Source organism: Balaenoptera acutorostrata, chromosome 3 (genome assembly GCF_949987535.1).
Source record: "Balaenoptera acutorostrata chromosome 3, mBalAcu1.1, whole genome shotgun sequence".
In the NCBI taxonomy this organism is placed as follows: domain Eukaryota; kingdom Metazoa; phylum Chordata; class Mammalia; order Artiodactyla; family Balaenopteridae; genus Balaenoptera; species Balaenoptera acutorostrata.
In genome coordinates, this window is record NC_080066.1 from 106,600,380 (window position 1) to 106,717,548 (window position 117,169).

The following is a 117,169-nucleotide window of genomic DNA, read 5'->3' on the forward strand; positions in this document are numbered from 1 at the left end:
ATGCTAAATGACACACCCACCAGCACCATGATAGTTCCAAGGCTGACCATCAAAGATCAAAAAGTGGGGGACTTCTTTGGTGGCACAGTGGTTAAGAATCTGCCTGCCAGTGCAGGGGACATGGGTTTGATCCCTGGTCTGGGAAGATCCCACATGCCGAGGAGCAACTAAGCCCGTGCGCCACAACTACTAAGTCTGCGCTCTAGAGCCCTTGAGCCACAACTACTGAGCTCGCATGCCACAACTACTGAAGCCCATGCCTAGAGCCCGTGCTCCACAACAAGAGAAACCACCGCAATGAGAAGCCCGTGCACCACAAAGAAGAGTAGCCCCCACTTGCCGCAACTAGAGAAAGCCTGCCCACAGCAACGAAGACCCAACGCAGCCAAAAATAAATAAATTAATTAATTAATTTTAAAAAAAATGTGGGCAGTGGCCCAATTCCTGGAAATCTCTGCCCCTTCCCCAAATTAGTTGGAATAATCCTCCCACTCATTAGCCTATGAAATTACACAGCCCATAAAAACTAACCATGCCATATTTTGGGCCTCTCGCCTTCTGAGATGGCCCACACTCTGTCTGTGGAGTGTGTTTCTCTCTAAATAAATCCGCTTCTTACCTATCACTTTGTCTCTCACTGAATTCTTTCTGCAACGAGATATCAAGAACCTGAGCTTCATTAAGTCCTGAGAGGCGCAAGAGGGAGGGGATAAGGGGATATATGTATACGTATAACTGATTCACTTTGTTATACAGCAGAAACTAACACAACATTGTAAAGCAATTATACTCCAATAAAGATGTTTAAAAAAAAAAAAGTCCTGAGACCAGGAATGTGATCTCAATTAAAAGACGGTGGGTTCAAGTCCCAATCTGAGTTGCATGGTTTCAACAAGATGACACTCGTCACCTTTCCCCACTCTGGTCTAAAACTGACTTGCATCGCTTCTATTCCTCCCCAAAAGCCCACACATCAGTGAAGGAGGTGCGTGTGTCTTCCCTCTCCAGGGAACTCCTTCCTTACCCACTGGGGATCTCATTCACTCCCACCCCTCTAGGCACCTCATTCCTTGAAATTTCTTCTCTCTTATCTGCAGCTTCAACCTCTCAGAGGTTTAAAGACAAAACAAAATCATCCAACAAACAAAACTCATACTCGTATCTCTGATTATCCTGGAGCCATTATATTATTTCGCTCCTTCCTGTAATAGTTCCTCGCTCCTGTGCCCTCTGCGGGGGTTTTCTCATCATCAGTGCTCATGCTGAAGTTTTCTTTTCCTGCCTTATGGGATGTTTAGGAATTTAACATGCAGATCCCTGCTGCTCTCCACATACTCAGATACTCAGCAGGGTCTTCAAAGTTTCTTCCACAGTCACAGAAGTAAGCCTCTAAGTCTGTTGCTATTTTATTGTTTGTTTTTTTTTTCTTTTCTGTCTCAGAAATTGTTGATTTCTGCACGAAGTCTACAGTGTGCCGCCTATGGGTTTCACGGCCTGCCCGATCACCTATCCTGTCATCTGAATCCTGGGTCAAGGAAGTTTTCCTTAGGTCTCTGGGGATCGGGGGGTGGGGGGAGATATCTGCCATGGATCTCCTTTCTGATTCTGGAAACAAGTTAGTGTCCATAAGTGTCACCTTCCAGACAGGCTTCCAGGACACACTCATGATATTTCTCAAGAGAGTTTAAAGTGTGCTACCCACTTGGACCATTCACAGCAGAACTGGGGAGGCTCTCTCGGCCTGACATTTTGGGGCCTTAGTCGTCCATCTGGGGCTCCAACCAGGCAAAGTAGTTTCCCCAACTCTCCCTTGGTGGGTATCCCAAGGCTCATGAAGGGGCAATCTGTATCCCACAGCCCCAGCCAGGAAGCATTTGGCCACCATGGTAAGGAGCCATGCCTGGACCTGAGAAGTGGAAAACCTCACACCCATTGGGGGAGCAAGGGAATTTACAATATTGGAATCCCTTCAGTAGGGCCTCCAAAATATGGATTGGGATTTCCAAGCTATCTATATGTGTATATGTAGAAGAAGGGTCATAACAAGAGTTACAAATCACTATTTCTTAGGCTCCACCCCATCAGCTCCCAAGGAGCTCCATTAGCTTCACAGTCTTTTGCAGGAAGGACCTTTCTTTACACATTCTTGCTTTTGCTCATAAAAGAGGACACTTTGTAGAACTCAGCCCTTTCAAAAGTGTTGGTGAGGAAACACACACCCTTCGCTCTGCTGCCTTATTCACTTCTCCCTATAGGCTGAGGAGTAGATAAACTGATTGGTCCACGTTACTGATGGGGGCTTACAAAGGCAAGGCAGGGGGACACCCCGTCTCTTCCCTTTGGGCCACCTGCACTTGGGTGGGCTCAAGTGACCTTTCTAGTCTCTAGTGAGCAAGGCTTGCCATGTCTCTGTTCTGGGTTGAAGACGTTTGACCTGAAACTTGCTGGGCACGTCAGGTCAGCTCTACTCTGCCAGTTACCTCCCATTTAAAGAGGAGGTAATGGAAAGCCTTGTTCTCTAACTTAGCATTCACAGTATGAAGGTGACCCTGACTGTAATTCCATCTGTCCCCTTCAGTGTAAGAGAGGATTGTGATCAATTGTTTATACATTTTAACTAATGGTCCGGAATACTTATATTTCAGTTTGGGAGAAAGTGATAAATAATAACTGTGAGTCCATGGGGGCAGATTAGCTCAAGCCAGTGTATAAATCATAGTTTATGAGCTATTTTACAAAACCCTAAGATGTACTTATGGATTATCTTAAAACAAAATATCTTATTTGTACCTAAGTGGTGTATACAATTTCGTATAGTTCAATTTCTGACAGTTCTGTTCTGCTGGAGATTTTACTGTAATTGTTGAGGTGGGAGCAGGTTAGGAATAGGGTTTGTGGCATGGGTTGGCTGTCACCAGTGCTGATACTACTCCCATAGATGTCTGCACATCTTGTTCTTTTGTCCTTGATATCCCTCAGACCATCCTTTCCTTCTAGAAAGAGACACAGAGATGCCTCAAATAACTGATGTACAGTTAAAATACATATTGTAATTGATCTGTATATTCCTAACTTGCCATCTCTATCACTATCTGCTTTTATATCTACCTAGGTGTACATATCGTTATCCACCATCTATCATACCTAAATTATCTATTTATCTGTCTAGGTAACTGGCAACTTCCTATGGTTCAACTAAATATCTGTCCCTTCATGCATCCCGCAGTCTGTTCAGGTAAGGACCCGTTCTCCTTAGGACCCACCTGCTCCAAACAGTTAGCTCAACCCCTCGTAAAAGGGATTATGGAGGTGAGTGGTGAAGGCCGCCTGAGTTGAGCTCCAGGGCTGCTGCACCTGCCCATCTTTCACCTGCCCTGCCGAGCATGTGTCTGGCATTGAGGATGACAAGTGTTGGACCAGGAGTGCCCAGACAAGCAGGGAGGGGGTTCACAGGCTGGATGGCCCTGCGAAGAGGAAGCGAGGGTGTGTGTGAAAGGAAGAGGGGTGGGTAGGACCGTCTCCAAACCTCAGTTCTGTTCCTGAGTGGTTTCCCCTCTGGATCCAGGTCCTTATCAGAGGCTATTTTTGCTTCCTTCTCTTCTGCTTTTGGCTATTCCTGGGCGCAAGCAGCAGTCAGTCAAACAAACAAGAGCCACCATCTCCTCCCCCCAAGAATAGCCCAGGTCTTCCTTTCCCCTGGTGACAAGTCAGGCTGCCCTGAGACTCCCACCAGGTAAGCACTGGAAACACTGCGGTTGCATTTGGGGTGGGGATACCTCAGTTTTAAGGCCTGCTCCTATCCTTCTTGCTAGACGTGCGGTCAAAGTTTCCATTATGATTTTGAGTCAGAGGCGAAAGACTAGCCCAATGGATGCCAAATTGGCCAAAAGGCAAAGCCGGTTCAAAAGCCCCAAATTTAAGGAATGCATTTCACTCAGCTTTACTAGCACAATGTTAAAAATTGTAGCCAAGTTTTATATATAGTCAGATGGAGATATAGCCTTTTTAAAAATTTAGGTACTGTGACATTTCTAAATTTTTTCAATAGGAGTAAATTCAAAAAACGTTTTTAGGTGAGATGCTTGGTTAAATATGAGGCTGTTTACCATGAACTTAATGCACCATTCAGGGCTGGAATTGGATATTTAACAGCAGTCACGTTTTCTTAAACAAAATAGAGACATATGGCTTGAAAAATATATGCTTATTTGTGGGAAAAATGGAACAAACACTTGAAAGTGGGACTTTTCTGGAAAATCTGGGTCATAGAGTTGTGTATTTTTTTAGAGGATCCATGCACCATCAGCAGAACCCAAACTGTTTAATAAGACTTTAGCCTTTTTGTTCTGTGCTGGGCAATCTTGAGCACCTCAGTTGCTCTGGGCTCAGGTGCAACCGAAGGTGGTTTGGTTGCAGAGGCAAAAGGAATGGACATTCTTTACCAGCTACTGGAAATGTAAATCCAATATAAGTTATTATGTTATCCATGATATATCATTTTTAGTTGGTAGTGTTTTTGAATCAAATATCTGTAAATGCCAAGAGTAAAACAGCTCTTCAACATATGTAGTTATTGCTGTATTCATTAAGGCTTGGATTCATATTAATTCACTGACTCTTTCACCAGTTTCTGCTGAGAACCAAGTAAGTGCCAAGTATGCCATAGGGTTTTGGGGTATGGAAAACAAAGTGGTTCCTGACCTCAGGATGCACCCAACCAGGTACGTAGACAGGTATATTGACACATCGGAACATAATAAGTGCTGTAACTGAGGAATGAGCTGGGTTTGTGGCCATACGGACGATAAGCACATCAAGGAGTGTCACCTCCTAGTCTAGGTGGGATAAAAGGAGATGGAGGAGTTAAGCTAGGGAAACAAGAAGGAGAATGACATTCCTGACAGAGGAAACGGCATGTGTAAAATCGCCAGACATTTAGGAACTTGGTTTGGTATTCCTGGGACTCAGATACAAAGAAGAAGGAGCAGTGGGAAAAGAGGATGGAGATAAGAGCAGAAGCCAGAGGCAGGGCAGGGCGTTGGAATAGGGAATGGGGTGAGGGAACAACAAAGGTGTTTTTCTGATTTGACCCTGCTCATTCACCTTGCCAATAACATTTACAAATACTGGGATCCATGGAGTTAGCTTAAGCAAAAAATGACTTTACTAAAAGGTTATTAGGGAGCTCCTAGAACCTTGGAAGGCTGGAGAACCGGGCTAGAGGCTAAAGCTCCAGGTACATTGCCCACACCAAAACACAACACTGGCTTGACTGTTGTCACCACGGAACCCAAATGTTCCAGGTTGCTCTGACCTGAATACCAGGGACTTGACATCACTGCAGTTGCCATCAATGCCACATCAGTGCTGTGCCTCTGTCAGGAAGCCAACCTTGAGACCACCACAGCCTCCGAAAGCCAGCTGGCTCTGAAGCACAGTTGCAGCAGAATGAAGAACTTATTTCATTTCCTTCTGAATCGAAGTCTTAGGTGAGGCCCTCTGATTGGTGGCACCAGTGCCTGTGTCTTACTGCAGAGGAGGTGGGGAGAGTCCTTTTTGGCTAGAGAGACTATGGATGGGGAATCGTTAGTCAAAATTCTTCAAATATTAGAACTGTCTTCAAAAGGTGCCAGGCAGCCAGAAGACATTCTATGTCCAAGTTTCAACACAAGTTTAAAAAATACGTGTATAATCTAGGAAATGTTGGAGACGGTTTTCATAATACAAAGATGGCGGTTCTAAACTCAACAAGAAGTGACCTTGGGCAAGTCATTGAACTTCTTTGTGCTTAATTCTTTTAATCTATTAAATGAGAGACTGGGCTAAGTAATTCTAAGCTCCTGTCCACAGAAAGAAACAGAGATGTATTTGCAAAACCACTTTCATGTCAATCAGAACTTGAGGGCAAGTTTTGAGCTTGAGTGCCATGGGGGCAGATGCGGAAAGGGGGACAACTTCTATTAAAGAGCAGTCTAGTCTCAGACTATCCCCCAGGACACTCACTGAATTCTGACTCGCACTTTGGGGCGGCGCTCGGTTTGCCCTGGGCACACCTCTGCTGCACTGCCTCTTCCATTCACCGCTGGTGAAGCTAGATAATGGTGGCTGATAGCTGAAAACAGGAGCAAACTGAGGCTTGTGGGCTTGGTCTGCTCCTGATCCAGCCCTGCCCCACCTTCCAGTTTCCCTCACCCTCTCCCCCTCCCCAGAAGACCTTTGTTCCTTCAGGTAATTTTAGCTGTTGAGTGCTCAAAACTGAGACTTATATGACATGGTCACCTTCGAAGATTACCTTCAAGTCCCATAGCAGAATTCCTCAGAAGTGGGGGCGTGTTCCCATAAATGCCAGCGATATCCCAGATAAGGCAGAGGTTTTGCTTTTGCTTGTTTTTTGAAATAAAATCATCCTGCACTTTTCCTGTCTCTAGCGCAGTTCCCTTGGTGACACCCAATGGTCTCTGAGTCTCTGGGAGCAAGCCCATCTTTCCTGGATCGATATAGCAAATGAGCTTCTAAACTGAGGTCCTCATCTCTTGTGTACCTTCAATTTCAAACTTTAACTATGGATCTAGAGAAGAAAGTGCAATCGGTGTATGATGGCAAGACACAAATGACTAAGACTATGGTTAGGAGGATATTTAATGTTCTGATTAAGGATAAAATGTCAAATTAATTTCTCCCATCAAATCAGTTATCTACCCGTTGTGGAAAGCAGCAGAAAAGTAATGACAGGATATGTAGAAGCCTCTTAGGAAGGTGGAAGTCTATTTAAAAATGAGTGAATTTTAATAACTTAGTGGCAAGTGAGGAACTTAGAATTCTAAGTACATGGAGATGAATTTAGCAAGCTGTTTTCCTCGATGGAAATAACTGTAGTTATTTATGTTCAAAATGCTTTGAAGGGGTGGAAACGCAGCAATACCATCTAACATCATGTCCAGTGGAAAGTTGTGGGAACTGGAAATCCAATGCTATATAATTAATTGGGCTCAAATTGTTTCTACTTTTTCTGGGCTTCAAATGAGAGGATCTTCGATAAGAAAGGGGAGCTTAGTGGATTTGGGATTTGCAAAGAATGAGCAAACATATATGTTAGGAACATCAGTAAATGCAAGGTAAATAGGACCATTAGGGGCTGGTACCCCCTCTGAAGTCATACTTTTCTTTGACAGAATTTATCAGATAACTCTAACAAATGGAAAGAGATATGTCATTGCCAATGTCCTCAAGAAGATCACTACAACAAATATAGTCCCTGGTTTCATAACCTCCTGTCTGATCATAGAAGAAGGGCCAGATCTGAAGCCTAGACATAGAAAAGACCTGTAATTACTAAAGGCATTTGTCAAACAACTCTGGTAGAGAGATAAAATAAGGAAAATAGGTCCTTCCAGACTCATAAAAATGGCCTCTGTGCTCCCAAAGACTTCTATTACTCAGCTCCTAATGGCCAGGGCCATTGACATGCCATCTACAGTCTGCTGCCTGTGAATGGATATCTTAAGTCACAATATCTGCCCTAGGGGATCCCTGGTCCTCAAACAACCAGGAGAATCTCCCTCTCCCTTTCCCTTTCCCCAGATGCTGTTGTGAGCCATGTTGTAACTCACACCGTTTGCCGTGTTCTTCGTACACTTGACTTCACACTCTGAGCTGAACTTCCGGAGCCCTCTTTGGCGGGGGCGGGGGCTCCTCATATCAAGAACTTACCGCTGTTGTCTTTTAATTGCTTCTGACTTATTCTGCAGGTTATATGAAAAATTCCTCAGGCTGTAGAGAAGTGAGATCTGTGACAGATTCCACCTGCTCTGTGTTTAGCTGCAGTTGCTACCACCTTCACCAAAGGAGGAACCCGTAAATCCTCTGCTCTGTTTGAAAATGGACAAAATGGTCCAGCTGCCATGTCATCCCTGATTCAGCCAAACAGGTGTCAACTGGTCTTCATTAAAACAAGGCCTCCTTGTTTGACAATTGTCATTGTTCGTGGTTTCTTTACATTAAGAAAAAAAAAAAGAACAATTGTTCACCCCCTCCTTATCCATAATTACAATATTCAGAATTGAAAAGGAGTGAAAAAAGTAAGGAAATAATTCAAGAGAAGTTGTTAAATTTGGAGATCTGATTTCCAAATAAAAGAGGTTTCCAAAGGTGAAAAAAAACAAACAAAAGGATAAAATCAATACTCAGAGAAAACATTATATTTGAAAAAAAATTACAGCGAGTATGTCCAAAGCTCCAGGCAAAATCAATAACAAAAGCAACACCATGACATAGTTTCATAAAAAATTAAAACTATAAGGGAAAAAAAGAGAATTCTGCAAGTTTCCAAGTAGAAAAAGTAGGTCATTTTCAAAGAGCAAAATATCAGACTAGCTTTGGCTTTTTCCACTGCAAGGAGAAATGCCTAATGACATGGTGATGACATCTTCTGTGGAAGGGATAAGCTACAACTCTAGAATAATGGGCCACATCAAGCCATTTGTATAGGGAGGCAACAGAGAGACATTCTCAGATCGGCCCAATTTCAAAAGAAATGTGGCAGCCAGGGGCTTCGTTTGAAAAGTGCTCAAAGCCACAATGTACACTATGCAAGGCTAAAATTAGTGATAGAAATTTTGAATGGCTAATGGCTAAAAAATGAACCCGTGATAATTATTGATAGCAACTATTGTTAAAGAAGTAAGGATAACTCTGGAAGGGTTATTTATGACATCAGCTTAATTATTTGAAGAAAAGTAAGACACAGAAAGCATAAAAGAAACATGAAAGAGAAAAAAGTGAGAAATATCATATTTAATTATGAATGGGAAATTAGTGTAGGGAACAAGAAGCACAGACAAAAAGAATAGTAGCCTTTGTCTTCCATGAAGGGGAGTGGAACAGGCTTTTGATTCGGGAAAGAGACCATTAGAATGCTTATAGAATGGTTTACGATATTCATGTATGTCTTTAAAATAGGGCTTTTTTTGTCTTCCAAAACTTTTTCAAAGATAAAGGGGGTAATATAGTTCATATAAGCAAAGAGACAGATCCTAAACATTGAAAGAATGAAAACCAAATGTACCAAATACCAGATTTAATATAAATCATCTAAACCTACTGTTAAAAGCCGGTTTCTGCCTAAATCAATAAGCAAGATTAATACTCCAAAACGTTAAAGTTAGAAAGTTGGTCCAAGATAGGTCATTTCAAAAGAGTAAAAACAAATTAAAACAGAAAAAAGAAATTAAAATTGATAAAAATTAATATCAGATAATAGAGTTGGAAACAAAATTGATTAAGCACAGTATAAAGTTTCAATAATAAAAACACCAATATTCAATAAATGGAACGATGAAACAATAAACAGTAGGAATATAAGATATTTTCCATTGCTATATTTTCTTTCATCTTAAAGAGAACTGAACCAAGCCCAATAAAAGACTCTTTTTCACTCTCACTGATCTATCGTAGACCTTTTTTGTGATTCTATGGACAGAAGAAGATGTATACTCTTGGCTATTAATATTTCTGCAAACTTGTATGCTAACTTAATACTATTGTGAGGATCAAGAGGCAGACATACATAAAACCTACAACTGGGTAACATTGACCAGAGAGGGTTAATCTTGATATAAATTATTAAAACGTCATTGGATAATGTTCACTAGGCCTTTGGTGAACTTTTGAGCATTTCCACGAACTCTGGTTCATCTAGTGTAATGGTGAATGTGAATATTAAGGCTGGAAATAGATCTTTCTTATGCATCATTATATAGGTAGTAATTTTCTCATTTGGATTAATATTAAGGTAACTGGAAAAACAATATCACTCATTTATAGCTTTTTTTTTTTTGTACAAGAGAATAATATATCCTCAAAGGAACCACCCCCTTCCATTTACAGAGATTACCAGAGAATAGGGATTCTGTGAAAGAATTTGACGCTGCACCTCAAATAAAGAAAAGCTCTAATTTGGAAAGGTACGTGCCCTGAAACCCTTCATTTGTCAAGCCCTGGAGCAAGTGCTGAAAGAAGGCGTGTGAGCAAAGGGGACTGTCCAGGGCTCTGTATATCAAAAGGCCAGGTCTCACCTGGGGAGGCTGAGGAGCTGATGCTGCCTCGAGGAAATTGTTCCTGCTTATGAATATTAATTTAGGCTCTAAAGTCTCTGAGAATTAATGCCTGTCCCTGGGAGGGATGTGTGTGTGTGTGTGTGTGTGTGTGTGTGTGTGTGTGTGTGTGTGTGTGTGGTCAGTAGCTGTCTATCAGATGATTAGGATTAATGAGAAGACATATAGGCCTTGCAATGGCAGGAGCCCCCAGGAGGGCAGGACTTAGAGGCAAATTTCTACCAGACTTCCTCCTGAAGTGCTTACCATTATTTTAGGCAAAATAACCCAGCCTTTGGCAAGTAGGCTGTGGAGTTATTACTGTGCTTCACTGATACGGGCAGAAAGGGAATTAGACCCAGAGCCAGCTTTCTAACTAAGGTTCAAAATCCAGAGGTAGGGGCTTCCCTGGTGGTGCAGTGGTTGGGAATCTGCCTGCCAATGCAGGAGACACGGGTTCAAGCCCTGGTCCGGGAAGATCCCACATACCACGGAGCAGGTAAGCCCGTGCGCCACAACTACTGAGTCTGCGTTCTAAAGCCTGTGAGCCACAACTACTGAAGCCCGCTTGCCTAGAGCCCAAGCTCTGCAGCAAGAGAAGCCACGGCAATGAGAAGCCTGCGCAACCGCAACGAAGAGTAGTCCCTGCTCACCACAACTAGAGAAAGCCTGTGCACAGCAATGTAGACCCAATGCAGACAAAAATAAATAAATAAATAAATTTATTAAAAAAAAGAAATCCAGAGGTAGTAAAATAAACCAAACAAACAAACAAACCAGGGCTCCTAGGAGAATGATGGATTCCAGGGCTGGGACAGGGAAAATAGAGAATGAGCCAGGATTATCTTGTGGGGACAGTAAATAAGAAAGTGTTAAATAAACAAACAAACAAACAAATAAATAAATAAATAAATGGGAGCATGTTGAAAGGACAGAAAAACCCACCTAAAGGAGCTCCCAGTGGCCAAAGCTGGACTAATTCGAGAAAGAATGTAAATGGTAATAGCATTGGATTACAACCCATAAAATAAAATAAAAGGCCATGAGTCCATACTGATATTAATAAATGACTGAGTAAATAAATAGAGGAAGAGAAACATAAAAGTGCGATTAATAAATGTAGGAGGAGGGAGGGAAATGAAAATTATCATTAGGCAAAAACCACAGTAATAATTGTTGAAGGCAAATCCATTTATTGATGCTAAAATTAGTGAGCAAAAGTTTGAAGAGAAACAGGAAATTTGATGGTCTCAAAGTGTCTCTGCACAAGATATTTATGACATTTACAAGATATTTACAAAGGGAAAAATAGTCTCCACAACTGTGGAGAAGTCAGGCAGGCATCATCTTAGCTGAGTGATCCAGGTCAACATCACCAGTAACAAGACACATTGATATCATGTACCCCCTGCTAGGATGCACTGGGGAGGGCACAACATCACCTCTGTGGGATACTAGCTAAAATGCACAACCTCAATGTAATCGTGAGAAAACATCAGGCAAACCTGATAGGCATTCTACAAAATCACTGAACAGAGCTCTTCAAAACTATCAAGGTCATGAAAGACCAAGAAAGACTGAGGAATTATTACAAGTTGGAGGACACTAAAGAGACAGATCATTTAAATGCAATATGGGATCCTGGGCCAGGAAAAACTAGTGAAATTTGAATGAACTGTGGAGTTTAGTTAATAGTATTGCTTCAATGTCAATTTCTTGGTCTTGATCATCATACCATGATTATGCAAGAAGACATCAGGGAAAGCTAGATAGAAGGCATATGTAAACTTTGTAAGTAATAGTTTTGCAATTTTTCTGAAAATTTAAAATAATTTCAAAGTCAAAAGCTAAAAGAAATCTAAAGAAATAAACTTTGCTTCTAATGGGCTTTTAAAAACAATATTAATAAATGGGAAGAACAAGAAATTCAAAGATGTCTAAAAATATTTTTCTACTTCTTATACTTTAAATATGTAGTCGCTTTCAGTTATTAGTGAATAGTCTCATTTTCCAGGTATTGACAAATTTAGACCAGTTTCACATCAAAGCTTTAATCTCCTGCAATTTAAACCTTTTCCGCAACCCCTGGATCAGTCCTGACTCAGGGACAGAAACCTGAAGCCCGGAAAGGGGGTCCTGGTTGGCTTTTCATTCTTTCACCTTGTTCTTTTCCCTCCATTTCTCCCTGACCCTGTGAGCTCCAGTTCCCCTAGGGTTGACACTGGGAGAGGAGACACGCAGAGGGTGGAAAAGGTCTTTGGTGACTGGAACAGTTGTAATCTGGCTTTGGTACCCTCTGTGTGTGACCAGTGCCCAAATGCTTGTCTCTTATGGGATGATTCTGGGGTTCATTGGAGACCTTCACTTGAGCATTCCTGACCCCACCGACACACTCTCCTGCTGACAGCTGTGGCTCTCACACTCAGACCTTGGCACCCTGCCTCCATCCCCACCCCGGCGCCTCCAGCCTGTTCTTGGTGGGATCCTTTTCAATTCCAGCTCCCTTCCACAGGGCCCAGAGCAGGTCACAGGAAACACACACCTTTCCCCATTGTCGGGGAGGGTGCCGCTGTTCCCATGGCAGCCTCTTCTCCCCCTGCCCACGGAGGCAGCTATGCCACAGACTGTGGCTTTCAGATGCTTTCCCCAGCAGTGACTCAGGTACTAAACCCTACATCCCCCAAATTCCACGGGATGCGTGACAAGGTCTCTGAGTGGATCTTATGAACCCTCCCCAGCGACTTGCCTTAAACTAAGAGGGAAACAAACTCGGGAAAGGAGAAACAGCACGCTGCTCTGACAACTCTACAGTTTCTCACTCTCTAAAGAAACCCTCTTTTCTAACATTTGTTCTGCCTCTCGATGAATACCTGGCCTTCTCTTATATGACCCTGAGGCAGAGATGAGGCTGAAGATGGAAAGAAAACAGGTATTACCATCTCTTCACAGCTCCTGAATAGGTAGTCACAGGAAAAGTCACATCTAATATCCTATTACTCCATCAAAATTAAAAACGTACGTTTCCTAGGGAACCCTCCTACTCTGTTGGGGAGAATGTAAATTGATGCAGCCCCTATGGAAAACAGTATGGAGATTCCTTAAAAAACTAAAAACAGAGCTACCATATGATCTAGCAATCCCACTCCTGGGCATATATCTGGAAAAGACAAAAACTCTCATTTGAAAAGATACATGCACCCCAATGTTCATAGCAGCACTATTTACAATAGCCAAGACATGGAAGCTACCCAAGTGTCCATCAACAGGCAATTGGTTTAAGAAGATGTGCTATATATATATATACACACATACAGTGGACTATTACTCAGCCATAAAAAAGAATGAAATATTGCCATTTGCAGCATCATGGATGGACCTAGAGAATATCATACTAAGTAAGCCAGACAAAGACAAATATTATATGATATCACTTATGGTTACCAAAGTACCAAACGGGAAAGGGAAGGGGAGGGAGGGAGGGATAAATAAGGAATATGGGATTAACAGATACAAACTACTATACATAAAATAAATAAGCAAGGATTTACTATATAGCACAGGGAACTATATTCAATATCTTGTAATAACCTGTAATGGAAAATAATCATATATATATATATATATATATATATATATATATATATATATATATATCTGAATCAGTTTCCTGTACACCTGAAACTAACACTATATTGTAAATCAACTATGATCCAAATAAATAAATGAATAAATAAATTTTACAAACCACACATTTCCTCCTGCACAGCAATTCTACTTCTATGCATTTACCTCATATGTACATCTTTAGAGAGATGTATATACAAACATATTCATTGTAGCACTATTTGTAAAAGCAGGAGTTTGGAAATAATATGAGCGCCTATTGATAAAGGATGTATTACAGTGCGTCCATCCAATAGAATACTATGTAGGCTTTGAAAAGTAAGAGGCAGCTTCAAGTTACAGATACAGCATCATCTCCCAAGATGTATTTTTAAGTGGGAAAAGCAAGACACTAGCATGCAAAATTTGGTGCAATAAACGGCCTGTGTATATGAGCGTCTGTTAGCAAATGCACAGAATATTGTTGGAAAGATAAATAAAGAATTTGATAACAGAGTCTGTCACTGAGAGGGGAAACTAGGGAGTAGGTGGGAAGGTGATTTATTTTTCACTGTTCATCGTTTGTATGTTTTGAATTTTTTACCATGTACATCTACTGCCCTTCCAATTTACACAAATCAGTAACTTCCCTCCTGTCCCTTGCTAAGCTATCCCTTGTAAGGTCCTAAACTCGATTTAGGAGCAGAGCTTTTGGCTTGTGATCCCTGTCTGTTTTCCTGCCCTCTTTTTTCTTTTTTTTAATGGCCTAGTATTTGTATTTAACCTACATACATCCTCCTGTGTACTTTATTTTTATTTATTTTTTATTTTTTAGGCTGCACTGTTCAGCATGTGGGACCTTGGTTCCCTGACCAGGGATCAAACCCATACCCCCTGCATTGGGAGCCTGGAGTCTTAGCCACTGGACCACCAGGGAAATCCTTCCTTCCCTCTTGACCTGGGTCAAGATATGTAGAAAGCAGCCCCAAACTCCACTTCTCCCTTCTGCCTAAAAGCCAAGGTTCTAGGACAGTTATAATCACCCCAGCTGGTGGGTTCTACTGATGCCTTCTATAGTCCTTTAGAGCCGTGCATCCCTAAATCCCCCACCTCCCACCCCATACCTATCACTCCAGAAGCTAAAGAGAAGGATAGAAAGTAGAGAAGGTCCTTATAATCCCTCACTCCAAGGATTTCCCACCCTCCTCTCTCCAGGCCTGGGTCACTATCCACTGGTGACTTTACTGTAGGTTCTTGCTGCCAGAACAATCCTCTCCTCTTCTCCCCAGGATGGAACCTGGAGGATGAAGGAACAGAATACGAAGCCAACCCTTGGCTCTAGTCCTGGCTCTGCCTTGAGTGAGCTGTGAGACCTCATTAGTAGTAGAAATAATAGCACATTGTCACGGAAACCCACCACAAGCCAGCCAACATGCCAGGCATCTTATACACTGTACTCATCAAATCCTCACAGTGACCCCATGAAATAGGTGCCATTATTGATTCTGTTTTATAATAAGTTGACGACCTTGCCCAAGGTCACACGGCAGAGCTAGGGCTCTATTGCTTGCCGAGCATCTGGAACTGTTTATTTAAGCTCTCCTGTACTCTCATCCCTCATTTGTATGATGCAGGAAGACGAAACAAGGTTTTCATGGTCTCTCCCAGCTCCGATGATGCCAAGACTTTCATAGTGTGACTCCCTAGAACCTGGGCCTTGTCTACCTTCTCTGTCCCCAAGAACCTCCCCAGTATTAGACCAGGCACTTTCCTGCTCAGCCCAGAAAACCTAACGGCTCACCCAGACCTCGCGCCTCTGACACTTCCCTCTGTGTTTCTAACTCTGTCAGCCCAGAATCCCAACTCAGCCTCTCTGTTAAGTGTGTCTTGGTAAGTTTTTCAAGTGTCTTGGTAAAATTTTCTCCCCTTTCCCACAAGGTCTGAAGCACAACACCACACCCTCCTCAAGTCCACCTGCCTCACCGCAAGGCGCCCACACTTCCTGTGTGTGCCCCAGCTTCATGGGGATATTTGAGGTGATCTCCTGTGAAGCGCTTCAAATTCCTCCTCCCCTGACCTTCTCTGTGAATTTCTCTGATTCCCAAGGGAGAATTAGGGGGCTCTTCCTCTCTGACACTTGGCACCTTTACATTAGGTAAGGAGGAACCTAGAGATCATTGCTTACGTCACAGTGAATTCGAACTGCTTGTCTTTGTCTTCATCAGATTATGAGATAATTGAAGGCAGAGACAAGGTCGTGTTTATCATTCTATCACCAGCAAATTAACACTGAGCCCGACACACAGCACAGCCTCAATAGATGCAGTGAGGTTTTAAGCAGTGTAAAAGTTCAGTAATATGTGTGTTTTAAGAGGATTGTTCTGGCACCAACATGGAGGGTCAAATGACAGAAGTGAGATGAGAGAAAAAGAGAAGTGTTAAAAGGCAGTGAAGATGAGGAAGAGGAACAAAGGGTGGATAAAAGAGATCGGTAAAATTGACAATTCTTGGACCTACTGTGACATTGAGGGTGAGAGAGGTGGAGCTATCTATATTGACATTGTTGTCCCTGGTTTGGGCATTGGTGGATGTCATTGTCATTGATTGAAATAAGAGAAAGTAAATTTACCAAAAAATATCAAATTTGGTTTTAGTCAGGTTGATTTTGAAGTAAACTTTTCAGCAGAAAATTAGCTATTTGGACTTAAAACATAGAAGAGAGGTTTGGGTGAATGAGCTATTTGAAAGGCACCAGTATCTGCAAAAATAATCATATCAGTAAGAAATTCAAGCCAGAAGAAAACAAAATCATGAAGATAGGAGAAATGTCAGTATTTGATGAAAAAAAAAAAGGAGATCCTCAGGAAGAAGACTTTTCTGTGTTTATTGGATGTTCCTACATTTCTACAAGGCTGTGGCATAAACCATCTAAAAACTACTGGAAACTATGCCTCCCGTGTGAAAGAGTTTTTCAGGGACCCCCGGTATCATTCCCTTAGCTGGACGGTAAGCCGGGGCTCCAGTGAACAAGGCACTTGTTACCAGAGACTCAAAGACTCCCTCACAAAAGGAAGGAAGCCAGATTCGGATAGGAAACTAGAATCCTGTCTATAAATGCGAAGAAGAAGAAAGGATATTTTAAATAAATCTTGGCAGACAGTGAGCTTGCTTTGCAATAATAACACAATACAGCAGCCAGTGAGTTGTCCCAGACACTTTGCGTGCGCTGGACGGCTGCAAGCTTTATTTTCTCAAGTAGCTTAAATTCCAGTCTTGGCGAGTCTGTCTAAAATCAGGTCCATCATTCAGAAGTTGCTGGGATGGATGTTTTCATCAGTGAGTGTTATCTTGGTTCTGGCATGAGAAAGGCTCGGTGAGGATTTGCCTTTGGCCAAGTGGACCAGTGAAGAAAATATCCACGACATTTTCTTGTGTGTGCAGGCCAGACCCCTGGATTTCCAGAATCTGAAAATCAGGGAGTAGAATGGCTGTGGAAAACCGCAATGCACACAATTGTTTCCATTTCAGTAGTTATTTATCTCTCCATCCTGAACAAACGGAAGTCATCAGTCAAGAGGAAATGATACAAATAAACTTATTTACAAAACAGAAATAGACTCACAGACATAGAAATCAAATTTATGGTCACCAAAGGGGATAGAGGGGGGCGGGGGAGATAAATTAGGGGTTTGGGATTAACAGATACACACCACTATATATAAAATCGGTAAGCAACAAGGGCCTACTGTATAGCACAGGGAACTATATTCAATGTCTTGTAGTAACCTATAATGGAAAAGAATCTGAAAAAGAATATACATACATATATACACATATATATGTATGTATAACTGAATCACTTGCTGTACACTTGAAACTAACACAACATCGTAAATTAGCTATACTTCAATAAAGAAAAAAAAAGAGGGAAGGATCCTGACTAGTGAAGAAAACTGATAAAACTACAGAATTTTGAAGAGCAAAAAATGATGAGGTTATGGACTGTCTTTGTCATGAATCATGGATGAACTGTGAAAAATCAAATCACCTCTTGGCACTGTTTGTAAAATGATGGGGACAGAGACTCATTAAGGAGAATGCATTTAGAAACGTGTTAACCAACATGCATGACCTTAATTTTATTACTGTAATGTTAGTAGACTAAGGAGAAGAACTTGGAAAAAGGAGAATCTGATGCATCAACAGATGATGATTTTGGTGGAAAGCAAAACGTGACAACAAACGGATATTGTTAAATTATTGTGAGAAGAAATTTCAGAAGCAGATCATTTCACTAGTGTTTCAGAACAGAATAAACAACAATGCCTGGGAAGAAATGGCAAATATTGTGCTATAGACAAATGCTGAAATTGCTCCAAGGAATAAAGGCTCTAGGAGAACTTCTATTCCTTTTAAATTACAAATTTCTCTCAAGGTCTCACACAAAGGAGTTCAAGACCTCTTAGTGCCAGCCAACAGCTATGCCACACAGAGACACACCCAGCTTGAGCTGCTGATATTTTACTACAAAAAAATTCTCTCCCTCTGAAAGACTAAACTGGCCTCCATCTTGCTACATTCTGTAAACACAGAGAGTGTTTTATGGTGTGTTGGCGTAATTTTGCCCAAAAAAGGGGGGGGAGGATAAAACCAAATATATTGTTTTGCAACTCATTTACATAGGTATTTAGTTATATGGATACTATAAGTTACTAAACCTTTCTCACATTGTTAAATTTCCAGGTTGCTTCTATATTTTGCTCTTGCAACAATGCTGCAATGAACATCCTTGTATCTTTCGAATTACTGTAGGACGAATTCTGAAAGACTGCTGAATCATATGTTAGTTAGTCCTATAAATTCTGACACAAAATAATTGAGTAATGTTTGCTTTAAATCCTTTAGCTAAGGATTTTTGCATTTGTTATGCTTTGTTTACACAGGAACTATGCTATTCAAATGGTTTTATTTCACTCCCACACTCTGGTTTTGATTAATAAAGAATTATACGAACTTTTTAATGGTATGCTCAGAAATATATAAAATGCAAATTTTGATTTCATTTTTCTTTAAGAAGTGTTTAAAGCACAAGGGTATTAAGATAATGATGGAGATATGATCTGTCGTTTGGGATTATTTTTAGTCTGTTGTGTTTTGTGTTTAAATGGGGAAGAGAGGAATAACAGCTTTGGTTACAGATGCATTAATCAAATCATTCTCCAATAAGGAGTTATAATAAACTCTAATGCTTCTGGATTGAGGATCTCAAACATTTTTCTCTAACTTTAATTTGCCAAAGCTGTACACAGGTGATTTAAAAATAAACAAATAAATTCAAAGGAGATATGGGCATTTAGTGTACAAACAATAGTTAACACTATACAAACATTGTTGACTGTCCTCATCAATAATAATGAAATTACTTTCAGAAAAGTATATTATCCTATAGTAAAATTGAAAAATTCCTCGACTGGTATGCACGAAAAGATGACTTTTCTAACAGTTCCCTTGGAAGGAGATTCTGAAGAAATCACATAAGCTGGGAGGCATGTGAATGTTACAGTGTAAAAATATTCAGTTGCCTAAATTCATCTGTCCTTGTATAGTAAATGCATATGTGAAATCAAGTTATTTCACACATAAGTTTCAATAAGTACGATAGAGGGACTACATTTTTAAATGGAAGAAATCACATGGTAAAAGTTTGTTTTAAAATATTCAAAACTCCCTATGTCAAAAATCATAAATAATAAAATAGTCTCATATTGGTGTAGGAACTGAAAAGTAGAACCACCAGAACAGAGAGTCAGGAAACAGATTCAAGTGTGTATGGGGATCTAATAAATGATTAAGGTGGCATTTTAAATCAGTGAGGAAAGAATGGATTCTTTGTTTAGGGAAACTGACTACTGAATGGGAAATCAATGAAGTTAGACCCTTGCCTGACATCATATGTACAAATATGTCCAAAAGGATTAAATATTTAAATGCGAAAAATAAAATTACTGAATTGCTGGGTCAAAATATAGGGAAATGTTTTTATAATCTCAAAATGGGCAAGGAATTTCTAAGTATAACTTGAACCCCCCAAACTACAAAAGATCTATAGATTTGATTATAATAAAATTAAACATTTCTGCACAGGAGAAATAAACAGGCAAAGTAAAAAGACAGATGACCAACGTGTAACACATTTAAGTGTCAGCTGCTATTACAGTCTAGGGAAGTCAGCCTCCTTCGTGCTCACAGCAAGTTAAAAGGAGACATGCAAGCTCATTCCAGTTTCCATGCACACGTAATTACAGGGTGCGTGCTAGATGCCGGCCATGGTCCAAGGCACTGGTGATACACATCTGGACTTTATGGTGAGGGCAGTAAGGTACCACTGAAGTGTTTTAAAGGGTTCAGGGAGGTTCATGCTCAGATTTGAATTTTAGAACAATTGTGCTGGAGAACCAGTTGGGAGGGTATTTGGGTAGGTAGATTTCAAGGTAAGAAAACCAGTTGGGAGGCTGGTGTGGCAGTCACCCAGGTGGAGATGCTGCTGGTTTGTATGGGGGCTAAGAATGGGGTGTGAGATATGAGAGAAAAATGGTGAGTGAGCTATTTAGATGGTAAACTAGGCAAGATTTCGTGGATTGCATATAGACGTTGAAGTAGATACAGGAATAGAATATGATGCAAACGTTTTTGGCTCGAGTAACTGAGAGAAAATGGTGCCAATTTACTAAGATAAGGAAGCCAGTGGAGGAGAAGGGTGTAGATGAAAGACAATGAGTTCAGTTATTGGTATGTTGCGGTTTTGGTAATGTGGGACGTCCAAGTAGAGATGTCCAGAGCAGAGCTTAGTAGAGAAATCTGGGCTGAAGGATTATGTATCCCAAGTGTCTCAGATTTCAGCATCCAGGGACAATAGATTTAGTCCCATTATTATTATTTCCCAAGTTTTGTGGGTTCAGATCTACCACTTTTATGATTATAGGAATTCTAGTCTCCTGTACAAGCTCTCTCTCCAAGAATTTCCAGGAGTTCCCATGCGATGCATATAAGTGTCCAGGAATTTAACCCATCCTTGTTTTCCAGGATTAGAACTCCCCATCACCCCTGCCCCACTTATGTTTGGCTGAGCCCAGAATTCATGACACACAAGGCTGGAGAAACTAGTAACACCAAAGGCCAGGCTACACCACCAGTCACACTCAGGCTCTGATGAAGTATTAGAATGAGTCTATTTCATAGTATCCACAGCCCCTCTCTCCTATGGCACGTACACTCTGGGGAGGTGATCAGGTCCCAGTGAACCCAGACCCAGCAATGCCCTCTGATCTGAGGCATCAATACTGATCCTAGTTCTTTTTGCCTAACTTTGTCCAGTACAGTGAACTCTCTTCTAGGTTCCTTGATGTCTATTCCTGCAACTCTCCTCCTTTGAGGTCCCCCCAGCCATCAGACATTTTTCTGTATATCTGAATCTCAGGGGCCCTTCAGCTCTTATGGAAATAAATGGCTACATATAGACAGGGGAGAAGCGTCATTCAGTCTTCCTCACCTGTAACATCTGAGCTCCACTTGTTGCCAGGACAGGATTCTATTATATATTCAGTACGACACTGCATTTGCCTAAGCCCAAGCCCTGCTTAAAAACTTAGGAACCTCCGAAAGTATCATTCAAGACCCTCCACATTCTGGCAGGGGTCTTTCTTTACAAGCTTCCATGCATTTCATACCACCTGTTGTCCATTGACACCAAATCACATCCCCTTCCCTAATGTGTCTCACACTCTGCAGATGTGTCTTGGGTCATGGACAGCATCATTCTCCCACATCCATTCCTCTGAGTCCCATCTGCCTCCCAGGGACCATCTGAAATGCTACAGCAGACAGCCATCTATGGAATCCAACTCTGTCATTCCTTAGGCCTATAGCAGTTTGCTTGAACTTTGGTATAAACCTCATCGTTTATTCTTGCCACAAATATTTCTTGAACAAAATTATTAAAAGGTGATATATATAGCACAATAGTGAAGAAAGCTGGAATAACATTGCCTGGGACCACTGCCTGGATTTGCCACTTACTAGTTGTATAAACTCTGGCATGTGACTTCATCTCTCAGTGCCTCAGTTTCCTGATAATGTAAAAATGTGGATAATGGAAGCACCTCTTTCTTAGGGTTCTTATGAGAATTAAATCAATGCATTCATGCAAAGCACTTAAATTGGTGCCCGCACAAGTAAGCGCTCAATACTTTTTATTTTTATATATTTTATGTTTAAAATGCAGCATAGCACATGCTACATTAAGTTGCCTCTCAGTCACTTTCTTCGGGTCAGCATATAGGACAAATACAAAAGCTTAACATCTGCCTCTGATCATACCGCACCTAACATGCTTTATTGAAAATGCTTTGACACCTTCATTTTTAACAATTTTTATCCAGCAGAGAATTGTCCCAGAATACATGAGCTGAACAATTTTTTTTTGTCATGACCGCATCAACTTTTCTTGGCTCCAGTTCTCATTGAATGATAATTATTTGAACCCTACTACCTGCCAGGGCTCTGCTAAGACTAGATATTCCATTATGAGCAAAATGTATGTGATCCTGTCCTCAATAAAACTTAAGGGAAACAAGCACACAGTACGTAAAAAAATAAATGCACAAATAAATATATAATAACAAAACTGTGGTAAGTGCTTGAAGAAACAGGGTAGGAAGGAGGTAAAACCAGAGGCACCTAATTTACACTGAGTGGTGAGTGAAGATCCATTTAAAGAAGGGAGGTTTAATCAGAGACCTGAAATTTGAGCAGGACTAGCCAGTGAAGAGTGAAAGAATCCAGGTGTGTGCAAAGGCCAAAAGGAAGAGAGCAGCTTGTTGAGATTTTTGAAATGGACTTCAGCCCAGGGAGTGAGATGAGATGCAAGTGGGTGGTGGGGTCAGGTCACATGGGGGCTTGTAGGCCACACCAGGGATCTGTGACTCTGTTCCAAGAGCATTGGAGAGCCTCTGAAGGGTTTCATGCAGTGAGGTGACAAATAACTGGATTTATATCTTTAAAAGATTGCTCTGGCTGCATGTGAAGTGTAAATTGGAAAGCAGTGAAAGCAGATGAATAACAGCTTCCTGTAACAATGGATATGACTCCCAAAACAGACTGCTAGGAAAAAAAGCAAAAAAAAAAAAAAAAACAAATCACAAAAGAATGCATTCAGATTGGTGTCATTTATATAAAGGTCAAAACCTTTGAAAAACTAAGAAAAAACATTAAGGAGCTATACATATATGTTAAAATATAAAGAAATGCAAGGAAACAGTTATTTCAAAATTCATGATAGTGGTTACTTCAGGGAGGCATGACATAGCTTCTGGTTTGGAAGGGGCATATGGGAGGCTTAAAGGGCATTTGGTAATATTCTATTTCTTAAGCTGAGTGGTGCATAATATGTTCATTTACATTATATATATTCTTCCCTATGTGCAATATACAGTTGACCCTTGAACAGCATGACTTTGAACTACATGGGTCCACTTATATGCAGATTTTTTTCAATAAATACGTATATGTATTGTAAGTGTATTTTCTTTTCCTTATGATTTTCTTAATAACATTTTCTTTTCTCTAGTTTACTTTATTATAAGAATACAGTATATAATACATATAATACAAAATATGTGTTAATTGACCATAGTATTGGTAAGGCTTCTTGTCAACAGTAGGCTATTAGTAGTTAACTTTTAGGGGAGTCAAAAGTTATACACAGATTTTTCGACTGTGCCCCTAAACCCTGCATTGTGTCAACTGTATTTCATAATAAACATTCATTTAGATTATCTAACTCCAGAAAATTTTGTGAAATGTTAGAATATGAGAACGTTGGGTCATGGATGCGTGAGTACGTGTTATATTACTCTTTATATTTTTCTATTTGCTTGAAACATTCCAAAACTAATAATAAATCACAAAGAGAAAATAGATCCGAGGAAGGAGACGGAAGGAGGGAGAGCAGCGGCCAGGCAGCATAGCAGGACTTTAAGGGCATCTTCTTATTGTAACCTGTTGTGGGAATAGACGTGTGCTGGGCGCGGGGCTGCCTGTATAAGCTGCAGTGTTAACGTTCTTCCGGGAGCTCTGCTACGATGGCCGCGTCACTGGTGAGGAAGCTTCTGCAGAAATCTAGGCTGTAGATAAACAGTGACTTGCACCAGGGTAGTGGCAGTGGGGATAAAGAAAACTAGACATTTTCAAGTTACATTTAGGAGGTGAAGGAGCAGACTTGACGGATTGGATGTTTCACTGTATCAAAGGGCTGGGAGACACACCTGCTCCGTGTCATCTGGCTTTTCACAAAATGCTGTTGCAAAAGCCGGGAGTCTGCTGGGTCACAAATGCATCACAGATGCTAATAACACCTCACTTGGAGACTCTGAAACAACTCTCTCAGCCTGTGGTTTTTCCAAAGTCACCCCAAAGACTTTCCAGTTCTGTTTTCATGCCAGATTTCCCAACAGCAAATGCCCAGCAGCTGTGGAGGGAGTGTGACACAGAGAAGGGACTCCTGAGGGACCCCAGAGGCTGGACTGACTTCAAAATACCTCTAGAATGCCACTTGTGGGTCTATTCCTGCTAAACGCTATGGTTTATACTCGTGTACTTAGGTTCCTAAGATATAGGTTTCACGCAGGAAAATAGCTGCTGGTGTGTGCCACAGCTCCTGTCCCCTGGCACATACACCACACCATCAGTTATCACGTGGTCCTGCTTCTCAGCTGGAGTCGGCCAGCCTTCCCGGTGCACCTGACTCAGCAGTCACCCCAGCACACGTCACGGCAGCCATGATGGCTGAGGAGGCAGAGCCCAGGGGTCCCCCACCCTCCCGCCTCCCCTGTACCTCAAGGTACCGACATGTGTGCAGTGACTGAAAAGAGGTTGATTAGGCATCGTACTCTAAGCTCAGCGCACCAATGTAGAACTGTGGGGATCTCCAGTGCACTGTAGTTTGGCTTGAGGGCACTCATGACCCCCATGTGATAGCTGGACAACAAAGAATCATCTCTCCTTGGTTCCTTCAAAAAATGCTTATTGAAGAGTTTCTCTGGTGGGAGGCACTGGGTCAGACTTGGTATAAAAAATGAACAAGACAGTCAGAATACCACTTGTGCTTTGTGAATGTGCATTGAGTATTCTGAGAGCTAGTCATGGTCTTTCCTACCCATGCACTAAATTTTTCTACCTTCCTTAAAGGTTTGGTTATGTAACAGTCTTTTATACATTTTACTAGAAGGGTTATATTCAGTTTGTCTTTATTTTTAGAAATGGAATATTACTAAGCTGATTTTCAAAAATCAATTGGATATTTTCCGTCCAGTACATATTTCTACGGGGAGTTTTTAAAAGCCTATGGTCTTAAGCTGATGCTCATGATCTGATGGTATTTTTCCTGGTTTGTCTTACCCATGGCAAAGGAATATTAATGATGCTTGTTCTTGGGCTTCTGTGTGTAAGTAATGAACAGGGAACTAGGTGTGAAACACCACAGCAGCCAGATTCAATTCAATTCACCAGTGTGTACTGAACAACCTACAGTGAGGAATATCATGGTTTATGTTAAGACTTTGATCCTAAAACCTGACAAAGAAAGCAATGAAATGAATATCATAGACCAGTTTTAGTTGTGAATATAGATGGAAAAAATAAAATGTTAGTAAGAGTAGATTCAGCATTATGTTAAAAGAATAATGACCAAGGAGTTTCATTTCCAAAATGAAAATATAGTTTATTATAAAAAATTTATTATATTCATAAATTATAAGAGAAAAAACAATGAAATCATTTCCAAAGATGCCAAAAAGGGACTTAATATAATTTAACAGGCATTTCTAATTCAATAAAAGTTATTAGTGTATTACAATAAAAAGAATATAAGAGAAACTAAAACAACATTACATTAACAGTGAAACACTAGCAGCCATTCGATTAAAGTCAGGAAGAAGACAATGATACTCACCATCACTGCTATTTAAATCATGCAGGAAATCAATTTAATAGGCCAACTAAAAAAATTCTAAAAATATTAGAAGAGACAAACTTTTCACTATTTTCAGATGTTATCATTGTCTTCCTAAAAATTTCAAGAAAATGAACTGGGTGGAGACTTCCCTGATGGTCCAGTGGTAAAGAATCCACCTTACAATGCAAGGGACATGGGTTCAACCCCTGGTCAGGGAACTAAGATCCAACATGCCGTGGGGCAACTAAGCCCATGCACCACAACTGCTGAGCTTGCACGCCTCAACTAGAGAGCCTGCGTGCCTCAAACTACAGAGCTCATGCTCTCTGGAACCCGCACACCACAACTACAGAGCCCATGCGCCCTGGAGCCTGCACACCACAACTAGAGAGAAGTCCATGTGCCTCAACAAAGAGCCTGTGCGCCACAACCAAAGATCCCGCATGCCTCAACGACGATCCCGCATGCTGCAGCTAAGAGACCAAATGCAGCCAAAAATAAATAAAATAAATAAATATTTTAAAAAGAGGTTAACTTGTTTAAAAAAAAAAGAAAATGAGCTGGGAAATTATTAGAAAAATAAGAGTGTAGTATAGTAACAAATTAGAAAATAAATATTCTGAAATTAATAGCTTTCTATATACTGGCAACAGACAGAAATATAACTGAGAAGAATCCATTCACAGTTGTGACAATAAAGCAGTCAAATATCTAGGAGTAAGTGTAAATTGACAATAAATGAATAAAATCTATATGAAGAAAACTGTTCAACATTGCTGAAGAGCAGAGAAGAAAACCTGAACATGTGGAGTGACATACCATGTTCATAGATGAAAAACTTCGATATTGTCAAGATGTTAATCTTCCCCCAAGCAGATTTTTAAATTCAAAGCAATTCCATTAAACATATTCTACATTTGAAATAGTGAACATGTATAATCCACATAAAAGATGAAAATAGTGCAATGAACATTTGTACACCCCTCACCTCAATTTACCAGTCATTAGCATCTTGCCACCTTTACTTCATCTCAACTACTTTTATTTTCTGAACCTTTCGAATGTAAGTTGCAGACAGCAATGTCACTTTGCCCCTGAATACTTCAACATGCATCTCCTAAGAATTAAGGCATTTTGACACAGCCATACTCATCAGTTTCACACTTGAGACAGTTAACAATAATCCTATAGTTCCACCAAAAACAGTGCTTATCATATTTTACTATGCATGTGAACCACCTGGGGATCTTGTCAAAATGCAGATCCTGATTCAGTGGGTCTGGAGTGATGGCCGAGGTTCTACATTTCTAACAAGTTACCAAATGATGATGATGATGCTGGTCTGGCAGAACACACTTGGAGTTTCAAGGATCAAAAGTTGTTCCTTCTATACCCCCTTCCGAGGTTATCACTCCCTTCTCCTCCTCTAAAGAAGGAACCATTATCTTAAACTTGGTGTAGTTTATTCCTATGCATGTTTTCATACACTTATTAGATATATGTATCCCTTAACTATATACAGTATGTTTTCCATATTTTTAAACTTTACATATGGTATCACATTGAACATATTCTTGGGCAACTTGCTATCTTCATTCAGCATTATGTGAGGTTTATCCATGTTAATAAATGTAGTTCTGAGCCATTCTTTTTAACTTCAGTAAATCTAAAAGAGAAAAAAAAGAGAGATAATTGATAAAAAAGATTATGTATTACCTTTGTCTGTTCAGGCTCTATAACAAAATACCAGAGACTGGGAGGTTTATAAACAGAAATTTATTTCTTACATTTCTGGAAGATGGAAGTCTAAGATCAAGGTGCCAGCATGGTTGCCTTCTGGTGAGAGCCCTCTTCCTGGTTCATAGCCAGCGCCTTCTTGCTGTGTCCTCACATGGTGAAAGGGGTGAGGGACCTCTCTGGTGTCTCATTTATAAAGGCACTAATCCCATTCATGAGGGCTCTGCTCTCGTGACTTAAGCACCTACCAACGACCCCACCTCCTAACATGGGGGGACATCAACATTCAGACTGTAATTAATGTCCACGAAGCCTTTAGGAACTTAGTATTTCCATGTGTTATGATTGGGTTTAATGTTCATTCTTTTATTCACTGAGTATTTATTGAGGACCTACTATCAACCAGAAACTGTGTGAAGCACTGGAAATACAATGATGAGCAAAACAGACCAAGACCCTGTTCTCAAGGAGACAGTGATTATGAAGTAAGGGTCAGACATTAATCAGATAATCACACTCATTTATTAAGTACAAACTGTGATGACTGGGGTCTCTGGGTTGTGGAGATGGAACTGAGAGCTTGGGAAGAACAAAGCAGCTAGAATTTGCAGGACAAAAGACAGAGAGGAGAGAGCTGCAGAGGAGAACTTCACAGATCTACAGAAGGTGCCTCTTGAGTATTCAGAAGAGTACTGATCAGCACATGTATGTGAGAAAACTAACCAAGGCCAGAGAAAGAACCACTGGAAAGTTGCCCGGCTGGTCTCACAAGGCCAGGAATAGCGTCTATTCCCATCAGCAGACTGAAAACCTTATAATTCATGGGGCATTGGGCAGAGTGCTCTGAGGGGTCTGGCCTCAGTTGCCGCAGACCGGCTGCAGAAAGCTAGAAGTTCCTGGCGGTGAAGGGTAAGGAACTGAAAAGCACCAGTATGGGGTCAGAAGGGCCAAGACAACTGATGGTTGCAAGGCAAGTTTATTCAAAGCATGAATGTATATATAGGTTTAGTTCGGAACGAATATCAGACAATACATCAGTAAACCTTGTATTTCCGCATAATTCTGTCGCCACTATCTATGCACCACTATCTATGCACCACTGTCTATGCACCACTATCTATGCATCAGCATGCCTTATGGGCCATTCTTTGGAGATACAGACTTCCCCCTCAGGGCAGCACGTCCTTCTTCTGGGGAACAACCAGGGGCTCTTAGATGCAGAGCAGGCACCTGGAGCGAAACTGGCCGCAAGCCATTTTCCTTTTTTACGCTCAATACCGCAGCGTCAGGAGTGCATACCAAGAGAGAGACAAGCAGTTCTCCGGAAAGCAGAAAGCTGAATAAGCTTACAGCTTGGGGGCCACCACATTTCCCCCTTTTTTATTATTTTTTAAAGCTTGATAATGAAGCTTTAAGCCATGAACATCCTGACGCAAGACAGCGAAGCGCCCCATTACAAATCTAACAACACAAGGTAATAAACCGATCACCAATAAAAGTAGTACACCAATTGATATCAGGCCTGAGAGCCCTCCATGAATCCATTGTATCGGGTTTAGCCCTTGTAGTTGATCTAATAATCCTTGAATCAAATTCTGGGGTCCATGGCTTCACAGGCGAATTCTATCAAACATTTAGAGAAGAGCTAACACCTATCCTTCTCAAACTCTTCCAAAATATTGCAGAGGGAGGAACACTCCCAAACTCATTCTACGAGGCCACCATCACCCTGATACCAAAACCAGACAAAGATGTCACAAAGAAAGAAAACTACAGGCCAATATCACTGATGAACATAGATGCAAAAATCCTCAACAAAATACTAGCAAACAGAATCCAACAGCACATTAAAAGGATCATACACCATGATCAAGTGGGGTTTATCCCAGGAATGCAAGGATTCTTCAATATACGCAAATCAATCAATGTGATACACCATATTAACAAATTGAAGGAGAAAAACCATATGATCATCTCAATAGATGCAGAGAAAGCTTTTGACAAAATTCAACACCCATTTATGATAAAAGCCCTGAAGAAAGTAGGCATAGAGGGAACTTTCCTCAACATAATAAAGGCCATATATGACAAACCCACAGCCAACATTGTCCTCAATGGTGAAAAACTGAAACCATTTCCACTAAGATCAGGAACAAGACAAGGTTGCCCACTCTCACCACTATTATTCAACATAGTTCTGGAAGTCCTAGCCACAGCAATCAGAGAAGACAAAGAAATAAAAGGAATCCAAATCGGAAAAGAAGAAGTAAAGCTGTCACTATTTGCAGATGACATGATACTATACATAGAGAATCCTAAAGATGCTACCAGAAAACTCCTAGAGCTAATCAATGAATTTGGTAAAGTAGCAGGATACAAAATTAATGCACAGAAATCTCTTGCATTTCTATACACTAATGACGAAAAATCTGAAAGTGAAATTAAGAAAACACTCCCATTTACCATTGCAACAAAAAGAATAAAATATCTAGGAATAAACCTACCTAAGGAGACAAAAGACCTGTATGCAGAAAATTATAAGACACTGATGAAAGAAATTAAAGATGATACAAATAGATGGAGAGATATACCATGTTCCTGGATTGGAAGAATCAACATTGTGAAAATGTCTCTACTACCCAAAGCAATCTACAGATTCAATGCAATCCCTATCAAACTACCACTGGCATTTTTCACAGAACTAGAACAAAAAATTTCACAATTTGTATGGAAACACAAAAGACCCCGAATAGCCAAAGCAATCTTGAGAACGAAAAATGGAGCTGGGGGAATCAGGCTCCCTGACTTCAGACTATATTACAAAGCTTCAGTAATCAAGACAGTTTGGTATTGGCACAAAAACAGAAATATAGATCAATGGAACAGGATAGAAAGCCCAGAGATAAACCCACACACATATGGTCAACTTATCTTTGATAAAGGAGGCAAGCATATACAGTGGAGAAAAGACAGCCTCTTCAATAAGTGGTGCTGGGAAAATTGGACAGGAACATGTAAAAGTATGAAATTAGAACACTCCCTGACACCATGCACAAAAATAAACTCAAAATGGATTAAAGACCTAAGTGTAAGGGCAGACACTATCAAACTCTTAGAGGAAAACATAGGCAGAACACTCTATGACATACATCACAGCAAGATTCTTTCTGACCCAGCTCCCAGAGAAATGGAAATAAGAACACAAATAAACAAATGGGACCTAATGAAACTGAAAAGCTTTTGCACAGCAAAGGAAACCATAAACAAGACCAAAAGACAACCCTCAGAATGGGAGAAAATATTTGCAAATGAAGCAACTGACAAAGGATTAATCTCCAAGATTTACAAGCAGCTCATGCAGCTCAATAACAAAAAAACAAACAACCCAATCCAAAAATGGGCAGAAGATCTAAATAGACATTTCTCCAAAGAAGATATACAGATGGCCTACAGACACATGAAAGAATGCTCAACATCATTAATCATTAGAGAAATGCAAATCAAAACTACAATGAGATATCATCTCACACCGGTCAGAATGGCCATCATCAAAAAATCTAGAAACAATAAATGCTGGAGAGGGTGTGGAGGAAAGGGAACCCTCTTGCACTGTTGGTGGGAATGTAAATTGATACAGCCACTATGGAGAACAGTATGGAGGTTCCTTAAAAAACTACAAATAGAACTACCATACGACCCAGCAATCCCACTACTGGGCATATACCCTGAGAAAACCATAGGTCAAAAAGAGTCATGTACCAAAATGTTCATTGCAGCTCTATTTACAATAGCCAGGACATGGAAGCAACCTAAATGTCCATCGACAGATGAATGGATAAAGAAGATGTGGCACATATATACAATGGAATATTACTCAGCCATAAAAAGAAATGAAATGGAGGTATTTGTAATGAGGTGGATGGAGTTAGAGTCTGTCATACAGAGTGAAGTAAGTCAGAAAGAGAAAAACAAATACAGTATGCTAACACATATATATGGAATCTAAGGGAAAAAAAAAAAAAAAAAGGCCACGAAGAACCTAGTGGCAAGACGGGAATAAAGACACAGACCTACTAGAGAATGGACTTGAGGATATGGGGAGGGGGTGGGGTGAGATGTGACAGGGTAAGAGAGTGTCATGGACATATATACACTACCAAATGTAAAATAGATAGCTAGTGGGAAGCAGCCGCATAGCACAGGGAGATCAGCTCGGTGCTTTGTGACCACCTAGAGGGGTGGGATGGGGAGGGTGGGAGGGAGGGAGATGCAAGAGGGAAGAGAAATGGGAACATATTGTATATGTATAACAGATTCACTTTGTTATAAAGCAGATGCTAACACACTATTGTAAGGCAATTATACTTCAATAAAGATGTTTGAAAAAAAAAAAAAAAATTCTGGGGTCCATCTTCGTCCAGGTGGGCCTCTTGAATAGCTTGTATTTCGGCATTTAACTTTTGAATATCAAGGCTAATGTGTCCATCAGTCCATACACTTAATATATGCATTTTTACTTTTTCCCAATCCCATTGTGAATCATTATATAAATGTTGAGTTACACAAATCCAGGTATATTTGGCATGACAAATCAAACGCATTTTTAATTTTAAAGCCATAACTTGATCCCCTATTCCTATTAAAACATTTTTTAATTCATCTACTTCCGTTTTTAGTTGGGTATCAATATGACTTTGTAGGGCTAATGCTACACTAGTATTTTTAGATAACTGATTAACATAATGAGCCTGGTGAATAGTTTGTGAAAGAGCAATCCCAGCAGTGGCCGCAGTAGCAGTTAAAGCTGCTAAGGCTAGGATTGCACATATTAAAACACCTATAAATCTCTTTGGTCGTTTTAATGCTTCAGTCAATTCCAGCCAGGCTTGCATGCCAGTGTTATGATACCATGGTTCAGACAAATTAACAGGTAACATTATATAAGAAGGTTGCTTCATAATCATAACAGATGTAGATCCTTTAACGGGCAAAACACAACTACTAAAGATACAATTAACACAAGTAATATTATAACCTATAGGATTCATAGTGTTTTCTACAATTAAATCTCCAATCAATAAAGCATAAGGAGGAGCAACGCAAGTAATCACCGGTCTATAAGAAAAGGATAAGGCAAGTTTCCAGAATTCCCATTGCTTGTAAAAAACAAGGCTGTTATTATTAACGGGGACAGAAGAAACTAGTATAGTGCCATTATCATAATCTAAAGTACACCAGACAGAGGCTTTAGTCCATGTATCATTACAAACAGGAAAATCAAACTGCGGGAATTCAGAAGCCATAAAAGCAGGAAATTGTAGTCCTGTGACAGTCTTTACGACCGTAATTTGATGTCCAGCTAATAACGTCCCTTGATTACCTATGGTAGTTTCAATACACAAATAATGTCCAGTATCTTCAATCCTCAAGCGATATATGCATAGAGAATGATCCAACGAAGTATTAGAAGCAAGCTTAGTTACTCTAGCATTCATGTGAATGGGAACGTTATCCTTATACCAAAATACAAAGGTGGATAAATCTTCTCGTCTAGAAACAGTCTGTTTGCAAGGAAGACAAATATTAGATCCCACAGCTTTATAATTTTTACGTAAATGAGTAAAAAATTGAGAATTTACAGTGGTTTGGTAAGAAATAGCATGTTCTAAAGCAACAGCCTTAACACAACCCGAATTGGTACTCATAGGACTTAAACAAACAGGGGGAGTATTAAACCAATTAGAGTAATTAACAGAAGTATTAGTAATAGGCAAATTTCCTAGCACTCTTCCAAAAGTAGAATCATTATAGAAAATTGGAAGGTCAGCTTCAGACCATGTAACAGGTTGTAATAAAGGAGGATCGGGTACATAAGCCCAATAAGATTTAGCCTCTATAGGTGGGGCTGCCAATACAGCTATCATGGCTAAAAAAAAGGTAAGAGGAGAGCGAGGATGAGCACTCTCCTCCATAATCCTACGTGCTTGAAATACTAAACATTGCAATTGATACCAAGTAATTTGATTTCGATCTCCCCTCGCCTCCCTGACAAGTTGTCTCCTACTCCGTCGCCGCATTCTTCTCGTCCGCCGGGGGAACCGGTTGGGGTGTGCTGTGGTCGATTGCGAGAGCCTCAGGCGACGCATTCTTCGAGTCAGGGTGTTTATTGGTGATGGCATGATAATGTCGAACCAAGCGCTCCGGGAGCCACCGCGGAGAGTCTGCCTCCCTAGGGAAAACACAAACATGGCCTCGGCCCCATACTAAAACAGGGTCTGGTCCATGCCAAAGGTTAGTCATGGGATCTTTCCATTTAACAAGCGCTTTTTCAGGAAGGGTTCCAGAAAGACCTGTAAACAATCGTTCATAAGGCGTGTGACTAAATGCATCTAAAGTTAAAAAATTTAAAATAAATAAAGCATGATTAAGCATAATCTGAGGAGATCTATCATATTGCCCCTTTTTTATTTTTTGTAATGTAATTTTTAATTGTTGGTTGGCACGTTCTACAACACCTTGACCCTGAGGATTGTAGGGAATGCCTGTTTTATGTGAAATATGGAAAGTTGCACAAAAATTGGCAAAAGCTTTACTCGTATATCCTGGAGCATTATCTGTTTTTAAAGCTTTAGGAATTCCCATAGATGCAAAACAATGAAATAAATGAGTAATTACATATTTAGTAGATTCCCCAGCCAAAGGCGTAGCACATATAAAATTAGAGTAAGTATCAACAGTTACATGAACAAATTATAATTTACCAAAAGAGGGAATATGAGTAACATCCATTTGCCAAAGATGATGAGGGAGTAAACCCCGAGGATTGACTCCAAATTGTGGAACAGGAAGGTGGGGTAAACATTTAGAGCAGGACTTAACAATGTATCGGGCTGTTTCTCTAGAAATAGAGAATTGTTTTTGAAGCATAGCAGCAGATTGATGATGTAAATTATGTGATTGAGTAGCAAGATCCTGAGGTTGAGATAAACTTAAGGCTATAATCTTTGTATTTTCGTCAGCCAATTGATTTCCCAAAGACAATGGGCCAGGGAGACCTGAATGGGCTCGAATATGTAATATGGCTACAGGAAAGTCAGGCTGACGAATAATCTTTTGTAGTTGAAAGAAAGTCTGAAACAACTGAGAATCAACAGTATTGCCAATTATAGCAGTTTCTATGTTATGCAAAATAGTAACCAAATAATGGCTATCCGTATAGAGATTAAAAGAACGGTGTGAAAAGATTTGAAAAGCCAAGGAAATCGCATGTAATTCAACTCGTTGGGCAGAGGTATGATCTGTTTGTTCTTTATGAAGTAAGTCATCAGAAATAACCACAGCGATGCCATTGGCAGAACCATCAGTAAAAACATTTGGGGCATTGAGAATAGGAGTTGAACAGATAGTTTTAGGAAAAATAAATAGATGTTGAGTAGCAAAATGAAGGAGCTTATTAGAAGGATAATGATTATCAATAATTCCTGAATATCCAGCAAAAGCAAGAGCCCAAATATCAGAGACAAATAATAGCCAAGAATATTGATAAGTAGTATAAGGTATAATAATAAAATTTGGTTCATATCCTACCAACTGAATATTTCTTCTACGACCCAACTGAACAAGGGTTGCTATTAACTCATAATAAGGTGTAATGACTTTATTAGGCGTATTTTTCATATGAATCCATTCAAGAATTCCTGTTTCTTGCCATAATAAGGCGGTAGGGGTATGTGACGTAGCACAGATTATTAATAGTATAGGTAAAGAAGGCTCAATTCTAGTTAGCTGAGCAGATTGTATTGCTTTGTTTACAAGCTTGAGTGCTTGTTGAGCTTCAGAAGTTAAAATACGAGGGGAAGAAGGATCAGGACTTCCCTTTAGGATATTAAAAAGAGGCTGTAACTGACCCGTAGTTAATTTTAAAGAAGGTCGCAGCCAATTAATATCTCCTAATAACTTTTGAAAATCATTTAAAGTTTTAAGAACGTCAGTCCGTATCTCTATCTTCTGAGGTGTAATATTATAATTTGTGATATACTTACCAAGATATGAGAAAGGTGGGTTCATCTGTACTTTGTCAGCAGCAATGACCAATCCTGATCGTGACAAATGACTTTGAAGGGAATTATAAGCCTTAAGTAAAATATGTTTATCAGAATAAGCAAGTAATAAGTCATCCATATAATGAATAAAATATATCTGAGGGAACTGTTTACGAACAGGGGCAATAACTTGAGCTACAAACTGTTGACATAAAGTAGGACTATTAGCCATACCCTGAGGCAGCATTCTCCATTGATAACGTTGCATAGGTTCTATAAAATTTAAAGAGGGTAAGCTAAAAGCAAATCGCAACTTATCAGCCGGAAATAGAGGAATAGTAAAAAAGCAATCCTTAAGATCAATAATAATAATCATATAATTTTTAGGTATGGCTGCAGGAGAAGGCAAACCTGGTTGCAGAGCTCCCATAATTATCATAGTTTGATTAACAGCACGTAAATCTTGCAATAAACGATATTTTCCCGATTTTTTCTTTATAACAAATATAGGAGTATTCCAAGGGCTATTAGACTTTTCTAGTCTGCCCAAAGCAAGCTGTTCATTAATTATATTATGGGCCGCCATTAATTTCTCCTTAGAAAGGGGCCATTGGTCCACCCAGACAGGATTATCAGAAATCCAAGTTATAGGGTCAGCATGTGGTGGAGGAGAATCCAAGGCCCCTAGAAAAAACCCAAGCCTGTTTTATCCCGTTTATTCTCAGTCTGTAAGGGTAATTTATTTCCCTGTTGATTTTTTCCCAAACCATTCCTAGGATCATACCCTTGATTTAACAACATATTAGTTACAGTAGGGTTGGGACTAAGCAATAGGATTCCCATTTGTTGTAATATATCTCTTCCCCAAAGGTTAACTGGCAATCCGGGCAATACATAGGGTTTGAATATTCCTTGATTACCTTCAGCATCCTGCCAATGTAGGTATTGCGAACTTTGTTGTGGAGAATTAGATTGGCCAATACCTTGCAACTGTGTAATGGTTTGGTGCACGGGCCAATTTTTTGGCCAATGTATAAACGAAATAACAGAAACATCAGCACCAGTATCTAATAACCCAGAAAAAGGCCTTCCATTTATTTTTAATACCAATTGTGGTCTTTCCCTACCAATTTGTTGAATCCAGTAAACTGCATCAGAGGAACCGAAAGCCCCAGTTCCTCTTTTGTTATGTTGTAAAATTTTTCCTTCTGGTATGTATGGAATTAATAGAAGCTGAGCTATTCGCATACCGGGCGTGATAAGAAAAGATCCTTTTGATGTTTGAACCATAACCTTTAATTCCCCTTCATAATCAGCATCAATCACCCCAGGAATAATAGTTAAGCCTTTCATACACATACTACTTCTTCCAAGGATTATACCAACCGTTCCCTGGGGTAAAGGCCCAAAAGTTCCCGTAGGAAGGGCTTGGGGTCCCATATCCGAGGTTAATAAGAATTGGGTGGAGGCACAGAGGTCCAGTCCTGCACTATTTGGCGTGGCCTTTTGAAGGGAGGAGATTCCATTCCCTGAGGAACAAAGGTCTGAGCTGGAGGCGGTGGAGCAGGTTGTGAGGGGATTATTGACATTGCTCCAATTGTTTGACGGGGCCGGAGCAGGCCAGCTTGGGGGCCACCACACTCAGTAATGAAAAATAATCATTCTTAGACTGAGCACTGCTCTGATCCCATTTAACGAACATTCAAAGCAAGATCCAAAAGGATCAAACTGCTCCTAAGTAATTTAACTGTATCCCAGAACAAAATTCAAGAAGATTAATAGGAATACAAAAATATCCAGCATCTAAGAAGATAAAATGCATAATGTATAGCTTCCAATCAGAAATTACAAGGCATACAAAGAAGCAGGAAAATCCAATCATAATAAAGAAAAAAAAAATCAATCGATCCCAACTGACACAGTTGACAGAGATGTTAGAATTAGCATAACAAATATATTAAACAGATGTAGTCCATATGTCCACAAAATTATGTAGAGACATGGAAGACTTTTTAAATTTAATTTAATTTATTTTTTTATACGGCAGGTTCTTATTAGTTATCCATTTTATACATATTAGTGTATATGTGTCAATCCCAATCTCCCAATTCATCACCCCTGCCCCACCACCACTTTCCCCACTTGGTGTCCTTACATTCGTTCTCTGCATCTGTTCATGCGCTGGAAGAGCAAAATGTCATTTCTCCCCAAACTGACCTATAGAGTCAATGCAATCCAATAAAAATTTCAACAGCTTTTTTCATGGAAGTTGACAGACTGATTCTAAAATCTATATGGAAATGCAAATGACCTAGAAAGCCAAAACAACTTTGTAAAAGAACAAAGTCAGAGGACTAACACTGATTTCAAGACTTATATAAAGTTACAGTAATTAATACAATGGTATGACAGGCCCTCCTTGTTTTGACCTGAGCAGTGTCAGGAACCAGAAGTGCTGACTTCATAGTGGGCTCTATATGCAGCCTCTTTCCTAGAGTCCTGTCCTCTTGGGACGAAAGAATCAGCAGTAAGTAGGGTTTGTAGCTTCAGCTGTCTCTGTGGAGTTGGGAGAAGGCACAGCCTCAAGAAGAGACATGATGAGACCCTTTCCATCTTAGTGACCATTCTTTTTTCTGAAGTTTGCCAACAGCATTATCTGGGGCTGGAGACTAGAGGACAAAAGTGGTACTGCTGAGTAACATTTCCCTCCATGGACCCCAGCCAGTGCCTTGAGGTATCTGGAGCTGCAGGACCCCAAGGGTGGAATGTGTGCTAGACCCTGCATCCAGAGCAGAGAGCCAGTGCCCAGAGCTCATCAGTTACCAGTTCTTCTCACTGATCATCCAGGATTGAGCAATGGTAGACTGACCATATCAGGTTCTCCAGGTGCTTAGAGGGCATCACTGTGGCTGCATTTTCCTCCAGAACTCTAAGGCTTGAGGATGTAGTGCCACAGGATCCTAGGTTCTGGAGGAAATATGGACTGGACTATGAGTCTGGAAGGTCCTGAACAATGATACCAGGACAAGTGTAGTTGGTTGTAATTGTTCTGCAGTATGGATGTAACAGTTATCTTAAATTCCCTGTGGTACTCAAAAGCTCATTGAAAACAATTTGCAGTATTTGCATAATCCAGATGCAAGCTGAGATAAGTCTGCCATTTCAGAGGAAAATAAAATTATATTGAGGGTCATAGCATAAAAACTTTCCTCATTCCTAAAACTATGGTTTCATAAAAGTGACTTTATCAATAAATAAGTAATAAAAACTTCCCTCAAATCCTTGGCTGTGCCTGAACAGGGCAAGAATCTAAGAAACTCAATGGAAAGCAACAGCTGGAGTTAGTGGTAGAGATTTCAGTAGTTGTCTGGTGCTCTGGAGAGAGGCTTTCTATTGACCTCCAGAAGGGCCATGTCTTAAGAACAAGGATCATGTTCAAGGACTAAGGACTTTACTCTAGGACAAAGGATAAAACTGAAATAGCCCCATTCTAATATAGCTTAAAACCAAGCCTCCATAAGGTCAGGGTAATCTTCCAATGATTTAACTGCTGCTAGGACAAATCCAGTGCTCTTCAAAAGAAGATAAGAGAATCTATAGTCTCTTACAATGTATCATACAAAATGTAGAAAATATATAGTCAAAAGTTAGCAGATATGTGAAGAAGCAGGAATATGTGACCAATAGTAAAAAAAAAAAAAAAAAAAGTGGTTATTCGACATAGACCCACAGACCACTTAGATGTTTCAATTAGCAAACAAGAATTTTTAAAACCTATAAAAATTTATCAAAGGATTTAAGGGAAAGGTGGATATAATGGGTGAAAACTGAGAATCCTGAAAAAGAACCAAATAGAACTCTTAGAACAGAAAAATACAATACATAAACTTTAAAAATCTGTTGGATGAGATTAATAGCAGATCGAACAATGCAAAGGAACAGACTGATAACCTTGAAGATAGACCAGTAGAAATTATCCAAATTGAAGTACAGAGAAAAAAAAAATTGAAACAAGGACCTGGGGAACAGTCTTAAGTAGCCATAATTGGGGTCCCAGAAGGAGAAGAGAGAATGGGGCAGAAAATATATTTGAAGAAATAACAGACAAAATTTTTTCCAGATTTGACTAAAAACATCAAGTCACAGACCCAAAAATCCTGGTGAACCTCAAGTAGGATAATTACAAAGAAAACTATATCTAAGCACATCATAACCAAACTTCTGAAAAGCAAAGATCAAGAGAAAATTTTAAAAGCCACGAGAGAAAAAAAGGACACGTTATGTACAAGAAACACTGGTAAGAATTAGAGCTGACTTCTCATAAAAAATAATGGAGGCCAGGGGACTTCCCTGGTGGCACAGTGGTTAAGAATCCGCCCGACAATGCAGGGGACATGGGTTCGAGCCCTGACCCGGGAAGATCCCATGTGTCATGGAGCAACTAAGCCCATGAGCCACAACTACTGAGCCTGCGCTCTAGAGACCGTGAGCCACAACTACTGAGCTCACGTGCCACAACTACTGAGCCCAAGTGCCACAACTACTGAAGCCCGTGCATAGAGCCCGTGCTCCGCAACAAGAGAAGCCACTGCAATGAGAAGCCCGCGCACTGAAAGGAAGAGTAGCCCCCGCTCACCGCAGCTAGAGAAAGCCTGCGTGCAGCAACGAAGGCTCAATGCAGCCATAAATAAATAAATAATAAAATAATGGAGCCCAGAAAACAATCGAACAAACTTTTCAGAGTACTGAGAGAAAAACAATAACAAAGCTATCAACCTATCATTCCATTAAGTAAAAACATCCTTCAAAATTGAAGGAGAAATGTCGACATTCAGATAGTGAAAAGCTGAGAGAATTCATCACTAGAAAGCTTGTGCTATAAGAAACACTAAGGAAAATTCTGGCAGAAGGCAAATGATACCAGATGGAAACTTAGAACTATAAGAAAAAATTATGATCACTGGAAATTGTAGATATATGGGTAAATATAAAAACATTTTTCCTTACTTTTCTTCAATTCTCTATAAAATAGTTGACTGCTTAGAGCAAAAAAAAAAAACCCTACAAGGTAACATGGGATTTATAATTTATGTAGCAGTAAAATACATGATGGCAATTACACAAAGGATGCGAGGATGAGTTAAATAAAATTATACAGTTGAAAGATTCTTATGTTACATGTAAAGTGGTGTAATAATAAATCAAGTTAGATTATAATAAATTAATGCAGACTGTAATTGCGATAGCAACCACTAAAAACGTAATACAATTTGTTTTGCTTAACAGCTAATAGAAGAGATAAAATTAAATAGTTTTAAAAATGCTTGACTAACCCAAAAAAAGGCAGGAACAGAGGAAAGAACAGAGAGGGCAAATAGAAATCAAATAGTAAGTTGGTAGACCCGAATCCAGTCATTTCTATAATTACTTTAAATGTTCAGGAATTAACCAGTCCATAGAAGCAGAGATGGTCAGAGGGATAAAAAAGCAAGACCCAATTATATGTTATTTATAAAAGACACAACTTAAATACAAAGGCACAGATACATTGAAAGCAAAAGGGTAGCAAAAGATAAATCTTGAAAATGCTAAGCATAAGAAAGCTGGTGTGGCAATGTTAATAACAAAGTGGACTTCAAAAAAAGAGCATTTTAGGAGATAAAAGGATCATTTCACAATGATAAAGGGACCCATTTATTCAGTAGATATAACAAACCTAAATTATATGAGCCTAGAAACAGCTCTACAATACATGGAAATAAAAGCCATAAAACTACTTAAATTAAAAAGTATCAATAAGTAAATGTTTATCAAATCACTGTATTGTAAAACTTCCCAAAAAATATGCAAAGACAGACAACATAAAAGAGAGATTTGAAATCATAACTACTTAAACTTTGGCACATTAAAAAATAACCAGAGGGGCTTCCTTGGTGGCACAGTGGTTAAGAATCCGCCTGCCAATGTAGGGTACATGGGTTTGAGCCCTGGTCAGAGAAGATCCCACAGGCCGCGGAGCAACTAAGCCCATGTGCCACAACTACTAAGCCTGTGCTCTAGAGCCCGCAAGCCACAACTACTGAGCCCACGTGCCACAACTACTGAAGCCTGCGCGCCTAGAGCCCGTGCTCCGCAACGAGAAGCCTGCACACTGCAACAAAGAGTAGCCCCCGCTCGCGCAACTAGAGAAGAGGCCCATGTGCAGCAACGAAGACCCAACGCAGCCATAAATAAATAAATAAATTTATTAAAAAAAAATAACCAGAGACAACAAAAAAGAAAAATTAGAAATTAGAAAAAAATTATATCTATGAACAGCAAAACATCTATGAGCAAAGTCCAAGAACATCACCAAATCAAGGCTTTTGTCATTCTAGGAAGAATAGTTTCAAACTGAAGGCCCGCACATGACTCCATCCTTAGGCAGACAACGTGATTGATTACAGGCATACCTCAGAGATGTTGTGAGTTCAGTTCCAGACCACCGCATTAAAGCAAATATCACAAGAGTCACATGAATGTTTTGGTTTCCCAGTACCTGTAAAAGTTATCTTTACACTATACTGTAGTCCATTATGTGTGCAATATCATTATGTCAAAAAAATACAATATACATACCTAAATTTAAAAATACTTTATTGCTAAAAAATGCTAACCATCATCTGAGCCTTCAGCAAGCCATAATCTTTTTGCATAGTAACATCAGAGGTCACTAATCACAGATCACCATAACAAATATAATAATAATGAAAAAGTTTGAAATGTGAGATTATCAAAATGTGACATAGACACAAAGTAAGCAAATATTGTTGGAAAAATGGTACCAATAGATTAGCTCGATGCAGGGTTGTCACAGGCTTCAATTTGTAAAAATCATAGTATCTGTGACGCACAGTAAAAAGAGGTATGCCTGTACTTCTCCAGTGATGACAGTACTTGCTTGAACACCTAGGAACCATCACGAGAATTGTATCAGTTAGCTATTACAGTGTAACAAGCCATCCCAAAACTCAGTCACTTAAAACAATCATTTATTTATTTCCCAGGAATCTACAGTGTGGACAGGTGATTCTGCTAATCTGGGCCATGCATCGTTGATCTTAACTAGCTCACTCATGTGTCTATAGTCAGCTGGCAGATCAGTTGTGAGTCATCTTAGATTACCCAGCCCCAGCCAAGGCAGCCTAGACAAGAACTGCCAACCCAGCCAACACACAGAATTGTGAGATAAATAATAAACGCTTGCTGTTTTAAGCTGCTAAATTTTGAGATGGTTTGTTATGCAGCAAAAGTTAGCCAATGCATCCTACCAGAAAAAGCTTTCTGACTATCCACAAATTATATGATGAACAGGATGATGATACATGAGAGAAAATAAGCACTTCCCTTCCTTAGACCCTTATAAACTTTTAGCAGAAATAAGAATAACCATGTAATTAGCTGAAATGTTTTGTTACAGTCATTACAAAAGTGCATTTTAGCGGTAGAGGTGAGCCAGAGATTCTCTTGATTACTTGGAGTATGGGTTAGCCTTTCTAGAATCAACCATAGCCCTCCAGTATATTTCATGCTGGTCTCTCCCCCACCTCACCCGAAGCTCTGCAAACTTTCTTTTAGAATAGGAAGAGCTAACTAAACTCGGGGGAGACTTAAAATCATCCATGAGAATGCAGGGAAAATGATAACTTCTTTTTTATATTTATTTTTATTGCATCTTTTAAGAATTCATGTTTTTGTTTAAAAATTTTTTATATACAAAATATATTAGTACAGTACTATAAGCATAAAATTTTAAAATTTATAAAAGCTCAAAATAACTTTTATAGATAGCATTATAGACATCTGGAGACCCCTAATATAGACATACCTCTAAATTTCTATATGTCAGACATCACAGCACACAGAAAATGTAGCTCCATCTAATCCATCTTGAAAGAAACTCTCAGGTACTACAGCCATCAGATCCCACACTTCTATGCTCCTTCCCAGGAAACTTCTTCTTCTCATGGGTCTTAGAGCTTGTTCTTTAACAGTAATTAATTGAGCACTTGTTCTGTGCCAGAGCTAGTTCCTGGGTATAAGTGATGAGCAAGAGTCATAGCCTCTACCCTAATGGAACTTGCAAGTTGTGTTAGTCTTTTGGGGCTGCTATAACAGAATACCATAGAATGGCTGGCTTATAAACAACAGAAATTTATTTCTCACAGTTCTGGATGTGGGAATTCCAACATCAAGTCTCCAGAATATTTGATATCTGGTTAGGGCCTGCTTCTTTGTTCATAGATGGCCGTCTTCTTGCTGTGTCTTCACGTGGCAGAAGGGCAGAGAGAAGTAAGATTTCTTGTGAGTCTTTTAAGGTACTAATTCATTCATGAGGGCCCCAACCCCATGACCTCATCTAATCTTAATTACCTGCCAAATGCCCCACCTTCTAATACCATCACCTTGGAAGGTAGGGTTTCAACATATGAATTTGGGGGTCAGGGGGACAGAAACATTGAGTCTATAGCACAAACTCTCTCTTGTCACATAACCCCGTGTCTCTTCCTGGAAAAAGATAATATATCCACCTCCGCGATGCAGAATCCCAGCTCCTAATCCCTGATCCTGAGAGAGCAGAACACCATATGGTTTCTATAGAAAACTCAGATCCATTTTGATGCTTTCATGAATCAGCGAACAGGATGTGGAGGGAAAAAAGAGAAAACCTAAAGAGGTGTTTCCTGAAAGAGGAAGGCAAGTAAAAACATTCTCCCTGTCTGACTTTGTCTCACTCCACAGCTAGCGCTAGCCTTTCCCTAGCCACAGGTGGCTGAAGAAGGCAGGTAAGGGGAGTGTTTTAAGAGTTAGAGGAGGGACTTACCTGGTGGCGTAGTGGTTAAGAATCCACCTTCCAATGCAGGGGACATCGGTTCAAGCCCTGGTCCGGGAAGATCCCACATGCCTCGGAACAACTAAGCCTGTGCACCACAACTACTGAGCCTGCGCTCTAGAGCCCATGAGCCACAACTACTGAGCCCGAGGGCTGCAACTACTGAAACCCACATGCCTAGAACCCGTGCTCCGCAACAAGAAAGGCCACTGCAGTGAGAAGCCCGTGCACCACAACAAAGAGTAGCCCCCGCTCGCAGCAACTAGAGAAAGCCCACACACAGCAACAAAGACCCAACACAGCCAAAAATTAATTAATTAATTTAAAAAAAAAAGAGTTAGAGGACAAGAAAAGATGCTGTCTCCCACTCCCATCCCTTTCTTCCCTCAAGGGTAGGTGATGACAGAGGAGCTCACTGGACACCTGATTATATCCACAAGCTGAATACTCTTGATAGTGAAGAGAGAACTCATGCCTGCATACATTTGGGCTGAAGAAAGGAAATAAATGAGTTGGTGCAATGAAGGAGGGGTGAAGAATGAAGGAGGGAGAAAAGTGTCTGTTCTTTTGATGGTATCAATTTTACTCTCTTTTTGAAGGGTCAAATGGTTTCTGAACCACTCCACCACTTTCTTCCCTCTCTTCCATACTTTTTTTTTCTGTTTCTTTCTTCTTTGTTCTCCCCCATACCCAAAGCTGTGCCAGGAATGGAAGAAGGAAAACTTATGCTTTTATAGGATGTACTTGATGAGTGTTGGTAGGAAAAGAGACAAATCATTTTATTTCATTTTCTTCCTATGGGCCAAGGGGAGTAAACAGAAGAGGAGAAGTGACTTCACATCATGGTATTTAAGTGTTGTTAACTTTACATTATGGTATTTAAGTTACAGGATATCAAGGAGAAGAGTGAACATCACCCAAGGACTTCGCATCCTATTCTAGGGAAAGGGTTCGTGCATTTTCAGTTGATGCAGGAGAGTTATATCATGTTAGGTAGAAGTATGACCTTGTCATTGTCTTTATTTAAAGATTAAGTATGTTTTAAGGAGAAGCATATAGATGCCACATTGACAAAGGGATGGCTCGTAATGGTTAATTTTAAGTGTCAACTTGGCTGGGCCACAGTGCCCAGATATTTAGTCAAACATTATTCTGGATGTTTCTACAAGGGTGTTTTTTGGATGAGATTAACAGTTAAATTGGTGGACTTTGAGTAAAGCAGATTACCCTCCGTAATATGGGTGGGCCTTGTCCAGTCCATTGAAGACCTTGATAGAACAAAGACCTCCCCTAAGCAAGAAGGAATTCTGCCAACAAATGACCTTTGCACTTAAAACTGCAACTCTTCCCTGGATCTCTAGCCTGCTGGCCTACCCCATCAGATTTTGGATTTGCCAAGCTTCACGATCGTGTGAGTCAATTCCTTAAAATATCAATAAATCTTTATCTGATATATTTGGCAAGATGCATGAGCAGTTTCTGAAAACTCCATACTTGTGTGAGATGCATTCCCAGTCTTCACTAGGCTGTAGGTGCCCACCTGTCTTCACCAAAGGAGAGATAACTGTAAGCCCAGGGGTCTCACGGAAAGAGGACAGGATAGTTCAGTTCCCAACCCCATCTGATTGCTGGTTTGGCAGCCAAATACTACAAATAAACTTTAAAATAAAGTCTCTTGTTTATCCATTACAATTCTATCATACCTCACCATTTGTTAAACCATTTCAGAATTTTTTTAAAAGGAATTAATAAAAACATGAAAATATTTCAGAAGATGTTGCCAACATAGAAATCCAACAAAAAGATCAACTCTCAATTAGCAGAAGTTTACAAAAAGAATAACACAAGAACAATAGGAGTAGAATTCTTTTTTTTTTTTTAAAGAGAAGGAAAAAAACTCCAGAATTGCAAAAAAGATCACAGATTGAAAATCACACCAACAGAGTCTCTGGAAAAGTAAGCATCACCAGAAATTCTGAGACACAGCTTCTTCAACATTTTCAACTACAGGGAAAGATAAACTGGCACATTTCTAAGAAAGAAAATATGGGTAGTGTTCACAGGAACAAGCCCTCAGGCTGAGCTCTGGATTTCCTGTCTCTCACTAGCAATGCCAGAGGATGGTGGGGTGGCATCTTCCCTTGAAGACTAAGTGGAATGGTGTGACTTAAAAGTGACATTTTTCATTTTCTGTGGAAAAGCAGCAGAAAGACTCTTCGTACTGTCTAAACTCAGCCAACAGCCTTATATCAGGGGGGCTCAAAGAAGCATGATAAAATACAATGTTGTAATTAGATAACATACCTTGGTATATAGTTATTTTTATTGAAGAGAATGTGTAATAACTTCCAAATGCCATTAGAAAAGTAACTGATTTTTCTTTAAATGTTGGAATTGAAACAGGAAGGAAAGGGGCAGGGCACAACCTTTGAAAGAATGACATAGCCCGAGGACATGGCATAAACTGATTAGAACCAAATGGGTCCAAGATGACGGACAAGTCAACTTCCACTAGACCTTGAGCCTCAGTATATGCTCATTGTAACACATCAGCAAACTAAATGACACACCCACAGACACCATGACAGTTCCAAGGCTGATCATAAGGATCAAAATTGGTCAGTGGCCCGATTCCTGGAAATCCCCACCCCTTCCCAAAAGAGCTGGAATACTCCTCCCACTCATTAGCCTATGAAATTACCCACCCCTATAAAAACTGACAACCCCATACCCTGGTGACTTTCTCACCTTCTGAGGTGTCCCACACTCTGTCTGTGGAGTGTGTTTCTGTCTAAATAAATCCACTTCTTACCTATCACTTTGTCTCTCACTGAATTCTTTCTGCGATGAGACATCAAGAACCTGAACTTCATTACATTAAGTCCTGAAATCAGGTGTGTGATCTCAGTTGGAAGACCATGGGTTTTTTTTTTTTTTTTTTAGACCATGGGTTTTGGCCAGATTCGAGTCCCCACCACATGGGTTCAAGTCCCAATCTGAGGTGCACCGTTTCAGAATCAGTAAGGCCTAAAAGCAAATAAAGCAACCTAAAAGAGAAAAAATAATGGGGGATGGGGAGGAACTCAGGTTCTTAAGAACAAGAAAAGTTAAGAGAAGCGACAAGCTGTGTAGACCCAAAGGGCAAAGTTGCTTGTCTTCTTAAAAACAAGTGCCCCAAATTGCAATTAATGCAGTAGCTTTGAATTAAGAATGATTTATAAAATATTTTAAGATATGAAACAGAATTTTTTTGAGTTTTTTTTTCAAATACTTTGAAAGGCTCAAGGGGAAGGAAAGCTCCACCCTGCTTCAGAGTTCAGTGTCTGAGTGGGAGGGTGGCCCTGAAGCCACTGCACATGACTTTGCCTTAAGTAGACAAGAGACATGACCAGATTTGCATTTTAAAATGTCAAAAGTAGAATGGATCCTTCCTATTGCTTTCTTTATGCTCCTGGTCTCTCACTTGAGCTAATATTGAGATTAGCATGCTTCCTGAATCAGAATACATGTGTGTGCTGGCAGCATATCTCTGGGAGAAGGTGCCCTCAGCCAGTGTGCAGGGCAACGGTGTCCTTATTGTCACAAGAGGTGTATCTGGTTATCACCTTTGACAGCATTAGCCGTTATGATCTGATTCCAGGACCACTAAACAACCCTGATTATAACTAACTTCTCTTGTAGCTTTATCTCTAGCAAGATACTAAGCTCATCAATGAATGTTCTTTTTTGTTGTAAGTCAAGAACTTAGCATTATGGTTTTATTTTTCTTAAGTGTGTATTTCTATGAATCCTCAATCTGCTATCTTTCTTTATTATTTTGATATAAGCCTATAATCCCTTATCCACTACTCTGAAATCCAAAAAGAAAGTTGTTTTTTTCATTTGGCAGCAAAACTTGACATGAACAGATGGAAGTCTATTTATAGTCTATCCTCCTCAAGGAGAATACTTATATATTTTGCTGCAGAAATATAATGTGTTTGATTACAAGGTATCCTTTATCTGTATATACTGAGATACAGTTTTTGTCCTTTTTCTGCATCTATTGAGATACGATGGTGTTTGTCCTTCATTATGCTTTATCATGAATTATACCGATTGATTTCTTAATGCTAAATCCAATTTACTTGTAGTGTATTTTTTTTTAATATATTGCTCGATTTGGTTTCCTGATAATTCGCTTAAGATTTTTACATCTATGTTCGTGAGAGATAAGTCTGAAATTTACTTTTGTAATATTTTTGTCAGATTTTGAAATGAAAGTTTATGCTGGCCTTATGAAGTGGGTTGGAAAGTGTTCTGTCTTCATTTTGGGGGAGCGTCTGTGTAAGATTGGCATTGTTTTTTTCATAAATGTTTGGTAAAATTCACAGGCCTGGAGTTTTCTTTGTGGGATTAATTTTTTTCTTCTGATATAAAATTTGGTGCGTTGTATTTTTCTAGGGATTTTTTTAATTTCATCTAAATTTTAATGCCATTGGCACAAAATTACAATATTCTTCTATTATTTTTTATTATCTGCAGGATCAATAGAGATGCTTCTTTACATTCCTAATGTTGGTTATTTGCATCCTCTCTCTTCTATCAGTCATTTATCAGTATTATTAGAAAACCAAATTTTGGCTTTTTTGTTCCTCTCTTATGGTCATTTCTTATCTCATTAATCCTCTTGATTTATTCTCGTCTTTCATCTACTTTCTTTGAGTTTATTTTGCTGTTCTTTTTATAATTTCTAAAAATGGATGCTTAGTTCATTTATTTTTCAGCTGTTCTTCTTTTTCATATAATTCATTCAAAACTTACAATTTCCCTTTAAGAAGCTTTATTACACAGGTTTTGATATGGAATATTTTATGATTATTCAATTCCAAATAGTTTGAAATGACCATTATGATTTATTCTTTAACATGAGTTATGTGGAAATGTATGCCTTAATTTCCAAACATATGTAGACTTTCTAGTTTTTGTTGTTGGCGGTTGTTAGCTGAGTTCTAGCACAACTGAACTGAGGACAGAGAACATGCTCGATATGATTGCAATATTTTTGAGACTTGTTTTATGGTCCTCATTCCAGCCATAGATTTTTGCCAGGTTGGTAGTTATTTTCTTTCAGCTCTTTGAAGATATCTGTTTGTTGTCTTCTGGCTTCTGTTGTTTCTGTTGAGAAAACCAACCCACTATTTGGCTGGTTGAGAAACTGATTACACTGGGGCCACTTCACTCAGAAATCCATCCTAAAAAAAAAAGAATGTATATATATGTATAACTGAATCACTTTGCTGAACAGCAGAAATGAACACAACATTGTAAATCAACTATATTTCAATTTTTTAAAAAAAGAAAAAAAAAAAAGCATCCTGATGGTGACTGACAAGTGTTCTGGGTAAGAGGTGTGCTTTTCCTACTAACTGTTTCTGCACCAACACCATCAATCAAGGACTCACGGGGTGCCTGATTTACCACTGTGGCATACCACATAATGTTACCCCAGGCCCAAAATCCCACTTTATGTCAAAGAGGGTGTGACAAGAGGCACATGACCGCAGGATCTATGGGTTCTACCATATGCCATGTCACCCAGAAGCTGCTCATATAAAAGAGCATGGTAACTGTTTTTTGAAGGGATGCTAAGGCACCAGCATGGAGATAATGTGCTGTCTTTCAGGATGCAGTGTACATCTTAAACCAATGGTCATTAAACCAACGATGCTGTGTCCCCACAGATAGAACACATGTGTCCAGGATCAAAGTAGGAGGAGTCCATTTTAGCATCATTCCCAGCAACTCACTTGGCTAATTTGTGCTTCCTATCCCCATGACTTTAATTTCTACAAGTCTAGAGGTCCTGGTTCCAGCAAAAACTAAAACTGGCTGCTCCCTAGTCATTGTGTTCTCATGTACATAGACCAGCAAGCAAAGAAAAGAGTTAGGCCACTTACAGGGGCAATTGATCCTGATCATCTTGAAGATATAGGTTGCTGCTACATTACAGGGGCAAGGAGAAATATGTCTGGAACTCAGGGAACCATTGAGGCATCTCTTGGTGCTCCTATGCCCAGACTTAACTGTGAATGGGCAATTAGTATCAACCATGCCTGACAAAGGCGTGACAAGCCACCTCAGTCTGCAGAAATGCTAGCCAAGAATGAAGGGCATCTAGAGTGTTGCAGGTGAATATCAGTTACAGCATCAGGACCAACTACGGTTGTGGGTACATAGATTGCCCAACTAACTCTCCTCTTTCAAGTTTTCAACACGAATGGTGACTAACTGCCATCTCCAAATATGTGTTGGGATAGAATGAAGTGAATCTTGAGTGGAAATGAGTGACACAAGGGGTGGACTGTAAAGGACAATATTTGTTCTTTGTTCAACAAAGCATCTTTCCCCTTGTCTTTCTTTTTATGCTTTCTGTGTGTGCCTTTGGGTTGAGTGTGCTTTCATTTCCAATGGTCAGAACTTATGACCTTCTTTTAAGGACTGCCCTCCAACCTCATTGAGAGCCAGAGAACTGAATTTATATCCTGCCTTATCCCTCTCCCAAAGGAAGTCCTTAATCAAAGGTTGTCAGGGGCAGGATTATGAAAGCCCAGGACCCATTTTTTGGGTGGGAATGACTCCAATCTGCACACAATTATTCAGACATTGCAATTCTAGCACCTTTGTTTCTCTTAGAATGATCTCTCTCTCTCTCTCCTATTTATTACAGTTAAGTGTATTTGAGGTGTTACATTTGTAGTGCTAATTTGAGATGGTATTCTTGGCCTCTTTGGCATAAAAAGAGATCTAGACATTTGTAAAAGTGGATCAGCTCCTGTTTATTCATCATTTAGCCGGAACGGCTTTGGGAGCATAGGCTGTCCAACTTCTGAGAGTTATACAAGTCTGCAAAATCTTTTACTGATGCCCTGATATATGTTTACTCCTGGAACTGTAAAACTATCCATACCCTATAATATTGGTTACCTGCAACATTCACATTATGCATGCTTAGCTGTTTTGTATTGTTGATGATTGAGAGTTGCCCAAGAAAGAAGGAATCTGGGCATATACAGTAAAAGACCCATCTAGATATGACTCCTATGCATAATTTATTAAATTTCTACCATCATCTTCAATTCTTATGTTGGTTTTCTTCTCATCAATGTATTTCTCTCTTTCTTTGGAATTATTAATACTTGATAGCGCCCTTCATCCACTTTCTTTCCTCCCCATCTTCATCCTTATAGTCCAACATTTGCAGTGAATGTTCCTGAATTAAAGTTACAATACAAATGTACCTCTCTCAGTCCCCGAATCAGATGCTGCTTCTGTCCAAATATAGCCTGCCTCTAGGGGGTGTGCATCCTCAAGAAATAGGGTGTGGCTGTGATTCAGGAAGTCTAGGGAGGGGCCTGAGCATCGTCATCTTCATAAAGCGCCACTGGCATTCCTGACCTGCTCCTCCAGCTGAAAACTGCTGCCCAAGAGAATCTGTACCTCTTCTCTCTGCATCTCTGCTCCATTCCTCTCTTGCTACCCGATAGACACTCCCCGCTATGAGGGAGAGGACATTCCAGCTATGAGGGTGAGTAAAAGACTCACCATCCCTGAGAACTGCCTTTGTTCTAAGGTAATTTCCAGATTGAATGAGAGTGTCCTTTGCAATCAAAAGAACTTAAGTAACACAACTAATAAGCTGTGATGGCTAATTTTGTGTGTCAACTTGGCTGGGCCACAGTACTCAGATATTTGGTCAAGCACCAGTCTGGATCTTGCTGGGAAGGTATTTTTTACGTGAAATTAACATTTAAATCAGCAGACTCTGAGTCAAGCAGATTATCCTTCAGAATGTGGATGGGTCTCATCCATCAGTTGAAGGCCTTAAGAAAAAATAGGCTAAGGGACTCCAAGGAACAGGGAATTCTGCCTTCAGACTGTCTTTGAACTTGAGCTACAACATCAGTTCTTCCCTGGATCTGCAGCACAGCAGATTTTAGACTTACCACAACTCCACAATCACTTGAGCCAATCCCTTAAAATCTCTCTCCCTCTCCCTCTCTTTATAGATAGATAGATAGATAGATATAGAGATAGAGGTTCTATTTCTCTGGAAAACCTTAACATATGCCTTTCTTGGTTTCTCGCCCATTGTTCTTAGCTCTCTGAGTAAACCTGACCTCTGGATGCACAGAATCATGCCCTGAAAGAGGCTGCAATTTCTGGACGACTGGAGACAAGCTCATTGGAATAGGACCCAAGAGCTGGACCAGATGTTGGTGTTAACACTCTCATAACTGTTACAGGTTGAACACGGTGTGCAATGAATAACTTTGAAGAAATGTGCATACATTTTCAAAAGGTACTTTATCAATAAGCAAATGTCCTGGTTTTGTCCTCTTTTTTCTGTCTCTCTTGTCCCTGGGGACCCCAAGGAGCAAAGTCCCCCTGACATTCGGGCTCATGACTCTCAATGACAAATTTCTAATATAATTAGCTTCTTTCTAACTAGCTTTCTTCAGAGTTCACAGTAGCAAAAATTCATTCCAGCAAAAACATAGCACTGAAACAAGAAAGACTCCCTTTCTTGTTTTTCCTTAAGCTTCCATGAATCTTTTTGTAAGCTCCTGTAGGTATGTGACACAAAAATGTTTCTGAAAATGTGGCAACCTATGAATCAAAGTGAGAAGCTACTCACCTTCAAGCCAGACATTTATCCTGAGTGCTTTTCTAAGATGTACACATCACTTCTGTGAGCTCGTGCTTTCACTCATTCTTTCTATGCCTCTTCCCACCCAATGGTGCCTCAGTTTCCCTACCTTGCCCACACTCAACGAAACACAAGGGAATTCGAACCAATCTGATCATCTCTAATGGATTCTTGGATAGGTCATCATTTTCTAAACAAATAAACAAGAGTCAAATGACTGAACTTTAACTAAGTGAAGTGTTCTATAGAAATCTTTTGACTCATTAGCAGCTTGCCTGTTTTTTTCCCTCCTTCTTCTTTCCTACATCTTCTTTCACTCATCCAGAACCTTGGTGAAGACAGGAATCATTCCACTAGCTCTGATACTTTGGCTACAGGCGCTAATGCATTTCTAGAATAAGTGTTTACACTTCTTGCCTCTAACACACAGAAACATGAAACCTGTCCCAGGCTTCTCAGCCTGATGGGGAGCCCCAGGGGAAAGGCTGTTTGGGGAGAGAAAGAACTCAGGCTGTCTGTAGTCACTTATTTCTCACAGGTCTCCCTAGAGCTCTCCTGCAGGCAGTAGCCCTTCTCCCCGCTGATTAAGTCATCATGAATTCCAAATCTAACTGTGTGAGAGACCTTGTTTGTTAAAGGTGCAAGGAACTCAAACACTCTCTATATTAAGTCTTGTCGTTTCTTTTCTTTTTTAAAAAAATTTATTTATTTTTGGCTGCGTTGGGTCTTCGTTGCTGCGCACGGGCTTTCTCTAGTTGCGGCCAGCGGGGGCTACTCTTCGTTGCAGTGTGCGTGGTCTTCTCATTTCGGTGGCTTCTCTTGTTGTGGAGCACGGGCTCTAGGTGCGCGGGCTTCAGTAGTTGTGGCACGCAGGCTCAGTAGTTGTGGCTCACGGGCTCTAGAATGCAGGCTCAGTAGCTGTGGCATACTGGCTTAGTTGCTCTGCGACATCTGGGATCTTCCTGGACCAGGAATTGAACCCGTGTCCCCTGCATTAGCAGGCAGATTCTTAACCACTGCACCACCAGGGAAGTCCAAACACTCTACATTTTAAAATTTCTGCCTGAACAGGGTCATAAACATTCTAACTTCTAGCCTTCCTGGTTGAATACAGTGAGTTAGTGTTGAGATGATCGGAGCAGAAGCCCATTTTGACCTAAATCAAGTCAGTGACACATTTTCCAGCCATTTCTCCATCACATTTTTACAGGAAGAACGTGATGTTCTATGCATTCAACTATTTTGATGTGGTAGTGAGGAGATCGTGACGCTGAAAAGGACGTCACCTTTACCTTCACCCCGTTCCTGATCCCACGTGAGGCTTTGGGAGTTGAGCTGCGGTCCTGTGATGTCTACTGCGTATACTACTTGCAAATTTAAAATAAAGCCCTTTGAGGAGGGTATTGGATGGCAGGTTTGGAAATTTAGGGTTTTAGGGGAAAGTAGTAGTTGCTTAAATTAAAGAAAATTGAGGTAAAGCACCTCCTTCCTCTTCCCAAAGTTTGGGGTGGGGTGGGTATTAATAGCAAAGGATCATCTCTTTCCAAAGAAATCTCTTCACAGATCTCTTCGGAAATGGAGTATGTCGCCCCCCGTACTCTGATTCCTTTTTTGTGTCCTTAAACTGGGTGAGAGGTTTAAAAGTCATAGAACAAGTTTTTAAACATTTTCTTTGAATATTTGTATATGATCACCTGGCTTTGGAATTTCTCATCTAGAGTATTTTGGTGCCTTGAACAAAATTTCAATTTTAACAGCCTGTTACATATACAAAATAAAAATAGAATTACAAGGAGATAAAGACAAATCTAAAAACATAGGAGGAGATCCTAACACATATTTTGGAAACTGACGTCAAGTAGACAACATCAATCAATACACAGAAAATATTTAGAAATAAACCTAACAAAACATGCACAAAAATCTTTATAGGAAAAATTTTAAATTTGATTGAAAGATATAGAACAAAAGGTGAATATAAACAGATGTTTAGGTTTCTGGATGAGAAACCTTAACATTATAAAGATGTCAGTTATCCCTCAAATTAATCTATAAATTCAATGCAATCTCAATTGAAATCCTGGCAGGATTTTTAGGCAACTTGACTGTTCTAAAATGCCAGTGGGAAAGTAAAGGCACATTAATAGTTTAGACAGTTTTGAAAGAGAAGAACACAAGTATGTGTGTGTGAGGGAGGTCTCTTGCCCCATTAGACAAGACATATTGAAGACTCTAGAGTTTAAAACAGTGTAGGGAAGGGGGAAGGAGGAGGGATAAATTAGGAGTTAGGGATTAACAGATGCACACTACTATATATGAAATAATCAACAAGGACCTACTGTATAGCACAGGGATCTATATTCAATACCTTGTGATAACCTGTAATGAAAAAGAATAAGAAAAAGAACAGATATATATATGTAATTGAATCACTTTGCTGTACACCTGAAACATTATAAATCAACTGTACTTCAATTTAAAAAATAAAATAGGACTTCCCTGGTGGCGCAGTGGTTAAGAATCCGCCTGCCAATGCAGGGGACACAGGTTCAAGCCCTGGTCCGGGAAGATTCCACATGCCGTGGAGCAACTAAGCCCGTGCGCAACAACTACTGAGCCTGCAAGCCACAACAACTGAGCCCATGCGCCTAGAGCCCGTGCTCCACAATAAGAGAAGCTACCGCAATGAGAAACCTGCACACTGCAAAGAGTAGCCCCCGCTCACCGCAACTAGAGAAAACCTGCACGCAACACGAAAACCCAACGCAGCCAAAAATAAATAAATAAATATTTATTTATTTATTTATTTAAAAAATAAATAACAATAAAAATTTAAAAATAAATAAAATAGTGTAGTATCATCACACGAGAAGAAAAATAATCAGTGGGATAGAAAAGAGAACCCAGACACAGATCCATGCACATGTGGGTGAATACTAGAGAAGGCATTAAAACTCACCAAGGAGGGCTTCCCTGGTGGCGCAGTGGTTGAGAGTCTGCCTGCCAATGCAGGGGACACGGGTTCAAGCCCTGGTCTGGGAAGATCCCACATGCCGCGGAGCGACTGGGCCCGTGAGCCACAACTGCTGAGCCTGCGCATCTGGAGCCTGTGCTCCGCAACAAGAGAGGCCGCGATAGTGAGAGGCCCGCGCACCGCGATGAAGAGTGGCCCCCGCTTGCCACAACTAGAGAAAGCCCTCGCACAGAAACGAAGACCCAACACAGCCAAAAATAAATAAATAAATAAATATTAAAAAAAAAAAAAAAAAACTCACCAAGGAAAAGATAAGCTATTCAGAAAAAAAGGCTTGGAAAACTGGCTCATCTTTTGGAATAAAATTAAATTAGATCACAATCTTATAAGTGGAAAAAACAAATTTTAGATCAATTAAAACAAATAAAACTTTTAAACTAGTAGAAAAATATATAGAAGTATATCTCTGTGTTTTGGCAATGGGTGCACTTCCTAAAGCAGACACAAAAAGCACAAACCATAAAGGAAAAGATTAATACATTTGATTATATTAAAATTGAAAACTTCTGTTTGGCAAAAAACACCATAAACACATTTAAAAGAGAAGTGGCAGACTATGAAAGCACATTTGCAACATATGTAGCAGATGAAGGAGTAGTGTCCAAATAGACAAATAACTCCTACAAATGTAAGGAAAAGACAATACGGAAATGTTGCCAAATGAGGAGCAGACAATTCCCAGGAGAGAACACTCAAACAGTAAAAAAAATTATAAAAGATCCTCAAACTCCTAGTAATTATGGAAAATAAAATTAATAATTTATATATCCTCTTTCACTAATCGGAATGACCAAAATTTGAAAGATTGCTGTTACAAATGCTGGCAGATATAGCAGTTATGGGTTACACATTTATACAATATTTTTGGAAAACAATTAAAAATTTAAATGTTCCTACCCTTCAGTCAGCAGGAGCTATCATGAATTCTATTTACTTCCTCGTCCAAATCAGGACATCCTTGAAGGCCTGTGGCTCTCCTCTCAGTTAATTTCTAAATATGACACACCCCAGGCCTTCCTCACCTGTCCCCACACTGGCCCAGGGCCTGGAAAGCATAAGACTGTCTCTGACCTTCTCTTGCCCCACATGCAAAACACCTTTTGTCTGTGTGATTCCATGGCCTGATAGCACAGGTGATTTCCTCCTGATGCTTGCTGCTCAGAAGTATGGCCTGGGCAACCGCTTCTCGGCCTTTTGGCTAAGATCAGCTGTAGTATCTATTCTTATCAGAAGTACGGCCTGGGTTGTCTTTATTCTCGAACCCTAAACATTATGGAGAATTTGTCAGGTTGTTAGTTATCCCCACTCTAGACTAGGCAAGGACAGGAGATTTACACCATTCCCACTCTGCATCTCTGCCCCAAATTCTTCTCTCACACCAGCTCATAGAAATTTTCTAGTCTGTTCTATTGGCTTACTTTTTTTTTTTTTTAAGTCTCTTTTGGTCTGAGACTTGGACTATACTTCTCGAACTTAGAGGCTAAAAATGTGAAATTTCCCAACCTTCTATTTCCTTACTAGGTGTGGTGGTATTAAAATATGTTCAAAATTTCATTGGTACACCTCCCTTCAAGTGATGGAAGCCAAATTCCTATCCCTTTGAGTGTGGGTTGAACCTAGTAACTTGCTCCTAATGAATACTGTGGAAGTGACAGTGTGTAACTTGGGAGAGTAGGTCGTAAAAGGTACTGCCACCTCCTGCTCACTCTCCTTTGGACCATTCATTCTGGGGTAGGCCAGCTGCCATACTGTGATGTCACTCAAGCAGCCTATGTGAAGCCCATGTAGTGAGGATGCCTGCCAACAGCCATGTGAGCAAGGCATCTTGGAAGCAGATGCTCCAACCCCTTTTGGCCCCGTCTGATATCTTGACTGCAACAACACAAGAGCCTGTGAGCCAGAACTACCCAGATAAACTGACTCACAGAAACTGTGAGCTAATAAATATTTGTTGTGTTAAGTCTCTAAATTTTGGGGTAATTTGTTACACAGCAATAGATAATTAATACACTGAGGGCATTGGCAACATCTTATCTCATAGCCAAATGGGATAATCAAAGAGAGAAGAAAAGAACATACAGGCTAATATTTTCTATGGGCTGAACTGTCACTCCACCCCCCGCCATTCATATGTTGAAGCCCTAACCCCCAGTACCTCCAAATGTGACTGTATTTGGAGATAGGGTCTTTAAGGAGGTAATTAAGATTAAATGAGGTCATTGAAGTGGGCCCTAATCCAGTGTGACTTGTGTTCTTATAAGAAAAGGAGATTAGTGGACTTGCCTGGTGGTGCAGTGGTTAAGAATCCGCCTGCCAATACAGGGGACACAGGTTCAAGCCCTGGTCCCCTGGTCCGGGAAGATCCCACATGCAGCAGAGCAACTAAGCCTGTGTGCCAAAACTACTGAGCCTGTGCTCTAGAGCCCGAGAGCCACAACTACTGAGCCCATGTGCCACAACTACTGAAGCCGCATGCCTAGAGCCCGTGCTCCACAACAAGAGAAGCCACCGCAATGAGAAGCCTGCACACCACAATGAAGAGTAGCCCCCGCTTGCCACAACTAGAGAAAGCCCGCACGCAGCAATGAAGACCCAATGCAGCCAAAAATAAATAAATAAATAAATAAAAATTAAAAAAAAAAAATTTTTTTTTAATTTAAAAAAAGAAGAGGAGATTAGGACACAAGCACAGAGGAAAGACGATATAAAGATAAAGGGAGCATACTGGGAACTTGCTCTGTGGCCAATGTGACTGAGACATTAAATTTTTTATTTTAACTAATTTAAATTTAAATTTAAAACTGATGCTCAATTCAGTCATTGGAAAACTTTTAGGTACATTTGGAACAGCTTAGGTGAATCCCACATGCTGCAGAGCAACTAAGCCCGTGTGCCACAACTACTGAGCCTGCACTCTAGAGCCTGTGAGCCACAACTACTGAGCCCATGCACTGCAACTACTGAAGCTCACTCGCCTAGAACCTGGGCTCTGCAACAAGAGAAGCCACCATAATGAGAAGCCCGCGCACCTCAATGAAGAGTAGCCCCTGCTCTCCACAACTAGAGAAAGCCTGCGCACAGCAACGAACATGCAGCCAAAAATAAAACAAATTTATTTTACAAAATTGTTATATTGATTACGCATTGAAATAATACTTTGGATAAATTGAGTTAAATAACATGTATTCTTTTATTCTGTCTTCTTTTGATTTTTTAAATATGACTACTAGAAAAATTTTAATTACATATGTGGCTCACATTCTATTTCTATTTCTCTCATTGGTTAAAGACTGCCCCACAGGGCATTACTTTCCCCATACACACACCTAGCAATGTGTCTCTTGGCCCCTTGGGGGTGTCACAGCAGGACAGCCCTTTATCTGGGTCCATAAGTTGTGAGCAAGGCCAGGGTCATGCTTAGCCAAAACCTGAATGATTTCTTGTCACAAGCAGAGCATCAGAAGGCAGAAATAAGGAGTTGGAGGTTGGAGTTCAACCTGGAGAATCTTCTGTCGATAGACTAGAGCACAGGCAGAGCTGAGGACCCTGGTGCAGGACAAGTTGCAGCTGTTCATCGGACAGGTGGAGGAGGTATAATGCAGCTGCCCAAGCTTGCTACCCACCAGCTGCTTGAGAAGCCACCACATTGCAGCTCTCATGCACTGGCAGATATCCTCCATGCAGCTGATGGGTACCCACCCAATCTGGTGCGGGATGAGGTGAGGAGAAGCATTCCTCACGAGCAAAGGCCTAGGCCTGGAGACATCAGGACTGAATGAGTCCAGGAAGGGTGTGCATAACTGGGTGTAGAATGTCCTGTGACCCATGAGTTCCATTTAGAGCTACACACTCTAAAGAAATATTCATACACATGTATGAAGAAACATGTTCATTACAATATTGTTTGCAATAAAGAAAAGTTGGAAACATTTGTCCATCAACAGACAAATGTGCAAATAAATTGTGGTATATTCATATAACGAACGCTATATAACAGGTCAAATAAACAAATTAACCAAATGGAAATTCTAGAACTAAAAAATCAATAACTGAAATAAAAAACTTACTGGATGGACTCAGTAGCAGAATGGTGATGACTGTCAACCAAGAACCCTATTTTCAGTGAAAATATCCTTCAGGAATGAAGGTGAAATGAAGACATTTTCAGATGAAGGATAACTAAGAGAATTCACAGCCAGCAGATCTGGTCTGAGAGAATTGCTAAAGGAAGTTCTTCAGATAGAAGAGAAATAATACAATAAGGAAACCTGTGACATCAGGAATGAAGTAAGGGAACAGAAATGACAAATACTGAGTAAATACAATAGAATGCTTTTCTCTTTTTTAAAAAATTTACTTTATTGGGCTTCCCTGGTGGCGCAGTGGTTGAGAGTCTGCCTGCCAATGCAGGGGACACGGGTTCGAGCCCTGGTCTGGGAAGATCCCACATGCCACGGAGCAGCTGGGCCCGTGAGCCGCAATTGCTGAGCCTGCGCATCTGGAGCCTGTGCTCCGCAACAAGAGAGGCCGCGATAGTGAGAGGCCCAGCGCACCGCGATGAAGAGTGGCCCCCGCTTGCCACAACTAGAGAAAGCCCTCGCACAGAAACAAAGACCCAACACAGCCATAATTAATAAATAAATTAATTTAAAGAAAAAAATTTTTAAAAAAAATTTACTTTATTGAAGTATAGTTGATTTACAATGTTGTGTTAATTTTTACTGTACAGCATAGTGATTCAGTTATACATATACATACACATTCTTTTTCATTATGGTTTATCACAGGATGTTGAATATAGTTCCCTGTGCTATACATTAGGACCTTGTTGTTTATAGAATGTTCTTCTCTTAAGTTCCTCAAAATATGTTTAATGGTCGGAAGCATAAATTATAACATTGTCTGATTGGATTTTTAAAGTATGTACAAATAATATTATATATGACAACAATAGTATAAAGTAGCAAGGGAAAGGGGTCCTATAAGGTGGTAAGTTTTCTACATTCCAATTAATGTGGTAAAAGAATGATTCTAAGCAGACAGTAAAAAATGATGTATTTTGTAATCCCTAGAGCAACCACTAAAAAACTGTACAAGAGATATAATGAAATCCCAATAGGTAAATTAAAATGGAATATTTAAAAGATATTCAAATAACTCAAAAGAAGGCAAATGTAAGAAAACCAGTTTCTTCTACACACAGAACACTCTGACACAAAATGTGCAGGTTTTCAACACTGAGTAGTTTTCCAGCTGTCTATGGATTCCAACTGGCTATCCTACAATTTAATTCAATTCTGACACTAACTACCCCAAGTAAGTGCAGACCCCACAGGTTAAAGGCTCCGTCCCAGAAACTGCCTCCCACTTCGGATGCCCATGGCAAGTCTGGGCCTCCCATACCTCTGACCAACCAGCTATAAATCAGGGGTTCCTTCAACCCCCTCTTCAGTTTCAATAATTTTTTATAACAGCTCAGAGGACTCAGGGAAACCCTTTACTTGACCAGTTTATTATAAAAGATACAACTCAGGAACAGCCAAATGGAAGAGATGCACAGAGCAAGGCGTGTGGGAAGGAGTATGGTGCTTCTGTGCCCTCTTGGGACACGCCATCCTTTCCGTACCTCCATGTGTTCACTGACCTGGAAGCTCTCTGAACCCCTTAGTTTAGAGTTTTTATAGAAATTACATGACGTACGTATGACTGATTAAATCATTGGACATTGGCGATTAAGTCAACCTCCAACCCCTCTCCTTTCCTTGGAGGTCAGGTGCGGGGCTAAAAGTTCCAACCCTTTAATCAGGTGGTTGTTCCTCTGGCAACCACTCCCAGCCTCCCAGAGTCATCTCATTAGCATATAAACAGACTTATCACAATGGAGGTTCCAAGAGTTTTAGGAACTTTGTGCCAGGAACTGGAGAAGATGACCAACTATATATTTCTTATTATACCACAACATCACAGCAAGAAAGGGGAAACAGGAGTGAAACACAGAGGGAACAGCAAAAACAAATTTATAAAACGGTATACCTAAACCCAAACATGCCAATAATTACACTTAAAAGAATAAGCTGTTTCTGTATGCACTAATGTAGAAAAGTCTCTAGGACATATTGCTATGTAAAAAACAAGTTACAGGGCTTCCCTGGTGGCGCAGTGGTTGGGAATCTGCCTGCTGCTGCAGGGGACACGGGTTCGAGCCCTGGTCTGGGAAGATCCCACATGCCGCGGAGCAACTGGGCCCGTGAGCCACAGCTGCTGAGCCTGCGTGTCTGGAGCCTGTGCTCCGCGGCAGGAGAGGCCGCGATGGTGAGAGGCCCGCACACCGCGATGAAGAGTGGCCCCCGCTTGCCGCAACTAGAGAAAGCCCTAGCGCAGAAACGAAGACCCAACATAGCAATCAATCAAATAAATAAATCTTTAAAAAAAAAAAACAAGTTACAGAACAAAGCATTCATTATAAACCAGTTAAGTTTTTTATATATTCCTGTATGTCCATGTACATTTGTATTTCCAGCCCAACATAAATGCATTAGAAAGATCTGGAAGTATATTCAAATTGAAAATAGTTCTTGAAAAGTCGCTGGGATTAGAGAGGAGAAACAGTGTCAAGAGGAACTTTTTTTCTGTATAATTTTAATGACAAGAATGTATTTATGTATTACTTTGTCATTAAAAATAAATGAATGGAATTAATTTTAAAAGGACATATTTTTTCACAGTGTGCTGGTGATATCATATGGGAATTAGACTTTTTTAGGTCCCCTGACTCAGGAGTGTAGTCAACTGCTTTTAGCAGAATTTGTCAAATGAAGTTATTAGTATTTCAATCTATTTCCTATCTGTGCCTTTTACTCCCATTTTTCTTCCCCTTCCCAAATTTAAACCCTCAAGTCTGGAGCCCTGTAACCCTAAGGGTTATGGATCCAATCTCCCTTTATCTTCACCCACTCCAACATCATATTATTCTTTTAGAATTTAACACTTTCAAAATTTTAGATATTCCCAGGGATGGCTTTCATAAAAATATGTTCAGCAGTTTTTCCACTATTATTTTTAAAGTAGTTTTAAGAGCAATATTTTTCAAATTGTAGGTCTCAATTAGTAATGGGTCATAAAACTTATATAGTGGGTCTCAATTCATATTTATTTTTTAAGAAATGAAATAGAAAATATCAGAGTACACTGAAATTATAGCGTGGGTGAGATTTGTGAAATTTTCGTTTGTGTGTGTGTGTGCACATGTGTAGTGGGTTGTGATGGAAAATGTTCTTTGCTTTCTGTGGGTTGAGGTAAGAGAAGGAGGAGGAGGAAGAGAAACACTGCTGTTGTGAAAACATTTAAAAGAAACTTGATGCAATGTGCCTTCTTTCCTTCTTCTACTTACACATGTAAGTAACGTGTAAATACTTACCCCTTAAACAAATGCTTGTTTAAAGACTAGCCAACAGATTCTTAGCTATATAGGCCTAGAAATGTGAGGTAACTGGAAGTTTTACAAATAATGCCATTCATCCATCCATTCATTCATTCATTCAGTATTTATTTAGCATCTATTATGTGCTAAGCCTCAGTGAAAGAATCTTTGGAAATTTCAGGGAAAAAAAACTAACTTCTTGAATGGAATAATGAACAAAGATAAATAAGACATTTGCACAGGGATTTAAGCCACTTTTGTAATACGAATGTAATACCATGAACAGATATCCCCTAAGAGGATAGGGAACAACCAAGCATGCATACCAAGACTCGCTGTCTCTGGTGGGGCAGGTGGGAGGCTGGAAAGGATTTCAAGAGCAGAGTAGGCCACCATGGTGGTACCACAGTTCCACCTCAGCGTAGGATCCCCCTGGGTAGGGATGCGAATTTTCTGGGGCCAAAAAATATTCTCCTCACCAGGACAGGCTTGGCTCTTGCTTACACAACTGACTCAAAGTATGTCACTTAAGGGGCTGGAAACAGTGATGATTGTGACTAATATTTTTTTTAAGTACTGAGAATTTTTTTATTACAAAAATTTTAATGATCATGATACAGCACAGCACTGGTTGCAATGACTCTAATTTCAGTGTATCTGAAAACATGGTTCCCCCCACATATTGATCTCTCCACCTAATGAACATCCTAACATAAAATTTTGTCTTCTGATAATTCACAATAGAGACAGTAAATATTTCCTTGAAAGTCTTTGCTCACCTGCCCTTAGACTTGAGTGTGTAGTTTGCAGTTGTGGGTTCAATGGTATGTGCTCAATTATACATGTAGAGTTACTGATGCTGGCGATGGGCTTACATTTATTCCTGCCCCTTGAATCTGGGGTGACAGCAATTATTTCCTGAAAACTTAGAAAGTCATCAGCCTTTTCAGTAAGAGCAAACAGGATTATGATCTATTCTCCATTCGTTTTAAGGCTTTAGTACTTAAACTGATGTTTCTTGGTAAGTATGATCTCAGATGGCCTTGAGCTGCAGCGGCTTGAAGCAGGATTTAGGTTCCCCAGCCAGAGACTGAGTTCGGGCAGTGGCAGTGAGAGCACTGAATCCTAGTCACGAGACCACCAGGGACCAGTGGCCGGTGACAAGGCCCTGGCCCGTCAGCTGTGTAGAAGTGAATTTCCACGCAGAGATGGAAAGTAGTGAAGTAGGTAAAGTGTTTATTAGGAAGAAAAAGAGTACATACAGTACATGTGGATAGACACACAGGGGGGCTCAGAGAGAAAGTCACGCCCTCGTGGTAGTTTGAATCAGTTTTATGGGGCATTTCTTCCAGGTTTCCTTTGACCAATCATCTTGCTTTGCCTGGTTCTTTTATCTCATATGGATTTTTATTTTTTCTAGTTTCTTTAAAAATTTATTTGTTTATTTATGTATTTATTTTTGGCTGTGTTGGGCCTTTGTTGCTGCACACAGGCTTTCTTTAGTTGCGGTGAGCGGGGGCTACTATTCCTTTCAGTGTGCGGGCTTCTCATTGCAGTGGCTTCTCTTGTTGCGGAGCACGAGTTCTAGGCACACAGGCTTCAGTAGTTGTGGCATGTGGGCTCAGTAGTTGTGGCTTGCAGGCTCTAGACCGCAGGCTCAGTAGTTGTGGCGCACGGGCTTAGTTGCTCCGCGGCATGTGGGATCTTCCTGCACCAGGGGACCAGGGCTCGAACCTGTGTCCCCTGCAATGGCAGGCAGATTCTTAACCACTGCGCCACCAGGGAAGTCCCGCTTTGCCTGGTTCTAAGTCCATATTTCATATATCACAGGGTCGTCCTCTGTGTGCGTGCGCATCTCTTAGCCAAGAGGGATTCTAGTGAAGAGACCTATGGGTAAGTTGACATCACTTACTATGGGGTGGTGCCCCCTCCCTTTTTGACCTCCAAGGAGCCTTTCTACGCATGTGTAGTCCGGAAGGTCTCCTTAACTTCGAGAATGTGGAATATGTGGTCTTCTATCTCTTACCTGGGCAGGGCCCAGCCTCCTCTCTCGATTGTCCTGCTATTGATATTTTGGAGTTTCTGTCCACAGGGAATGAATTCCTGCTGCTTACCCTGCGGCCCATCTATCTCCTGCCTCAGGTATATGCATTTTCTTTATTAGATAATAGGAGGACACGTTTCTTCTGTCTACTATTGATGTAATTTCTGTGGCTCTAATTTCTGAAAAGGAAAGAAGAGTGAAGGAAGTGAGAGGGGGAGGGAAAGAGGGAGGGAAACTCACATGGGAGGTGACATTGGTAGGGACATGGATGGCCCATGCCATGCCACTGTTGTTCTTCCATGATGGCTGAAGATGAGCCATTGGGAAGTGGGCAAAATATGCCAATTTATAGCTGAGTTGAAAGGCATAGAAGAGGGATAGCCTTGGAGTGAGTGTAAGTAGTAGATATTGTGGTATCTGACCAAGAGAGCCTCAGCATTCCCCTCAGCTTGACTGGACTTTAGGCAGGCTTTTTCCTGACTCCAAGCCCTTACCTCCCTTTTCTTAGAGTGTTTCCTTTTCAAAACCTGTCACTGTGAATTCTTTCTGCCCCTTTGAGTTGTAAATCTTTTTGAAAAGCATCTTGCCAGTTTTACAACCCAGGAATGTCTTTCTCAAGGACCAGGGAGCCATCCCTTTGAAATATAAACATCAAGGGAGATAGCACCCCTATCTCCCAGTTTCTGTGGGAGGGTAGGAGCCTAATTTAGGTGGGCTGGGCAACTTGCTCCAAATTGTAAAACTACTTCCTGTCATGAAGATGCAATAAAGTTTATTTTTCCCTTGGGTAAGGCCAGTTAACAAACACAGATGGCCTGGAACATCCCCACCTCAGCTCTTAAAAACTCTCCTGCCCTTTGTTTCCCTAGAGGTGAGCTCGCCTGAGCTCAGGACCCTAGCCCCTGTTGCAATAACCTTGAACAAAGTCTTCTTTGCCTGTTTAGCTTTGTTCAGGAAATTTTTCCTTTGGCACAGCTATGGGCTAGCCTGGGGGGAAAAATACTTGAACTGAGAGCTGGGAAGCTGGATCGAGGTCCCCCCTCTGCTCCTAAATTATAGGAACTGTGGGCAAAGCACTTCACCCACCCTGAGCTCAGGATCTTTAAAATTTAGAGGTTAAAAAGATGAACTCCAAGATTTCTTCCAGCGTCAAGGTTTTTTGGTGGCAGATGTGCTAGATTGACAGTAGGGAAAATTATAAATGCTCCAAGAAACATATAGCGATTTAAATGCAGGTGGGTTGTTGTGTCACCTAGAAAACATTAAGGACTAACAGGATCATACACTGTTGCACTGCGCTTACCTGGTCCTTAGAAGATGAAGGGGCTCTTTAGGAAGCATGAACGTGACCCCCTGTGGAATACCCTTGTTCTAGAGAAGTGACTAACCCCCAAGATGCTACCCATCTTGACTCCCCAGAGACATTTGTTTCCAGGTGGGCACATTGGAGGCCACTTTTAAATAAATATTCTTTCTCTACAGACTTTTTAGTTATCATAAACACTGCTCTGTCCTATCATGGGTCAGACACCAAGACAGCTGGTGGGAATTTGGAACCAGAAGGATCAGAGTAGGGATAGGAACCCAGATAGCCAGTTAAGGGTTTGTGATGATTACTCCATACTACTTAACTCACTATGCACTTCTATTTTTTTTTTTTCTTTTTTTTTTTAAAATATTTATTTATTTATGGCTGTGTTGGGTCTTAGCCTCTGTGCGAGGTCCCTCTCCAGCCGTGGCAAGCGGGGGCCACTCCTCATCGCGGCGCGCAGGCCTCCCACCATCGCGGCCTCTCCTGCTGCGGAGCACAGGCTCCAGACGCGCAGGCCCAGCAACTGTGGCTCACGGGCCCAGCCGCTCCGCGGCATGTGGGATCCTCCCAGACCAGGGCTCGAACCCGCGTCCCCTGCATTGGCAGGCAGACTCTCAACCACTGCGCCACCAGGGAAACCCCTATGCACTTCTATTGTATAAACCTATCACCTGCCATTCATTCTCCCCAAACAGGAATGTCATTCATTCATTGATCGGCCAACCAGCCCATCTTAAGTGAAGTGGCTCAATCTTACAGAGTTCCAGCAAACGAAAAACCTCGAGATAAGAGGCAATAAGAACTGACCGTATTTGTCCTGCTCCATCAGGAGTGAGTGCTGTAGTACAACACATACAGCAAGGACCTCTGGTCACAGTGCTGAAGGAATTATCCAGAATCTTCCTGGTCTATTATACTAATAAATCTAATATTAATATACCAATTACGTATACTAATACTAATATACTTACACGTTAATAATTAATAGGAGTGAAAGTTACCCCCAACCACCACTGGGACCCCCATCACGAGGCAGGTAAGTGCTACAGCAATGTTCTATCAGTCAGGGCTCTCTTGCTAAAGGAGAAGCACTTCTGTATTTCAAGGAGTTAATTAGAAGCTTACACAATGATTTGAAGGGTTGGAGAAACAGTATGGAAACTGGCTGGTTCATGAAATCAAGAAGGGGTGGATCCTAGGGAAACTGCTGACAACAATCCCAGCTGTCTGTAACACCAAAGCAGGTGATTCTCAGGAGGGGGTCGGAAGCTGCAGTAAATCATACGTCTATCATATGTCCAAGCGTTTGTTCACAACTGCCAACAGAGACACTGACTTTTCTGCCTTCCACATGTCCTGTGAGCAACTTTAATTGGCAGACTGTAACCCAATACAGGAAGGTGATACTGGGAAATGGAGCTCCAGACTTCCCTGCAATGCAGAGAATGGAGAAAGCAGTGTGGATGATATTGAATTGACAAAGATAATCTGGTACAAGCAAATTAAGCCAAACACCTATATCGAGGGTAGAAGGCACACAAGATGCCATCAAAGCCCATGACTCCTCGTATATTACTACAGAACCTCAGGGACACTCTGGGCAGAATCCCTAGAGCAAATTAAGCCCAGACAGACGTGGTGGCTTAATAATTCACCCAGCTTCTCTTTCCTTCTCAAATGTCAAACTGCCTGGAAGTCTCAGGTATGGATCTGACACACACATAACTCCCATGCAACACAGGCTATCTTTCCTCAACCTGGAAGTGCCCTCAAGCATACCAAGACTCTTCAAAGTCCAAGTCCAAGAGAGCAAGGCCCAGAAAGAGAAAGGAGTTTCCTCCTCCCCTAAGTCCTCCCTGGGGCATCCCTTTGTAGGGTCTAGAGCCTCCCTGATAATTGACATGAACACCCAAGGCCATGTGCTTCCAGTGACACCAGAAGGGTATGGTCTGAACCTATGGCCCCTCAGAACATGGCAAAAAAATGTGCATTGTGCAAAAAAATGACCATTCACCATATAAGACATAGCATACACAGTAGCAGGGGGCTCATTTTGTTACATTCTCAGATGTCTAACTGGGGAGATGATGGTATCATAAGTACAGGAGGGAAAGGAGATTTAGAGGAGGAAGGTGAGGAAAGGGACCCTCTGACACTGGGTGGGAATGTAAATTGGTGCAGCCACTATGCAAAACAGTATGGAGGTTCCTCAAAAAACTACAAATAGAGCTACCATATGATCCAGCAATCTCACTCCTGGGTATATACCAGACAAAACTATAATTCGAAAAGATACATGCACCCCTATGTTCATAGCAGCACTATTTATGATAGCCAAGACATGGAAACAGCTTAAATGTCCATCGACAGATGAATGGATAAAGAAGATGTGTGTGTGTGTGTGTATATATATATATATATATATATATATATACATATATACATATATAGATGTGTATGTAAAGAAGATGATATATACATATGTGTATACACACACACACACACAGTGGAATATTACTCAACCATCAAAAAGAATGAAATAATGCCATTTGCAGCAACATGGATAGACCTAGAGATTGTCATACTAAGTGAAGTAAGTCAGAAAGTGAAAGACAAATACCATATGATATCACTTACATGTGGAATCTAAAATACAATACAAATCAACATATCTACAAAACAAATACAGACTGACAGATATAGAGAACAGACTTGTGGTTGCCGAGAAGGAGAGGCGGTAGGGGAGGGAAGGAATGGGAGTCTGGGATTAGCAGGTGCAAACTATTATATATAGAATGGATAAACAACAAGGTCCTACAGCATAGCACAGGGAAGTGTATTTAATATCCTGTGACAAACCATAATGGAAAAGAATATGAAAAAGAATATATATATGTATAACTGAGTCACTTTGCTGTACAGAAGAAATTAACACTACATTGTAAATCAACTATACTTCAATACAATTTAAAAAAAATAAATAGAGGAGGAAGGTGAATTCAGTCAGACACACTGAGTTTAAGCTGTCTGCAGGAAAGCCAGGTAGAGGAAGCCAAAATACCCTGGATTCTCTGTATTTCTCCTGTTGAGAATACACAACAAAATCACCACACGGCAAGCTCCCCAGCCCTTCCAGAGTCACTGTTGTTGAAAGGCCTCCAGGCCTTTCATGCCCTAAGGGAACGCTTGCAGATCTGTCTCCTCTCCACCACACTCCTCCCTCAGTTCTTCTGCCATATCGACTGTGACAGTTTACAAATGCACGGTGCATGTTCTAGGCCTAGGATACTGAGTGTGATAACTTGGTCATCAAAGAGCAGTCACTGGATAAATATTTGTTGAATTGAATTGAACTGATGGGAGAGGCTAAACTTGTTTAAATTATTTTACCTGAAGCTGTTTCCAAATCAGATCTGAGGAGAAGCCAGTCAGGGTCAGACTGAGCCAAAAGCAAGAAAAGACCATTTATGCCTGGGGTCCTGGCCCCATACCCTTAAAATTCCTTTTGGTACTGCCACGTCCAAATCCATGAGCTAACAAATGCTAATAACCCCCTGGCTAACTGCAGTGATGCAGAGAGAAGAATCCACATGACACGAGGGTGCTGTGGTCAACTAGAGTTGGCATTCTGGTTTAGAAGAAAGCAACTCACTCCTTCCCCTCCCCTGCCTTGCACACTGGCCTGGTTGTGCTTTCCCCACGTCAGAGACAAAACGTGGTTAGTTATCTTGGCCCCCTACTCCCCTTTGGCTAGAAGGCTATACCTGTGATGCTGGCCTGGGTCTTCTCCCATGAATATACCCAACAGAGAAGACCCTTGCTGGCCCTTGTCTCCATTGAAGGAAGGCAAAACTCCGAGGCCTGAGCTAGGCTGACCCTGGCTGGGCTGAGCTTCCACTAGAGCTGGTCTGGCTTTTGGGGTGCAGATGCACTGACCATCTGGTACCCGCCTCTTCTGGCGAGCTGAAACTCACAGGACAGAACTTGAAGGCTGTAATTGTACTTCGTCATTATGTTAAAGGTCCAACCCCACTCCAACACCAGTTAGAGAGCTGTGTCTCTGCGGGGTCCTTAGAAATCAGAACTCAAGGCAAAGCTTGTAAGCTAACACTTTATTGAGGGTCCAGGCTGCAAAAGTGAAGGACGAAGGGCAGTGAGTGGGGGAAGGAGGGCAAGCAAATTCAAAGGGGCATGTTACAGAGCTGTCCACAGCCTCAGCAGATGCACTCCAGCTGCTCGGTCATGCCCGATGCCTGGGAGAGGCTGAGCAGAATCACAATGCCTCACAACAGTCTGGCTGGGACAGAAAGGACAGCAACTTTACCTGTCAGCTCCTTCCCATTTCCTGTCAGCTCCTTCCCATTTCCTGTCACTCACACCCTTAGAGTGTGAACTCTCCTGTACTTCCTGCTTTGTTACCAGCTCCTGGGGAAACCAGAGCCTCCAGGTCTAATAAAGTCAGGCTGCTTTTCTAGAATCCTTGTGGTCATAGAATATGGGAGAAAGAGCAACATAGTCTTACTTCCCTTTGACGTCACCATATTTTTTTTAAACGGGTCATCATCCAAAGGAGAGAGTTTGTGCAGTTTGGGAGTTTAGTTGTGATGACTTAAGAGTCTTGGCCAATGTCTAAACTCGCTGAGGTATTTCTCAAGTATTTGAAATCAGTTTTAAGAAACAGGAGGAAAATATTTAAGAATCGATTACTTTTTTAAAAAAATAAATTTATTTATTTTATTTACTTACTATTTTTGACTGCGTTGGGTCTTTGTTGCTTTTTAATACAGCTAGATATTTGTAAACTGTATGCATTTGAATTTTTTAGTGCACAGAATCAGTCTAAAGAAGATAACCACAAAGGACAGTGAATTGGATACATTCTCTCGGCTCCCCTTTTATTCTTTCCATTGCTGCAGCTGTAAGCTTCATGCGGGTGTCAACTGACACCACCCTCCTCAGCACTCTGTTTCTCTTGCTCTCTTCCCAGTGTGTCTCTAATGCTGGGGCATGGGACTCATGGGCGGTCTGAAACTGCAAGGGAATTAACAAGCCCTGGGACAACCCTTGACCAATGCGGGAAGGAGCTGGTGAACAACTGATCCCCCTAACAAACTCTTTTTTTTTAATTTTTTTAAAAAATTCATTTATTTATTTATTTTTGGATGCGTTGGGTCTTCGTTGCTGCGCGCAGGCTTTTTCTAGTTGCCGCGAGCGGGGGCTACTCTTCGTTGTGGTGCACAGGCTTCTCGTTGCGGTGGCTTCTCTTGCTGCGGAGCACGGGATCTAGGCGCACGGGCTTCAGTAGTTGTGGCTCCCGGGCTCTAGAGCACAGGCTCAGTAGTTGTGGTGCACGGGCTTAGTTGCTCCACGGCATGTGGGATCTTCCCGGACCAGGCATAGAACCTGTGTCCCCTGCATTGGCAGGCGTATTCTTAACCACTGTGCCACCAGGGAAGCACCCCCTCCTAACCTTTTGAGTGGAGAATCCAAGGTCCATTCTATGTGGCTTCTCAGAGGATCCCAGTGGCTTCAGCCCCAGCCTCCCACAGTGGTGACCACCTGGAAAACACATTTTTGCCTTGGCTTTCCCTTCCTCTCTGTTTTACTTTCCCCACTTCCTCCCTCCTTCTCCTGAGAGTATTCTCCAAAAATTGCCTATATGCAAGCCTTGTGTTGGGCTTTGCTTTTACTTTTGGGGGGGGATTGGGGAGGGGGAGGCTAGAAGCGTTGGTAACAGAAATGGTAGAAAGCAGACCCTAGAGTAGGATCCTGGATCTGAATCACTCTCTGGTCAAATGGAAGTGAGGGCTCCACGGCCGGACAGCATGGAATGGGCATGACCCCTGGTGTGCCTTAGCGTCACAAGATTCCTAAGATGGGGATGCAGTGCAGGGTAAAGGTCAAGTGTTGGGTTACAAGGTTGCTAAGGCACTTGAACAATATGAGGGCAGTGATGATTATAAGGACTGAGAGTTTGCCGGCTTTTATTAATTGCTTTAGAAGCCTTGAAGAAAGAAAATGACAAGCCCAGGTTAGCCAAATAACAACACAAGTCACTCTGTGAGATCCAGAAGGACTCTGCAGCTTGTTTAAAGAGACCTCACCTCCGTCAGCCAGAGGGAAGAATGTGCTGAAAATAAGTATTTAATTATATGAGTGATGGAACTGCAATGACGATTGAATGCATGGCTTCAAAGTTCTCGTTACTCAAAGCCCTTTGAGGAGTTCTCAGGAGAACTCCGAGAACAGGGATAGGGGCATTTGGGTGTATGAGCCTGATAATATCGTGGAGGCTTACTCTAGAGGAGTCATGAGGAGACACATTATATTAGATAAGAATTCTTGGGAGTTCCCTGGTGGTCCAGGGGTTAGGACTCCACACTTTCACTGCCCTAATACACCAGCACCTCTTTTCTCTCCCTCCCTTTTCCCTCCTTGCACACAGACCCCCAAACTGGCAGTGTGTCAGCCAGATGTGTTTTGTAGACCCGAAGTATTGTTTTAAAATTTGAATTAGTTGTCAACATTTTAGAAATCATGTCAATCCACATAAAACTCTAAATTTCCACCCATTTTATTATTTACATGAACTCTTTAAAATGTTAGAGTTTGAAATCTCTGCCCTGGAGTCCCCCTGGGGGCCATGCTTGTTCCACCCAAGAGGCAAAGGCTGCCTTGGGGTTTTTTTTCCACTTACAGTCAGCATCAAAGACTGTGGGGATGGGACTAGACAAGGATATTAGTTAGGACCTTTCACTTCATTTTGCAGATGAAGAAATTGATGAGTAGGAGATCATAGAACATAGTCAAGATTATACATTGGTTGGTAGCAAAACCAGGAGAGAGTTTAAACCTTTGTTTTCTGAGTACATAGCATTTTCCTTAGTGCACCCATCGCATTTTGGAGGTCAGAGTAGGGGGGAGGTAAGGAAATCTTTCTCATTTCTCCCTTTAGCAATTATATTGACTTGACATCTGCTGTGCCCTAACCCAAAACTACCTCTCCTGCCAAACTTGGGTGTCTATAACCTACCAGTGTATAGCCCACTGTTGGGTAATCAAGCGATTATTTTTTAATGTAACTCAGGGATCACACTTCCCTTAGGATAGTCTCCCTGAATCTCCATCCTGCTTACTCAAAGAAAACCCCATCTTTTACCAAGATTCCCTGATGTTTCTGATTATCCCCAAGGAATGCTTAAAGATCCCACAAATCCATCCAAATTGTCTCTGCCTCCCTTGCCCCCTTGCCTGGGTCGGGACTGCTGCTCATTTCCACCACAGGACAGTCTTTCCGTCTCATCACTAGCTTCTCCACGCAGATCATTTTCCCCTCAAACCACTTTCTTTCAAGTCTGGACACAGATACATTCCTATATTTCTCAGGCATAGCATTTCACGAAACTTTGCTTTAGCCTTATATAATAACAGGACCAAGTCATGCTGCAGAAAAGAAAATGTATAACAGGTAACTAGTTGCATCTGCTCCTAGATTGTCTAGGTTATGACCATCCACAGGAGATTACACATTAACCAGTGCTCTCCTTTGCCGCCCCACCCCAACCTGCAGCAAAGTTGCAGGGGCCAGAGAAGGGACAGAGATGGGCTATTTCTGTACCTGGGAACACATTTCCAGTGAAACAAAGAAAATCTAAGTTTAAGGCTAGCTTTCCACCACGTATAATGACTTACAGAGATGCCAAATCTACCCACAATGAAAACAAACGGTTGCACTGTTTGCATAGCAGTTTGTTTCTTTCCTGTCTCTCCACCCTAGAGTAGTATTTTGGTTTGACTTGGCATAACCAAAGGGCCCTTGAAATATTTTCAGTGTCAAAAAAGCAAGGCCCCTGCTCCGCAAAGATGAATTTGAACCTTCACCTTTGATGAAACAAAACTTGCTGGCCTTTGAAAATATTCTTCATACTTCTAGCCACTGAGTTAGGAAAAAAAAAAAAGTAGAGGTTTAACCTCAACTAGAAAAACCAAGAAAAAATGTTTTATAGAGTTTCTGGAGAGGTGAGTGTTGTATTTTTAATATTTCAAGGTTGACATGGTTTGTGGGGAGTGAGTGAATAATGAGGCTAAATATGGAGAAAGACCTTATTTAAGAAAACAAAGGGGTATCTCTCCGAGATTGAAAGGAAAGAGGCCCACTCGGAAAAGCAGCCCACTGAATTTTAAAGCTCATCAAACACTTTGCCCTACTCTCTACTTAATAATTTAGCAAAGTACAGCCCTGAGAAGTAGGTGATTTAGCTCAAAGGAGACATCTAATTAGTGATGGAACAAGTGAATAAATCAGGCCTCCTGACTCACTAGGCATTTTTCTTTCCACCACATCAGGCTGCCTTCAGCAGACAACAGGTAGGCAAGGCAGTAACAGGGAGGCCCCTTAAGCAGAGATTTCAACTGCCACCCTAGAAAGACAGTGGAATCACTCTCCCCTTTTAACTGTGAACCCTTTGTGGGAGTGATAGGGACAGAGTAAAGGGACAAAGTCGGAGATTAAATAGTTAATCCCACTAGGGGATTGTAAGTAGAGAGAAAAGTATGGGAGACCCCTGTAAATTAACGATCACTCAAGAAAGCAGGCTTGTAGGGACTTCCCTGGTGGTCCAGCGGTTAAGACTCAGTGCTCCCAATGCAGGGGGCCCGGGTTCCATCCTTGGTCAGGGAACTAGATCCCGCATGCTGCAACGAAGACCTGGTGCAGCCAAATAAATAAATATTAAAAAAGAAAAAAGAAAAAAAAAAAAAGGAAAGCAGGCTTGCTTAACAACAAAACCATGCAACAGAAGCATGAGACCTGCCCAAAACAATAAAACAATGGTGGAATGAGATCCACATCCTGCCCAGTGAGCTCAGTAAGTTAATGATTCCCAGGACATGCTCCTCTGCATGCACTAAAAACAAAAATATAGGGGAAAAGGTGACATTATTCTGAAACCTGAAATGATTTACCATATTTTAGCATATATTACCACCCTTCTGAATAGCACCATGACAGCTCCAGTTTGACCATGTAGGGACAAGAAAACTCCCCCACCCGATGTGGAGGAGGAGATGATGATAGAAGCTTGACGTCTACTCAAGAATGAGGAAGAAGGTGGCCTTCTTCCCCTTCCCACTTTTCCTTTGATTATGAAAATGTAACCCATTAAGTTCTCGGTGCGCGCTCCCTTGCCTGCCCGCTTGTATCTCTCACAAGCGTCCTATACTAATAAACTCTTTCCTTACCTGTCACTCTGCCTCTTGCTGAATTCTTTCTGTGCTGAAACAGAAGAACCTATGCTCTACTAAGTCCCAAAATGCATTCTGCGGTTTCAGCAGCACCTTACGGAGGGTGTTAATGACGGGGAGGGAGAGATGGAGCTGGGAGACAGGACACCTGGCACTTCTGTGTGTTGACTGAATGCCAGCAAAGTTGTTGCCCATCGATTCTGGGAAATCACTTCTATTTAACTTGTGGTAAATGCTTTATCATAGGACAAGATTCTGACACTTTACAAAGTGCTTTTTTAAGAGAAAGAAGATGTGGAAGGAAGAAGGCAGAGTGGGGAGTTGCTATCTAATGGGCACAGAGTTTCAGTGGGGGAAGATGAAAAAGTTGGATGGTGGTGATGCTTACACAATGACGTGAATGTACTTAATGCCAAAGGAGTGTACACTTAAAAAGGGTTACAGTGGTAAATGTTATGTTATGTATAGTTTATCACAATAATATTTTTTTAATATTTTTATTGAAATATAGTTGATTTACAATGTTGTGTTACTTTCAGGTATACAGTAAAGTGGTTCCGATATATATATATATATATATATATATATATATATATATATATATATATATATATATATGTTATATATTCTTTTTTTACATTCTCTTCCATTATAGGTTATTAAAAGATACTGAGTATATTTCCCTGTGCTATACAGTAGGTCCTTGTTGGTTATCTATTTTATATATAACAGAGTGTATATTTTAATCCCAATCTCCTAATTTATCCCTCTCCCCTCCCCTAAAAAATATTTAAAGAAAGAAGATGCAACATCAGGAAGGGCTTGATCCCCAGAAGCCACAGAGAACTGTCTGGCCAAGGGAATTGCTACCTGGACCACTTGAAGCAGCGGAGGGATCAGGAGCTGCCACCACCGCTGTCAGCTCCAGAAGGAGACACCCGGGCCTCAATCCATGCCTAGCTATCCCCATGAAGCCGGGGACTGCAAATTCATGTATTCTTTAAAACCAATAATGATGGATATCACATTATTAAGGTATTTAGGTCCCATTGGATACGTTTAAGAGAGTGAGATAACAGTTTTATTTCAAAATATGAATACTTAAAATATGCCAGAAATTACTTCCTTTATAGTGATTTAAATGTAGATGTTAACTCAAGAATGTATGAGGGGGACTTCCCTGGTGGCGCAGTGGTTGGGAATCCGCCTGCCAGTGCAGGGAACACGGGTTTGAGCCCTGGTCCGGGAGGATCCCACATGCCGCGGAGCAACTGGGCCCATGTGCCACGGCTGCTGAGCCTGCGCTCTGGAGCCTGCGAGCCACAACTACTGAGCCTGCGAGCCACAACTACTGAAGCCCACGCACCGCAGCGGAGAGTGGCTCCCGCTCGCCGCAACTAGAGGAAGCCCGCACGCAGCAGTGGAGACCCAACGCAGCCAAAAATAAATAATAAGTAAAATAAATAAATTAAAAAAAAAAAAAAAAGTATGTATGAGGGCTGAGCTAGTCTTTCAGAATCCTTCCCGGGGTTCATGGACAACAGTGTGGGGACCATTGCTTGCTCTGGCACTGTGATTACCTTTGCACATGTAACAGTGGCGTAGACAAGAGAACGCTGGACTCTACACCAACCAGGTTCAAGTCCCAGCACTCACAAGGCTTGCTCTCCCACCCACATCACTCGGCTCTCCACTCAGAAGTCACCTCCTCAAAAGTCTTCTCTGACCCCCTTGTAAAGCAGCATGCCAGGGCCTTCTGCCCTAGATTTGCCTGGCTTTACTTCCCAACACTTATCCATCTGCAACATGGTGTGTATTTCTTTGTTCACTAGAAGGTGACCTTCTTGAGGGGAGGACCTGGGTCTCTCTCATTCTCTGTGGCATCTCCTGAGCTTAGGACTGTGCCTGTCAGGGGGAGGTAGACTGGTTCACCCAACATTCCAGCCCCTGGCCTTGCCTGACCCTTATAGCTTGGGTTCCATGGGAGATCATGCTGCAGCCAAGCAGACCCCCAGGCAGGACACGGCAGACAGAAGGGAGGCCCAATCACCCCCACAAATAACAAGCAGCTAACTCTGCGGCCCAGCTTAATTAAGCTCAGGAACAGAAGTAACACAGTCACAGCCCCCACCTCACTTCTGCTTTCCTAGCTCTTAAAAAGTCTTCGTGGCCTGCCGCAACTAAGAAGCCCACATGCCGCAACTAAGACACGGCGCAGCCCCAAATAAAAATAAATAAATAAATAAATAAATATTTTTAAAAAAGTCTTCATAGACCAAACATAGTTTGGAAACTATGAGACAGAGAATGTTTTACGAACTTTTTTTTTTTTTTTTAGCACAAACAATATGAATAGGCAATTTAAGAATGCAAACACTTTTTAGTTACTTAGAAAACACAGATAATGCCAATTGTGTTCCAATCTCAGAGCCAGAGGCTGGGGGTCGGGGCAGAGACTTGAAGAAGAGGGTATTCTTCAAGAGTGTTCTGGAAGAGGAACATGTGAGGTGTGAGGATACATGGGCAGGTGCAGAAAGAGGTCGTTGAAATCAGCTAGCAGAGAGGAAAGCGGGAAGCTACCTACCGGATCTGTCATGGCCTCTATCAGAGACCTCCCCAGGTCAAGTTCATCAAGAAGGTAACCCAGACAGAGGCCAGCATGTTTAAGACGGCGGCCTAGGCCTCCTACCCCTTGCAGTCTCACTCTCCTAGAGGAGACCAGCAGCGGAGCCAACAGCAGGAAGACATTGGTCAATCAGGTTACTGTGATCACAGGGTCCACAGTGGTTTTGAGCTCCTCCCTGGGGGTCCATTGGGTGAAGAGTGACTCTGGGATATTTGCTTCATGCCCTGACTCACCCCATCACTCCTGGTCCTCTGACCATCCATAGGTAGAGGGAAGGCTTATCAGCTCTGGGCTGTGGAGAGAATCCAAATGGCAGGGGACAGGAGATAAGGTCTCAGAGAAAGAAGCACAACCTGAAGAGATGGTCTCAGCCCAAAGCTGACATGTCACATCCTCTCCACTTCTGCTCCCAGGATCGGCTTCACCATCACCCGGCATCTGGCCCAGGATGCGGCCCACGTGGTGGTCAGCAGCCAGAAGCAGCAGAATGTGGGCCTGGTGGTGGCAGCATTGAAGGGGGTGGGCCTGAACGTGATGGGCACCGTGTGCCACGTGGGGAAGGGTGAGGACCAGGAAAAGCTGGTGGCCATGGTGAGGGAGAGTGGTTGTTTTAAAACCATAACCTGGGGAACATGGAACTTCTGGGATTGAGATTCCAAAAGATCTATTGGTAAGTGCTTTTAATATTACTCCTAAGCATGCCTGGTATAGAACACCCTCAAGCCAGAAAAGAGATTAATAGTCTAGAATAAAGACAAATTTTGATCATATTTTAAAAAGTGTCCATACTAGTACTCCTTAGTGGCTATTGAGCATTCAAGTGTGGCATGAAAACTAAAAGTTGGTCCTGGCCCCCAGGATGCTCTTGGACAGAGGAGACAGGCTGGAGGAAGGCAGGAGGGGGCTCTAATCCTGACCTAAACGCCTCCTGCTCACCTTCATGGTCCTCAGTGCCCACTTCCATTCATGCCCCAGCTGTCTGTATTTGCCTCATTCATCTGTGGCTCTATCTGGATTTACCCCTTCTTTCTCTTCCCAGGGGAAGCTCTGCAGTTCTGGTCTCCTCAGTTGGGGTGTACGCCCAGAAGCTGTAAGTATGAAGTTCTATGGCTTTAGATTTGGAGAAAGGACACAACCCCATTTGCCAAGAAAAGTGGAGAGGTCCAGGAAGATCCCAGAGCAGGCCATTGCTGGGTGGGGCACACCTACATAAAATTTGATCAGTGGGTATCTCAGATCTTCCTTCTCCAGAAAGGATACACATGGCAGCATTTTATCCTTTTTTTTTTTTTTTTTTATAATTTATTTTTATTTTTATTTTTATTTATTATTTATGGCTGTGTTGGGTCTTCGTTTCTGTGTGAGGGCTTTCTCTAGTTGTGGCAAGCGGGGGCCACTCTTCATCGCTGTGCGCGGGCCTCTCACTATCGCGGCCTCTCTTGTTGCGGAGCACAGGCTCCAGACGCGCAGGCTCAGTAATTGCAGCTCACGGGCCCAGCTGCTCTGAGGCATGTGGGATCTTCCCAGACCAGGGCACGAACCCGTGTCCCCTGCATTGGCAGGCAGATTCTCAACCACTGCGCCACCAGGGAAGCCCCTATCCTTTTTTAATGACATTATCCATGATCTCTGCAATTGCTGCTGAAGGGATATATTTCTAGGCACAGGCCTAGAAATTCAATTGAAACTCTCCTTCCCAGTTACCGTATGTGTCATCTACTTTCTTGTCTGTTCACAGAAACTAGGGGCCTACCAAGTCAGTAAAACAACCCTGCTGGGACTCACCAAGAACTGGCACCAAACATCTGGGTGATCTGCCTGGTGCCAGGAGTCTTCAGCCAAGTGGTGAGGACCAAGGAGCGCTCCTGGCCCACTGAGCGCTCCGGTGCCTTCCATGCCAGGCCACGCACCACAGGGACCTGGACTCCTAGACCTGGACCTGTGGACTCTCATTCTGATGCTCTGATCCACAGCCTTTGGGATCAACAACAGAATCAGGACTTCAGTCCTCTGTGAGGGACCAGCCCAGGGTGTCCCCTAGCAGCCCTTCCACAAAGACACAGGCCTGCATGATGTGGAGCCCACGTGACTCCATCTGTACCAGCAGCGCTAACCTTCTGACTTTTCCTTTAGCTATTTGAGGACTCCGCCTTCTGGGAGCATATGAAGGGACTCCATGAAATACAGAGGCAGGTTGTGAGTGAGGCAGTGTCCTTTGTAGATTTGGATTAACATGATCCCAGAACCTTTATGATGGATAAAAGATCATACACCATCCCTCTGCAGGCTATTACCCATTCCTCTTTCTGAGATCTGATGACCCGCCTAGCTCTGGGATGAGTAAAAGTCCCTGCAGAGCCCATATATCTCCACTTGCAGCCCTTCACACATCCCCTCGGGGTCTTGACTTCACAGCATCCCACAGGAGTCCAGGGCTCATGGGGAGGTGTCACCACTCTCAGCCCCATCTCCTCTTTCCATGCAGAGTGGGGTGGCCTGAGGACTGTGTAGGACTGGTGTCCTTCCTGTGCTCTCCAGATGCCAGCTACATCACTGGCGAGATCATCGTGGTAGCTGGCTTCTACTCCCACCTCTGAGGGGCATGAGCTCAGAGCTCAGGCTTGCCTCTTGATGTGCGGGCCCCATGTGGTTCTGGGCCACTGTGTTGGAACACCTCTATTAATGACAAGTCTATGCTCCAAATACACACTCCAGTTCAAAACCTTCACTGCCAGAAATAATAAAGGACATCAGAAAAGAGGGCTTGTGGTATGAAACTATCATAAAACCAGCTAAAATAATGTCAGCTTTGCCAGAAAATAAAATATGTGCTTTTGAGTCTTGGAAAAGGGAAGGAACTAAAGGTAGGAAGGGAGAGGGCTGTAAGGAAGGGGGAAATGCATTTTGAGCACACTAGTAAATGCTTTCTTATAGATTATCTCCTAAACATCTCTGTGAGCCTGCTGTTTACATCTCTAATTAATTCTATGGTTAAGGAAGCAAAGACTTAGAGAGATTGAAGGAAAATGCTCTGAGAACACACAGCTAGTCCATAAGCAGGAATTGAACCCCAGGTTTTGCACAACAGAAAAGGACCACGACAGAGTCGGAGGTGTCTGAGGGGAAAGACCAGCTCTTAGGGTCCTCATTCTGCCCCAGATCCCCATCCTAAGAGACTAGATTTAGTCTACCTGCATTCATACAACTCAGCATTCCACAGATATGTGCCAGGGCAGTAGCTATTATCTCTCATACAATGAATTTAGACGCTTGATGCCTGAAAGTCAGGGACAGTAGCAGACGCGGTGGGTATCCCACCCATATCCCCTTGGCCCACATTGAAGTCACAAGCATCTTCAGTGGACAATTCCCGTACACACTGAATGCTTCAAACTCAAACACATGTGTCTCCCTCCCTACGGGCTTTCTCTGGTCACAGTTTTGTGCTCTGCACATACAACTAGTTAGTGTCTGCAGAGCAGCCCACCCCAATAAGGGGTGGGAGTTGGGGACTCACTACTCCAGCTGCTTGTCACTTGGTGGGACAATGCCAGAGTGTGTTCTATACAACGTTTCAGAGGGTGCCCAGCAGTGGGCACTAGCCCAGAGTTCAAGGGTTTGCTCTTAGACACACACTTTATTGGCTCTTCTCCCTTCCCTGTTTCATTCCCCATTCCCTCGCGATTCTCCCCTGGTTCATCTCCCAAGGAAACTACTTACACCCAAATTTTGGTCTGAGGGTCTGCTTTTGGTACAATCCAAATTAAATTGGGGACAAAACCTTTCATTTCACGTTTATAAACGAAAGTCTAAAAATGCAAAAGTCTCACTGAAAAACACGATGGCTGAAAATCATTCACCCTAAAGAATAATAAGTCAATTATTATTTATAATAAGCACATATAGTTGGGATCAGATTACTTTCATTTTGATAGGCGCAAAGAGTTAGAAATCAGGATAGCTGTTGCTTACAGTTGGAGAGATCATCAAGTTTGAAAAGAAGCAAAGAAGAATAAGCATTTACGTAAATGACTAACGTCAGACCCTTTCTAAGGTTATTAGGGAAGGAGATAATGAGCAAGGTGGCACCGAGTACTTAAAAGCTAAGGAGGAGGTAACCCTAGAGAGGTGATACAGAGCAGGAACAGAGAATGAGATGCCAGAAACCCTGAAGGTTGACAATATTGTCTTCACATCTTTTCTTTTTTTTTTTAAATGGTTGAAAGTATTATATTTCTTCATCTTGCTTTATTTTTTTAAATAAATTTATTTATTTATTTTTGGCTGCATTGGGTCTTTGTTGCTGCGTGGGCTTTCTCTAGTTGCGGAGAGCAGGGGCTACTCTTCATTGCGGGCTTCTCATTGTGGTGGCTTCTCTTGTTGCAGAGCACGGGCTCTAGATGCATGGGCTTCAGTAGTTATGGCACGTGGGCTCAGTAGTTGTGGCTCTCAGGCTTTGGAGTGTAGGCTTGGTAGTTGTGGTGCCCGGGCTTAGTTGCTCCGTGGCATGTGGGATCTTCCCGGACCAGGGATCGAACCCGTGTCCCCTGCGTTGGCAGGCAGATTCTTAACCACTGCACCACCAGGGAAGTCCCTTCACATCTTTTTTGAATCTCTATTTTCCGAATTTGTTCTTGGATTCACAGAAGGTTTCTGGAGGTATCTGCAGCCTATAAAACTGTATACACAGAGAGGAATCTGGGAAGATGGCCAGGAATCTATATCCCCACCTAGACAACAACTGCACCAGCAGAATCTGCCAGGGGAAGGCTTGGATAGTAAATTGCAGTTAATTTCAGTCAATTTCAGTCCCTAGCACAGTAGCAATTACTCATCCCCCACTCTTAGCCACCTGGTAGGTTGACAGCTGTGCGTTTGTCCCTGGAGGAGCCTGCATACAGCTTCCAGGAGCCAGTTTGAGCAAAAAGGACCTTATCCTCCAAATATCAGGGATCAGTGCTCTGACTGCTGATTGCTGCTTCTGATCACAGAAGTGCAGACAAAGAGGCAGTCATTGTTATTGCACCTCCCCCCTTTATTGCAAGCTTCTCCTCTGCTGGTTGAAGAGACTTCTGGGGGAATTTAAAACACTGACACTAGGGAGTTCCCTGGTGGCCTAGGGGTTAGGATTCTGGGCTTTCACTGCTGTAGCCTGGGTTCAATCCCTGGTCAGGGAACTGAGATCCTGCAAGCAGCACAGTGCAGCCAAAAAAAAAAAAAAGAATATATCATTTAAAATAATAATAATTAAAATAAATAAAAGGCTGACACGCTCCCCCACACACTTCATTTTTTGCTTTCTTTTTCCCCTTTTGGGAGCCAGACATTAAAGACTAGGACCATCAAAAACAACTGTATAGGGCTTACCTAGTGGCGCAGTGGTTAAGAATCCGCCTGTCAATGCAGGGGACACGGGTTCAATCCCTGGTCCAGGAAGATACCACATGCCGCGAAGCAACTAAGCCTGTGCAGCACAACTACTGAGCCTGTGCTCTAGAGCCCGTGAGCCACAACTACTGAGCCTGTGTGCCACAACTACTGAAGCCTGCACACCTAGAGCCCATGCTCTGAAACAAGAGAAGCCACCGCAGTGAGAAACCTGCACACCACAACAAAGAGTAGCCCTCGCTTGCCACAACTAGAGAAAGCCTGCACTCAGCAACGAAGACCCAACACAGCCAAAAATAAGTAAAATAAAATAAATAAATTTATGAAACAACAAAAACTGTATATACGGGCAAACTTACAAAGTAAATGTGCAAGCTCAAGGCTCAGAAAAGACCTAAGAAGACCTTAGATTTACTCCTCAGGCTGATCCCCAGCACAGAGACAGCCTACAAAATTTTTTTTAAAAAACAGAAAACCCTGGGGGAAAGGGAGAATCTGATTTCCAGAGTTTCCACATTATTACATTCAAATGTCAAGTGTTCAACTACAACAAAAACAACAAAAACATAAGGCATACAAAGAAACAGCAAAGTATGGGCCATTCAAAGGGGAAAAAAAAAATCAACAGAAACTGACCTTGAAAAAGACCAGATGGCAGATATACTAGACAAAGACCTTAAAATAACTACCTTAAAGATGCTCAAAGAACTAAAGAAAAATGTGGAGAAAGTCAGGAAAACAATTGGTGAATGAAATTAAAGTATCAATAAAGACATAGAAAACGTAAAAAAAAAAAAAATCCTTGAGCTGACAATTACTATAACTGAAATGAAAAATTCACTAGAGGGATTCAAAGGCAGATTTGAGCAGGCAGAAGAAAGTGAACTTGAAGATAGGACAATGGAAATTATCAACTCTGAGAAACCGAAAGAAAGAAGTTTGAAGAAAAGTGAACAGAGCCTGTGGGTCATCATCAAGTGGACAAACTTATGGATCAAGGGAGTCTTAGAAGGAGCCAAGGGAGAAAGGGACAGAGAGAATATTTTTTAAAATAATGGTTAAAATTTTTCCAAATTTGATGAAAGATATGAGTATAAACATCCAAGAAGCTCAATGAACTCTGAGTTAGATGAACTCAGAGACATATTAAGTTGCCCATACATATGTCTATGTCACAGCTCCACAGATCTGTGCACAATGTTCTTTATGCCTTCTCTCTACCACATGCCACCTCACTTCCAATTTGACTCCACCCTCCTCCCACCATTTTCTCCACTTCTTTGTCATAGCCTGAAGATAAGGCTAGGACAATGCACTCAATTCAGAGAAGTGCCACTTGGGTGGTTGAAGTTGCCATAAACTTATACACCAGAGATTGAATTAGCTCTCCAGGGGAAAACTTCTTAGGGCTACCCATGCCTGCAGTCTGATTTGAAGATGTCTCTTTGGGCGTTACAGGAGGAGCCACTCTCTCTATCACCAAAAAGCAGACAAATTAAGTGCAATCCATAAAACTCATCTACAAACTTGAGAAATTTTAATGTACAAGGAAGTTGTTTTGATATGGGCATGGTTAATGTTGCAAGTAAAAATGAAAACAGAAGTGCATCCCTTAAGTCTAGAAATAGGAATGTTGAAGCAAAAATATATGTCACTTTATCTTGAGCAATCTGCAGGAGGAAGACAACATGAAAACTTGGTCCATGTTAAATATTCCTTAGCTGAGATGGGTGACAAATTGTCTATGAATTTGAAGAAAATGTTAACATCTACCCAATATTATCGTCCAAATCCACAGTCCATATTCAAACTGCATTTGAATATTTGAAATATTCATTTCAATATTATTGTACTTACAGTCCGAATTCAGATGTAAATGGTCTAAACATTCCAATTTATAGTTGAAGACCATTAGATTGGATTTTTTTAAAAAAGCAATACCCAGTTATATGCTACCTACAGGAAATGCATTTTAAATATAAAAACACAAATAAGTTAAAAGAAAAAGGGGGACTTCCCTGGTGATGCAGTGGTTAAGAATCCGCCTGCCAATGCAGGGGACACGTGTTTGATCTCTGGTCTGGGAAGATCCCACATGCCATGGAGCAACTAAGCCCATGAGCCACAGCTACTGAGCCTGTGCTCTAGAGCCTGTGAGCCACAACAACTGAGCCCACGTGCCACAGCTACTGAAGCCTGTGCACCTAGAGCCCGTGCTCCACAACAAAGAGAAGCCACCGCAATGAGAAGCCCTGGCACCACAATGAAGAGTAGCCCCTGCTCACCGCTACTAGAGAAAGCCAGCGCACAGCAACGAAGACCCAACGCAGCCAAAATAAAAACAAAACTTAGTTTGTAGCAAATGAATAACAATGATACAACTATACAGTTGTACCAAATCAACCAAAGTTGACTGCTAAAAGAAAACTTGTTTAATCATTACATCAAACAGTCCATAAATGGTAGTACCCTTTCCCCCTACCAAATAAGAAAAGGAAAAAAAAAAGAAAAAGGGATGAAAAAAGATACACCATGCTATCTAATCAAAAGAAAGTTTGAACTATATTAATATCAAAGTAGATTTCAAAGTAAAGAATATTACCAGGAATAAAGAAAGTCATTTCATGACAATAAAAGGCTCAATTCACATAAGCACATAACAATCTTAAGTGTTTATGCACCTAATAACAGTGCTTCCAAGTACATGAAACAAAAACTGATAGAACTGTGAGAAGTAGACAAACCCACAATTACAGTCAGCAATTCAGACCCCCACAAAATATGTGAAAGACCTGTCCATTGATAGCTACAAAACTTTGTTGAAAGAAATTTTAAAAGACCTAAATAAAATGAGAGATACCTTGTTCATGGATTAGAAGACTCAACATTGTTAGGATGTTAATTCTCTCCAAATTAATTTATAAATTCAGTACAATCCCAACCAAAATCCCAGCTGGCCTTTTTCTGGGAATTGACAGACTGATTCTAAACTTCATATGGAAATGCAAATGACTGAGAATTGCCAAAACAACTCTGAAAAAGAACAAAGTTGGAGAGCAAATGTTACTTAATTTCAAAACTTATTTTAAAACTACAATAATCAAGAGTGTGATATTGTTCCCAATCTTAGAAAGTTAAATATATACCTACGTCATGACCCAGCCATTTGTCCTGGAGATATTTAACCAAGAGACTCTTGAGGACACATGTGCAGAGTAAACTCAGAGCTAGGGCTTGACTCTCTAAATAGGCTCCATGTGTGGCCCTGTAGGTTACAGTAGTATACCTTTTTCTGACTTCTCAAATTTTCTAAATCTCTGTTAATCTTCATTTGTACTCAGAGACATGGAAAATACCTAGAGATATCTCTGGCCTACACAACTGCACACAGATGTGGGAGTTTTGGTACACTATACTGTATCCTGTTAAGCTTTAAAGAAAACATCTCAGTATTGTAAATAATTTCCTTTCTACTTTGGCCAATTTGATTCTAAGAACAATTTGTTCCAGAAGACTCATTAAGTAAATTGTCACTGCACTTAAATTCAACTGAAGCATAAACTATTTGATTTCAGCAAAACTGTCATAAATAAGGCTCATTACAAGTATAGGAGCTCATTTTCTTCTAATATGACTCAGTTTATAAGCAGTGATTAGTTTCATCCCATCACTAAGCTTTTATTCAACTGGCTTTTGTTCTGACCCTGGCTGTTGAGAGTTCTCTTGGTTTTCCAGCAAGTTCACCTTTATTTTTATCAAGGACAAGAATCATCATATTTCAGGGCTGGGAATATCATCTAACTTTAATCCCTATTTGATGTTTGAATTCCCTCCACAACACCCCTGCAAAATGATCTTCCATCCTCTGTCTGAATAACTCTAGTGTTAAGGAATTCACTATTTCTTAGGGCAGTATCTTTTATCTATGGACAGCTCTGGGCATTTGAAAATACCTTCTTAAATTGAGCTGAAAAATGTCTCCCCATAGCTCTTCCCCACTGGTCTTATAGCTATCCAAGGAGCACCATTGATCAAGTCAATTCTCTTTTCCCCATGACAGCTCTTCAAACGATAACACAGCTCTATCATTCCTACCCATCCCATTTTGGTCTGCTCTGTTCTCTGTTAAACATCCTCAGTTCCTTCTCTAAGCACCTTTGATCACCAGATAAATAACATTTACTAGCATCACTCATCCCACCAGGAAGACACTGATTCTACTATAACTAGAAACACATGAGCATTATCATAATCTTAATTCAGTCCACACATTTTTTTTTCTGAACTCCTAGTTCACACTTTATTTGTAGGATAAAACTGTTCTTGAAGCTTCCTAAATCTTCAAGCATTCTGAAAAGTACTCACGCATCACCAACAAGCATCACTTAATTCAGGCTGGAAATCACAGGCAGACGAGTCAGAAGATTTTGAGAAGAGTCTCAAATTCTCTTGGCATCCTGCAAAGAGGCATCCTTGGACACAGTTGCAGTTGGATGTTCGATGGGACTGTGCTCCATTTGAGTCCTGCAGAGAAGGAGAGAGAAGCGTCTTGATTTCCCAGTGGGCAAGTATTATGATAACCTCCACCCTTCATCTGAAGCTGCCCTCCAAGTGCTAATGTCAAGCTCCCTGCAGGGATGAGCCACCAAAGTTGTCTTCTGTGGCATGTGGCTGATATGGCACTCTTGTTTGGCCTCCATCTTGTGCTGATCCCACTTTCTATCTCCCCTAGTGTTTTTCCCCCATGGGAGCACTTCCTAACAAATCATTTTTACACAAATCCTTGCCTCAAGGTCAACTTTGGGCATCCACTTCACTCACCATGTCACTCACCACCATCAAGGAGGTCCTGGATATCAGTGAGTATTCTAGAATCCCATCCTGAAGCTCTATTTGCTAGGGTCACTCCTGATACAAGTTATCTTAATTTGGTTCCCTTGAAAGCAGACCCTGAGATAAAGACCTTGGTACAGATAGTTTATTTGATATGTAGTCCTAGGAAGCAGGAGTAAAGGAGTGGGAAGGGTGACATAGGTTTAGTGGAATCCTTTCAGGGTCCTTGGTAGAAGCACCCAACCGTCACTAGCATATTCCTCACTGCATTTGTATAAGAAGTGTCTTCTAAGCTCTCCAGGGACCATAGTAAGTCAATAGATTCTCGGTCACGTCTCCGTGGCCTCAGCTCAGATAACCAGGCTGTCTCAGCTCTGGTCCCCATATACGATGCTCCAGCTGGCTAGCCCAGGCTTGTTCACGTGGCAGAGGCAGAGGTCCCAATACATAGATTAGAAACACACAACAGCTCTGGAGGCCAAAGCTCAGAACTGGCACATGGTCATTTTTGTAATAGGGAAAAACAAATCTGACTTCATATTGGATCTGTTTCTTTTACTTTAATCTTTGTATTCTATAGCTTTTGTTACAAGGTAATCACTAAAGGGATGGTGCCCATAGCTTAAAGTATACATAATGGCCCATCTCCAAGAACCCTGCCTCCCATGCCTGAGCGTTAAGCTAAAATACCTTTGTTTAAGCTCACAGGAAACATCCAACCAGGCTCACCTGTGAATGGCTGCAGGAAAGAAGAAATTAACACATCCCCTCCACAGTCTGGCTGGAACCAGGAAATGTTTTCAACAACCTACCACCTTTTTAACTTTACCTCCTCACTTCCCCCTCTTTCTTCTATAAAAGAAGCTAGCATCCAAACACGGGCAAGATGGTCCTTTGGGACACTAGTCCACCATCTTCTCAGTCTGCTGGATTTCTGAATAAAGTCACTATTCCGTGCCCCAACACCTCGTCTCTCGATTGATCGGACTGTGGTGCAGCGAGCAGTAGGAGCTTGGACTTAGTAACACTTTCACCTCATTCTATTGGCCAGAACAAGTCACAATGCCAGCCTAGATTCAATGGAAAGGAAAATAGACTCCATGTTTCCATGAAAGGAGCTTTAAAATCACATTGCAGGACTTCCCTGGTGGCGCAATGGTTAAGAATCTGCCTGCCAATGCAGGTGACACAGGTTGCCTGCATTGGCAGGCAGATGTGGGATCTTCCCAAGCCCTGGTCCAGGAAGATCCCACATGCCGCGGAGCAACTAAGCCCGTGTGCCACAACTACTGAGCCTGCGCTCTAGAGCCTGCGAGCCACAACTACTGAGCCCATGTGCCACAACTACTTGAGCCCACGTGCCACAACTACTTAAGCCCACATGCCTAGAGCCCGTGCTCCTCAACAAGAGAAGCCACCGCAATGAGAAGCCCACGCACCGCAACGAAGAGTAACCTCCGCTCGCCACAACTAGAGAAAGCCTGCACGCAGCAACGAAGACCCAATGCAGACAAAATAAATAAATAAATTTATTTTTTTATTTATAAAATCACACTGCAAAAGGCATGGGTACAGGGAGGAGTGAAAAATTGTAGACATTTCTTTAATCTACAACAGAAAACTACATAGAAACTGAAAACAATAAACTACTGCTAAAAACATGGATGATTCTCACAGACAGTGCTGAGTGAAATAAGCCAGACATGAAAGAATGCATACTGTACTATCCTATTAATATAAATTCATAAACAGGCAAAACTTAAGTGTAGGGTTTATAGATACATGCTGAATAAAATATTTTTTAAGTAGGGGATTAATTATCATAAATGTCAGCATGGTAGTTACTTTGGGATTGGTAGTTACTTTAAGACTAATGGAAAGGCATTACAATTGACAAGAAACACACAGGGGTTTCTGGGTTATTGGCAGTGTTCCATTTCCTAACCTGAGTGGTAATTACCTGGATAATCATTTAAAAATCATTAAGTGGTAGATTTATGCTTTATTTTTCTTTGTGTTATACCTCATGGTAAAAAAAAAAAATTAAATACTGTATGATATTGGCATAAGAACAAAAGAATAGACAATGGAACAGAGTAAAGAACTGAGAAAAAATTCACACCCATAGAAGAGAATTTGATATACAGTAAATGTTGCATCACAATTTAATGACAAAGGACACACTGTTTAGAAGAGGGTGCTGGGAAAACTGGTCTGCTAGAGGGAGAAAAATAAAACTGAATCCCTACCTTCTAAAGTATACAAAGAGGCTCCAGAAAGATTAAAGACCTCAAGGCAAAAGACTTCAAATTAATGGTAAATATTGTGGATTAATGTCTTTCTGAAATACGAGGCAGGGAAGGACTTCTCCAGGAAGAAATCATAAGGCCAAACTAATTAAGTTAATTGCATAAAATTAGGAAAATTTGTTCAATGAAGCACAACATGATCAAAGTTAACAAACAGATGACAAATTGAGTGTTATTTGTGATGCCTAAAACTTATTTTTTTTAAAAAACTAATATCTAACATATACAAGGAACTCTTAAAAGATTAAAAACCAGGAACCCCAAAAGATAAATGGGCAAAGGAAATGAAAAGACAATTTGTAGAAGGGGAAATCAAAAAGGCTGGCAAGCATGTGAAGAGAAGCTCAAACTCATTAGCTATCAGAGTAACACAAAGTTTCAAAATAATAAGATATTACTTTATTAAGCTGGCAAAAATAATAAAGCTGAGAATACCAAGTGTTGGCAGGGATGTGGGGATAGCGGGACCTCTTATGCTGTTGGTGGGCGTGTGGACTGGTGCAGCCACCCTGGAGAGCAATCAGACAGTTCTCAGTTATACATCATTGCATTTCGTGACCAGCAAGCCCCACTTCTGGATATATTTCTCCAAAAAATTCCCACTCAAATTCACATGAGGACATCTCCAAGAAGGTTTATTCCACTGTTTGTGGTGGTAAGGATCTGGAGGTTATCCAGAGTCTATCCAAGAAGTAAACTGGAAAATAAGGAGGACCATGTAGCAGTCAGAAGCAACAATTAACACATACCAGAGCAACATGCATCATGCCGAGAGAAAACAGGAAGAAAATAATGAGATCTAGAGTGTATATCACTTATATAAATTAATACACCATACCCAACAGACAATACACATCTTAAAAGAACACATACAACTGAACACATATACATTGAACTGGATGGTTTTCTGTAAGGGGAAAGAGGCAAATGAAAGTGGGGATTGGGGTTATGGGTCCTACCCCAACCAATGAGTTCCATGAACCAAAGACTGTATTGAATTCAATCCTCTAAGTCCAAAGTTCCCTCAAAAAAAAAAGGAAAACTTCAAAGAGAACAGGAAGGTTTGCAATGAAAAATAAAATCTTTCTTCCTCCATAGTTTTGCTCTCCATGTAATCTGCTGCTAATGTGTATGTGTGTGTGTTGCACATTTTTTTAGAAAAATGCTGAATGCATTTACTAGGACATGTTTGTACGGACAGGTAATTTTTATTTCTATCACATTGTTCTCTACCTTGTTCTCATTGCTTCAGAATATACTTTGGGCATCTTTCCCTTTAAGCTCTTACAGATCTATCTCCTTTATTAACAGCTGTATTGATATACTCCAACTTAAATGTCCTACCAATAGATATTAGTTTGCTTTTTAAGTTGTTTGCTATTAAACAAATTTGCTTTTTAAATTTTTATTAAACGATGTCTTGCAAACATTCTTGCACATAAATTTAGGGGAAATTTTAGCAAGCATATTCACGATGTAAACCCCAAGTACTGAAATTTCTCAATCAATACAGTCAAAATATACACACACTTAAATATTTGATAGATAGGCTAAATTACTTTCCCAAAGGTTGCAACAAAATAAAATCCCATCAGGGACTTCCCTGGCGGTCCAGTGGTTAAGACGTCGCCTTCCAATGCAGGGGATGCCAGTTCGATCCCCGGTTGGGGAGCTACGATCCCACATGCCTTGTGGCCAAAAGACCAAAACATAAAACAGAAGCAATATTGTAACAAATTCAATAAAGACTTTAAAAATGGTCCACATCAAAAAAATCTTTAAAAAAAATAAAATAAAATCCCATCAGAAACATCTGAAAGTACCTATTTCCCCATACTTTGGCCAGCTCTGGATATTATGAAGCTTTTCTTTTTTACCAATCTAAAAGTTGAAAGATTGTATCTTGTTGATGTTTTGATCTCCATGTTTTTAAAATATGAGGGAGATGAGAATGTTTCCATAATTTTATAGACTATTTATACTTTTCCTGTGAACTGTCCATTCTTATAACTTGCGTATTTTCTTTTGAGTTGTTTTACTTTCTCTCATTCATTTGCATGAGCATTATTTTGCAAAATAAGGCAATTAGCCATTTTATCATATGTTCTGCAATTACATTTTCACAGTCTGTCTTGTCTTCTGCCAAACAGAAGTTTAAAATTTTTATACAAATTTATCAGTCTGTTCCTTTATGCCTTCTGGGGAACAGATATTTTAAATTTTATTTTGTCACTTGGAAGTTCCTGAGAGGATTGATTAAAGTGTCTGAGGTGAAGAGGGAGGAGGGGAGTCGCGGAGACAGTTGCAACTTCAAGGCAGAACAAAGAATTTAAACAAAGAGGTAGCAGGGGTGTTAGTGGCAGCAGAAATAGCAGCCCAACTGTGGCCCATTCCAGGGAAGCAACATCCCAGCAGAGCCTGCTGGATCCTTGCACTTAATGGGAGCTCTTAGCTACACCGGTAAGCAGCCCAGACTGGTCATGAGACCTGAGAAACATGCCTAGTTCTTCCCAGACACAGCAGGGAAGGGATCTCCCCAGGTAACTGAAATTCATAATTATCTGGGTCTTTGGAGACATTTCAAAATAGGGTGTCATTGTTTATTAAGCTGGCAAAATTGGGCATACTTATAATATAAACCTCTGTGTCTGAGTTTCTCAATCAAGTTTCCAAGAGAGATTAAGATTGAAAAATAGGACTTCCCTGGTGGCGCAGTGGTTTAGAATCCGCCTGCCAATGCAGGGGACGCGGGTTTGAGCCCTGGTCCGGGAAGATCCCACATGTCGTGGAGCAACTAAGCCCATGTGCCATAACTACTGAGCCTGCGCTCTAGAGTCCACGAGCCACAACTACTGAGCCCGCGAGCCACAACTACTGAGCCCGTGCGCCTAGAGCCCGTGCTCCACAACAAGAGAAGCCACTGCAGTGAGAAGCCCGCACACCACAACGAAGAGTAGCCCCCGCTCGCCACAACTAGAGAAAGCCCACACGCAGCAACAAAGACCCAACACAGCCAAAAATAAATAAATAAAATAAATGTTTTTAAAAAGATTGAAAAATAATAATAAACAAGTTTTGAACTTTGCAAATTGGGTGATGCTGAAATTTGCCAGTGATGGCCAACGACAGAGCAGCTCCGTTAGCAATTTAATTAAAATACTTCCGAAGCCCCCTGTGGCAGTGAGGGTAGAACTGTGGTCATTTGGTTGAGCCCATCCTCAGTTTTTGATTCGAGATAGGGAAGGACACTGATAATTGGTAAGCACTGTATATTGCACGGAAGGGAGGGGGTAGCTGATGATGTCACCGTCTCCCTCTGGATTTACCTCTCCAACCTTCCCTGACACACCACTGACCACCTGGCAGTAGTGAAGGAGCTCTACAGGGTTGACAAAAAATCAGAAGGAAATTTTCATACCACACAGATGCCCCCCAAGAGCTTTGCTATTGTAAATGTTACAAACTTGGATTACGTAGGCTAGAAGTGAATTGTACTGCGAATTTTTCTGTTTCTTGCAATTCTCTCATTAAGTTATTAGGCCCTTCTGTTTTATATTTTACTAGCATTTGTATTTCACAAACAAGTCCAATGGGGAAATTTTTGAAGGTAAGGTGTGAGACGGAAGAGGAGAATTCTAGGCCGCGTCCTATGGACAATTCTGATAAGATTACTGATGAAGAATTATAATCTTCTGAGTCATTCCACTGCACCATCGTAAAAAGTGGTCTATAAAAAAATCCTCTTTAGGGCTTCCCTGGTGGCGCAGTGGTTGAGAGTCTGCCTGCCAATGCGGGGGACGCGGGTTCGGGCCCTGGTCCGGGAGGATCCCACATGCCGCGGAGCGGCTGGGCCCGTGAGCCACAATTGCTGAGCCTGCGCGTCTGGAGCCTGTGCTCCGCGGCAGGGGGGGCCGCGGTGGTGGGAGGCCCGCGCACCGCAATGAAGAGTGGCCCCCGCTTGCCACAGCTGGAGAAGGCCCTCGCGCAGAGGCGAGGACTCAACACAGTCATAAATAATAAATAAATAAATAAATAAATAAATAAATAAATTTAAAAAAAGAAAATTAGAAACACTTTAAAAAAAAAAAATCCTCTTTACAATGAAAACTACCCTTCAATTGATTTTTTTTTTTTTTTGGCTGCACCGGGTCTTCGTTGCGGCACTCGGGCTTCTCTGGTTGCGGCCCACAGGCTCTAGAGGACACGGGCTCAGTGGTTGAAGTGTGCGGGCTTAGTTGCTGTATGGGGGATTTTAGTTCCCCGATCAGGAATCAAACCTGGGCCCCCTGCATTGGGAGCGCAGAGTCTTAACTGCTGGATCACCAGGGAAGTCCCCCCTCAATGGATTTTTACACATGCTGGTAATCCAAGTTGTCCTAGTGCACTGTACTTCATTTGAGGCAAACAACTTACAAATGCAGCAATGGCTCCAGCAAAATGGAAAAGCCACTTAACGATAAATCACAGCCATTTGACCCAGAAAAGTGCTGAATATTTCTAATGGCTACTGGAATCTCAAAGCAAACAGAGAAAAACTTTTGTTTACAAAAAAGATCAGTGAAAAAGCTCAGGAAGCAAGTGATGGAGTAGCAAACTTGCTGCCTAAAAAGGAAAAATTACAGAGGTGATGAAAATCTCCTAATTCCAGGATGTAAAATTATAGTGAGTAAAATACTTGGACAGATGCAATACAAGACACTGAAAAATTTCCGTAGCAGGATGTGTTGATGTATTTATGACTTGTCACATGATGTTAAAAAGGTTTTTATGTAATAAACTGAAAACAACCTCTTCTATATCCAGGTTGGTATGTCGACAGATTTCACTAGTGAATGTCATGCTGCAACATTTATTAACGTGTAAATAATGGTAAAATTCAAGAAAAAATTTCTACTGCAAAGTGTTACCTGAAACAAGCAAAGGCCAAGATATATTTCATGTTTTGTTTAGTGTCTAGAAACGAAAGGTTATCTTGGAGGATATTGGCATTTGTACTGATGGTGCCCTATAAACGGTTGGTTCTGTGAAAGGCTTTGCCCCTCGTGTAAAATAAGACAGTCCTGACGTCATCACAACACACTGCTTTCTTCACAGGGAGGTGATGGTGTCAAAAAGTCTAGGAGATTAAATGAAAAACAGTTCTGGATGGTGGTACAAAAATGGTTAACTTTATTAACAAAGACCAGGTCACTCAAGTTTGTTTTTAAAGCTGTGGGGAAACCTGGACAAAGAAAGCGTAAAAATCTCTGCTACATAGTGAAACTTCCGGGGTCAGCAGAGGAAGACTTCTAACAGGGTATTTGAGCTCAAAGGTGAATTTCTGGAGTATGTTCCAGGAAGTCGTGGGCCAGATTCTGCTGAGTGCTTTAAAGATAAGAATGGCTCCAAAAACACGCCTACTTAGCAGATCCTTTTTATCACATGAGCCAGTTGAACAAGCCAATGAAAGTGCTTGGGAAAAATACTTTGGCTTCAATTAACAAGATTTAAAAGGAAATAGAATCTTTGGAAAAATCATGCTGTAAAAGGAGATCTTAAAGTGTTTCTGCTGCTGCTTGGACTTGAGAGTGAGGAAGAGAGTAGGCAAGTATGCAAGTTAGCTTACTGGGATCACTGCATGGGGTAGAAAAAAAGAAAGCTGATGTGTAGAAAAGAGAAAAAAGTTGAGGTGATATGGGGGAAAATCGTATGATCACACCAGCATCCTCCCTGCCGTGGGAAACATTGTACAGTCATACCATCATGCCTCCCCAGATCCTCCAGAACAGTGGAGGAATCTGTCTAGTGGGGACCCTCCTAATCCACCCCATGTTTAGTCGGAGCACACACTCACGATGGCGACAAACCAGCCTTCCAAGCCTTTATCTCCCTCTCACTCTAGGCAACCAATGTTCAATTGTCTGTTCCAATTCTCTATCAAACCACTACCCTGGGACTTCCCTGGTGGTGCAGTGGTTAAGAATCCGCCTGCCAATGAAGGGGACACGGGTTGGAGCTCTGGTCCGAGGAGATCCCACATGCCACGGAGCAACTAAGCCCGTGTGCCACAACTACTGAGCCTGCACACCTAGAGCCCGTGCTCCGCAACAAGAGAAGCCAACGCAATGAGAAGGCCGCGCACTGCAAGGAAGAGTAGCCCCCGCTCACCGCAGCTAGAGAAAGCCCGCACGCAGCAACGAAGACCTAACGCAGCCAAAAATTAATTAATTAATTAATAATTTTTAAAAAATTACTCTGAGGATGAGTGCGTTCCTTGATCTGAAGAAATGTGACTCAGTGGTCCGAATTGGTACAGTATCTTGTCAATTGAGATAAATATCATGGTCACCATAAAACTAATCCACCGTGGTTTGCATACAAAGTATATCAGCCCCTTCATAGGGGGAGTTCCACTAGGCATTTATAGGAAGGGAATAATCCCCCTTCTTCAGAGTAAACAAGTGTTAGAGCAGCTTTTATCCAGTCCACCAGGCTTAGGAATAACCTCCTGTGTGTCTGGATCATGCATAGATATCTGTATTTGTTTAGTAGTGAGCTGTGGGTCCTACATCAACCCCAATGTGTTCTTCCATGCTGCAATATTCAAAAGCAAGGAAACTGCCCCTAAATTAGTCACTCTCACAATCATTTTAGTAAAGGTTTTTGAGGAAGCTGATGACATTGATTCACAAAATGAGATAACTCCTTCACACTATTGCCCTCCGGTTTCAGTAGTTTCTTCATTTTGTCCTCTTCCAACCTGGACAAACTCCTTGGTGACCAGAGGTTGTAGACATGGTGTCTGCTGTACCAGCATAAATTTTCCAGCACAGGTTTTAAATGAAAAACACAGATTTTATTATTTCTTTTTAGCTTCAAAACTAACATTTTATATGCATATATAGGCCTACAGAAGAGATCAAGAAACTTATATATGTGCATAATAACTTTGTAATTGCTAGACTTTTATTTTAGCCTGATCATGTCAATGTCACTTAGTGAGAAATTTCTTTCTCAGTCTTAATAAAATAGTGTCTTAGGCTATTTTTATTCATATTGCTTTGGCTTGTGATTAATTGCTTTACTCTTCAAAACTGTCAAATGTTTTTGTATTATAAATAACATTAATTAGAATAAATTTACAACCCTTGTTTAAGTTAAATCTATCAAGCTGACCTTTCAAAAACTGAATCCCCGCTTTGGCTTAAGCCAGTTATTTAACAGAAATGTATTATGTTTGCCTTAAAAGTTTTTAAAATTTATGAAAAGGAAAGAAAGAGATTAATTTTAAGTAAGATTACTTAATCTTTAGCTACCTGATTCTATTCAAGATATATTGGCCCAAAAAAAAACAAAACAAAACTTTTTAGCTTTAAATAGGAGAAACAATTACTCTTGCATATATTAAATACCATGTACCATACCTCATTAGTATTTCTTCCAGTATGATTGTGTGATAAAACTTTTAGACCTATTTAGTTAAGTTTTTTTTTAAATCAAGTAGGATTTTTTTTTTTTAATCAAGGGAAAACTGAAGTCTCCTCGCGTGCACTACTTACGTGCAATAGAGTGAATATCCTTTGTGGGGAGGGGAAACCGCACAAAAAGAGTAGGCTAATAAATTGGCCATAGTAAACAGATCCACAGAAAGTATGATTCTCTACTCAAAAGAACACTGAGTATTAATACTGGATTATTATATCTGTAATTTACTATCATAGTAACGAACCATTGCTTCAAATATAAGTGTTTATGCCAGAATTCCTTGAGACCTTCCCTTGAAAATTATTTCAAGCATTCCTTGAAGGTAGAAAGATTGAGAATAGCCTCCCTAAGACCCTACTGCCACTGTGTCAGCGTGACAGGTTTCTGTGCCCTCTTGTTTGCTCACTTTCTAATCGCTAAGAGTTCTGAAGAACAGCTTCACTGACAGCCAAGCCCAGGTCCCATTACAATATGATTTTTGTCCAACTTGAACACCAATACCCACTTGGACGTCAGCTTTACTGCAGGATTGAAACATGGCTGCTAGTCTCTGTATATTCTTACGAGCTCCTTCAGCCAAAAAGGGCAGAATTGCTATTAAATGAGGTAAATATACTAAATGCTGATGCAAAAAGATTTCCAAGACACCTTATAACATGAAAAAAGCAAAGTTACAAAGTGGTGTATAGCATGTAAACACATTTATATAAACATACCAAGTTATATAGTTACATGAGTTCCTGGCTGATTATATGTTCAGAGACATAGAGGTGAAGCTAAAGGTAAATTTGGAGGCAGAGAGCAAATAGAAGGAACAAAATTGCCTCATCAAGAACCATGGAAAAGAAAGCAATTATAAGAAAAATAAAAACGTTAAATGAAGCAAATGGGATGAGAGCTGCTAAATAAAAAATTACAGTGCATGCATGTGTGTGTATATATGTATATATTATGTATATAGGTACATATATATGTATAGATATAATTATATATTTATATATGATTTTATATGATATTCCTAGGAGTCCTCTGCCTGAAGATGGGACAAACTGGTCCTTTCTTGGGGCAGGAACACAGTTATACCTTCATGACCTGAGTCATATTATTATTTGTTCTGAATAAAATAATCAAAAAGAAAACAAATACTCGCAAGAGTAGGTTATAATGCCAGTTACCTGTCAAGGTGCCAAGGATGCAAATCACCTTCCTCTCAACAGCATCTGTGGGGAATTCCCTGGCGGTCCAGTGGTTAGGGCTCCGCACTTCCACTGCAGAGGGACACGGGTTTGATCCCTGGTCAGGGAACTAAGATCCCGCATTCTGCGCGGCCCAAAACAACAACAAACAAACAAACAAAACAACATAAAAGCATATGTGGACTCATAGCAGGAAAGCCAAACTATACTAGGCATACTTTGGCAAGAAACTGTCTAATATAGGATCGTCTCTGTATATTTAAGCCTGACTCTAAAACTGGCTGTGAAATCCTGTGTCTTGCTACAAGACTTAGACATGCAGTATTTGAAAAAGAACAGAAGTATTCCAGGTATAATTCCTATATCAAGGAATTAGGAAAAGGGTAGGCAAGCAAACCCTTAAGGGGAAGCTCAGGCTGAGCCCACATGAAGGCAGGACAGGGAAAGAGGCCCCATAGTTACCTTGGTTCTCATCTTCAGCCCACATTTAGACGCCCTCTTACGTCCAAAGATGTGTTGGGTCAGGATGCAAAACTGTTTGAGTTTAAGCTCACAACATTTGATCCATTTCATTATTGGACCCATAAAACACACACACACGCATAGATATATATAAATAGATATCTTAGAAGTTAAGGGCATGGGGCTTGGAGACAAATCCCACAGCTGATGAACAGGGATTACATGTGGTTGGGCAAGTTATTTAACTTCTCTATGACCCAGTTTCCCTGTGTGTAAATGGGGATAGTATCACCTATCAATACCTCAGTGGGTTTTTATAAAGATGAAAACACCTAATGAACCTGAGTTTGATACACAGTAAACACTCAAAAAAAAAAAAAAGTGCTGTTGGACACTCCTTAGGAAGAAAGAGGCTGATGGTAACAGAAAACAATATCAGCTTGGCCACACGCCCACTTTCTCCAGCTGAATCTCAGGCTTTGACTCTCTGGGTCACAACACACAAGCCTCATGGTGTCATAAGAGGCTCAAGGCATCGACAGAGAAGAGAGACGTCATTTTTAAAAAGAGAACTCCAAACAATAAATGCAAACCTGACTCTGGAGAAGTATAAAACATTGACTCTGCCCTTAAGGTACGATCAGCCTCGTTGGGGGTGGGAGGAGGCACAGGGCTGAGACATAGAGTTTGGTTGGAAAGACCAAATAGGTGTATCCAAGAAAGCTTCTCTGCAGACGTGACTGCCTCCAGAGGAGACGATGCCTGTGCTGAGTCTTGAGGAAGGAGTAGGAACAATCCAGATGATGAGGGCACAAGCATAGAAGTACAGGGAAATTGTTATGTTTCTAGTAAAAGGAGCTTGTGAAAGCAAAGGGAAATGAAGCTAGGGAGAGAGGTCAGGGACAAATCAACAAAATCCTAGTACAAGAAGCCAAGAATTTAAACGTTATCATAAAAATCAATGGACAGCCATTGTTGAATTTTAGCAACGAGATGGACTTCATCAGATTTTCACCTTGGAAAGATCACCCCAGGTTAGTTTGGAAGTAACAGCAGAAAAGAGTTACAGCTACACTCCAGGCCAGATACATGACCACCACAATAAAATATAGCAACAGTGGGATGGGGAGAAGATTGACTTAAGTAGAGCAGATATAATATTGGCAGGATTTGGTGACAGTTGGATGTGGAAGAAGTGAGAGGAAGAATCATGGCTGACTCTGAAGTTTCTGACTTGAACAACTGAATGAATAGTGGTTAACATAAAATACAAGAAAAGAAACAGGGGTCCTGGAAGCGGATGAGTACAGTGCTATAGAAAGTCACAGAGGTCACTGTTCGCTGTGATGTTAAGGGAAGGTGTTCTAGAGGCCCTACATGATGGACAGAACATGATTTGGTGTCTTTCAATAGGAACCTCCATCCTAGTTTGGGGCTCTGATGACTCAAAAAAGTGAAGGCTGGAAAGAGGGCATGGAGATCTCATGGGTGTGTCCTGGGAGGAGGAGAAAGGGATGGCCTGACCTAAAGCATGGAGAGGAGTGACAGCAGCCCAGACACCCGAGGACCTGCACAACACTGAGAGCTACTACTGTCACTCGGATTCTCTCCAGGCATTGAGCAAAGCACCTGGGACTCACCCCCAAGGTAAGAAAAGTATATATAGGGACTTCCCTGGTGGTCCAGTGGTTAAGAATTCACGCTCCCAATGCAGGGGGCCCAGGTTCCATCCCTGGTCAGGGAACTAGATCCCACATGCTGTAACTAAGAGTCCACATGCCACAACTAAAGATCCCATGTGCCACAACTAAGACCCAGCCCAGCCAAATAAATAAATAAATAAATAAATAAAAATTTTTAAAGTATATATAGAATATTTTATACAGATATATATTCTTCCCAAAACCCCATATGCCTGAGACAAGTGTCCCATCCTTTTGGCAAGAGAATGCTGTAGAACAATACATATGTAAAGACTTTCCAAGTAGGCATACATGTCTTTTAAGAAATCAGTTTTCTCATTTATATGAAAGCTTCAGAAAAGGCAAATTTATAAAATATATAGAGGCAGAAAGTAGATCAGTGGTTGCCTGGTGCTGGGGGTAAGAATGGAATTACCTGTAAAGGGCTTGTAGAATCTTACTGGAGTGATGAAAATGTTCTAAGAATGTCTTAGATTGCTGCACCACTTGGCAAAGTTACTGAGAATGATTCAATTGTATACTTAATTTTTATAGTAAAATAGACTTCAATAAATTTGTTTTTTAAAAAAGAAATCAACTTCCAGATCTTCAACTTCTAGATGTGGTCCTTTCTAAAAATGGTCTGCCTGAGAAAGCACCTATGTTCAAGGTTATGTAAAATTTCCTTTCCTACCTCCCCTTACCATTAGCCAAGCTCAAAAAGGGAAGAAAGTTATATTATTCTACTATGATGTCTTGGTTCAGAACGAGAAAACCTCCCAGTTGCCAACAAAGACTATTCTAAATATTGGTTTCTGGGATGCTTCATTTAATATTTAAATGCCTTAGGGCTTCTTATCTTTCTCTTTTTGATACTTAATTTTGTTAAAAGTGTAGCCTGGTATATTAGAAATTAAGTGTTTTAGCCTGTGTTGGGATGTTCTGAATTCAGATGTATTGTCAGGGGCAGTGCGTGTGTGGACAATTTTCATTTAAGGACCTTTCCACACCTCAGTTCTTATCAAGGAACACATATGGGGGAGAGTTCTACTGGAGAAAAGCAAAAATAGCATTGATACAAAATAGTAAATGCTGAAACTAGCGTTTCCAAGTATTTAAAAATAAACAGTCTTTTCAGGGACTTCCCTGGTGGTCCATTAGTAAAGAATCCGCCTTCCAAAGCAGGGGATGCGGGTTTGATCCCTGGTTGGGGATCTAAGATCCCACATGCCGCAGGGCAATTAAGCCCCTGTGCCACAACTACTGAGCTCCCGCGCCTCAATGAGAGAGCCCGTGTGCCGCAAGCTACAGAGCCCACGTGCTCTGGAGCCCACGCACCACAACTACAGAGCCCACGAGCCCTGGAGCCTGCGCACCTCAACTAGAGAGAGAAAACCCTCACGCCACAGCTAGAGAGAAGCCCTTGCACCACAATGAAGAGCCCGGGCGCCGCCTCTAAGACCCGTCGCAGCCAAAAAAAAATTCTTTTCAGCTCTTCTCAACACTCAATCCCTAGATTGTGTCATTAGCTAGGAAAAAAATCACCTTTGGACGAATGAAGCTGAACTGTTTCTGACAAGCTGACAAGTGACACTTGTCTCCTTAGACTGTTTTCCAATACTACCAAAATTTCAAGATATATTAAATAAAAGCCATGAATAAAAATTTCAAATGTCTTCTTCAGAGTCAATATGAATTTATCAGAAAGTTAAATAAGTTAGAATAAGTTAAAGCTTATTTTATCAAGTTGCATCATAAAATACATAATCCAGTGCCACTATCACTAACCAATCTTAAGCGAGCCCTTAATGCTGCCCATCATCATGCTCTAGTTCCATTACTCTCTCACTCTCTTGACAACTGTTTCATTCTCTCTCTTCTCCTCAAACCTCCAGCACTTCACTCTCAGATAAAGACCTCACTTCATTTTTCTGTGAGAAAATTAGGCAATGGGAGAGAGCTTCCACAAGCCCCAAGCACACTTCTTCCTATTTATCTTCTCTCCTCTTACTCCGGATGAATTATAGGTGCTCTTAGCTAAAAGCTCACTCCTTGTGTTCTAGGTCCCATCTTTTCCTGCCTATTCAAGGATATTCCTCCTGTGATCTGCTCTCTCTCCTGCATTGATAATCCTACCCTCTATCCTGGGTCACTGAGATCATCCACATCGGTTTATGGATGTGTTGATTTTTCTCTCCTCTTAATCATCTTCTCCATCTGGCAATTGCCCTACTTCTCTGCCTTTTTTTTTTTTTTTTAAACAACAAAACTACCTGAAAGGGTTATCTATACCTACAGTCTCTTATTTTTATCTTCCCCTTCTCTATTAAACCCACTCCAATCATGTTTTGAAACGTTTCTTGTCAAGGTCACCAGTAAATTCCACATTGCAAAATCCAGTGGTCAGTACTCAGTCCTCCTTTTACTTCCGCTATCAGCAGCATCTGATACAGCTGACAACTCTTCTCCATAGATGCTATCTTCACTTGACTTTGAGGATGCCAAATGCCTGGTTTTCCTCCTACCTCTCACCTCTGCAAAAAAAGATGGAAAGTTTAATTGTGCATAAGCCCATGCACGTGCGCGTGCACGCGTGCACGCGCGCGTGCACACACACACACACACACACACAGAAGTTGTCTCTATAAGGCAAAAATCTAACCATGTCAATATCTGACCCTTTCACCTTTCTTACTAAATTTCAGTGTCTCCCTCTGCCCTCTAGATAAAGCCCAGGTTCTCTGTCTCAGCATTCAATAACTGCCACCATTTGTCCCTTGACTAATTCTCTAGCCTTATCTCCAGCCTATCCCCACTTCACACTGGATGTTCCAGGAATACCAAACTTGTTGTAGTTTCTCCCACTGTGCTTTTCTCTCCTTGCCTTGATTCATGCTAACTTCCTTGCTTGGTGTGCCCTCCTGTATTCCCAAACTCTGTATTTCATTCTTCGTTTAAGAATTAGCTAAGGAGGGCTTCCCTGGTGGCGCAGTGGTTAAGAATCCGCCTGCCAATGCAGGGGACACCAGGGTTCGAGCACTGGTCCGGAAAGATCCCACATGCCGTGGAGCAACTAAGCCCGTGCGCCACAACTACTGAGCCTGCATGCTGCAACTACTGAAGCCCGCGTGCCTAAAGCCCGTGCTCCTCAACAAGAGAAGCCACCGCAATGAGAAGCCCACGCACCGCAACAAAGAGTAGCCCCCACTCGCCGCAACTAGAGAAAGCCTGCACGCAGCAACGAAGACCCAACGCAGCCAAAAATAAATAAATAAAAATAAAATAAAATAAAAAGAAAGAAGAATCAGCTAAGGAAAGAAAGAAGGAAGGAAAGAAGGAGAGAGAAAGAGGGAGAAAGGAAGGAAGGGAGGGAGGAAGGAAGGAAGAGAAAGAAGAAAAGAAAGAAAGAGAGAGAGGGACAGAAGGAAGAGAGAGAGAGAGAAGAAAGGAAGGAAGGATGGAAAGAAAGGAAGGAAGAGGGAGGGAGGGATGGAGAAAGGAACAAAGAAAAGCCATGAGAACTGTGATCCCTTTCTGCAAAATTGAATACATGGATATTATATGAGAATGGATATGTAGAGAGGTAACGAGGGGAATTGTTTTTAAAAAACCCAATATTTAACTTGACATCAAATTTTTCCTTTCTTCTGTTGAAGGATAATTTTTTAAAAGGTAAAGTCATGACTGTCATACAAATATAATGTGAACAAGTACCAAAATTTTTATGTAACTCAATAATTCATGAAGGGAACCACTAAGATATTATAAATGATTCAAAAGTTAATTCAAAGAACCACACATAGAGAGACCATAAGGAAGACTAACATAAATTTGCTTAATAGATGCAAAGCTGATTTCTTCCACAGTGGGGGAGGGAAACCAACTGACTCTGCTCCAGATACCATTTATTTGCATCTATGGATGGGAATCATTTGCATTGCTCTCAGTTATCTATAACTCATGGAGTTGTAAATAGCTCAAAGGCAATGAAAGGTGTGGTGACCCCACAGGATCCCATCACCTGGAAGAGTGTGCTAGGCAAAACCTGGTCTTCCATTGAAGACACCCAACCCATTTCATAGTTGGATCCACTTTGAAGCCTTTCACAACTTTTCCCTGAATTTTCTCATGAATTTTCCCAAATATTTTTTCTAAAAAATTTACAGTGAACATTTACCTTTTTTTTAAAAAAAGCATGAATCTTAAAAAAAAATGGTTCTGGGCTTCCCTGGTGGCACAGTGGTTGAAAATCCGCCTGCCAACGCAGGGGACACGGGTTCGAGCCCTTGTCTGGGAAGATCCCACATGCTGCAGAGCAACTAAGCCAGTGCGCCACAACTACTGAGCCTGCACTCTACAGCCCGCAAGCCACAACTACTGAGCCCACGTGCCTAGAGCCCGTGCTCCGCAACAAGAGAAGCCACGGCAATGAGAAGCCCGCGCACCGCAACAAAGAGTAGCCCCCGCTTGCCACAACTAGAGAAAAGCCCGCGCGCAGCAACAAAGACCCAACGCAGCCAAAAATAAATAAATAAAATAAATTTATTTTAAAAAAAAAAAAGGTTCTGATGAACCTAGGGGTGGGACAGGAATAAAGACGCAGACATAGAGAATGGACTTGAGGACATGGGGAGGGGGAAGGGTAAGCTGGGACGAAGTGAGAGAGTAGAATTGACATATATACACTACCAAATATAAAATAGATAGCTAGTGGGAAGCAGCCGCATAGCACAGGGAGATCAGCTGGGTGCTTTGTGACCACCTAGAGGGGTGGGATAGGGAGGGTGGGAGGGAGACCCAAAGAGGGAGGGGATATGGGGATATATGTATACTTATAGCTGATTCACTTTGTTATACAGCTTAAACTAACACACCATTGTAAAGCAATTTTACTCCAATAAAGAAGTTAAAAATAATAATAATAACAATAATAGAAGCTCCATTTCCTGAGTCCACTCAGGTATTGTCTTCCCCAGGATATTTTATTTAACCACTCCAACCCCAAGGTTAGGTGAGGTACTCCTCCTTCCCTTTTGCCCCCATAAAACTGTGTTAATCATATTTATCTCCTAACACAATGGATAATAACAATTTTTTGTCTGCAGGCCCAGTTCAGAATATGAGAGCTTTGAGTACCAAAACTAAAACTATGATAGAGTCATCTTTGTATTCTGTGTGCCCAGTACATAGTAGGTTCCCATTAATTGTTTGTTGAAAGAATGAAGAAACTAGTATACTCCTAGATTCTGTATCTTTTTTCCAAAATAAAGATGTGATGGGAGCAGAGAAGCAGAGAGAGAGAAAATAAAAAGAAATGCTTAGCCTTTTGCTTCCCCAAGCAGATTCTTCCTTGTCAAAAAGACTGAGAAATGGTTTGGGGAAAGGAGAGAAAGTGATTCTGTCCTTGGACAAGATGAAGCCCCAGAGATTTGAGAATAAACTGCCTGGAGTGACACTGACAAAAAGTTAAGTAGGAGGACAAGGAAACCCTTCTATTTTGAATCCTTGGCTGAAGGGGAGGTAAGGAACCGTAATGAATGAATAAGAACCATAGGAGCTAAGTTTCTGAGAAAAAAGATTATGAATTGGTGTATATTTGCTTCGAAAGCATTATCTGCTTTGACATTTGCCTAAGATTTACTAAAGTTTAAGTGCTTAAATAAGGGAATTGGTTTTATGTAAATCAGTTCATAGCTATAGATTTGTGGAGATTTGAGCAGAGGGTCAGAATCCTAAACATCAGGGAAACACAAGTTCACTGTGTACACAAGTCCTGATGCCATTCAAAGCCTGAGCACTTAAAAACCAAGAATGGCTGCTTGAAAGTAAATGTTTCCAGACCAGAGCTGAACTGACACAACTGGACAGCAGAGGGGAAGAGTGTGACTAAGGAATTTAACTCATGGGTCTAGTGGGGCCCCTACAACATCACTATTTCACTGCAGCCAAATCTCAATTCATTCATTTTTTTCATTCCTTTAACAAATATCTATTAAGCAATTACTAGGTGGTGGGCACCCTGTTAAAAGTGATAAATGCAACACAGTCCCTTAGAGGTAGTGAGATAAATGCTAGAAGGGGAATAAGAACAGGGGCCACTAGGTCACATGGAGGAGACAATAAGTCAGCTTTGGGGGGTCAGAAAGGATTCCTTTAATGCACTGAAAACAAAGATAAGTCTGGAAGAGGCTGGGGGATGAAAAGCAGCCCAGGCAGGACATTGCAAGCAGGGGTGAGGTGCCTCCAGAGGCTGGAGGCCAGAGGTCTCTCAAGGGAAGGGATAGAATGATGAAACACACATGACCCCTTATAAGAAGCTACAGAACTGCTTATATTTTAGGCACTTTACAGTTTACAAAGCCCTTTCACACCTTGACTTGTTTGGTCCTCACCTTCACAGCAAGACTGTGAAGTAAGTATTTATTATCCTAGGGGTCTCAATGAATAAATAATTTTTGAATCTATGTGTGCATATGTCAGGATTTGATTCTAGGCAGCAGAAACCACTCCAGTTAGTTAAAACAGGAAAGATTTCTTATGGGAAAGTCTGTGTTCAGAAAACCATTAGAAGGGCTAGAACAGCAGGCTTTAGGCTGAGCTTCCTGGGGTGATTCCCAGACCACCCCGGTTCTAGCCCAACCAGGGAGATGGCATGTCGACGTACCATGGGGGGAAGGGCAGGGACCGGGAGCGGCTGGTAGCCACGGTGAGAGGCATTCAAGGAGGTACAGACGGGGCCACGGGGATACTGCTGCTTATAACCAGTACTAGGGAAGAGGCACCATGACACGAATCAAGTCAACTATGTGTCATTCAGCCCCTGCCCAGGAGGCCCACAGTCTCCAACAGATCTGGACAGGAAGAGGAGATGCTGGGGGGGTGGGGGTGGGGAGGAGTGCACATGGACAGGATCTGGGGAGTTGTGGGGTAGGCAGCATGCTGGTGGAGGAGAAGAGTCTGGTTATAACCACCAGCTGCAGTGTGAGAGGTTGGCCAAGCCCTCCTGGAAGATCCCTGAGAAGGGATATGAAGGGGTTCGGAACATTGTAGAGAAGGGAATCCTGATTGTACGGTCAGAGCTAGTGTTCTTCGGCAAAAGGAGAGCTGACAGTGAAACTTCAGGAAGCATGCCGATGAGGAGTGTCTGGGACTAGGAGGAGGACATGAAACGGTATCTGGGGTGTAACTCCATCCCTTCTTGTCCTGAAGCTCAGTGCCTGCTTCCTGAAAGAGATGGCTCTCCATCCTCGTTTGGTGTGGTCCTCTCCTGGGTCTGACCTGGCACAGCCCTGGGGAGAGCAAACAGGAATCACCTCCCACTGCAGCAGAAACCTCCTTTCACTCCCCAACCCTTGTCCTCTAATATCCCCTTCTCCCCACAGGTCCTGGAACACTGCAGGGGTGTTGACTTCCCGGTGTGCGTGCCAGGGATCAATCCTTTGACGGAAAGTACCGTGTGGAGCAGTGAGCAGGTCTGGGATAAGGTGAGGTCTGGGGAAGCCGGGTGGGGCGGGTTGGACGTCATCCTCACCTTCTGTGCGACTCTCCACCTCGGCTTCCATGCCCAGAGCTGGTCTTCAGCTCCCATACGTCCACCCTCCGCTCACAGACTCACCCGCAGAGAGCAAGGCCAGATGCCTGCACTCTGAGTCTCAGTCCCCCATCTGTGAGTTGGAGGTAAGAGTATCTACATTGCAGTTGTGGTCCCCCCCATCCAGGAGCTACCAGTCTGCAGGGAGTGCCCAATATAGAACCAAATAATCACAATAAATGTGGGGCACAGAGAAGGGAATGACTCCCTTCCTTGTCACGGATGCTTAATGCCCAAGGCTCTAACCCTGAAATCCAGCTGTGTTACTGCAGTAACAAATCCACAAACCAGGTGGCTTGAACAACAGAAATTTATTGTCTCACAGTTCTGGAGGTCAGAAGTCCAAGATCAAGGCATCAGCAGGGTCAATTCCTTCTGAGGGCTATGAGGGGGATTCTGTTCCTTGCCTCTCCCCTAGCTTCTGGTGGTTTGCTGGCAATCTTTGGCGTTCCCATCTTATAGAAGCGTCACCCCAATCTCTGCCTCCATCTTCACATGCCGTTCTCCGTGTGTGTGTGTGTGTGTGTGTGTGTGTGTTGCGTGTGTGTGTCTCCAAGTTTCCCCTTTTTATAAGGATAGCATTCATATTGGATTAGGGCCCATCCTACTCCCGGATGACTCCATCTGAACTACATCTGCAATGACCCTATTTCCAAATAAGGTCACATTCTGAGGTACTGGGGGTTAGGACTTCAACATATAAATTTGGGGAGTATATAATTCAGCCCATAACGCCTGCCTTCCCCACACTGATTGATGCCTCCTCCGCCCCAGATGAAACATTCTTTTCTGACTGGTGCCCTTGGAGACATGGGGAGACATCCTGCAGACTCTGGGGTCTTCTGTCTGCAGAGTCCTCAACCTGATCCCCATATTCCTGCATCTTCAGGGTGCCTCCCCGCCACGCGTGTCAGAGAAAGCCAGGATTCTCTCCACTTCTCATGTCAGAGGCCATCACACCCACTATCTAATGTGATATATCTGCTAACACGGTGAAAACGCGCACTGGACTGACTGTCTCCCCTCCCCCACCCTTCATTTGCTCTGATTTCAGATCCTGGACGTGAATGTGAAGTTCTCCACCCTGCTGCGGAGCCAGCTGCTGCCCCACATGCAGAACAGGGGGTGAGGGCAGGGAAGCGGGTAAGGAGGGAGTCATTTGGTGTCAAATACAGAGCAGGGGAGCTCGAGTGAGAGGGGCCAGTTGTTGAGTTAGACCTTCCCACTGGGAAGCAGGCATGGCTGAGCAAGTAAAACAAGAAAAGTGAGAGTGTGACTTTCAGACCCTGGGGCAGCTAAGCAAACAAAAGAGAGTTCCATCTGCTAGTATCAGTCTCTCAAATCTAGAGGCCCAGGAAATCTGGAATCAGAACAGGGATCCACAGACAGAAGGGCCCAGAGTCCGGAATCGGGGAACCAGAAGTGGTCTCTCTTGGGCCGCAGCCACTCAGGGCACGAGAGCCCTGAGGATGGTGACCCTGAGACATCCCAGAGCCCGTAACAAGAGCAGTCATGTTCCTCAGTCCCTCTCAAGTCTGGTCCCTCCCTCTTCCCAGCTCTGACATTCGCCCTCCCCGCCCTCCGTTTCCCCAGCCCCTGCAGGGCAATTCCTGCTTCCCTGTCTCCCACAGCCTGTGGTAGATGCCAAAGCCTGCCCAGCTCCTCCTCTCCTGTGGGACGGGCTTGGGCTGTCTCTCTTGCTCTGATTTCCCACTGGTCTCAGGGAATAGGGTCTTCCCAGTTATTCTCCAGGAACCCAGCATTTTTCCTGGGGCAGGAGCAATCTGGCTGTGCTCCAGGGAGTATTTTTCCCTCATTGAATTGCCAGCCCAATCATTAGAAGCTTTCCATTGTCTGACCACCCTAGGAATACAGCTTTTCCTCAAAGTGCTCTATTCACCCAAAATCAGTCCTCCAAGTTGGGCCAGTCTAATTTCTGTTCCAAAATAGACCCCTCTGGGAGTATCCCAGCTCCTCGGGCCTCTCTCCCTGCTAAGCCACGTCTCCTCTGAAGGTCAGAGCTGCCCGGTTATCTCCTTCAGCTTTGCCCTCACTCCCTCTTTAAAATGGTCCATTGAGGTTTTTTCAGTCTCAGTCCAGTGCTTTGTAGATGTAGCCTTAAGACCCCTCTTGCATCTGGATTGCTTCCCTTCAGCTTCTCCCATATTGAAATTCTGGAGCAGCCACTGAACTCAGCAAGCACATTCTGAGTGCCTGGTATAGGCTAGGTGTCTCCTCTGGACCTGTGTGGCCACCTGTGATATACAACCAGGACTTCTAACGAGTCATGACTTCCAAGGCCTCTCCCAGGCCTAACACAGGCATGATGGCTGTGGTATTAGATTGAGTCATACTTTTCAAATGCCATTTTTACATACAAAAATGGCCAGATACCAGTAATGTATGTGATTTAACCCAATACAATGGTTTTCAAACTGTTTTTCACAACAGAACCCTTTTATCAAAGAATACCCTCCACAAGAACCCAATCTCTAAAACAGACGAAAGCAGAGATGCCCAGGTTGTAATGGATCAGAGGCCTGGTGCCTACCCATTTGGCCTCTGCCTAATCCCCTGTTGGTTGTTGGCAGTCCTGAGCACCTCTGCAGAACTGGCTTCACGAAATTGGTTAAAAGCTACTAACTAGTGTGTTGAAGACAGCATGGTCTTTGGTATCAGGGAAACCTAATCAGGTCCCCGCTCCATCACTAGCTACACATTCTTGGTGATTAAACTCTCTGGGCCTTCATTTCCTTATCTATTAAGTGGAAATAATGATACTTAGTTGTGAAGATGAATTGACATGATAAAATGTCAATTACCAAGCAAAGTATACATAGTAGAGACTATGTATAGTTATGTATATTTTCTATAATAAATAATAAACATGATTTTCAAATGAATATTAATTACAGTATAGATTATAAGTACTGTAAATATAATTTAATAATAATTAAATTGGTCTTAATATTTATAATAAACATTATTAATATTATTATCACTGCTATTCTTACTAGTTACAGGATCTGAGCAAGGAAAAGATTACTTTCTCCAGCCTTGTGGACAAGGCAGGAGTTCATGAAGGAAGCTCTATTTAAATTGGGTTGTGAAGGGTAGTTAGGATTTTGACAAGTAGTTAAGAATAAATGGAAACAACTGAAAAAATAATGGGAAGCTTAGAGAAGGTTCAAAGAGCAACCTGAAAAACCACTGGGAAATAAAAAGAAGTGGTCAGACAGCATGAAACAAGGAAAGTATTAATACTGGGTGTCTAGATATTATGCAGTAGGCACGGAGGAGGCTCTGACTTTTTTTAGCAAGAAGTCATGTGATCATGTATTTTAATAATCTTGAGCATATTTCATCCATCCTTTTACATTTTAAGTATGAAGAGAAAAAGGACCTTGGTAATGGGAGCCAGTGTAAACAGCCAGAAAGAGGAAGAAACCACAAGGACACAATGTAGCAGAGGTAAATAATTTAAAAATCAAAGATAAAAAAGTTTTAATGTATCATCTTAAACCCAAGCAAGAAAGTTAAAGTCTTAAACCAAAAAACTAAGTGAAAATAGGAGCCTTGAGAAGTAAGCTGAGCCCTGCAGTCAGCTTTTGCCATGTGGGTATTTTCCAAATCCTTTTTGACAAATGCCAAACCCTTTAGCTTCTGTTTCCATGGCCTCCCAGGATATAGGAGACAAAGAAAAGGTCTGCCCAAGGAAGAAAGTCCAGTAGGGGACACTCCAGTCATGAAGCTGGGGCCCCAAATGACTACCCCTCAATTAAAAGATGAACTAGAAATAGACCCCTGGAAGACTACAAGGAAAACTAGCTTTTGCAAAGTTAGAAACCAATGGAGGGGAAAAGAAAAACATGGCTAAGGATTTGGACCCCAAGTTATGCCCTCATGCAGATTTTTAATTAAAATTCCTGCTACTGAGAAGACTCAACACACACACACACACACACACACACACACACACACACACACACCTACCTCATACACACAAACAAGCAAGCAATAAAAAAAAAAAGAAGTCAAAAATTTAATTTAGGGACTTCCCTGGTGGCTCAGTGGTTAAGAATCCACCTGCCAATGCAGGGGACACAGGTTCGATCCCTTTTCCGGGAAGATCCCACATGCCACGGAGCAACTAAGCCCGTGCACCACAACTACTGAGCCTGCGCTCTAGAGCCCATGAGCCACAATTACTGAACCCACGTGCCACAACTACTGAAGCCTGAGCACATGAGATGAAGTCCAAGAGCAACCAGGTACAAGCTTCAAGGTGTCCCCTCTCAGTGCAGTCGTATGGGGTCATGCTTAATTCCAGCATCAATATTGAATATGTGCAAAGTGTTGTCAACTAGGGAAACTCACCCAAGCCTTGGTGTCTAGAGTTTTTATTGGGAGTCAGTCATAAAACACTCACATGACTGATCTTAGCTACCCAGCCTCCCACCCACCAGAGGTCAAACTAACACAGTGTATCCAAAACCTCAGGCATGCAAAAACACTCTTATCAGGAAGAATATTCCAAGTACTCAGAGGTTATCCTCCAAGGTGCAGTCATGTGAGGTGATGATGTGTTAATTAACTCTACAGTGGTAATCACTTCACAGTGTATATGTATATCAAGTCATCATGTTTATACTTTAAATATATACAATTATATTTGTCAATTATACCTCAATAAAGCATGTGAAAATACACAGGACCAAAGCCCACACCACAGAGAGGTAAGCAGGACACCATTAAATCCTGGCCCTTTCCATTTATTGGTAAAGCTCCTTATTGCTAGTAATAGTAATATCCTAGTACAGAAGAAGAGCAGGCAGATCAAATGTGTTGATAATTCAGACAGCCACTAATAGGTTTACAACTCAGCACCTGCCAGAGCCAGGTTCACCAGCCTAGCTCAGGCTTCAGGGACCTGCCCTCACTCTGAGGACAAGGACCAGCAAGGATCTTCTGTATCAGTCAATCCAGAGGAGCAAGTCCAGGCCAACACACACAAGGGCAAACCAAATCAAAAAGGATGTTGAGGACTAAGAGAATTAACCCAAGGTTGGCTCAAGCACAGGGAATCATAACCAGGCCTGTGTGCAAGGCCAGGGAGGTAAGAGTTACTACCTTTAAACCAGAATTCTCTGTGTCTGCCACTGACCACAGTTCTTCATATACTCTGGCCTCTCTGTGCCACAGCAGAATTCCAGAGGATTAGGATTTCTGGAGCCATTTCCATGTGCAGGCAGAAGTGGTGATCTCTTCTTGCCTTTGGCTCAGTCTGACCTCTGAATCTGGCTTTTCTTCAAATCGGATTCAGAGACGGCTACTCAGATGTCCTTACCCTTCTCCATTCATTCAGCTAAACAAACATGAAACGACTACAAATGTGGTGGCCATGGTATCACGCTGTGCCTTAGGTATCGAATGTTGATGTACCATCGGTACACAGGTGGCCATTAAGGTTTAAAAAATCAAGAATTCATACACTGTAATGGAGAGTCAGGTCTGCAAGGTCCTCTGAAAACTGTTAGTAGTTGCAATAACCATGGGGACTGAAGCCTCTGCATGAATATAACAGGGACTGGTGTGGTGCTGACCATCCCATTTCCTCTCCCGCAGACGTGGAAAGGCTGCAGCTTCAGTCTCCCTGACGACTATACTGAAGCTATGTCATAATTTCTGCCTGTGCCTGTCCCCTAAACTGTCCCACAAGAACCTTGGCTCACCCTCTCTCTCCAGTTTGTACGGTTGGAAGTGAAGGATTCTGAAATGATGGAGTTGCCAGATAGAAACAGCCAGACTTCCTGAGTTTCTACTTGAAGAAAAGCTGCCCAGGAGTGCCACAGACCCTGCACTGGACTGTGACACAAGCAAGAAATTCTTATTGGGTTAAGCCACCGAGATTTGGGGATTGCTTATTATCTAACGTAGCCTAGCTTACCATAAGCAAGTGTGGAGGAAGAGGGTCAGGAAGCCACTTTTCCCCACCACTAGTAGTGACCTCGAGCATAGACTCCTTGAAGCCCAGAAAAAGGAAGGAATTGGACTCCCTAGGCAGGTCTTGGGTGGGGGCAGGAGTCTCCTAATGGCCTCTCGCCTCCCTGATGACAGTCACTAGGATGGCCATGACTTCTCCTTCTGGCAGAATCCCTCCTACTCACAAGGGCTATGGCCTCCCCAGTTGACTTCCCAGGTGGTACCACCTGCCACCAACTTCAGGAGGAAGAACAGCTTTAGGGGAGAAGCACATGCAGAGACTCAGATGCCATAATACTACAACGGACAGCTATCCACCAGGGCACTGGAACTGGGAGCCTATTTCCAGAGGCCATTCAGGATATGAGTTAAGTACATGTAGATTTCTTTATTCCTCCTATTTAGAGCTTGCCCTGATCCTTCCTAGCTCCATCCTAGCTATCCTGTGGCTTCATGCCCTGAAGGCATTGAAGCTATAAGCAGATTCTTGGATGACCTTCTCCACCCCTGGACACCTGCCTCGTTTTTTCACTGCAATGATGTTGTTTACCAATGGCATATAAATTTTCTAAGCCTAAGGCAGTGTGGGGTCATTTGGCCATCACATAGGGCTATGTGATAAATTTCTGTTGAATCATTAGGGATAATTGAGAGGGCTTGGATTAGAGGCACACCCTTAGCATCTCCAAATCAGATGTGAAGAGAAACCAGTGGCCCCACTAATCCTAAAACAGAAAGAGGACAGCTGATCCCACAGCAGGAGCAGGGGTTCCACAGACAGCTGCAGAGTCATGAAGTGCTGGCATAAAACTTAGAAGGAAGAACTCTTCCTTTCCCCAGCCCCACACACTGTCCAGTTACGTTTCCTGTGTCTGAGCCAAAATGCTGGAGATGCAGAATCATTAACCTTCCCCCAGGGCCTCTGAGGAATTGATACTCTCCGGGAAGGCATGACGTTCCCAGGGAGACAAAGAGAGATGTAACCTGAGGGCACTAACCAAAGCTAGTAATTTCCTGGCGAATCTAACCCTGGTTACCAGGAATGTAACAGGATTTAACAACAGAGTGATTTCTCCTTTTGTGAATTATTGTTATAACAGTAAAAGGATATTAACCTGAATGAGGGCCTGGATTCAGACTCTGTAGGCAAATGGTGTCCCATCAGCCTCCTCTGATATACCCACTGGAATATGATATTGTACGTAGTTCTTGGATGCTCTCAGGCATCCAAACAAACCCAAACATATCTCTCTGCTCCTACACATTTACACGGAAGCAGGACCCCTGAGAGGAAGGAAGCTGAGTCCCTTTGACAGCCAAGTTTCCTACAGTATCTCTGAGGAGCTGGGGTTTCCCTGACCAAGACCAGCTGGCAGGACCACTTATGTGGCCCCTGAGAGAGAATTGTGGAGGGAGAGAAGGAGGCCGTCGCGGTGGAAAGAGGACTCACTGATGCCAGAACCTGCCCTGACCCTGTCAGCCCCAAATCAGGTTTATGCCCCACCAGAAGGGCTCAGGGCTGCTCTGAGTGGTAACATG

The 117,169-nt window shown here is 41.6% G+C and overlaps 1 protein-coding gene across 1 annotated transcript; it reads left to right on the forward strand.

Moving 5' to 3' along the window:
- Positions 1-28,859: 28,859 nt before the first annotated feature.
- On the forward strand, positions 28,860-110,777 carry LOC102997517 (dehydrogenase/reductase SDR family member 2, mitochondrial-like). The gene is made up of 5 exons (XM_057542691.1): positions 28,860-28,915; positions 78,796-78,884; positions 79,136-79,314; positions 109,440-109,541; positions 110,703-110,777. The coding sequence occupies exons 1-5, from the start codon at positions 28,860-28,862 to the stop codon at positions 110,775-110,777; spliced, it is 501 nt and encodes a 166-aa protein (XP_057398674.1).
- The last annotated feature ends 6,392 nt before the right edge of the window (positions 110,778-117,169 follow it).

Excerpts from the sequence above, each read along its gene's own strand:
- LOC102997517 (XM_057542691.1), top strand. The coding sequence starts at position 28,860 with ATGAACATCCTGACGCAAGACAGCGAAGCGCCCCATTACAAATCTAAC. Across the intron at positions 79,315-109,439 it reads AGGAAAAGCTGGTGGCCATG|GTCCTGGAACACTGCAGGGG; the intron begins GTGAGGGAGAGT and ends TTCTCCCCACAG. Across the intron at positions 109,542-110,702 it reads GTGAGCAGGTCTGGGATAAG|ATCCTGGACGTGAATGTGAA; the intron begins GTGAGGTCTGGG and ends CTCTGATTTCAG.